This window comes from Malus sylvestris, chromosome 9 (assembly GCF_916048215.2).
Source record: "Malus sylvestris chromosome 9, drMalSylv7.2, whole genome shotgun sequence".
In the NCBI taxonomy this organism is placed as follows: Eukaryota; Viridiplantae; Streptophyta; class Magnoliopsida; order Rosales; family Rosaceae; genus Malus; species Malus sylvestris.
This window is the reverse complement of record NC_062268.1, coordinates 8,148,078-8,262,478: the sequence shown is the minus strand read 5'-3', so window position 1 is coordinate 8,262,478 and position 114,401 is coordinate 8,148,078. Positions and strand designations below refer to the sequence as shown.

Genomic DNA, 114,401 nt, shown 5'->3' with positions numbered 1-114,401 from the left:
TATCACTGGATTCAACGGACACACCTCGACTACCATCGGCAACATTACACTTGACGTGAGAACACTGCCAGTTGTCTCAAAGCATACGTTCACGATCGTAACAACCCATCTCCTTACAATGGGATTCTAGGGAAACTTTGGCTGATAAAGTTGGACGTTGTAACCTCCATCAAGTATCAGAAAATCCGATTCTACATCCTAGGAAGATAAGTCAAAGAAATCAAGTCTGACCAGGCCACATCTCGATGATGCATTGTGCAAGTACTGAAGGAATCAAGAAAGAAGACATTTACCCCCGTAGAGGCTACCAAAGTCCAAAGGGACGATGAAGCTACCAAATAGCAATTACAGCAGTCGGATCAAGAAGATGGTGTCCAAGTCAACACGCCAGCAAACAAGACGGGATGGAAACCTGAAGAGGACGCCGAGTACATCATTCTTGATCCCCAGCAGCTGGAGAAGACTACTAGAATCGGCTCACATCTAAGCCCAAAGGAAAATGAGGAACTCACGATTTTCCTTAGGGAAAATCGTGATGTCTTTGCATGGTCACCTTCTGACATGCCCGACATCGATCCTATGATAGCTTGCCACAAGCTGCACGACAACCCCGCTGCCAAACCAGTGATCCAAAAGAGAAGACATTTTGCACCCAAACGAGTGACGATCATCAAAGCAGAAATCAACTAGTTGTTAGAAGCTGGATTCATATAAGAGGTAGCATGCTCAGCATAGCTTGCCAACATCGTGCTAGTAAAGAAGAAAGAGAATGGCAAATGGAGGGTTTACGTAGACTATACCGACCTCAACAAAGCATGCCCGAATTATCCCTATTCAGTTCCGTAAATCGATCTACTAGTAGATTCAACTTCTGGGAACCAACTGCTCAGTTTCTTGGATACATACTCCAACTACAACCAAATAGCCATGTACGAGCCCGACGAGGAGAAAACCACATTCACGATCGAGCGAGGCATTTACTACTACAAGGTCATACCTTTCAACCTCAAGAACATGAGAACCACTTACCAATGACTGGTAAACACGATGTTCAAAAAGAAAATTAAAGTAACCATGGAGGTCTACATCGACGACATCATGGTGAAGGGCAAGCAGCGAGCAGACCATATCGGCAATTTGGCGGAAACTTTCGACATCCTTAGAAAATACAAGATGAAGCTCAATCCCGCCAAATGCACATTCGGAGTATCTTTATGTAGATTCTTGGGGTACCTAGTAATCCAACGAGGAATCAAAGCGCATCCCAAGCAGATTCGAGCAATCCTAGAGATGAAATATCCAACTACCTTGAAAGATATCCAAGGCTTGAATGGCCGAGTAGCTGCGCTTAACCTCTTCCTTTCGCGGTTCATCGATCGATGCAAGCCTTTTTTTAGGGCAATCAAGAAGGCCCACCGAGACAAATGGGATGATAAGTGCGAAAGAGCTTTCCAAGACCTGAAGAAGTATCTCACATCACCTCTCTTATTATCCAAGCCGGAAGCAGCGGCAGACTTATACATCTACCTAGCAATCTTAGAAGTAGCAGTAAGTTTTGCCATCATACGAGAAGAGATGAGGGCTTAATTATCGGTATTCTACACTTCTAAAGCTTTTCTCGATGCGGAAACCAAATATCTAAAGATTGAGAAATTAATTTTGGAGCTAGTTGTTAGGGCTCTGAAGCTCAAACCATATTTTTAAGCTCATTTAGTCATCGTCCTTACTTAATATCCTCTACGATCAATCCTACATGGTCCAGATGCTTCTCAACGAGTAATGAAATCGACATTGGAACTTAGCCAATGCGGTTTAGTTTTTCAACCCCGCACAGTGATAAAGGCCCAAGCCTTGGCGGACTTCATAGCAGAATTCACGCCTAGCCTAGGCGACGCAACATAGCTGCTCAACAACGGCCCAAAGGCAACCAAGCACACCCTAACCACGTCTGCTTCACCCGATGAAGACTTTTGGCATTTACATGTCGACGACGTATCCAACTATAAGGGCTCGAGAGCAGGCATAGTCCTTGTCACCCCAGACAATTCGATGCTCGAGCAGGCGATCACTCTAGGCTTCAAAGCATCCAACAATGAAGATGTGTATAAAGCCCTACTAGTAGGCCTCCGAATGGCAAAAGACTAGGAGGTGAAAAGCTTGCAATTCATTTCGATTCCCAACTAATCACTAGCCAGACTATTAGGGAGTACACGGCAAAGCATCCGTAGATGGCGCAATACCTAGAGAAGTTACGAAAACAGCTTGAGGTGTTTCAGACTTACACCCTTACTCAAGTTCCGCGGGCAGACAAAGCTCATGTGAACGCGCTAGCCGGCTTAGGCTCTGCCATCAATCATCAACTCAAACGCTTTATTCCAGTGGAGTATTTAGACAAGCCAAGCATAGAGGCAGAGCCAGCAGCCGCGATGTCATAGGTTAGTACAACTCCAAACTGACAAGATTTCATTATAAACTATCTAGTCAGTGGCACACTCCCCATGGAAAAGTTGGAGTCTAGAAATCTCCAAATAAAGGCAACACGCTACTACATGTGGAACGGCATTCTCGTCTGAAGATCATACACTGGACCACATCTCTGTTGCCTAGCGTCTCCCGACGACCTAAAGGTTCTAAGTTTAATCCACGAATGAGTTTATGGAAATCACTCTGGAGGCCTATCCTTAGCACCAAATGCTCTTAATGCAGGCTACTACTGGCCTACTATGCATTAAGACGATAAGGAGTTAGTACAAAAGTGCAACCGCTGCCAATGCTACAAGCCAGTACCAGCACTGCCTGCCAGCTAACTACACCCACAGACGAGTCTTTGGTCGTTCATGCAGTGGGCAATCGACTTGGTAGGGCCTATGTCACCCGCTACTAGAGGCAAAGGCATGATGATCGTGGTGACTGATTACTTCACCAAGTGAGTAGAAACTGAGCCTATGACAACCACGACTCAGATAGACATGGAGTGTTTCATATAGAGGAACATTATTTGCCGATTTGGCATCCCTCAATCCATCGTCACAGACAACGAACGGCAATTCATGGGCAAAGATTTGGCGAAGTTCTTCCAGAACTATGACATCAAGCAGCACATGTCCACGTTGAGGTATCCCCGAGGCGGTGGGCAGGCTGAAGCATCCAACAAGACGATTCACAACTGTCTCAAGAAATCTTTCTCCGACAAAAAAAGAAAATGGCCAGACGAACTCCCCGGATGTCTATGGGCATATCACACCATCAAACGACGAGCAACCGGTGAGACTCATTTCTCTTTAGCATTTGGTTCAGAAAAATCATTCCTCCTAATGTCATCGTGCCAAGTATCAACAATTTACTACCAAGCATCGAGCATAATGGAAAATAGATGGCTACAAACTTAGATCTGGCGGAGGAGAAACGCAAAAAGGTCATCACCCGTATTGCAGCCTACCAGCAGCAGTTCTTCTTCGGCTACAACAAAAGGGCCAAGATTCGGCAGTTCAAGCTCAGAGATCTAGTCCTAAGAAAAGTCTTCATCAATGCTCATAGAGAAGGCTCCAAAAATATGGATTTCATCTGGGAATGTCCGTATAAGATCAGCAGAATATGCGGCAATGGTAGTTACACCTTCGCCACCATGAATGAGAAAGAGATAAAAAGTAGTGGAGCGCCTATAATCTGAGGAAGTACTATACGTGACCTCCTACTGTATCAAAGCCCGAAGACTCCAGCAGCTCGATGGGCACCACCTCGCACGTCGAGAACTATCCAGTTATTATGCAATTCCTACCTTACAACTAAGTTTTCGTTTGTTTTTCAATGAGGAATTTAGAAGTAATTTACAACTTGGCTCAGCCGCATGCTTACAACAACTGATCACTCATGCACTTCAAAAGAAGATCACTTCATTCTTAGAGACTTATCGCATGAATTGCACCCCCTTAAGACCAACCATGCTCTCCAGTGCGAGAGGGTAAACTAATTCCCCGACACCTATATGGGTTTGCTCTTCAATGCGGGAGGATAAAATTTACACTCCGAATATCCAGACGTGGATGCGTGGACTGCCCTAGTGTAACTAGGTGTACGATGGCTTATGCCGGGATTCCTAGAAATAGCCACAATGGTCTTTTTCAAGGCTTAGCTAAATGAAGGTTTTTGGGTCTCTTGGCCTAATCCGTGGGGAACCGGGCCTTAGAAACGAATGAGGCACATTACGCAGTACGCCCTATAAACAGCTGCCCTGGAACCCTAAAGCTTCTACCGAGTGCACTAAGGTAGCCTACGATTTCTAAAAGACTGCCTACGGTTTGCCATTCGAGCAGTAAAGCCACGCTATACTTATACAACCGCACATTCTTGTGAAAGGTTAAACAAGCTAGCATGCACATACGAAACTTCATCCACTGCCGACATGCTATGTAGTCGATGAGCTTCACCTCTATCAAATGCGGAATGATCATTTAGATTTACACTAATTTCTAAAGTGTTGTGATACTTGTTACGCAACCCACAGAATTGGTTACATAAAGAGCAAGGAGTTATCTTGAACCTTCGCTTACAAAATTTCATACAACCGCATACTTTTAATACGAAAGGTTAGCGAATTTCATGACCCAAAGATCTTTAGTATGTTGTGATATAGGCCACACAGCTCAAAGGATTGAAGAAAGCCAAGGTTAAACAGCCTAGTGGTCACGCAGACTCGTCTTCTTCTATAAGTAAGGCGTCCGGCTGCACACCCTATGGTTAACAACCTTATAAAAGTTATACACTAACACTTACGACTGCATAGACTACATGGGCCTGTCCGCTTATAGAAAAGTAGCACGTCTGCCGCTGGTCTAAAAGTCAAAGCTTAGGCAAGAACAAAAGAAGCGAAGATGAAGAAAAGCGAAGGAAGCAAGTTTATTAAATTTTCTAGCAAAATTGGTAAACAAATAACAAAGACCGAATGAGTTCAAGCAAAACAAAAGCAACAAGGAAAACAAAGAAAATCCTAAAGGCTACCTAGAAGACTACCATTCAGCAGCTTGGACATCCCACGACTACTCGGCCGCTTTACTTTCAACAGTGGCAATGCTCCCAGCAGCGGCATCATTCCGGTGCTTCACCCTCTGCTGCTCCAGCCTGGGCACCAACTTCTCCTACTACATATCCAATGGAAGCCTCAAAAGTAAAGGCAAGCAAGTCTTCCGGAGAAATAGAGAAAGTCTCGAAGTCTTTCCCAGCAAACTCAAAGTCAGATGGCCTACCAAAGAGATGATCTACATAACCCAACTTGTAGAAATCGGCCTAACTTTGAACAAGCGAAGCCTCGAGCCCAGCCTTTTCACCTTTCAGATGCTCGTTCTCCTCAAGCAAACCAGCACGGACTCACTGTAGCTCATCCCCTTCCTTATTCAGACTCTCGTTGATCTTCAGCGTACCTTGGAGTTCCAACACTTAGGGCTCGGGCCTATCAACGATCTTCTTAAAGTGGATCACTTAGTTATAAGCAGCAATTAACTGTTCATCCTTTGCGTAAGTAGCGGAACGAAGCTCATAAACGACACACTCAAGATCTTGAATTTGAGGTATTTAACATTCGATCTCTTTCTCTACACCTTCATACTTAACTTGGATCGCATCAAGCCTAGTCTTCAAGTCAACGATCTCTTACCGAGCGGTCTCAAGCTGCAAAGAAGTGAGGGCAAAGATATTAGACCTCTCCAAAGCGACGAGCTCAGACTTTAACCTCTTGATCTTCTTGGCAGAGGAATAAGTTTGACTGCCATAGCCTTTGCCACCTCATTTTCAGCCTTGGTATCCTCTTGGTCAAGGAGCATAGACTCGGTTGCCAGAATAACCGTCTTCTACATCATAACAAGCAGAGCAGTCCTCCTATACTTGGTCATATGCTTCGCAAAGAAACTTGGGCAAACAAACCCTTTAATGCCATCGACAAACTTGGGACAAACATTCATGTCTTTAAGCAGATTTGGTTTCAAAAGCGCATGGATCTCAACAGCCTCCCCAGAAATAGGCTTAATAGATTTCTCACAGCTGCCCACGTAAGCAGTCTTCTCTAGGCTTGGCAAATGGGTCGTGTCTGTCGTGTTTGTGTCGTTTTCATGTAACACATGTTATCTTAACGGATCATGTCGTGTCACACCCGTTGTCTTAACGGGTCCTTAACAGGTCTGGTCACTTTACCCAACAGGTAAAGTGACCCGACCTGTTATGACCCGTTAAGAAAAATATTTTTTTTTTCTTAAATTTGCACATACCACACATTGCCACATAAATATTACTTCAAAACATTAAAACACATTTATCGTTTAAGTACTACGTCTACACTCGAAAATAAGAGCCTAATAAAAAAACATCCATACACTACTAGTCTATTACAAAATGTTCAAGGATATGCAAAATGAAAGAGTTTTTGTTTTCAAGGTTGTGAAGCCTTTCTCAAAAGTTTAAACCTCGTCAATGGAACTCAAAGCTTACATGTTATTCCTTTTACAAAATCTTCAATTTTCATCTATCATCATGAGGAAATTGTATTGGAACTTTGGCTTGATCTATTGCCTTCAAGAGTTATGTTGATGATGTTTTCAGTAAGGTTTTCCACGTCAGAACTCTCTTTCGCATAAACTAAGTATAGAAAAATCAAACATTAAAAACCATTCAAATTATGAGACGTTTACCAAAATAATTATGAAAAGAAATAAAACAATAGTACTATACCATATAAAATATATTAGCCTCCAACCTAATGCACAATAGACGGCTAAGATTAAATCTCAGCTGATCCAATAGTCACCAATTTTTTAAATTTAATTATATATAATTATTATAGTTGTTAGGGGTATAAAATTGTTAAATTAATATATATATTTATTATAGCATTTTTTTTAGGGTTATAAAATTAGAAAATTAATATTTTTCTTATTGTGTATCGTGTTACCCACGTGTATACCCGAACCAACCCGTTATCTTAACAAGTGCTTATCGGGTTACCCGATAACGACCCGATTAGTTATCGTGTCGACCCGAACACCTGTTAATTTTGTGTCGTGTCGTGTCGGGTTATCGGGTCATGTTAGGAATTGTCAGGCCTAGTCTTCTCCTTCCTAGCTGGCGAATCAATCTCAGCGCAAGGAGAGTAGGCCTTAGAGCCACTTTAGCAGCATAATTCACCTTATCGCTCTTCATAATAGCAAGTCTCTCCAAATGTGAACCAGACTTAGCTTCCAACGGACGTCTTGGCACTAGTTTCGGCACTGGGGGCACGACGGAACCTCTACGCTGAGTAATCATATTGGTAATCGAACTAGCCATCTTTGGCATGGCTGGCGTCACTGGCTCAGATCTAGTAGCCCTATCTTTCTCCCCCTTTGAAGAAGTCAAGTCAATCACAAACCTGGAGGTAGCCGGCGAACCTTCGAGAGTAGCGAAAGAAGTATTTGGCTTTTTCTCAGCCAGTATCTCTTGAGCAGGCGGGGAAGATCTCTTTTTCCCACCTTCATTTGCAGCGGGCTCCACAACGATGATCGGACGCATTAGTGCCTCCGTCTTAATCCGTTTTATCCTCTCTCGGAGGCAGCCCACCTTTCTCCTGACGAATAGAACTAAGCAGCCAACACCATTCACGGTACTCAGCAGGGATACCTAAAGCAACATGCACTTTCTTCATGTCTGGAGAGGTCTTAGGAGCTGAGCCGAATTTTGAATCTACATAAGCAGAGGAGGACAATCAACAAATTAGATAGCAGCTTAGCAAAAGCACAAAGCAACCGAGCGACTAAGCAGTTTACTTACCAGTAATCAAAGTTGTCGGAACACGCAGCTCAGGGGAAGAATCAGATTCCCACTCTCCACTTATCTCCAAAGTCTCATTAGCCTAGTCATGATCTCCCTTGCTCGAATGATCAAATAGCCTATGGCGGGATTGCAGCTGCCCAACTTCCTCGATATGGCCTATGTCAAAGAAGTACCAAAATTCATTGACAGTTAAATCCAAGTCAAAGAATTAGCTTAGATTGAGGAACCCCACCATCACACGAACCGCATTCGGAGAACATTGAGTGATGGCACACTTCATGGAGCAAAACACTTCTTGGAAGAAACGCAGCATGGGAAAAGTAAATCCCAACACAAAGTAGTAGAGGTGAAACTTGATGGCTCTTCGAGCCCCACTACATGGCTCACAACTGCTACCTTCCTTGACACGCTTCACACGCACCCCCGACGGAATGGCATGCCTATATGCCTCAAGAAAGTCTCGAAACAAGTCATCAGAGCTAATTTTGAAGTGAGCAACTTTGATATAGCCTACCTTACTCAAAGACCCCCCTTGACGATACAATGACGGCACGCCATCATCACTCTTGTGGCTCGAGGAAGACATGCGCGAGGAAATTCTACAAATACGCGAGGAAAATTCGTTAGACGGCTGCACACAAAAAAAAATGGTGCACCAGGCCCTATGGCCCAATGGCCTCGCGGCCCTATCCAAATGAAGGGGGGGTTGGTGCCCTCACGCCTCCCTTTTTCTCTCCTATCATGCACGGGGCCCGAGCCTAGCAAAAAAACAAAAAAAAAAAGGAAAGGAGGTCCGTGCCTCCTCGACCATCACCAACCTAGCCCGTGCCAGGCCCAGTCCAGTGCCCAGCATCCTGGCCCAAGCCAGCCACGCACTGAAGCCCTAGGCTCGTGCTGCTAGCCCTTTGCCTAAGCCGAGGCACCGCCGCACCATGCTACCCACGACAACAGTGTCGTGGCCTATTCAAGCCATTTTTCAAGCCTTCTCGACCCCCGTCGAGCCAAATTTCAAGCCCCGAGGCTCTCAAAAAATTACGAAGACAAGGAAAAATTAATTTTTTTTCTTACCTTGGTGCGGTGTGAAGAAGAAGAAAGCAAGGAAAAACGATCTTTTGCACGGGCAAGTGTAGAAGATTGCTAGGGGAGGGGGAACAAATATCCTCTAGCTTTTTCTCTCTTGTAGGGTAGAATGAATTGCTCTCTAAAGTTGATTTAATCATCTACTTAAGGTAGACTTAAATATATTTTAGAAGTAATTTATTTCCCTTTCCTAGAATGATCTAATTTTCAATTAAAGAGATAATCTACATCAAAATAGGAAACAATCCTATGTTTCCTAAAATAAGAGAAGATCTCTACACTTACTGCCCTTTCCTGCGAGTTGCCCAACAGGTGTGGGGGCACTTGTGGAGCCAAAAATAATCAAGAAAATTATGGAGGCGACATGTGGACTTTTGGGTAAAAAAGATGAAATTACCCTTGAGGCACACCGGGATTCTCATGCGCATACAACGGATAATAACGGCTCAATTGTGGTCAAAAGTGATCAAAATGGTATTTATTCAAAACTCTCTCATCACTCCTCATCAAATCCTCCCCACAAGGTAACTCCTAATCATTCTTTTCAATTTGGATTAAATTACCAAATTAATTGTAAGATATTATTTGACATAAGATCTTGCAATATGAGCAAAAATTCCACCAAAAGTGGTTGGTCCCTATTTCTCCAAATAGGGTTGGCCACACCCCTCTATATAGCCTCACATTTTTCCAAAAACCTAAGTTCATTCTCTACCAAAAATTCTCAAACACTTTTTCTCTCAAATTCTAACTTTGTCATTGGAAATTCTTCGGCCAAAGCCCCCCCCATTCATCGTGGGCGCGTGAGGCTTTTGGCCTTAATCTTAAATGTTATTATTTTGCATATGCATTTTCGTGAAATGAAAAAATGACAGAAATTTGCATCCACAATCATGGTCTTTTTGTTCAACACATTAATTGTGTCTGGGTTCAAACTCAGTTTGAAACCCTCACCCCTTACTTTTCAAGTTCCAAGTAAAAAATCAGGGATTTGAATCCCCATTCCTCAATTTTATATTTGTCTACTGGTTTTTTCATATTCTATTGGGCCTCTATACATAATCTATTTGGGCTCATAGGCCCATGAAGCAGTCCAATACAGACGCATTCCTAAACGAAGGGCCCAGATCCTTCTGGAATCCACAAATCTAATGTCAAAGAAAACTCCTGGAACCAACAAAAACCCAGAAGAAAAGCTAATTTCTCTGCCTATTCTGTGGTTTCTTAACCAACACGAACTCCAACTCTGATTTCTGAGAACATCAAAAGCTTCCAAATACGACCAACGAGCAGAGAGAGAGAGAGAGAGAGAGAGAGAGAAAGAGAGATGGATTTCGAGCTGAGAAGAGCGAGAGAGAAGCTAGAAAAGGAGCAGAAGGAGAGGAAAGAGAGTGCGAGGCGGAAATTGGAGAAGGAGAGGAAGGCCAAAGAGGAAGCTAAGAAGCAGAGAGAAGCCATTGACGCCGAGCGGTCCAGACGCCACTTCGATGCCGCCCAAGCCCAACTCAAGGTCCCTTCTCAATTCCCATTAATTAATTTCCGGATTGCTTTTGATTGTTGAAATTGGTCATTTTTTCTTCTTGAATTTAAGCTTGTTTTGTACACTGATTGCTCCAACTGTTTAGGAAGAGTGTTTGAAATTGCATTGGGTTTCGAAATTTTGTGACTTTATTTGTAGAAAATCGCGTAGTTGTTCGAAAGCTCATGACTTTATTGGTAGAAAATCGAGTAGTTCTTCAAATGTTTATGACTCGATTCATAGAAAATTGAGTAATTCTTTGAAAATTTATGACTTTATTGATAGCAAATCTTCGCTTTTTTCGTTAATCCCAGTAAATTTTCGAACATACAATGCCTTGGCAATCAATGTCGTTGGAACCGAATAGCTAGTGCCAGATGTTATTCTTATTTTTTCGGAGCATAGGCCCTATGATAACAATGTGCCCGGGTAAATCTTAATGGCTATTGATTTGTTCCTACAGTCCTAAGTGTACCAAATATGTATCACATGAATTCGAATCGGTACGGACCTGCTTCCTTTAATCTACGTTACCTAAAAAAGCCGTATTTTATCTTTGTTATTAGGGTAGTGATGTGGGAGGTTCAAATATTTTTTCAGTTGATTAATTGTTTTTTATTTTTTTTTATTTTTTATAATTCCAACTATATTTCTTCAGGTTGATGAACAAATGCAAGAAAGTTTGCTTGTCGGACGGGGAGTCATGTTTTACCGCGTATTTGAAGCTGTACGTTGCCAGGGTAGTGGAGATAAGATTAAGTTGCCAGCTTCCTGCTTCAACGAATTGCAAGATCAAGGTGCGTTTGATCAAGGACCCTTGTACTTTAAGTTGTCAACAGTACATCAAGGGGGTTCGTCAGAAATGATTGATGCTGATAAGGAGAAGGGTAGGAGCACCCATTCGGGCGTTTTGGAGTTCACTGCAGATGAAGGTTTTGTTGGGCTTCCTCCTCATGTATGGCAGAACTTATTTCCGACAGATACACCAAATATTCCTTTGATAGAAGTTCTCTATGTCTGGCTTTCTAAAGGGACTTATGCAAAACTTCAACCTCTTAGGGTGGGTTTTTCAGACTTGCCCAATCACAAGGCCATCCTCGAAACAAGCCTTCGTCAGCATGCCACCCTTTCTGAGGACGATATATTTACAGTCAACTACGGGGAGCTGGTATATAAGTTACAGGTCCTTGAGTTAAAACCCTCATCAAGTGTATCTGTTCTAGAAACGGATATTGAAGTTGACATAGTTGGTGCTGATAATGATTCGGAGAAGACTCATGAAAATGTCCTAAAACCACTTATATTTGGAACATTAGAATCTGGAACGGTTGACGAAGGGCACTACACGTATTACAAGTTCACCATAGATAATGATACTTGGGAGAAAATTGCGTCGGGGGATGCAAAAGTTGAGGTGAGGATAGAAGCGGTGCCAAATTCTGGAGATACTGATATTTACATCTCCAAGCATCCTCTCATATTCCCAACAAGGCACCAGCATGAATGGTCATCCCATGACATTGGTTCGAAGGTATTGATCCTTGGCTCAAAAGACAAGAGCTTGGAAGCAGGAACTTACAGTGTTGGTGTGTACGGGTTTAAGGGAACAACCAAGTACCAAGTATCAGTGAATGTTCAAGATGACAGTAATCGGACGATAGGTCAGCAGGCTGTTTCGTCCTCATCACCAATGGACATGGATACTGTAGAGTGTAAGAATTGTAAGCGTTATATACCCAGTCGCACAATATCACTTCATGAAGCCTATTGTAGCAGACATAATGTTGTTTGTCAGCATGCTGGTTGCGGAGTTGTTCTCAGGGTTGAGGAGGCCAAGAATCACGTCCATTGTCCGAAATGTGAGCAAGCTTTTCATCAGGGGGAAATGGAAAAGCACATGAAAGTGTTCCATGAGCCACTTCACTGCTCCTGTGGAATTGTGCTCGAGAATGAAGAGATGGTAAGAACTATTCTACCCCTCCCCCGTATTGCATGATACATTTTTCATTTACTTTCATTGCTAAAAATTTTCTTTCAAATTAGATCATTAACTATGAATTTCTTGTAACAGGCCTAATGGCTGAAATTTTCTGTTTTTGCCGTGTGTTCAGGTGCAACACCAAGCCTCCGTTTGCCCCCTTCGCCTAATCGCATGTCGATTCTGTGGGGACATGGTTCAAGCTGGAAACTCCGCTATAGATGTTCGGGACAGAATGAGAGGATTGTCTGAGCACGAGAGTGCGTGTGGGTCGAGAACAGCCCCGTGCGACTCATGCGGGCGTTCTGTCATGCTGAAGGAGATGGACATCCACCGGGTTGCCGTGCATCAAAAGAACTAAAATCGTCACACGCGAGTTCCAAGTTTCCCGGCATTGTCTAAGCTTGCTTGCATGTGTGTTTGAATTGCATCCTTTGTGCATGTGACGATGCATCTGTGTTGTCTTGGACATAAATGGTGACAAACAAGTGGGAACATTTGGGAAAGATGTCTGTCCACTCGCTGCTGCGGATTATTTGTGTTAATAATTTCTTGTGATATTGGCCAATTGTAGTGCTCTTGTGCTGTAGCCTGTACTGCTATACGTTAGCTGTTTTCCAAAGAAAATATGTTTGTTAAGCTGTCTGACAAAAGACATTGTAGTCCCAATTTGATATCCTATGTGTTTTTCTTGTGTATTCTTGATAAACTAGCGTTTGTATAAATATAGAGAATGATCTGTTTGGGATGCGTTTGTACATGTGTCTTTTGAAAGACATTGTCGACGCACCCCAAAACAAGTCTTTCTCTTGCAAAGAACCTTTTTTTTTTGTGATTAGTACTAAACATATGGACTTGTTAAATGTGGAAGTTGGCAATGCAAAATGAATGTCACAAGAAGTACAAGAGAGGTTCAATCGGATGAAAATAAGGGAAGTGTTGGTCACACTTTCCACCCATCTCTCACTCAACGTTGTGTTGTATTAAGAGTAATAAACAACTTGCCTGCAACAATTTTGTCACCTTTTAATTTCTCATCATCACGTGATTCATGTGTTCAGAGAGACGAGTAACCAAAGAGGGACATTCAAACTTGTATCATATGTTTGCAAGGCCAAATCGGATTAATAATCCTTGTGGTGATAAGTTATTCCGAAAATAGCTCTTGTGGTAAAGCTTGTTAACAAATTTTATCCACAAGTAAGAATTCTGTCAAATCTCTGTTAGGATTTAAACTCCTACCCGACCTTCCTCCCTTCTCCACCGTCTTTAGCTCCCTCCTTTTCAATCAATCTGACCTTCTTTTTCTCTATAGTCACGAGTCACCCGCAATTCACTCAATCTATGTCTTATATTTATCAAAATTGCTACTTTTATCACATTTTTCATACCATATTTGTATCACCTCTCTAACAGAAGTGGGGTTTACCATCACATGTGGGTCACGTTTCTATAAGGGCGGGCAGCCGAAATGTATGCTACTGTATCCAATTGATTGCTACAAATATAAATTCACATTTTGACATTCCTAGTTCTCCTTTGTGTTGGTCCAAGTGATTTGACTGCGATGAACATTTTGTTATGGTGGATTGCAGGAAGCAACGACGAAAGGTACATTAGAACGCACAAGAGAGCCACCCGGTTTTCAACGGTGAAGATGACAGCGAGAACGACCCCCCTGCCCAGGAATTTGAGAAGGAGCCCGCAGTTGTCCTGACAAAACGCAGCTCTCAAGGGAATACACCATTGCCAAGCAAATGTAGCGGTTCTTCATCAGCATCAACGCTCGAGGACGATGCTCAGAAGGTCATCCCTTAAGAGGATGTTGTGACTTTTGTTTTTCGGCTTAGGAGGTCGACATATCTGCAGTCCAGAGGGGGCATTGTAAAGGAATTGTAGGGAGAGTTATTAGGCCTTCTGCTGCCCATGCTCTTCTTGTTATGAAAGTACTTCGGTAGGGCTGTCTAGCCACGTTTATTAGGAATCATCTCAAAATTACGAGATCCCTATGTTTTGATCTACCTTGATCCACGCTAATCGGACCTAATATGAGAGCTGCCCTAGGCGGCAAGCGCATCGTACTTAGACCCACTCACTATGTAATTGACCCCGAGATATACTCTAATGTAACATTGCAAATATCCACAGATATTGAAGCCAATTTTTAGCAACATTCGTTGAACTACTGACGCTACTAAAACTATGCATTAATCTCAAGAAGGTCTCTCTACTCCTTATGTCTAGTGCCGCATACGAAAAGATAAGTAGAAAAATGACTCGTTAGACAGCTTTAGCAAAGTTTATCTCCAACTCCACTTATCCTTGTGAATGGTAGAATTTCTTCGAAACTACTTTGCTTCTTCCACAGAGAACCAAAATTCCACAAACCAAATCCACCGCATTGATCCCAAAAAAAATGTTGGAAAATAAATAAAATAAAGGGATACTTTGAATGCGGTCTCTAATCCTTAACATTCTTTGACTAAAACCTTAATGTTATTCAAAGTTTGATCAAAGTCTTTTGACTAAAACCTTAATGTTATTCAAAGTTTGATCAAAGTCTTTTGACTTTGTATATATCATTATATTACAATTAATATTTATATTTTTATAGTTTTGACATTAATTGTTTGATATTTTATGAGATTTATAATCCTATAAATTTAAAATTTCTCATTATAATACTATTAGAAACGGTTACAATAAAAAAATTCAAACATTTTGATTGAATAAATGGACAAAAACTATGTAAAAATGAGAAATAATAAATGGCAAAAGAATGTATTCATAGTGTTAAAAAAATTGGTACATTTCACATATAACAAAGTGGTACATTAATAAAGAAGAATGGGTACATTATAAATAAATTAGGATACATATAAAAAATTAAAAAATTATGAGTACAAATGAATTTTTAAAAAATATAGGCACTAAAAGAAATTAATACATGGGTACAAAATAAAACTAAAAAGAAAATACTACAAATTTAAAAAAATGTTGCAAATTAAAAGTGGGTACAAACTAAAAATATAAATATATGATACAAAGTTTAGGCATAAAACATAAATATAACATATGTAATTTTTCTATCATTGATTAAATATACAATATCACGTGACGGTATACATATGGGTACAAACACAAATCAAATTTTAAAAAACATGGGCACAAAAAAAAACTAATATATGGGTACAAATTAAAAATGAAAAAAACTAAAAATAGAAATATATGATAAAAAAATTTAGCCATAAATATAAATATACTAATTGTAACATTTTTAACACTAAAGGAATATATTTAAAAATAAAAATATGTTATTATTCAAATAATTAATAATGTTATTAATATCCAATTACCTTGATCAAAAATTAAAAATAAATAGGATTTTAATCAATTAAATAGCAAAAAGAAAAATATAAATCTAATTTCTCCTAAAATAAATAAATAAAATAAATAAATAAATCCAGCAGGCCCCTTCTCCTGATTGGACGGTGCATGTTTAATGTGATCAAAGTAGAAAAAAAATCAAAACAGACAATGCATTCCAGCTCACATCTGATTGGCGGGTTGGACTCGGCTGTGGGGCCCAGTTGACTCATACTCCTCCTCTTTCCTTCTTTTCTGGTTCCCCCGGTCTCTGACTCCTCTTGTGAGAGAGAATGGACGAGGTGATGACGGCTGCGGATGCGACGACGTCGTCTTCGCCGTCGATGGCGGCGGCGATCCCATCGAACCTCGCTCTCCTCGCTGCGCTCCTAGCATGCGCTCTCGCTCAGTTCCTCAAGCTCTTCACCACCTGGTCAGTACAATCTCTCATATCTGCAGCTCAATTTTGCGATTTGAAATTATATTTGGAATTTCTAGGGTCAAATTGGAGTGGAATTGAGTCTTTTGTGAGTGTTTTTAGGTACAAAGAAAAGAGATGGGACTCTAAGAAAATGCTCGATTCCGGCGGGATGCCGTCGTCACATTCCGCCACGGTGACGGCTCTGGCCGTCACCGTTGGCCTTGAGGACGGCACCGGAGGACCTGCCTTCGCCATTGCCTTTGTCTTAGCTTGCATTGTAAGTACAAAAGTTTCAACCTTTTTCCTTCATTTCATGTTTAGCTGCAACGTCGCCGTTTTGGTAAACATATGTGAACGTTTTCAGGTTATGTATGATGCCTCAGGAGTGAGACTTCATGCTGGTCGGCAAGCCGAGGTAACTCTTTGAGCTTTGCGTTACATAAAAATGTAATCTTGTGTTTTTTCAAGTCGTTATGTTGTTAGACTGTCAATTTGAAAAATCGATTGGGTGGGCTTTTGTTTGGATATGTGCCTCGAGTTATTAGTATTGCACGTAACATATCAGACTGCTTGATAAGAGAATGTTTTCGCACTTGTGTGTGTGATAATCGCAAACTATTGTTGCAGTTGCTGAACCAAATTGTGTGTGAGCTTCCTCCAGAGCATCCTTTGTCCAGCGTTAGACCTCTGCGCGATTCACTTGGACATACTCCGCTACAGGTTTGTTGCACTACTCTTGATTGCTGCACATCCCTTGAGATTTGAGTATATCATGAGATTAGCTGTGTTTGCTGCATATGATTTGTTGATCCCATTCTGCATTTTGGTCCTCAAATTACCCACCAAATCAATACAGAATCTCTGATTCAACGATAAAAGGATTGTTTTTCTCATAATTCGTTTTCCTACCCCGAGAAGTAAATCAGTTGAACATGTTTTGTAAGCAATGACACGATGTGCGACATAGCTGTCTAATGATAATTCGTTTACACTGACGCAATACTCCTCTTTCTGTGTCTGGAAATGATGTTATTTGGTAGATGTTGTTTCACCGGACAAGACTGGAGTGTTATTCATTGACCGTCATGTATTTTTCTCTGATCACTAATAATTTTATCAGTATGAAACAATCACAAGGTTTTGCTTTAGAATAATTTGGGCTAAAATATCCATGCAACGTAGTTAATCGGCAAGTCTCAGTGACATTTTTCATTGGGTTTGGTCTCAGGTTGCTGCAGGTGCTGTGTTGGGATGCATAGTAGCTTACCTAATGAGTAACACCAAATAAGATACCTTTGCGACCAAATACCAATTCTTTGAGCTTCACACTAGTGGACTGTTAACTAGATGCAGTAGTTTTGGCAACGACAGAGAAAGAGCTGATGTAAGATGAACTCCTAGTTTACCGAAAGCGTGTAATGTAAAGTTGTTTAGGGAATAGGGGCCTCCACCCAAATGTTGGGGGACTTCTAATTTTTTATGGATTTGAACATTGTTCTTTTTGTGTATACAGAAGTTACGTTCACTGAATAAAAGACACCCCCTTGTGAAACTCTTGATGTTCCAGCTGATGTTGTTCCTACTTACTTGCGCGTCAATTTTTTCTGTAATTTACCCTTGCACGCCTCACGGGCTCTTACATGACTCTCGCGGATGTGAGTAGCTGGTCCATCAACACAATAGCCTTTTGACCTTCCCGCAACTATCCTACAATGATTTAAATCAGATTAGGGGCTGGTTTGGTATTGCTGTGCTTTGAAAAAAAACTGCTGTGAAAATAAGCAGCTGTGCTGTGAGAATAAGCGGCTGTGAAATAAATCAGCAGATTTTTTGGTAAACTTTTTTGTAAAAGTGCTATTGGAAAAAAAAAATAGTCTGATAGTGGGTCTTTTCATTAAAGGAGCACTGTAGCTCCGTGTGCTTTAAAAAAAAATCAGTTTTCCAAAGCTGCAAATAGCTGTTTCAGCTTTTTCCTTTGATTTTAGCTTATTCTCACAGAAGTTTCCAAAATAAGCCATTTTTTATTAGTTTACCAAACACCTAAAACCCTCACAGCTTTTTTTCATGGGTGCTTTTTTTTTAAGCATCTCACTCCCAAACCATCCCTAAGTTTGATTCGTCCATCATTCCATTGTGTCAAATGCTTACTCTGGCAGTGCTTGCCAAAATCTAAATTATCAAATTAAAACCTACATAATTAAAAGAAAGATGCTTGGAGAAAAATTTCTTAAATGAGGAAGGAATGCGTTTCATTGCCACTGGGTTCTAAACAAATAACAGAAACGGAGAAACAGAAACGCAAAAGTGCAGTTTCAGCCTTCCTTATTAATTGATTGACTCGGTTTAAAACGTTTCCTTCAGTCCTCTCTCTCTCTCTCTCTCTCTCTCTCTCTCTCTTACACAGATTGCACGAGGAAATGAGAGGAAAAGTAACCATGGCCAAGAAGAGAGCTTCTTCAGCATCCATGAGCCGGCTTTTGAGCTTCGTTTCAAGGCTATTCATCGTTCTCAGCATCTTGCTATGTCTATTGGCTTTCCTTAGACTAATCCATTCTCAGTCCAAGGACCAACCACCAGTCTTTGCATCCCCAACAAGGTTTCCCGCTGTCATTCATGATAATCAGTTTGAAGGCCCTCCAAAAGTTGCTTTCCTCTTCCTTGCCCGCCGGGATCTTCCTCTTGATTTTCTTTGGAACACCTTCTTCAAGGTTTGTTTGATAATCTTACATCCATTTAAAATGGTTGGATCAGGACCGAATAAGAAAACAAATAACAAGAATGAGAGAGAGAGAGAGAGAGAGAGAGAGGGGTTTTGAATCTTTTGATATGTTTTGTTGTGACCCTTGCAGAATGGTGATGCGGCAAATTTCTCGATTTATATCCATTCGGAGCCTGGTTTTGTGTTTGATGAACCAACCACAAGGTCTGCTTTCTTTCATGGTCGACAGTTGAACAACAGCATTCAGGTGCACTTTTAGCTTCTTCAAGTACTTCTACAATTACGGATTAATTTGTTTGTATCTTACGCTGTTTAACATTGACAGAAAAATTTGTTTCAGGTAGGGTGGGGGGAATCGAGCATGATAGAAGCAGAGCGCATACTACTCCAAGAAGCTCTGCTCGATCCAGCAAATCAAAGATTTGTCCTCCTTTCAGACAGGTAGCTCTTCACCTCCTTCGTATTGACCTCTTCTAACCACATTGCAAGCCAGTTTTCTAAATTTTCGTGTAAAAAAACCACTGAATCATGTTACTAATTCTTTTCATCTGCTTATTCCACAGCTGTGTACCTCTATACAACTTCAGTTACATTTACAACTACATAATCTCTTCTCCGAAAAGCTTTGTAGACAGGTATATATGGTATCTGCATAACGCAAATGGATTTGTTTTGAAATACCTTTAAACTCGTGTTTCCTGCACATCGAAGAAACAGCGAAGCTGAAATTTTTCTAGTCTGTGCGTTATAGCTTTGTCGATGGTCATGCATTTCGTTATGATCCGAAGATGGCACCTACTATACCTAAGGAGAGATGGCGTAAAGGATCCCAGGTCTTACATCTGTTATCATCCTTGTATATTTGTTAAATTGAGAAAAAATTATTAAAAAAAAAAAAAATAGTTTAGGATACGCAGATGATCTTCTAATTTTGGAAATTTTCATTTCAACATATTAATTCTTCCTACATTGAGGTAATGTCAACTTGATCGCAGTGGATAGCTTTGGTGAGAAGACATGCAGAAATCATCGTCAATGACAAGACCGTCTTTCCCGTCTTCAGGAAATTCTGTAAGGTATGCAGGGAGGCATTTTCAAGTCCTATTTCCATTTTCCAGAACATTTTGAAGAGTTTTGAAGACTGTCACTTTACAGTGATCTGTAAATTGTTTAAAAAATTGCAATGTTGCTCGGTTTTCAGCGATGGCCGCCTGGAGATTTAAAATGGAGGAGGAAACTTCTTGTGAGTTAATTCCATCCTTTTTAAGCTTTACTTGAGAAAGAAGAAAAAGGTTTAGCCATTTTCTGACCTTCTAAGAGTATGTATATGCATGTGTTTGTTTTTCACAGGCATTCAATTTCGATATCAAGTATATATTGCAGACATTTGAGCAAAAACGCAATTGTATCCCCGATGAACATTATGTCCAGACACTACTTGCAGTAAGCCGATGTTTTTCAATCTTTTTTATGTTAGAATTTTAAGTTTGAGCTGATTTCGGAATGTCTATTGGCGAGTTTTTCATTCAAACTCTTGATGATTTGTGTATTGTAATAAGATAAGTGGACTCGAGGACGAACTTGAACGAAGAGCACTGACCTACACATCATGGAATCAGTCAGCAGTAGGAAGTAAAAAGATATCTTGGCACCCTATAAAGTTTGATTTTGCAGATGCAGGGCCTCAAAAGATCAGGGAAATTAAGGTGAGTTCTTATATCGAGGTTTTTCTCCGGTGCTTCACTTCTCAAGTGCAAATAACGGTAATGTACTCGCCGGATACCCTAGCTACCACTCCGAGGGGAGCAATGTACTAGTCGGGCAATGTGAAAGTGCGTCTGCACAAAGTGCAGCGCCGAACTGTGGAAACCGCTTACGTAGAAACAATATGACACTCAAAACAAGTCTCTATAACTGATTTCACCTTGCTCTACAGGATATCGATCATGTATACGACGAGTCCGAGGGCCAAACAGAGTTCTGCCGCGCAAATTCCAAAGTCGCTCCTTGCTACTTGTTTGCAAGAAAATTCACTCTTGGAGCTGCTGTGCGGATTATGAGAGAAGGTGTGGTTGGTCCTTATGATGTTCCTTCAAAACCAAATATATATTAGGCCTCTGGAAAGGAAAGAGAGATGGAAACGAACAACGCTTGCAGCATAAGCAGTTGCCAATATGACTGTGGTTGTACAAGGCAAAACAGAAGCAGCAGGCAACCAAACCGAAAAATTGGAAACTTTTTTCTCTAGTGTTATAAATAGGAAAAGTTAGAGAGATAACCTCCACTTCCGTGACAAAACAAAAGCGATTGCTCTTTTTGAAAACTTCACAAAATAACAAACTACTGTGGCCTTTTTGAAAACTTCACATAATAACAAATACATTACTATTGGCATTCATTCTCACAATTTTGCAACACTAAGTGATATATTTTGTTATTAAGCTCCAGTTGTTAACTTTAAGTTTTGGTTAACACTATTAGTACAATAGAATCCCAAATTTAGGGTTCCCATTGGAGCAAATATGCCTTTAAATGATCTTGATAAGTTACGGTGTGATCTTTATTTTAAAAGTGTCTGTTAGAGATGTTCTATGTACAAGATATAAATTTTTTATAACATATGTCTATACATATGTCTATACATATGTCTGCACATACTAAACACTCTTACTACATTATGTGTCATTTAATTAACATGTAATTTTTACTGGATGTGTTTGACGTTGTAGTGCAACAACTGCATTGAATTACTCTTTTTACAATCACAAATTACACACACACACTAACCTTAGCTAAATTCGTAGACCAAATGCACATAAATGAAAGTTATTCCATTAAAAGATTTTGCTTCATCACTCTACTTGTAACTATCACTACATTCGTGATGTGTTCTTGCTTTGTTTGTAATTGCACATGCTTCACGTTTGTGAACTATCTAATTTTATAATCGGGACATCCATAATCTATTTCATACTATTATTAAGAGAAGTGTGTTTGTCAACCCCTTTCTTAAAATACCAATCTTATTCCTAATTTTTCTACATTATCTTTGATTGCAATAAAAATATTATAAAATAAGGATAAAACATTAAGTATGTATATATATATAAAAAAATTAAAGTAAAATAATATCACTCATGTTGTGAAATTGGTGTGAATGCTCATGTATAAATTGGGTGATGTCTTTAGAATATTTGAAGATGTTTTCTCTCATATTCAAGCGGAGGCGCTGTCAATTAGAGTTGGGTTTGAGACTGCGGTTGAATGAGGCTTAAATATGATTGACTTTAAGAGTAATTCGCTTCAGATTGTCTTAGCGTTGCAGGACTCTTCTACTAATATGTCGCACATGGGACCTATTATAGAAGATGTAAAGCACCTGCTGTCTACGGTTGCTAAAGCTTGTGTTGCCCACATCCATCGCCAGGCTAACTTGGTTGCCCATCGATTAGCTCGTTTTGCTCTCCATTGTGGTAATGATTGTACTTAGTTAGATGTTCCTCCATCTATAATCTATGACTTTCTTAAGGAAGATGTTCATGTACCTTGTACTAATTAGCCTCTTCACGACTTCATTGAAATATATGTCGTCATTTCTTAAAAAAAATGCCTGAAAAAGCAAAGAAGCAAACAGTCACATTTGACTATGGTGACACCATTTAAAGGCTTTATGTACATTTGACTGTGGCGGCACCATTTAAAGGCTTTAGGTACACTAGTAATAGGAAGATGAAATAGTAAATTGGATTAGGACTTTCACTTCATGTCATTTACTCCTTACGAGTGTAAAACTTTCTTATATAAAGGGACTCTTATAAATGTAAAGAATACCAATTTCCTACTATTTCAATAAACAATTGAACGTTTGTCCCGAGAAAGTTATACTCATGTACTCACTGTAAATTCTAATCTTAACAAAAGATTCTCTCACCTTCTACTCTAATCATACTCTCTAATTTAGAAAGAGTATTCTCTCCCCTCCTGCTCCCACCCCCTCCTTTTAATCTAGCCCATTCAAAAAAAAAAAAAAATCTAATGACTTGAAGTTGTGCCACATAGTTGATGAGCGTTATTTTTTTTATTGCTTTTATTCAAACCCAATTGAATAAACAGATCCTTAACAACTTTTTCCATCAAATGGTTGAACCTTCCAACACCAATGGAGATAGAAGATGGCCAACCATGGCTGGTATGTGGAAGAAGAGAAGGGTAAGCAGTGTTGTGATCAGAAGTGTGATCAGAAGTGTATAAGAAGAAGGATTGTTAAACAAACGCAATAAAATTCGACAAAAGAAAATAACTATAAAAAAATATGACTCATTGAAAATGTGGCACAACTCTAAACCATTAGATATCTTTTAAGCGGTCTAGATTAAAGAAACGGATGAGAGGGAAAGAGTCCTAAACAAAAGGTCCATACAAAAGGTCCATATCGTATGCACGAGAAGCAGCGTATCATACCTCTCAAAACCAGCATAAATTTCAAACGCATCAAATGGAGGGAAACCAGTTCGTCCCACATCTCAAACGCTCCCCCCACTCTCATAAACAGGTCCCAATTCAAAACCCTAATTTCCCAATTCGATTTTCCCGATTGCAATGGCCGACACTCTGAGCCCTAATCCGGCAACCCAAAAGCAGAGGCTCCCAATGGCCGCTCGTCTCCAGTCTCCAACGAGCCCCTTCTTCCTCGGCTCCAACGACGACCACCGCGAGCGTGCGCAGGCTCGCGCAGCACGCGCCGCGGCGATAAGAAGAAAGTCCATTGCGCTCAATCTGCCGCCACATCAGGGCGACCCCGATCCCGGCCTCGGCAAGGAGCAGATCCTCGAGCTGTTCCAGAATTGCATCAAACTTGCCAGTGAAAATGTCAGTTTAGATTTTTCTAGTAATTCAAAATTTTGTAATTAATTTTTTTTTAACAAAAAGTTTAAAATTTTCTAGTAATTTATTTGTCAAATTAGTGAGCCCTTTTTACTGTATTAAATTTTGATTTAAATGGTCGATATTTATCTGTTTTGTGCAGAAAATTAATCAGAAAAATACATGGGAGCTGAATTTGATAGACCATTTAACGGATATTATTAAGGTTGAAGAGGAAAACGATGCAGAGACGAATTTTCAAAAGGTAAATTGCGCATTTGATACTATGACATTTCGGTAATCGAAATCTCTCAAGACCAAGATTTGGTAAAAACACTTTTGAAGTGAGTGGCCATAAGTTCACATATTCAATTGGATACGCTATGCTTGCTTAAATACGTATCACTTCTCTATCTGTGCAGGCCAGCTGCACTCTTGAAGCTGGAGTCAAAATTTACTCAATGAGGGTGGATTCAGTACACTCTGAGGCATATAAGGTCCTTGGTGGGATGAATAGAGCAGGCCAAGAAGACGAACAAGGTTGGGTTTGCTGTCTGCTATAACTTTGCCTTTTCGTTTTATACTCAAGTGTTTACGCTTGCAAGCAAAAAAGAAGTATATTGATTTCAAAATAGTAGTGTACTTGATTCCGAACGAGGACAAGCTAAATTTTGTGAAAGTTACGTTATTGGAATATTAGTCATTCTACTGTTTCAAGGTAGAGAAAATTGATAGTGTTGATGTATTAACCTTTGCTTTTTATAACCTATATAATGAATTAGACAACATATAATCAATGGCCTTTTCTGGCAGAAGCAATGTGATTTTTTTATGGTTTGTCAAAATGATGACTACGTGGAATAATTATCTTTAAGCAGCTCATCTCATCTGTAATAGTAATTTCTTTCACATTGGGTTTGTGCTTCATTGATCTTGTTATTATCTTGATACTGTCGTAATTTTAGATACCAGTGCAGAGGATGCCAATGCTGACAATGGAAAAGATGCGGCTAATTCCAAGCATGAGACGCAGAAAAAGGTTTACTATTCTCTTGAGCACTACAATGATTTACTGAACTCCGGTATGCTAAATGCTGACATACATCCATACATGCAGATATCTCCCTTATCAACGCTGGAATCATCTTTTGAGGCTCTAAATGTGAAAAAGTTTGACGGTCATCACTCATCCTGAGCTATCCTTATTACTAGTTTTATAATGTGAGATGCAAGGCCAAGTTTGTAATACAATTTTGTTTGTATTTTCAGTTGCATTTGCAGTTGATCCCCTCTATCATCAGACGTCTGCACAATTTGATGAAGGTGGGGCCAAGGGTCTTTTAATGAATAATCTTGGAGTGTATGGTGGATGCAGAGTGCTCTTTGATTCTTCTGAAGTACCAGGGAAGTGCATAGCATCTGATAATCAACTCGATAAATCAGATACCATTGATCTTTCTTTTGCTAGTGGTGAGTTGAGTTTTCTGTATTCTATTGAGTTCTTTGTAAATTTCAGCTTCCCATTTTTTTCCAAATAAGAATGATGTGGTTTACTAGCATTAACTTTTCATTGGTCTTTTATAGAATATGTAGAACAGATGGTATTGAACATGCGAATCAAAGATGAAATTTCACCAACTCTCAGGAGTTTAGTTGATCGATTTGATGAGGATAACAGAAGGCCACCAGATATATATACATGTGATCAAGAATCAGCAGAGCAAGTTGATGCTGCCTATAACAATGAAGCTGATTTTGATTGTGATGTATCTGAGAATTGCGGGAACTGGGATTATGATCATGATGACCAAACAAGTGTCGTGGAGGAGGGCCTTAACTGTGAAAGTTCAACTCTCCCTAGTTATCATGAGGTTTTGGAACACACTATTCTTATAAAGTTTGAATTGTATATATTTTTTTCCACCGGTCTTTTTTTGTTTTATGAATAATTGAACAATGAATTCATTCCCTGATAATTTTTTCAACTTTTGTAGGAAAATGAACCGGGTGCCTACCATGAACTTGATACGAATGAGAGACTTGAGAAAGTTGATGGGTATTTGTTCTTAAGTCTTGGATTTACTTCAAAACAAAATGCTTGGGCAGGTCCTGATCATTGGAAGTATCGAAAAACTAAAGGTCAGATGCAATGATCATGTCATCAACTAATATGTGTATGAGTATTTATTGTGGTTCAATAGTATGCTAACACATCACACAATCTGGTTTTTCAGTTCCCGAGAATGATCCTCCTGCAGAACAACCAGAAACAGCTAAACAAAAGAAGACCAAAGCACAGCAGGATCTTGATTTCACAAAATCCTTGGAAGAAGAGTTCTCAGATATTTTTGCTCCTCCCAAAAATCCAAAATCCTTACTGCTCCCTGCAAATAGAGCACCCTGTAATACAAAACTTCCTGAGGATTGCCACTATCAACCAGAGGAGCTTATAAAGCTATTTCTTCTACCTCAAGTAAAGGTAATGTCTGTCAACAATCATACCATATAATTTTTGGTGTACTCTTTTTCTTTTTCATGATATGCCTTTTTTTTTTTTTTTTTTTTTTTTTTTTGCTGTAGTGCCTTGGAAGGCGATGCAGGAAGTCCTCAGGTAATAAATTCTTTCTCATTTATAACAAATAGATATATCACTAATTAATTTTTTGGAACGTCCATTTGTTTTATCAATCCTTTTATATATATATATATATATTTTTTTTTTAATTTTATGACTGATCAAATGTGCAAGCAATTTATAGTACTTGGTGTGGTGTCAGATGAATCCGGGCAACAATGTGACGATGATGGGCAATTTCCATACTACGATGATGAAAGTGGACTTGGGGGCCAAGATGATGACGGAAATATCCATAGTGATGTGGAGGACTTTAGCACACTTGTTTCTCAGCCTCGCCAGGTAGGTTCCCAACTTTTCAGCTTTACGTAATTTGACTAGGCTCCACGAGTCAGAATCTTAGTGTCATATGTCCTATGAATTATGTCTAGTTTTATAGATGTTCATACCGGAGATGTTAAGATTGCAATCTTGTGAATAGTTTTACACTTTTAGTATGTAATTCAAAACCCATCAAAACAAATCTGTGCAGTTTTTGCTTATGGTTTGCTTCCTACGTTTAAACAATACAGGTAAACAAAATTGAAGTCCAGTATGACAAGACTTCCAAACAAGTCGATGTCCAGGCTTTGAAAGAAACTCTTTGGAACCATGTACAAGAATCTGTTCAAACATCAATCCAGGTCGGCTAAGTTGTTTATTTATATATTTTTCAGGAAGCACTTACAGGAAGCACTTCTATTTCTATAAAAAAAATGACATGCTTTTGATAGAAGTGCTTCCAGTAAAAACGCTGATTAGTACAAGTGCTTTGTAACGTAATTTCTGCATCTACCATCCTACTGTTTCATATTCGATATGACATTATTTTGAGAAGGTAAATTCTGATTATTTGATATTTCTGCTTTTGTAAAGGGTGAAGAACAATTGGTATCCTTCAAACAAATGTTGGGCAACTTTCCGGGTGACTGCAGGGCTGCTGAAACTATCAATGACATCTCCCCTCACCTGTGTTTCATCTGCCTTCTACATTTGGCCAATGAGCATGGTTTGAGGATCCTGGGCTCCACCAGTCTGGATGATCTCAGCATTCACCTTACCTGAGAAAGTTTGGAGCTTAACTCATCATCCTGTTTATTATTTGAATAGAAAACGGAAATGTGTCTAAAAGTGTACTTTACAACTTAATTTTATATTTTAAACTAGTCTTGAAGAGATTGTGACATTGTTGAAAAATGAATTGTGGTTGAATTTGTTAAGACTTAGGAGCGTTTATTTTTGCACTCGCAATTTTATGTTTAAAGTTCTTCCCTTCCAATGTCGCTTGTAAAATAAAAAAGTCAATTGCTAGGTAAATAGCAATAAAAAAGTCAATTTACTAATGGTGAAGAAATAGAGTGATGCTAGCAAGTGAATTCTACAATGCAACATACTCAACATTCAATTATTCGGAGGCAAATTCTTTGCCTTCTCATTTTTCGTACCCTGCAATGCTCTTCTGTTTTGTGTGATCACGGTTAAGTCATGTCAACATTTTATATTATTTTTTTATAAAAATAATAAGACAAAAAGGAATAGTAATATAAAATGTTGATGTGCTTTAATCGTGATCATACAAACAGAAGGACACGAAAAGTGAGAGGGCAGAGAATCTACCTCCCAATTATTCAATCGAATTTCGATGTCATAAAATATAAAGCTTACTCCATTTTGAAAGTACCACGAAAAATATCAATCAAAGCAGTAGGCCACGTTTCCCTTCAAGAAAAGAAATTTTAAGTTATAACGAGACGAGAACATAAGTGGTACATCACGTGTTTTAATAGAAGTGGTGGGAAATTTTATTTTTTAAGTTCTTAACTTTTTAATACACATATTTTATAATTTGTATAATGACACATAATGTATCACCCGTATAACAGTCACATTGAAAAATCTCTTTAAGAAAAGAGAGGAGGCAGGACATGTGCACACACGCAGGATGCAGCCATGTATGATGTATCAATACATTGAATTCTTACTAAAGGACAAGGATTGTCTGCCCTCCTTATTTCGTGCCCTCCTGTGCTCTTCTGTTTTGTGTGGTCATGGTTAAGCCATGTAAACATTTTATATTATGTTTTTATATAGATAATAAGACAAAAATGAATAGCAATATAAAATGTTGACGTGGCTTAACCGTGATCACACAAATAAGAGGACATGAGAGGGCACGGGAACAAGGATGGTAGACAATCCTTGTCCCTTACCAAAAACGTAATAAACAGTGTCTTCAATCAACTGCCCAACATGTCATGTCACCACGGTTGCCTGACGAGTTCCATGCTTCTCGTTTATCTTGAACTAGAAATACATATCATGTGTTTCTTCTAACACACGAAGTCGAAACGGTGAAATAAATGTTCTTAATCATTTAAATTACATGTTTTGTTTAACATGAATAATAATTCGTTATAGTGTAACATTTTCATTCTAGTAGAGTAGTATATGTTTTCTAGAAGAAAAATAAATTTTCCACACAAATATATGTCATTTTTCTCCTCTAACGCACTATTGTTTAATTTTGTATGCTATTTGTTTTTTTTATTTTATCTGATGGTCAAAAATAAATAAGTGTGTGTGAGAAGTTAAAAAGAGTGAAAATCAGCCATCTTTCTCTTTATGCACATGTCTCTTGATTCATTTTTTATTTATTCAATTTAATGATCATAAATAAAAGCAAGTAATTTGTAACTTAGTTAGTTAAGAACATTTATTTTTACGCCCCATGTCTTGTACTTAAATTTTCATCTTTATAGTTTAATATAGATATTCTATAGTTTGTTAAAATAAAAATAGAGTATGCCTTGAAAACGTGTACTATTATTTGTCCCCTTACAAACAAACAAACAAACAAAAATCCACTAAAGTTTAATGGCTTATCCACGAAATAAAAGAAATATAAAGAAACATTGTATCTGATAAACTAATAAGAAACACGGGCTTTCTTGTCCACCCATCACGCTCAAAGCATTTAATGATTTATCTGTCGATTGAAATTTGATTACATTTATTTTATGCATATAGAAAGTTATTATTTGTAGATTCATCTTCATTTGTGAATTGCAAGCAATAAGTTTAAGTACGAATCTCGTAGATGGCTAGTATGATACTAATCTATTCATTCACTTATTGTTACGTATATAAAATAAATTATTAACAACATAGTTTACGTAGTTGAGATATATATAACAAGCAATTTTGAACATGTACTTCAAACACGGTCACTTATTTGTTCAAAATGTATGACGTGAATTTGTGTTAGTATATCCTACAACTACAAGTGAAGAGCAATTTACATTCAACGGAATTAAACCAGGACGCCACAAATATGAGTGAACAGTTCCATATAAATTTGTATCATATAGATAATATATCTCGATCACATTATTTACTTTAATTATAACAAATGAAATAATACAACTTGATTTAGTTTACAATATGAGAACTTTAACTAAAAGCTCCTGATACTATTTACTTTACTTTTTTTTTTTTTTGGGAAACCTCGACGGTACGAGGATAATTTTATTGATAACGAAAAAAATAAGTTACACATAGTCAGGAGAACATAAACCTTACCCCTCAAAAAACAAAGACAACAAAAAGGAATACCCTAAAAAGAAGGGGGACATAAAACTTACCCTTCTAGAAACAAAAACTAGAATGATACAAAGAAAAGAAGGGGGGAGGGACATGAAACTTAACCCCTCTAGAACCAAACATAAAAGTCTAAACCTGCAAAACAAGTCAAACAACACCATAAAGTTAGGAGAAAAAAAAAAAAAGTAAGACAAACCTGGATGCCGACATGCATATTAATTTGAGAAGTGGTAACCAGACAGGACAAGCCAACATAGTCAGAAAACAAAGCAGCACCAACCGCCATCAGAGGAGAATCACTTTACCCCTTGTTTTATCTTTATCGTTAAAACTCAAAAGTTTTCAAATTTTTTTCATTAGTTTGTTTCCCAATATAACAAGTCAAATATTTCCCAAATTTATATAGCCATAGCTCTTAAGCTCACATCTGGAAAGAGCAAACCACAATCGCCTCTCATTTCACAACACAAAATCTCAATATCCAACAAAAATAACATAAATCATGGCTTTCATGATGAGCACAACCCCCGGCATCCCACCGTCACCGTCACCACCAACGCTCTCTCACCAACAACCACCAGCATCTCTGCCAGTCCGTACAATCCCCGGAACGTATGGCTGGCCGCTCCTGGGCCCCATCTCGGACCGCCTGGACTACTTCTGGTTCCAGGGTCCCGAAACATTCTTCAAGAAGCGCACCAAGAAGTACAAGAGCACGGTGTTCCGCACAAATGTCCCTCCCAGCTTCCCGCTATTCGTCAACGTCAACCCCAACGTCATCGCCGTCCTCGACTGCAAGTCCTTCTCGTACATGTTCGACATGGAGTTGGTCGAGAAGAAGAATGTTCTTGTCGGCGACTTCATGCCGAGTGTTAAGTTCACCGGCAACTTGAGGACCTGCGCTTATCTTGATACATCCGAACCCCAACACTCCCAGGTTTGAATCAACTCGTATCAACTTTTCTTTTTCTCTTCTTCTTTTGCATATTCGGTACCTATAGATTTCTTTTTGTATTAGAGCGATATTTGCACTAATCTAATCTAAATTACTAGAGCAGAAGTGAGACAAGCTTGAATTTACACATACTCTAACCAACTTAACTACGCTTAGGTTGGTGAAATAGTTAGGGAAAATTGGTTGTTCTAATGATTTTATAGTGCTAAACTAACCAATTTCAATTTTTTTTTTTTGAGTATATAATTAAGGATAACATGATCGGTTTGTCCAATCGATATGGCAATCTAAATTAAGTTATTTTATCATAATAGTTCACTGATTTTTGGTTGAACTGATTTTCAGAGTTTCAGCTAGTACATGCTTGAATTTCTTTATTTTTTGGGATTAATTACAAGCTTGAAATTTTCAATTGTCCAAAAGGGTTGAGTGAGATTTTTGCAGTGTGGTTAAGAAATTAACTTATCCAGTATTTTACTAGAAATATATAAATATGGATTGTCAGGCTGTAAATGTGGATTAATTTGGTTTTTCGCAACGTAATGCTTGGATGATTTATGAATGTTAGAATGTACGATTCAGATGTTCATAGCAAAAAACAGAACGTCAACTGGTTTTTAGGAAGAGAAGATTGTGTTGAGCATTTAAAGATATTATTTGTTTCTAGTTGTTGCTGAAGCAGAAGTGGATTTTCCGATGAGGGACTGGTTGGATATGTTGGCTGGAAGAAAAGAATGGTTTGTGGTTTTTGTGTTCCTTAGAAAAGTCCCAGATGGTCCAAATCAATCCAAAATGTATGCGAATATGATAGCGACTCCTACTCGTACTCGTAGGGACCATTAAACAATTGGTTGGTGGTGATTTTTAGTTGCAGATGAGTGTGGGAAATGAGATATATGGGATTCATTTCCTACAGTTTCTCTTTCCCTCTCTTTTTTTTTTTTTTGGAGTAATTTTTTTTTCTCGGCTGTGATTTTCGCACTCTCAGTATTTCATTGGAATGAGAGATTGTAAAACTAGGGATCTAGACTCGAAACCACACAAAAATATTTTAGATAGATGAACAAATATTATTTAAGGGTTTTTCTTTTACTTGTCTTCTATGAAATTTGAACTAAAAATTTCATAAAGACTAGGGAAGGTTGTACAGTAGCTTTTTCTATTTTTGTTGATACATGATGTGCTATGCAGAATGATCAAACGGGTTTCAATAGTACAACTCATGAAAAAGGCTTTCGTCTCTTTAGGGTTTAGGTAATCTGGTACCACGGCGGGATTTACTTTGCTAACCTAAATGCTTAGAGCATGCTTAATTTGATTTCGACAGGAAGTGAAAAACGTTTTCATCTTACAAGATATGAATTCTACTGTATAGTTGGTCATCTTTTGGTAAGTTTAATTTCTATTAACTTACCAATACCATCTTAATATCTTCTTCACAGATCAAAAACTTTGCCATGGACATCTTGAAAAGAAGCTCCAAGACATGGGTGCCAGAGCTCACTGCCAACCTCTCAACCTTCTTTGACACAATAGAAGCAGACGTCTCCAAAGATGGGAGTGCCAGCTATTTGATCCCACTTCAGAAGTTCATGTTCAAGTTTCTCACTAAATGCTTAGTTGGAGCTGACCCGGCAAGCTCGCCCAAGATAGCAAAGTCCGGCTACGCCATGCTTGACCGGTGGCTCGCCCTCCAGCTCCTCCCCACAGTCAAGATTGGTGTGCTTCAGCCCCTGGAGGAGATTCTCCTCCATTCTTTTGCATACCCTTCTTTTCTAGTCAGTGGAGACTACAACCAGCTTTACCAGTTTATAGAAGAACATGGTAAGTTACTTGGAACTTAAACAAACTATCAATCTCATTCCTTTTGAGATATATTTGAATTCAAAACTTTTTTCTACTTGCATTCATTAACATACTATAGAGTATAGACGACATCTCCCATAAAAGTTTTCTTGTTAGACTATTGATTAAGTTGATTATTGCTTGATGTGCGGTCCAAATTCACAAATTGACAACATAAACGTTTGTATGTCAACATAAGACTAAAGAGAGAGCATTACCATACGTATCCCATAGGAGTCACCAATATAGTACAAACTATTAGAGATGTGATCGATAAAGGGCGCCAACATAATACACGATGTTAGAGATGTGATCGATAAATGTCATATGATGTTACTCGATAAGTTTAATGCTATCTGTGTCTTGATTTTATGCGTTCATGAATACAAATGGACTTGTTTACAGGTAAAGAAGTGGTAAAGAGAGGTGAAACCGATTTCGGACTGACCAAAGAAGTAACAATTCACAACCTTCTCTTTGTACTTGGTTTCAATGCATATGGTGGGTTTTCTGTCTTTCTGCCAAGTTTGATAGGCAAAATAGCAAGCGACACCACCGGTTTACAAGCCAAAATAGTCAAGGAAGTCAGAGAAAACGCCGGTTCAACTTTGAGTTTCGACTCGGTGAAAAACTTGCAACTGGTTCAGTCCGTAGTGTACGAAGCCCTCCGGCTCAACCCACCGGTGCCTCTCCAATTTGCCCGAGCCAGGAAGGACTTCCAACTCAGTTCACACGACTCGGCCTTTGACATCAAGAAGGGTGAGTTGCTCTGTGGGTTTCAACAACAGGTCATGAGGGATGAGAAAGTCTTCGATGAACCGGACACGTTTAAACCGGACCGGTTCATGAAGAACAAAGAGTTACTGAACTACTTGTACTGGTCCAACGGACCGCAGACCGGTTCACCAAGTGAGTCCAACAAACAGTGCGCTGCAAAGGACTCGGTGACCCTCACTGCCACTTTGCTTGTGGCATATGTATTTCAAAGATATGATTCAATCACAGGGAGCGGTACTTCAATCACAGCCCTTGAGAAGGCCAAGTGAAGAGTGGTGTGATCACAGCCGTTGAAATGTGGATGTGATGGATCACACATGAATTTTCTTTGCTTTTGTAAAATTCAGTGTCTGTGTAGGGGGTTTGTAGGTAATTAAATAAACAAGGACAGATATTTGAGGGAAAATGGCCAAAAGCTTGGGGTGACCAGTTCAATTAAATAAAGTGAATTAGAAATTTAAGGAATTTATTGTGGATGATGGTTGGTAGTGGATCACGCCCACGGAGAAAGAATTATGTTTCCTCTTTTTTTTTTTCTTTTCTTTTCCTCCTCTTCTATTTGAACGATCATAATTAAATCACGTTAACATTTTATATTAATTTTTTATAAAAAGAGAAAGATAAAATAAAAAGTGTGAAAGGAGATGATGAAAGTGGATGAAAAAATGAAGGGAGATAATCATAATCCCATGCCCACTCCCTTACCTTGACTTTGTTTGGGATGATTTGACATTCAAAAATAAAAAATGATCTAATTTATCAAAAAACTCATGTCCAATGGATTGGTAGGCTATTATTCTATGGAGCTCACCAGCCTAATATTTGACTGAAAGACATCAGACTGGCCAAACATAGTCCTCCTCTAAGCCTATTTTTTGTGAAAGAGATCCTCTCCGGATCTTTTTCACCAAAGTCACCGGATCAAGTGATCCAAGTCTTCCAAATTTCATCCAACGGTCCACCTGTTTTGACCCTTTAAAAGCTATAATATTTTTTAGTCGTTTGATGAAATTTGGAAGGTCTGGATCACTTGATTCGGTGACCTTGGTGGAAGAGATCCAGAGATGATCTCTTTCCCATTTTTTGGGGTCCAACTCCTCAACTTCATTAGTGATTCGAATTCAATGGCTAGATTTGAAAACATCAAATGGTAGTTTAATTAAATTAACTAAAAAATTTAAATTATAAACTTAAAACTAATAAATGATTGAGAGGCTATGTTTATTACTTTTAGTTGGAAATGATATATGAGTATAGTCTGACATTGTTCATTTAATAATAATTTCTTACAAGGCATAACTCTAGACGGAACTATATCTAATCTTTTCAGTTGAAGATGACCCGACACTTAATTTTCTGAATCATTGAGTCATGCATACCATAGATGAAAAATTGCACAATGGCTTCAAAATCATGCATGCCCCTCTTCAAGAATCAAGGATTATGCTAGTGATTTAATACGTCCCACTCTGTTTTTCATTATTTGGTCCATAGATCTTGTAGCTTTTTGAGACAACTAAAAGTTCCATGAACGATTGTCGTAGCGCCTGCTTAGAATGGCTAAAACTTTTTCCAGGAAATCAAAAGTGTTTTTGATAGCGTTTGATAGAAAAAGTTGGACGTGCTTCAAGGTCCTAAAAGCACTTTTCAATGCTAAAGCACTTGAAATTTTACAAAGTTGCGCCCCCCACGGACATGATGGTCGAGTGGTCAGCTGAGTTGCCGGGGCAGCCAGGTTTTTTGTATGCTTGAACAAAATGAACCGATGGTCAATGGAATTGAGCTTTTATAGGAATTATTGGACCTGGATTTCAAATGCAAGCATATCGAGTAATTGAAGTACCAACTTCACAGAAGAAGCACAGGAAGTGAAAATTTCCTAGATCAAATACAAAAAGAGCTCAACATTAACCAATCAAGCTCAAGCCAGGACTTAGACAACCATCGATACTCTGACATTCAATGAAGAATTTCTGGTTTCAGTCATACAAGTGGAACTTTCAACTATAATTCGGTGGAGAATGCGATGATTAAGGTTCTTGCCACAACATCGATTGATTTTGGAAGGCTAGATAACACAACTAAGTTCTCTATACTTTTAACTGTAAATACAAATAATTCAGTTTGGTAAATGAAATTGATTGTATAGCATGCACGATTTAAGGTGAAGAAGAATAACCTAGTAAAAGTTTATCACTAACCAAGAGAGGAAGCCTTTGGTTGTTCCAAAAACGCTACGGAGCTTTCTACACAGTCTGGACATTTCCTTGCGTCTGAGTGTTAGACTTTGTAAGCCCTTCTTTCCACCCTCTCTGACGAGCCCTGAGCTCCCATAATGCTGTCTGTTTCCGCTGCGCCTCTAATGTTGCTTCAGCTTTCTCCCTTGCTTCTTCACATGTTTCCATCCCTGAACTGCACTTGTCTGCTTCCTTTTGATACTGGGATGCAATCTTTTTAGCCTCTAGTAGAGCCATATCAGCTCGTTGCTGAGTTTCCAAAGCTTCAGCTTCCCTAAGCTTCAACTCCTCGGTCAAAAGATCCACAAAGTTCTTCTCAGTGTCTTCATTCACCTCTGGATCATGCTTTGCACAGTCTGCATAATATGTACCAAAGAAATAAACAGACCGTAAAAGAATATAAAAATTGAACCAAATCTGAAACTTTCATGTAGCCAATCACTTGAATCACCAACTTTGCTTGCAAATGCAATGCAAAACCAAATTTAGGAAACTAAGTCCGCATTCTATGATTTTGAGTTTCAACTTAACCTCCATGTTCAACATCCAAAGGTTGGTTCAACCAAAATAAGAAAATAACACATAGATATCAATGACACAAACTCTTCCTACAAAGTGAAATCAACAACTATAAAAAGCAAGTTGAGGAAAAGGGGTGGTTGGGTTCATTCCAAAACAATGAAAATTGGACAGTAAAATCAGAAGACCAGATCAATTGCCAGTCCCACTAATGAAAGCTAGGAGTCCAGAGCTCTGGTTGCAATCTTAACTTCAAAGATTGTAACGAGGAGAAACCACACACAATCTACATAATCAACTCACGTAACGTTGAGAGACAGAATGTATGTATAAAAGGAATTTAAGGAAAATAGGGTAAACAGGAAAGTTTACGTAACTGCAAGATTTGACATTTCTCCCCAAGAAAATTTGTCTATCAGGGAAGATCTGAAGGTGAAAAAAAAAAGAGAAAATATTACTTCGGATTGAATGATATTTTGGGATTCAGACGGATTTCCTCGAAAACACTTTGTATTGAATATTTGCCACATTATTACAGTCCTTAACATGTAACACCTCAGGGGAATATTAATTATTCAACATAAACATGAGAAAGTACGCTACTTTATGGCAAGGAGAAGCTATTGATACCACAACACATTCAATCTAGAATCATACATACATATTACAGCCAAATATATATATCCACACAGAGAGAGAGATATAAAGCAGTCAATTATATCATAACCCAATCAGTTTATATAAACATATATACAAAAAAAGACTAACCTGCAAGGGAAATGTTGCTGAGTCCTGCAGACGAAAGAACAAACCAATATAAGTATACATCCGATAATAATGCCGATCAACAACTAATAAATTAGTAAATTAGCCGAGTGAAGTAAAAACCAGTTGCTTTAAAAATTCAACAAAAACCCAGAAAGGATTGAAATCAGTGAATCCAATGGAAATTTGAGCTTATTGGCATCAAATCAGCACAAAATGTGTAAAACCCAACAGAACAAAAAGTGAAAAATGCAAGAGATCTAATCAGATCTGGCAAAAATGGATCATGGGCAAGTGAAAAAAGAGTAAATTACCAATGGGGATGGAGAGGAGAGGCTGAGAAGAGCAATCGCAGGTGCAAGGAGGGCAAGCGGAAGAGGAGGAGGAAGAAGAGTGGGAGACGGCGGCTAAGCCCTCCATGAAGTGCCAGTATAGAGGCGGCCCCACTATGTACCCGGCTATGCACAGCCCAACTATCACCAGCCCCGCCTTCAGCACCGCCGGACTCATCGCCATCTCTCTCTTAATCTCGATTCTTCCTCAGCTTCAGAAATCGAATCGATCGGAAGTAGCGGAATTGGGAGTCGGCGAAGTCGATTCTCAATGGTTCGACCGCCGGTGTTTAGTTGAGACTTGCGAAGATCAAAGATGGCTGCTTTCTGATTTGTGGGGAGGGACGCTGACGCTGCTTTTATTTTATTTTATTTAAAATTCACTGTTTTGGGAGTGAGATTGCCAGTTGGTCCGACTACGCGATATTTCGAAACGGTTTCATTTTTTCGGTTTTTTTTTATTTCTTAGTAAATAATTTTTTTAATTTATTAGTCGAATTCTTTTTATTTTTAATGTAAAAATATCGATATATTAAAAAAAATTCAATTTATTTATGTTATGTAGCATTTGGGTTTACAAAATTAAATTTCTTCATAATCTGTTAAAATTTGGGGTGTGCTATCCACACACCCCTTTTTACTTCTCACACACTCTTTGTTAATTTCTGTCCGTTGATCTTCTTCAATTCATTCGATCCGACGGTTGAAAATTAGAAGGGTGTGTGAGAAGTAAAAAAAGGTGTGTGGATATCACATCCCTAAAATTTTTGAGTAATAGCTTTCGTGAAGAATGCGATTATTGAGTTTTGTCACAATCGCCAACATGCATAGTTTAGGAAAATGTTTTAAACAATTTGAAAACAGTTTTAGAGCATCTCTAAGGCCTTATTTGGCACACCGTATAAGGCATCAGATAGTACTAATAATACGGAATACGATTTTTGGTGTCTGTTTGAATTAAATAAGCATCGGATTAAATAATCTGGGCCCACCTACTTTATACGGTAAACACCCGTTTCCTTGTCCCCCTAAAACCACGGGACAATTTAGTCGGCTCCTTCCTGAGAACGCTCTCTCGCTCTCTTCTTCCCCTCCAGACGCACCACTCACAGGTTTTCTTCTCATTCTTCTTCTTCTCCCCAGGTTCCGCCCCTCCCTTTTTTCTTCCCCCTCTTTCTAATTTTCTTGCAATTTTCTTTCAATTGTTTGAATCTAGTTATTGTTATCTCTGTAATTTTGCAATTGATTATGTAATTTTGTGTTTTAATTAGAATGTTCGAATTTTAGGGTTTGTTATTGGGGTCGAATTAGGGTTTGTTGTTGGGTCGAATACCTGAGACTCGAAGCTCTCAAAGCCATTTCCTTTTTTCTTAAATTCCTGCGATTCTCTGATCCAAAACCTTCGAACCCTTTTCTGGAATTTCGATCCCAACCCACCGAGTGGAAGAGAAAGAGGACAGACTCTTCATGTTTTTCCCCTTCACGGAAATGTTTATCCTCTGGGGTATTTTATTGTTAGGCTTTCAAATCTTGTTCCTATTAAGCTTTTTTAGTTATTTTATTCATTGTATTTATCAGATTTTTAGTGGGGTTGTCTTGGTTTTGTTGGTTCAATTTCTCTTATTGTTATGAACCCAACCGGCACCGGAGAATCAACCAGAACCGGTAGCTATGAAAGTGAGAGAGAGTGATAAGATAGAGAGAGAACCAAAGAGAAATATAAACTGATTTTTCCAAAAGTTGCCATTACAATAATTTCAGGAGCATGTATATCCCACATGCCTGCAATTCCCCAATACAAAAGTGCCACTTGGACAATGACTGACAATTACTGAAACCTTCTACTAAGTATTGGCCCATTACACTCGAACCCCATACTTTTAACCCCTTACAATTATGCCTTTAACTACCTTACACTTTAGTCCTTACTACTATTAACTAAAATCTCACTGTGACTAAGACAATCACGATTAGTTCATAACAATACCTTCCCCTTAGAGAACCTTGTCCACAAGGTTTCAGAGAGGAAATGAGGGGTATTTGGCTTTGAACTCGTCAAAATCCTCCCATGTCGCCTCTGACTCCTCTTGCTTTTGCCACTGTACCAGTAATTGAACTCCAGCAACATCTCCTTTCTTATAGATTCTTCTTGCCAACACTGCAACAGGGACATTCTCTACCAACCCATCTTCAACAACCTGTGGCAGGACAGTCTGTGGTGTCGCTCTAGTTCCCAGGTGTTTCTTCAATTGACTCACATGGAACACAGGGTGGATTTTCGTGTTTGGTGGTAGGTTCAGTTTGTAGGCCACATACCCAACCTTCTCACAAATCTCATAAGTATCGTGGCAGAAGCTTATGGTAGCTGTGAGGAGATAAGGTCTGCAATTGATAAGGAATCAGTTTTAGATACACAAAATCCCCAACTTCGAATTGCCTCTCCGTTCTTTTCTTATCTTGCTGCATCTTCATGCGATTCTGAGCCATTTCCAGGTTGTGTTTTAGCATGGATAAGACCTTATCCCTTTCCATTAAACCCTGTCCCACGGTTTCCACTCTTGCAGTACCGAATTCATAGGGTATAACTTGGAGAGGAGGATAGCCATAAACAAGTTCGAAAGGTGTGAATTTGGCAGATGAGTGGTAGGAAGTGTTAAAGCACCACTTGGCCCAGGGAAGCCATTGTACCCACTTCTTTGGTTGACCTCCCACAAAACACCTCAAATAGGTCTCAAGACACCGGTTCATCACTTCAGTCTGCCCATCAGTTTGTGGATGGTAACCAGAGCTCATGCACAGTTTAGATCCTTGTAATTTGAACAATTCCCGCCAAAAAGCACTGACAAAAATAGGATCTCGATCACTGACCACTGAGCTTGGTATGCCATGAAGTTTCAACACATTGTCAATAAAGGCCTGAGCCACTGTGATTGCCGTGTATGGGTGGGACATTGCTATGAAGTGAACACTCTTGGACAGCCTGTTAACCACCACTAATATCACAGATTTTCCTTTGCATAAAGGCAGTCCTCCTATGAAATCCATGCTGATGTCTGTCCAGACTCTTTGGGGGATAGGCAAAGGTTGCAGCAACCCTGGTGGAGAAATGGTTTCCACTTTGTTTTGTTGGCACACTTGACATTCTGCCACATAAGTCTTGATATCTCTCTTCATTCCCTGCCAATAGAAGTCTCTCTTGGCTCTTTGGTATGTTTTAAGTACTCCTTGGTGACCAGCAGAAGGTGTACAATGGTATTCTTCTAAAATTTTCCTTTTCCACTCAGAGTGAGGACTCAACACCACTCTGTGCTTGTAAAGCAAAAATCCGTTGTCAATAGTGTACTTTCCCAAAGAAAAATCACTTGTGCCATTGAGTGCGGAGTCAAGAACTTCTTTTTTCTTTGTTTTGATCCACTCATCTTGTTCAGTGCTTCTTCTTAGTTCGTCAATCCATCCATGGTATGGGTAAGAAATGGTATAGCATGCTCCCATTGACTCCAACGATTCTTGTAGCCTAGGCACCCCATGTAGCCTGGATAAGGCATCGGCTGCTGCATTTTGGGAGCCATTTTTGAACTGTATCTCATAATCATACCCCAACAATTTAGATACCCATTTCTGTTGGAATGCAGTATTAGCTCGTTAGTGTAGGAAATATTTAAGACTGTTATGATCAGTCTTAATTATGAAATGCCGTCCTTGCAGATAATTCTGCCACTTCCGTACTGCATAAACCACTGCAATTAGTTCTCTTTCATAAGTGGAAAGTGCTTGATTTTTGGACCTAGTGACTGGCTTGAAAAAGCAATAGGCCGTCCTCCTTGTTGTAGTACAGCTCCAATACCACAGCCTGAGGCATCACACTTTAGTTCAAAAGGCTTGGAAAAATCTGGTAGTGCCAACACCTGTGGAGAAACCATAGCTGTTTTAAGCTTGTCAAAAGCTTGTTGAGTTTCGGCATCCCAATGAAATCCATCCTTCCTTGTCAAGTGGTATAAAGGCTGGCAAATCGTGCCAAAGCCTGGTACGAATTTTCTATAGTAGCCTGTTAAACCCAGAAACCCCCTGAGTTCCTTGACGTTTCTTGGTGCAGGCCAACTTTGTATAGCTTCAATTTTTCGAGGATCAGGTGCTACTCCTTCCTTAGAGACAATGTGATCCAAGTACTCAACTCTATTTTGTCCAAATGAGCATTTAGATTTCTTGAGGAAGAGTTGATTGGCCTGTAATATCTCAAATACCATCTGCAAATGGGCTAAATGGGATTCCCAGGTCCGACTATAAACAAGAATGTCATCAAAGAAGACTAACACACATTTTCTCAAATGGGGCTTGAATAAAGCATTCATTAAACCTTGAAATGTGGCAGGAGCGTTTGTAAGCCCAAAAGGCATCACTAGGAACTCGTAGTGTCCTTCATGAGTCCTAAATGCAGTTTTTGCAATGTCCCCAGGTTGCATTAAGATCTGATGATATCCAGATCGTAAGTCTAGCTTAGAGAAATAGAGAGACCCATGCAACTCATCCAACAAATCATCAATAAGGGGTATGGGATATTTATCCTTAATAGTAAGGGCATTGAGCTCTCTATAGTCAATGCACATACGCCAAGTACCTTCTTTCTTTTTGACAAGTAACACAGGGAAAGAAAATGGACTATGGCTTGGCCTTATGAAACCTGCCTCCAGCAGCTCCTGAACTGCCTTTTCTATTTCCGTTTTTTGCAATGGACCATAGTGGTATGGTCGGATGTTTGGGGGTTTGGCACCTTGCACCAAAGGAATATGGTGATCATGGTCTCTCGGTGGGGGAAGTTTGGTAGGCAAGACAAAGAGTGCCTCAAACTTACACAAGAGTTGCTGCAGCTCCTGCAACTGCACTGAATTTAAGTCACAGGATTCTAGTGTCTCTTCTTCCATGGAATACAAAAGTAACCCCAAGTTAGAGTTAACCAGCTCCTTATCTAATTGGTGCAGCGAGACTTCTTGAATGATTGAGGCATCTGAAGAATAGTGGGATAACTTATAGGTTTGGTGGTCCTTAGTGAACTCCATAGTAAGTAGTTGGAAATCCCATAACACAGGGCTCACTGTGGAGAGCCATTGCACCCCTAAAACTACATCACAACCCCCTAGAGACAAGGAATACAGATCTGTAAGACAATGATACCCTGCAAGAGACAATTCCACAGCCTTGCAACAACCAGAGCTTGTAACTTTGCCTCCATCGGCTATCATGACCTGAAAAGCCTGGGTAGTTTCTGCGTGTCATCCCCATCATTTAAGCAATTTGGAATCAACAAAATTGTGTGAACTACCTGAGTCAAGTAAAATTTTCACAGGGTGACCATTAATCTGACCAAGCACTTTCATAGTGTGTTTTGTAAAGCCTCCATCAGTGCCATAAAAAGCACATTCACTAAGCTCCATGTGCTGCAACTCAGGGTGATTGGCCTCTATATTGTCTTCCACAACTTCAGAATCCATCACATCCATCATCAATAGTTGCTTAAGACCACACTTATGTCCCATTACCCATTTATCAGGGCAAAACCAGCATTCCCCTCGCGCTCTCTTCCTCTGGATCTCCTCCGGGGTTAGCTTCTTAATAGCAAGGTTGCTAGTGTGTGGCATAGTATGGGAGGAAGGTGGAACAATGGTTGAAAAGGGTTTAGAAGCTGTATGGTTTCGAGATGAGATCGATTTGAGCTCCGTAAGCTTGGCATCAAGCTGCACCGCAATGGCAACCGCCTCATGGACATTTGCCAGTTGTAACAATTTGACATCATATTGAAGTTCCTTTTTCAACCCCCCTAAAAAGCAACTGCGTAACAGAATAGGGCTAATCTCAGGTGATCGAGTAGTTAAACAGCGAAATTCAGCGATATAATCACGAAGAGTACCGAGCTGGCGAAGTTTGAAGAGAGCCTCGGCACTATCGTCGAAAGCAGAGGGTCCAAACTCGCGACAAAGGGCCTTTGTAAACGCCGGCCAAGTGGGGGTGGTGTTGATGCAATCCATCCAACGGAACCAGTGAAGAAGCTCACCTTCAAAATGAAAGGAGGCTGTGAGAACACGTTGAGCATCTGGGATCCCATAGAAGGAGAAGAACTGTTCGGCTTTGTAAATCCAAGCAAGGATATCATCACCGTCAGTGAATCTGGGAAAGTCGAGGCGCTGTTGCCACGACGACCGTGGATTCGGAGGGCCAAGATGAGGCGGTGGTGGGATCTGAGCCATCTCATGATGAACAAGTGGATCTGAAGAAGGTGGGTTGGATGGACCTTCACCCTTACGACGAAAGGTGAGTTCATGGGTGAGCTCGCGGCGGAATTGCTCAAAATACGCCCAAAGGCGCGCATCGAAATACGCCGGAAGGCGCGCATCGAGTTGGGCTGGAAGCTTAGCATCAAAAGCGGAGTTCACCGCCTCACGGATGATCGACGGAAATTTAGATTCAAAAGCAGCAAAACGAGCATCCATGGTGGAACGAGTGGTGGGTTTGGGACGGGGCATACACGGATGGGAAAAACCAGGAACGGAGGGTGATACCAATGTTATGAACCCAACCGGCACCGGAGAATCAACCAGAACCGGTAGCTATGAAAGTGAGAGAGAGTGATAAGATAGAGAGAGAACCAAAGAGAAATATAAACTGATTTTTCCAAAAGTTGCCATTACAATAATTTCGGGAGCATGTATATCCCACATGCCTGCAATTCCCTAATACAAAAGTGCCACCTGGACAATGACTGACAATTACTGAAACCTTCTACTAAGTATTGGCCCATTACACTCGAACCCCATACTTTTAACCCCTTACAATTATGCCTTTAACTACCTTACACTTTAGTCCTTACTACTATTAACTAAAATCTCACTGTGACTAAGACAATCACGATTAGTTCATAACACTTATTGGTTGTTTGGGCTTAGTGTTTGCGACATTAATGCATCTGGCCTTTATGATTGCAGGAAATATTTGTTTTGTTGATGCTCCCTGTGTTTGTTGGTGTTTAAGGAGAAAGCAAAGTAGAGGGAAGAGTTTGCAGAGAAGCAAGACCAGACTGAAAGCAAGGTTATTATCTATCCCAAGTTCTGGTTTACTGCATAGTAGTCAATATATTCACAACAACAACAACAACAAAGCCTTTTCCCACTAAATGGGGTCGGCTATGTGAATCCTAGAACGCCATTGCGCTCGGTTTTGTGTCATGTCCTCCGTTAGATCCAAGTACTCTAAGTCTTTTCTTAGGGTCTCTTCCAAAGTTTTCCTAGGTCTTCCTCTACCCCTTCAGCCCTGAACCTCTGTCCCGTAGTCAATATATTCAATAAGCCAAAATGTTTTATTTTGAAGAACTGGTCATTCGGTTGTGGAGTAAATAGTAATCTGCATTCAATTAATGGTTATTAAGTAGGGATTGAATATTTGGGATTCTATTGATCTAAAAAGGCATATACTTGCAAGTGATAGATTGCGTGATAGATTGCTTGGTGATTAGGACATTCTTCTTCAATCCATTGCATCTTGAGGATGAAACTCTCCTTCTATTTAATATAGTTTAAAGTAGAGTATCTAAAAAAAAGGACATATATATATACACCTACCTGTTTGGGATATACATGTATAAATACTGCCATGAAAGAAGAATGCATACATTTTTCAATATTACGTTGATAGGATAATTGGTTGGTGTATGTTGATAGGATAATTGGTTCTATACAAACATATTTGTATAAGTTGCTTAAGTTCATTTTACATACTCCTCTATACAAAGAAGTTTATACTTTTCTTTGCCAAATTGATTGGACTGATGGAGGGAACAACGGGCATGAAGGAAATATCTTCCATGCATGATGAACGCTTTACTTATACACGCTTTAGTATCATAGCTTTTTGTATTTAACATTTGCATATGTATGTTTATGGTTGAAAAATTGAGATTTTTGTATTTAACATAGCTTTTCCTTTATTTTTTGTTGTTGGGATGGGGATGATTATACAGTGCATTTAAAACAAAATATTACAATTTTTTTCCTTAATTGCCTCTTGAATGTTTTCCCGGAGGGAGCTTATGTGCTGTTCTGTGTTCTTCTTCTTCTTCCCAGGTTACTTCCTTGTTGGGAAGGGGATGATTATACAGTGGATCCAAAACTTGAGATTGCTTCAAAATTGTCAAAGATGAATTTGTCTATTGAGGATCAAATCAAGGCATTGAATATCCTTTTCAAAAAGCCACAAAATGAGAGGACATTATTGTCTTTGGATGGTGCAATGAAAAAGGCCTTCGTACTCATGTTACTTGGACAAAGTAACCGCAATTGACATTTCAAACCAACAACAATATATTTTGTTAAAAGCTGCAGCATGTATATATTGGGTACTTGGACAAATTGCTTCTTATTGAAAGCAAAGTAGCAGCATGCATATATTTTGGCTATCTAGACAAACTGTTCCTTACTGAAACCAACTTGCATTTGTATATTTTATGAACTTGGATATGTGGTTGGATTAATCTATATAACGTAATGACTGTAGTTGTTTTTTGTGAACCTTCTTTTATGTTATTGGAAAATATTTTGAATTTGATGTATGGAATTTACTATTTTTCTTTGTTATTTGAAAATGTGTGATTTTCAACAAGTATAAATATGAGAAAAGTTCAACAAACAAACAAAGATTCGTCAATTTTTTTTTCCTTGTCCTATCCGGTTCAGTACCAAACACAGTATAAATAATACGATCATTACTCTGATACTGCACCAAACGCTCGACTAATTTAGTCAGTACTATCCGGTGGCTATTTATCCTATCCGACAGAAATAGTTAGTACAGTCCGAGCTGCCAAACGAGGCCTAATAGTGTAGGTGAATTAAATAGACAATGTTATTTATTTCAAAGTGAATCAGTAAATGTATGCCAACGAAGTCCAAAACAAAACAAGATGGAAGTTTGTTCAAACAATTTTTAAGATTTGTAAATTCATCATTTCGGTCATTTACCCAAAGAAATCAAGTGCATACAAACTCAAACCATATGGCCATTGTTGACCTTTTATCGTCAAATGTCCCTCAACTAGTTGTCGGCAAATAGGGCAGCGGTTTATTTGAAATCTCAAGAGCTTGTCACACACATGCATTGTAGCAAGAAAAGAAGTCCAACTAAAAATCAGTCAAGCGAAAATCCACCATAAATTACACTTAGGTTGATTCAAGTAGATTAGTTTTGCGAATATAGGATAGATATCCAAGTCATGGGCGGGATGGGATGCCTCGGCCTTCACAGCTATAAGACATATATCTAAGTAAGCTACTTTCAGTAACTCTGTATTCTCAAACATTGAGAAGTTAATCTCAGTTCCGAGGGGCTGCTTGAACTTCTGGCCTAGATTGTGTTCAAAATGTACAGTCACAGGCGGACGAAGGCTAAAATGTATTGTCATTTATGGAATTCACTTGGGAGCTACCTTAACTTATGGCTCAAACTGTGTTCAAAATGTACTATCACATGTGGATGAAGGTTAAAATGTATTGTCATTTTTTGGACACACACCTTCACTGATCAATGTTCACTAGTTAGAAAAAAAGTTGAGCAAATCCTTGTTGTCAAAAAATAATTTAGGGGAAAAAAGTTGAGCAAATCCTTCATGACATGAATGATTTTGTATCAAATGACATAAGAATAAAGAAATCATTATGAAGAGAGTGGAGTGTAAGTAGAAAATATGGAGTGTATGTAAAAAATATGGAATGTATGTAGAAGATGTAAGATGTATGTTAGGAGTGTGAGGGTATTATGGAAAATTACGTAAGGTGTAATAGATAAATTTTAATTGAAAAAAACATATATGAGATGTGTTAAGTATATCGGGTATATTCAACAATATGTGAGGCGTTAATACAACAAGTAATAATTTAACCTCTTAGACCATCTCCAACCCTTGGGCTAAAAGCCAAATTTTTTAGCCCAGAAAATTTGGTTTTTAGCCCAGAAACATCTTTTCTGCTCCAACCCTTCTGCCCTAAAATTTTAGCCCATAATTATTAAAGAATGAACTTAGGCTAATTTTTTTCTTAAATCAAATTAAAAAAAAATATGTAGATTATTATAAATTAATTTTATGAACATTTTAATTTAAAAAAATTTAAATTCGGATAAACATTTGGCATTTAGCCCGGGGGGAAGCTGGGGGGTATTTGGCCCATAAATAATATTTGGCATTTAGCCTAAAATTTTAACATGGATTGAAAAATGTTTGGGAATGTAATTTGGCTTTTAGCTCAGTTTTGAGGATGATCTTAGGAGATTACCACCGTATCACGAGTGATGAGAGTTGAACATAAATTGGTGGGAAGTAGGGCGATCTAGTCACTCTGTGCCCCTCATCACTCAACCGCCCTATTCCACCACACGCATCGACAGCCACCAACCCTGAAAGTGGCGATGGAAATCCCGATGGATGTGATAAAGCAGGTGCAGATCTCGCTTCGGAAAGAAGCGAACATGTCGTCCTACGACCCAGACGACACGCCGTTGCCCAATCTGCCTTCGGTCGAAGAAACCCTGGCGGAGTTGGATCCATCGCCGCCGTACCTGAGGTGCAAGCATTGCAAAGGGCGGCTGCTGAGGGGCGTTCAGACGCTAACCTGCGTCTTCTGCGGCAGAGAACTCTGCAAGGACCTCCCTCCTGACCCCATCAATTTCCGGGATACTTTTGGGTACCGGTGGCTGCTCCAGTCCCTGAGCTTAAGTGGATCGGTATGCGACTTGATTTTCTATCTTTTGTTTGGTTGATGAGAAAATTGAGATTAAGATGGGGAATAAAAAGGGGATTCTTGTTCTATTTGGTTGATGCGAAAACTAGAAAGAAACGGAATTTGAATTATCAATGCGTTCTTGTGGAATGAAGTTCTGTTTTTCAGGAAAAAGCAGGGATTTTAACAAATTATTTGTTTTGGTGCTTCCGGATGATGAAAAAGATCGAAGCTTTGATTGTTTTAGTGTACTTAAATGTGTTTTACCAGCTTGTTGTAGCCACCCAACGGAGTAATGACTTCGTTAATTGCGTTTTCTGATTCGAAGCTAATTGAGTTAATCTACAGTGCATAGAAAACTAAAAAGCTTGAATGCTTAAAGGTGATTCTGAGATTATGCAGAGATGTAGAAATAATACATTGTATTTGTATATGATTTGTATCAAAATCTACTTAGTGAGATTATAAGCAGATCACACTCGAAATTTTGTAGGTGCTACAGATTTGTAGTCCATTTTTTCAGTAACCATATCATGTATGTGGGAAATTATAGTTGTCTGCCTATCATTTGTTTGCTAGAAATGAGGATTATTGTCCTCTCGTTAACGTAAATTGTAGACTTTGATATTAATTTTGTGGGACTTCTTGAATACTTGGGGTGAAGTTTGAGACTTTGGTTTGCAGGAGATAGTGGATTTACCTATTGGAACAAATGAATTAAACAGAGGACAGACTGCACGGAAGGATGAGTTAAGTCTGTCTGATCTCTTAAATCTTGAAATAAAGTGGACCTCTAGGCCAGAGAAAATTGAGACTGATCTCTCAAATGAGACCCCCAATCTGCCCAAATTACCAGATTTGGCTGGAGTCAATCTTGACAACTTTTTCTTTGAAGGAAACAAAGATGATGCTTCAAGTAGTTCTGAAGAGCTGTTTGGGTCTAACACACAGATTGTCAGTAAAGAGAGTTTCCAAGGTCATGAAACTCTTAGTTTGTTTGAGAATGTAAAGCCTTTTGAGACAGTTGTGCAGACTACTGAAGGAGAGAGTGGCGATTCTGGTTGGGCGGCAAGTTTTCAGTTTGCTGTTTCTGAATCGCTTCCTCAAGCTTCTGGAAACCTTCCTCAAGCTTCTGAAACCCTTCCTCGAGCTTCTGAAAACCTTCCTCAAGCTTCTGAAAACCTTCCTCAAGCTTCTGAAACCCTTCCTCAAGCTTCTGAAAGCTTTCCCCAAGAATCAAAATCCCTTGACCCCTTTGTGGGTTCCACGGTGGATCTTTCTACCCACATAGACACAGTATTTGAGTCTGTAGTGGACTCAACGAATGAAAAATCAAACCATAGTTTGACTGGGTCTACATCCATGTCGACCGACTGGTTTCAAGATGATCTGTTGGGCGTTTCCAACTCTGGGTTTTCTGGAGGGCCCGAACAGTTCGAAACGCTTGCGGAGGTGAAGGGTGGTGTCCAAGATAACCAATTGCAGACCACTAGCAGCAAGGCTTCTGATAATAAGACTACAGATAAAGATGATGATTCATTTGATGCTTGGAATGATTTCACAAGCTTGAGTAGTGCACCAAATCTTGTGGATAGCTCTGTAAAACAAAATGGTGTTGATTGGGTTCAAGACAACCAATTGCAGACCACTAGCAGCAAGGCTCCTGATAATAAGACCACCGATGAGGATGATGATCCATTTGATGCTTGGAATGATTTTGCAAGCTCGAGTAATGCACCAAATGTTGTGGATGGTTCTGTAAAACAAAGTGGTGTTGATTGGGTTCAAGACAACCAATTGCAGACCACTGTCAACAAGGCTGCTGATAATAAGACTACTGATGCGGATGACGATTCATTCGACGCTTGGAATGATTTTACTAGCTCAAATAATGCATCAAATCTTGCAGATAGTTCTGTAAAACAAAGTAATAATCAGACAACACCTGTTGATCACACTTCAGAAGTAAATTTGTTCGGCGCAGCTAGCAACTCTGGTGACTTGGATTTTGGTAGCTTTTTGCAACCGGATTTATCGGCAGGAGCATTTAACAGCTCCAGCGGTTCAACTGTAGTGGATGGAGCGCAGCCAGAGCCTTCTGTATTAGACAGGTGCGTGTATAAGCCAACTTATATGGGTGCTATTATAACCTCAGAATCCTGTTTGGAGCCACCGTGGAATGCTATATTTGCTGTTTTCAATAATCTCATACACGAAGCTTCATGGAAAATGTATCGGTACATTCTTTGATGAACATATCTTAACCACCATTTCTGTTGCGTGTTTAGGTTGGCTGATGCAAGCACAAACAAGGGAAAAAAATCTGAAGATGTGGCGGGGGGCGGAGATGTTTCCAGTGCAGGAGCAGGATCAAAATCTGACGATGTGGAGAGAATAATGTCACAGATGCATGATCTCTCGTTCATGCTCGAAAGCACTCTTTCAATGCCTCCCAAGCAAGACGAATTACATCCCCCTTCTAAAGATTGAGACGGAATTCGTTTATGAGGTTCTACATGATGGATGTTCATATAATTCTACTTCTGTTTGTTCCCAATTTTGTATTTTATTATTTATAATATCGTGTAGAAATGGCATTCGTGACGTGTTTATCGTGTTCGTGTCGTTTTCGTATCATACCGATAGCTTAACGGGCCGTGTCTTGTAATACCCGTTAAAGTAAACAAGTAATATGATCCGACCCGAAATCAACCCGTTAATATTATTAGGTAAGATGATCCGATCCGTTATCCTGTTAAGAAAAATATATTTTAAATCAATAAAAATGAAAATGAAAAACATAATTTGACCCAAAAAAAAGGTAAAACATAATACTAAATTAGTATGTACATACTAAATTTTGGAGTTGATCATTTCATGAAAATTGTAAAGTTTTTCATTACGAGTGATTACATTTTGCACACTTCTACAATAATTATTATTAATTTGGCACTCAAATAAAAAACACTGATAATGAGATTTGGAGGGTTTTAAAAATCTAAACAACCATGTAACCATCGTCTAAGTGTTGATGATGCAATTATAAACGTTTGTTATGCTTTCATATTTTTCAGACGTATACATTAATGATTATGAATTTTGTTTATTTTGAACTCCCTTAAAAGAGTTTGGATGGTTTTAAAAATTCAAACGATCATAGACTCATCCTCAAAGTGTAGAGGATGCGACTACGAGTGTTTGCATATTTTTTTCATATTTTTCGCACATGTAAATTAATTATTATAATTTTTTTAATGTGTTTTGTATTTTTAAATTACTTGATATTTTTATTTTTAATGTGTTTTATAATTTTTAATTTCAATCTTGCCTATAATATACTATAAAAATAAATAAATAAATAAATAAAACTTAAATTTTATAATTTATATAGAATAATAATTAATAAACAATATATACATATTCATTATATTTTTTGTATTTTATTGTACGTTTTTTTTTGTGGTTAAAAAAAATAAAATTATCAAAATAACTTTTTTCTTATCGTGTCGAAACAAGTTACTCGTGTGTCATTCTCGTGTAAAACTGTTAAGGACCCATTATTATCGTGTGACCCGATAATGATCCGATTAGTTATCATGTTGATTAGAAACCCATTATTTTCGTATCGTATAAGAAATTGTCAGGTCTAAGAAATGCTAAAGCCAGACTAGAAAGAAATGAGAGTATTGAGTTCATGATTGAGAATGGAAGAAATATACTGGAAGTCTTTTTGACCCGGCGATCGGAGACGGGATGCAATACGGCGGGCACAATGCCTCTGCCCGGACGGAATGTGAAATTTAACCGAAGAAAATAAAAAATGGTTGGGGAAGGGGGTCTGTCAGACAACCGTGTGACCACCCCAGCCGGTTGTTACAACGGCTGAGAACGATCATCTACCGCTCGAATGATCCAAGGATCACAGTGCTGTTAATCACGCTCTGATCGCACGGTCATGGTTCATCCACCAGACTGGGGTTCCTGTCTCCTTAGAAATCAAGGATACAGATGTACAACCTATAGAACAGATCCTGTTCAAGTAAGGTCGTGACCAATGAGGCGCGAAAGAGCTTTATAAAGTCTATATCTTCTTCTCAACTAGTCGATGTGGGACTAACTCAACCAATGCCAAAAAGCAATAAAAAGCAAGGCAACTTTAACACAAACAGCGGTCTACAGGTACATTTCAGTCTAGGAAGAACATTTTACAGCAGTTCGACAACAAGTACAAGCGCTAATAACATGGTACAGTTTAAAAGTAAAATTACAACAACGAAAAACAAAGTGCACATTAGAAGCAACATATTACAACAATTTTCAGTCTGCATGGTTTTGGTATTTCATCTGTGGTGGGGATTGACCAGCATGGGTGATGATAACATGGTTCGTCTGCTACTCCTGTTCAGTCTTCACCGGGTGCCCGTTTTCTACCTCCGCGCCTGCGTCTGTCGGAGGAGCCCTTCTCGTAGTTGTAAGACACTGAACAAGTCGTCTCATACATGCCATGGATGTTGGGTCGTCCTGGAAATTAAATCAAGAAGAATTGTTTCAGTAAAAAATAAAGGGGCTGTGGGAAGAAATCCAACAAAAAGTGTTTGAAGAACTTACAGCGATGAGGTTAATGACTTTAGGATCCTTCAAGCTCTTAGGAAGACACAAATTTCTGTAGTCGGCGTCCCTGCAATGAAAAATTCAAACACCAATTAACAAATGTAATTATGTTCCTCGTTTGCTGACTCGATCTGGACTCGACTATTTCAACTAAATTAGACTAATGACATTCGGTAAACTTATAGATAAAGTGGAGACCAGTCTAACACATTGTATGTTACTAGTCTTATTTAGAGTGTTGCAAGCTCGATCCTGAACTCGAATAATTTAGTTAAATTAGACTAAAGGACAACGGATATTTAATGAACTTGAAATTGTTGAGACTGGACTAGTTAATTGTATTAGACACAAATATATTAAAACTTGCTCGAACTCAATTCCAATCTTGTCTAGTCCGAGACTCGCGACGAGCTTAGACCTGGAAGTATTAACTATGAAGAGTAACTTACTTTTGGCCTTCTGCGAGCCTCATACAGCAACGAACGATGAGTTTAAGCAGCCGGAGGGAAGGCTCTTCTGTAGTAATTCTGTCGAGCATCTTGGTAAGAGCTTGAGTGATTACGAAAAAACGATCATGGAAAGCGCAGCAGTACTTCTGTCCCTCAGGACTCATCAGAATCCTCTCCATTATGAATGTGGCCACCTGCATATACAGAAAAAAAGATTTTTCAGCATAATTAAGTTTAGAAATAATTAATTATTATAAACTTCCTTTGTTAGTTTCTTACAGTTTTTGACAGTCCAGTGCCAACTTCAATGCAGCGCATGCAATGGTAGAATATTTGAGTTTGGAGAAGGAAAAGAACAGTCTCTTCATCATTGTCCTGAACCGGGGAAAAGGGAAATCCAAATTTAATTATGTCATTATGTTAATGAACATTCAAGCTCATAGAAAGACATGAAAATGGGATATATAAGAAGTATAAACTATTTGCAGGACACTAAACAAACAATAAAGAGGTGCTAAATCGTTGTTTGTATATGGATTATTGTTTGGATTAAATATTTGTAACTAGTTTCGTCTGTGCATTTCTCAAATGTAATCCATGATTCCATATGTACATGCCTTGACGAGGGCACCAATAACGCCTAAGCTCGACAGCCTTAAGTATTCATGAGGCTTGTCCTTTTCGGTCGTGTTGAGGAAAGGGTAAATATAGAACGGCACAATAGCTGCAAACAAGATCAAAACTCATTTAAGTTTATCATTAATTTTGGGGTCATAAGAGGTCACGGTTTATACAGATTTATTTAGCAAAAGAAAATTACCCCGGAGGAATGGCTCTCTTGTCTCAGGATGAGCAGCTATGCACTGTTAAAAATCAAAACCAAATTCACAGTAGCAAATGTCATTAGCTTAACACAAAGGAAACATGATGATTTAACCAAAATCACAGTAGCAAAAGTCGTTAGCTCAGCAGCTACGCACACCTTTTTGTTATTGTTCAGTGATTCTTCTTTAATTTACTCAATTTAACCAAAATAAACGCAACTGTGTGAAACAGAAAAAGAGTACTGTGGAAATCATTTTACTGTAGACAAATTGAATTAAAATTATTGTGAGAGTACTGACCTGAAAGAGAGAGAGAGTATTGCATGCCCGATTTGATGATTCCTGAGTAAGATTTGGGGTTGAAAGTAAGCGGTACACTGCAATTATTTCCTGCAAATAACGAAAAATATGAACGAACTAAATCATCGTAAATTTTAATCTGGGAATTCACTCAATTTTAATTGAAATTTATTAATTAAAACAGCCAAGTGACATGCATGCCATACCTTCAACAGCGTAAATGTAGTACCAAATGAGTGCCAGAGTAATGGAGCCAAGTCTTCACGAATTTCCCTAATCTGAACTTAGAGAGAGTGATAATTATCAATAAGAACTTTTTTTCACTAGGTAAGATGTGAGTTAGTACAAGTGTCGTTTCCTTTAATGTGACATTATTTCACTGTACAAGCTTCATAATTAAAATTGTTTATTCTTCTTATCATCATCTAAAGATCATCTCTAAGGAAATTATTTCAATTTGAAAATTATGTAGTCATCTATTTATGTCAAACAAATCGACAATTATGATGAACCATCGATTTGTTTGACACATATGAATGACTACACATATTTGAATCATATAAATTTTTCTACAGATAGATTTTTAGATGATGACAAAGAAAATGAATAGTGTGACATCCCACATCGTCCAGGGGAGTGATCCTTAAATGTATATTCCCATCCTTACCTAGCACGCGGCATTTTGGGAGCTCACTGACTTCGGGTTCTGTCGAAACTCCGAAGTTAAGCAAGAAGGTGGCCAGAGCACTCCCATGATGGGTGACCCACTGGGAAGTTGATCGTGAGTTCCCAAAAACAAAACCGTGAGGGCGTGGTCAGGGCCCAAAGCGGACAATATCGTGCTACGGTGGTGGTGCGGGCCCGGGAAGTGATCCGCCTCGGGCCGGGATGTGACAAATGGTATCAGAGTCAATCCCTGGCCAGAAGTGTGCCGACGAGGACGTCAAGCCCCTAAGGGGAGTGGATTGTGACATCCCACATCGCTCAGGAGAGTGATCTTTAAATGTATATTCCAATCCCTACCTAGCACGAGGCTTTTTGGGAGCTTACTGGCTTCGGAACCCGAAGTTAAGCGAGAAGGTGGCTAGAGCACTCCTAGGATGGGTGACCCACTGGGAGGTTGCTCGTGAGTTCCCAGAAACAAAACTGTGAGGGCGTGGTCAGGGCCCAAAGCGAACAATATCGTGCTACGGTGGTGAAGCGGGCCCGGGAAGGGATCCACCCCGGGCCGGGATGTGACAAATAGTCCCTATTATGACGTTTTATATTGGCTACTAATGTCAATTTAATGGGAAATTGAGGAAAAAGTATTATCCTTATAATAAATAAAAAATTGATCTGCTAAGCGTTATATCTGTACATAGTCCATATGCATGTATCATATGAGCAACCCCTTGTCATTACCTATATTTTCACAACACTCCATAGTTAGATGAAACTTGAGGTTCTGTATAGAAAAACCCGCAATTATCCTCTAATTTTAATAGCTAATTTGCACCTCTTAATATAAAACCTCTCTATCATCAGTAGGAACCAACAAAAACGGGGTAAATAAAAACATTTAAAAGAAGAAGTCAATCACTAAACAAGAATTAAACAGAACTGCACCATAAAAAATTGCTGCTCCCTAAAAAATATTAATTTTATAATTATAACTTGAAAAAAATCAGTGTACGTGACACACAGACTCTGAGCGTGACATGCAAAGCCACTGTTGATGCAGAAAAAAATATAATTGAGGTAATTAACCAAGAAATACATGTATATAACATGCAATTCGATTAGAAAAGAAATAAGGCACAACAACAACAACAACAACAACAACAAAGCTTTTTTCCACTAAGTGGGATCGGCTAAAATAAGGCAAAAAAAAAAAAAAAAAAAAAAAAAAAGAGAGAGAGAGAGAGAGAGGGAGAAAATGATCATAAAAGGAATATATGAATTATGATCGTGACCTTAGAGAGGCGTTGTAGGGCATTTTCTCGGGTACGATCATCGTTAAGCTCTAGAATCAACTGCTCCACAGGAACCCTTCTGGACTGGTCGCCGTCACCGGGTTGGGGTGGCCGGGACGCAGGTTGACCCGCTTGGTTTCCCGGTAATGACGATTGATCGGCCAACAAAGATTCTGGAAGGGCAGCCATGGTTCGAGAATTTATTTGACAATGTAGCACAATTAAAGAGAACAAAAAACCAGGCACTTGTATGCCTTGGTCTCTTCAGATCTCTATTTCTTTGATTACTGTGTGTAGTAGTGAGGGAAGAGACTGAAGAGATTGGTATGGACGCGTTTGGTTGGGACTTGGACTCTCAAAAAAACCTCTTGGGTTTTATAGCCTAGCAAAAGGTGTCCCTTTGCAATTTTCTTTACATTTTTCCATTTTTTTAAAATTTTGTTTTATCCTTTTTTATCCCCGGAATTTTCGCGATATTTATTAATGCGCATCGCTTGTTCCACCCCGGCTTTCACCCACAGTAAATGCGGCCCGTTGTTTTTCGTGAGTCACGTACATTGCATGCGAGAAAGCGCGTCGGTTGAATTAAAATTCTTACATCTGAGAGCCCAGATCATGCTTAATCATAATACAATGAACTTACGCGTCCATCATTCATTTGTCTCTCATCCGTAATTAGAATATAATCATAATTCTAAATACAATTACGAATATCGTAAACGAGAATTTAATGTCATAGTGTGAGTCAAAATTCTTAGTTTTTGTTGGATTTAGTCAAATTTTTGTTGGATATAGTCTTTAAATGCATATCATGATTTTACATGATTTTTTCGTTGCAAAAAAAAAAAAAAAGGCTTTTTAGCCAAATTGCCCTTGAGATGACATAACTCTTTATTTTGATCATTGAAATTTAAAATCGATAGAAATGATAATTGAGTTTCTCTACCATTAATTATTTTGGTACTTTCGTGAAAAATCTCCGTTAAATAAGGAAAAAATGACAAATGTATCCTCTATCTTTGTTATTATTTTGGCCCATTGTTTATTAAATTCAGAGTATATTTGTCATTTTGGTTCTAATTTAACAAGATTTTTCATAGAAGGACTGTAGAAAGACCAAAATGATTGATGGTAGACAAACTCAAGGACCACTTCTATCGATTTCAAATCTTAATGACCAAAATAAAGAATTATACCAATCTCATGCACTATTTTGGATAAAAAGCCTAAAAGAAATGAAATATATATATATATATATATATATATATATATATATATATATATATATATATATGACATAGTGATTTATTTATAGTAAATAGTGGGGGAATAAATTCTTTTTGAACTCACTTTTCACGAAATTCGAATCTAAAACCTCTCACGTACAAGTAAAAAGGAATATTACTACACCATAATATTATGTGGCAAATATTTCTTCTTTTACAATGAATTTTTTTTTAAATGAATGTAAACACCAATGGTAATGTACTTAAAACTCTACTCTGTACTCACACTTAACACTATTTTACCTTGTGTTGTAACTCAACACATTCCACTTCTCTTCTCCCAAATGTCATAAAGTATATCCAAAAAAAGGTTCACTAAATATAAATGAGTGGATCTTCCTTGAAGATTATATTTTTATTTATTAGACCAAAATAAGAATTTTTATTACACAAGTTAATAAGAAAAGGAAGATAGAAAAATAGTGGGAATTCTCATACTCTGAATGAACTTCTAAGTTAAAATTTATTAAGTTAGTAATACTCAACTTCAAACATGTTCTTTATAAGATAAGAAGAGAGACATTGGCTCCAAATGACTAATGTTTAAGGTTATTTAGCACATTACTTTTTTTTTAGTGAATCGATATTTTTACACTATAGGGAGGGGGAGTTCGGCTAAGCATTTAGTATCGAATTCGCCATTCACGAGATTCGAACCTAATGCCTCTCACTTCTAAGCAAAGAGGAATACCACCAGACCATAGTACTGAGTAACGAATCTTTACTTTAGGTTTTAAGAATTTTACATTTACCTAGTATCAAAATTCAATTGAACAATTAATAAAATATTATTACTCTCTAATAGTGAGTATGGTTGGAGTATAATAAAATTTATAAAACGATCTTAGTAAGTTTTTAGTCTTTTTAACTACAATTTTAAAACAAAAAGCATGATTGGAGATGCTTAAGAAGGATGAGATTTGCACTTTTTATTTCTACTAGTTTGTGCAACGGCCCTTAGTTCCAAATCCCGACATGCAAATAGCTCAATTTTTTTATTCTTTGCTTCATTGTCTGCGTTTATATGCCACCCTGCACTCGTTTTTATAATATATATATATATATATATATATATATATATATATATATATATATATTGAATTAAAAAAAGAACTTAAATGTTTATTACTCCATAAACTAGGGAGCAGTTTGGAGTATAAAAAAGAGTTCTTATAATAGATTTCTAGTCTTTCTAACTAAAATTAACTTAAAATTACATAGGACAAAATTAGAGAGGCTCTAAGAAGGAAGAGATTTGCACTCCCTACTTCTCCTAACCATGGTCCGAAATCGCCGATATATTGCCGATATTATCGGTTTTTAGGGGAACCGATTTTTTTTTCAATATCCAAATGGTTTTCGGGATAATATCGCGATATTATCGATAATATCGGAACTGGCCTGCTCGGAGAAGAACGCCGGAGCTGTAGAAGCTCCGGCCGACTGTAAAACAGGACCCTAGACTCCGATCTAGAGGGTCCGAGACTTGTCGGAGGAGGAAGACGAGGAGGCGGAGCAGTCGACACGGACAACAACGTTTTCGACTTGGGGGACGAGGGAGTGGAAGCGGCGGGAAACGACGCAGCAACGGCCGAGGGCGGCGGTTGCTGCTGCGGCGGCGGATTTTGATTCCCGGTGGAAGCCATGGGAGGAGGAACAGCAGATCTATAAATATGTGTGTGGGTTTTGTATGTGAATGAAAAAGATAGGATTTTGATTCCCTGACGGAATGGATTTTAGAGAGAGAGAGAGAGAGAGAGAGAGAGAGAGGCGATCGGGAATTTGGGATTTGCAGAGAGAGTGGGATTTGAAGAGTGACGAGCAGGGAGGAGAGAGAGAGAGACAACGAAAAATAATTAAAAGTTGTGGGAATGAGGAAGGAGGGAGAACGGAGAAGAGAGAAGGGAGAAGGGAAAAGTTGTGTTGCGTCTGTGACTTGGCACCATCTGCAAAGAAGAAGAAAAAGAAGGGCTTTTGGATTGGTGCGTTGACACCATCTGAAAAGAAGAAGAAAAAGAAGTGGTGCGTGGCACCATCTGAAAACAAGAAGAAAAAATGTTTGCCAAAAAAAACAAAAAATGAAGAAGAAGAAATAATAATAAATAAAAAAAGGTTTTGGAATGGTGTGCTGCATCATGTGAAAAGTGTAAAATATTGTACTAATTCATTCTATATAAATGATTATGGTGTGTTTAGACTTTTTTCATTAATTACTACATATTTTCTACACTCACAATGTTTGTCAGCTCGCTATATAATCAACTTGATAATGTTAAATCCATCATGCAATGCATTTCCTTCCAATTTTTTGTGATAAACTAATAGATAATTGACTAAATAAACATCCTGCAAAGTTTCAATAAAAATTTCCAAGTTTTTCTTACAATTTCCGTGGTTTCCATGTAATTTTTATCGATATCGATATTATCCCGATATTTCCATCGATATTTCCGTGTTTTCAGACTACCGATATTTAATTCCTTGCTCCTAACTTATGTAACTTTATGAAGATAAGTTCAACTTTGTCCTCTTTTGCGTCATCGTTTTTATGTCAAGTGCACTTAATTTTATGAAAATCTACAAGAATCAAATTTAAATTATATATATATATATATATATATATATATATATATATATAAACTACAACATTTATTATTTCATAAACTAGGGAGATGATTTGCCCAAATCTGTAAACTGCTTAACCTTTAGATACCCATGTTTTCAAATAAAGTATTTTCTTATTGGTTGCAAACTTCAGATATGCGAAAATTTGCATTACTGCAACCTTGTGATCTTCACTGGGTGAGTGCATAAACTGACTTACAACACTCATAATAGAGAAATATCATAACGAGTATGAGATAAATAAATCAATTCCCCACAAGTCTTTGATATTCACCTCCATCAGGTGAACGAGTCTTTTTCACCCTAACATACCAGTCTTTTCCACATGTTTACACCCTAACATACCAATCTTTTTCAACAAATCCAACACATATTTTGTTTCAATAAGAAAATACATTTAGGTGAACGAGCAACCTCAACCCCCCAAAGAAATACTTCAACTCTCCCAAATCTTTCATCACAAATTTAGATGCAAGATTTACTTGTAACTTATGGATTTCTTCTGAATCACCCCCTGTAATATTCATATCATCCATATAAATTAATAAAGCAGTCAATTTGCTAAGCCTATGCTTCAAAAACAAAGTGTGATCTAAATGACTTTGGTGATACTCGTATTTTTTCATTGCCTAAGTAAACCTATCAAACTAAGCATGGGGCGATTGCTTGAGTCCATAAAGAGACATGCAATCTGCACTCATCTTCTTCCAAGTTCATATGAAGGAACGCATTCTTCATGTCAAACTGTTTAAGAGACAAATCCATATTTGTAGCTAAGGAAATCAAAACACGTACCGTATTTGTTTTTGCCATCGGAGCAAATGTTTCTCGGTAATCTACACCGTATGTTTGAGAGTACCCCTTAGCCACTAACCTTGCTTTGTACATATCCACTAATCCATCAACCTTATACTTGATTGTAAACACCTAACGACAACCAACAGATTCCATCCCTTTTGGTAACTGCACTACCTCCTAGGTTTTATTTTTCTACAAAGCTGATATCTCTTCTTCTATAGCTTGTATCCACTTAGGTCTCGTAGGGCTTCTTCTACCTAATTGGAATTTTGATTAATTCCATGTGATTTATTAATGTCCTTTGCTCTGGTGAACATTGCTCACATGATACGTAATTAGCAATTGGATAATTTACTTTTCCTTCCACAGAGAACTTGTCGAACACCACGATTTTGCCTTGCTGAAAATTTGTAAGTAACTGACACCATTATTATGATGAGTTGTATTATCATTTAAAATACTTACCTCTTGAATATTCAGAGGGGATGGAATGAGCACTACATGATCAAAGAGAGGTATAACATGCATACTAGGTAGTTTGGAAAATCCTGCTGAAGAACACGGTTCTCTTCGGTACTGATCGGCCAAACTAGACTGTTCTATTTGGTGAGGTCCTGCCAAATTGGATAACTCTATTCGATGAGATCCTACCAAACTAGACTGTTTTGTTTGGTGAGATCCTACCAAGTAGCCAGTACTTCCAGGCAGAAGCTGTAACGACACTGATACACAGATACCCTAAACATTGTTCATTTACAGTAAGATAGTAACATAGACTGCAAAATGTGGCAAATTTGCAAATACTGTAGCGACAAACACGGCACAGAAAAATTGTTGAACCACGACACAAAGATATACGGCTGGCACACATCAAATATACATTGTGCACAATTGCAGAAACACAGCAATTGTACACGATTTAACATTTAGAATTTTGAATGAAACCAAGCTCTTGATGTAAAAAAGAAATATGTTGAATATTTCGTTACTTTATTCATTCCTTAAGGTTTACAATATATTAGCACATATACCTTATTCTACAAAGAATATACTTACAAGAATACAAAAACTAAATACAAGATATTACAATCAAGGGTTAATCTCAGTTTACTACCCTTAAGTTTCTTGGTTTTCACCCTTTGGTACATGAAATTTTTTTCGTCCCAGTCTGATACCTAAAGTCATAATTCTCGAACATTTTCATACATCTGTTAAGTTTTTCATTAGGACATTCGTTAACTGATGATGTGGCGCCCATGTGAACAATGACTAGACGCCACATGTCAATATGGGCCCAAGTAGATATAAAAAAATTAAAAAATTAATTTTTTTTTCTTTTCTAGGTGTCTTACTCCCCCTAGACCCTCTCCCCTCATTCTCCATCCATTATCTCCTCTGCACCCACCCTCCCCGCACACCCACCCATCTGCCCCGCTCATCTTCCACCTATCTAGGTATGACGCAGGCCACGCCACCGTATAGATGGGTAAGTGTTATCGAAGGTCAGTTGCGGGTGGCGATGGATCAACGAAGCCAATAGTGGATCAACTTTTTAGAGATAACGAATCATAGTCTCAACCGCTGAATGGTCTTGATCTTGGAGGCTATGGTGACGGCAACGGGTTTGGGGGTTTCGAATACGGCGACGATCTGATGGGAGGAATTGGGCAAAATGGGTGGATGACAGAGAAGGGAAGAGAGGTGAAGAGGGTAGGAGTGGGTACGGTATAGAGGTTGGGTAGGTGCAGAGGAGAGAAGGGAGGGAGAAGGAATGAGGGGGTCGGGAAGGGTGAGGTAGGATGCCCAGGAAAGATATTTTTTTTTTAATTTTTAATATCCACGTGGGGCCATATTGACACGTGGTGCTCAGTCATTGTTTATGTAAGCGCCACATCATCAGTTAATAGAGGTTCTGATGGAAAATTTAACGGATGTATGAAAATGTCCTAGAATTATGACTTTAGTTACCAAATTGGGACAAAAAAAAACTTCATGTATCAAAGGTTGAAAATCAAGAAACTTCAAGGTAGTAAACTGAGATTAACTCTACAATCAATTACCAATCAAAATCCTACCTAAAATATAACTCCTAAAATATTCATAAATTAAGACTCAAATCAACATAATATATGCACTGACATGCCCCGATCTCGATATTCCCTGAACACCAGGATAGTCACGTGCTGGCCGACACCTGAAGGTGACGCAAGCCATTTATAATGCATGAGAATAAGAATAAATAAGACTTATAAATTAAAATATAATTAATATACAAAAAAGGAATGTGTTCAGAGCACACATCTAATCTAGAACACTAAAAGAATTAATATAAAAATTGAATGAACAAGAAATGTGTCACATCCCAGTCTCGACTCCGCCGTAGCACGATATTGTCTGTTTTGGGCTTACCATTCGTTCACGGATTTGTTTCTGGGAACTCAGACGAGAACTTCCCAGTGGGTCACCCATCCTGGGATTGCTTTCACCCGAACTTGCTTAACTTCAGAGTTCCGATGGAATCCAAAGCCAATGAGTTCCCAAAAGGCCTCGTGCTATATGGAGGTGGGCATGTACATATAAGGCACATCACCCCCTCTCCGTTGGTTGATGTGAGATGTTACAGAATGGGTCATACACCGAGAGGACTTAAAGATGCCGATGCAGAAGTGCCTTGATGCCGAGATTGTACGCCTTGATTCTAAGTCCTAAAGGGGACGTAAAACAAACATGAGTGGACCAAGTTGATATATATATAATAAAACAATTATCAACATACTAACCCCCAAAGTTTTATGAAAACTAATAGCATAATAAGTGATAAGTTTTCCGAAACCCTAGCATGCCATAAAACATCTCATAAAGCATATCTCGTATATAAGGCATAATCGCTAGTGTATATGTCCAGTCTTAAATCTAGGTGTCATATCCCGGCCTGGGCCCCCACCATATCCCGGGCTCGACTCCACCGTAGCACGATATTGTCCCCTTTGGGCCCCGACCACGCCCTCACAGTTTTGTTTCTGGGAACTCACACAAGAACTTCTCAGTGGGTCACCCATCCTGGGATTGCTCTCGCGTGAACTTGCTTAACTTCGAAGTTCCGATGGAACTCAAAGCCAGTGAGCTCCCAAAAGACCTCGTGCTAGGTAAAGATGGGAATATACATATAAGGCTTAGAGGATTCACACCCCTATGTGATGTGGGATGTTACAATCCACCCCCTTTAAGGGCCCGATGTCCTCATCGGCACACTTCTGGCCAGGGATTGGCTTTGATACCAAATTGTCACATCCCGACCCGAGCCCCCACCACATCCCGGGCTTGACTCCACCGTAGCATGATATTGTCCCCTTTGGGCCCCGACCACGCCCTCATGGTTTTATTTCTGGGAACTCACACAAGAACTTCCTAGTGGGTCACCCATCTTGGGATTAGTCTTGCGCAAACTTGCTTAACTTTGAAGTTCCGATGGAACTCGAAGCCAGTGAGCTCCCAAAAAGCCTCGTGCTAGGTAGAGATGGGAATATACATATAAGGCTTAGATGATTCACTCCCCTGGGCAATGTGGGATGTTACACTAGGCCCTATGCCCGCTTCCCATCCCTGCGCCGTAGCCAGAGGAAATTTCTTCAGGCCCTATGCCATTTCGTGTCTCTCAGCCCGTAGCTAGAGATTATTTCTCTCGACCCTATGCCAACACTGTAACCTCACCCGTAGGCGGAATAGGGACCACTAGGTAAGTACAAAACCATTGAACACACACACACACACACACACACACACACACACACACACACACACACATATATATATATATATATCTCAAAATCAACTTCATAGTATAAAGTCATCCATCATCTATACTATAAAGAGGTGTTCGAAAACATGTTCCAAATATTATATTGTCATCCATCAGATATCCTAAAAAGACCATGGGTTATAGAGAAAAATTGTATAATTCAAACTAGCATCAGTAAGCATGTTATCTTATAAAACGTAATCATTAAAGCATGCTTTTAATGTATGCATTCCTACTATTCAAATATGCATTTTAGAAGGGGTTCACTCACAGATACATCGCCACCAAAAAGCCACGCAAACTAGCGAAGACAGAACGTCACGAACAATTGCCCTTAAGCACATAAAGAGTCCAATTAATAAAACTATATTATAACAATTGAATTTGGGAAAATGGATGTCGGAAACGGATTGAGGATGTCGAAATTAGTTTAGGAAGGATTCCAAGTTAAGGGTTTTGGACTAGGGTTAGGTCTAGGTGGGTTGGGCTTAGGATAAAAGGTTAATGGGTTTAGGTTGGCTAAAAGGGCTGGGTTCCATGGCCCAATGAATTGGGCCGGTCTAAATTGGTGGGTTGGGTTTGACCCGTTTTCATGCCAATGAATTGGCTGATTTTTGGGTACCACTTCAAACGCTCATAACTTCTTCGATACTCAACGAAATCAAGTTAAACAAAAACGAAAGTTGTAGTACTCGACGAGACAAAGAGATTGACACCTACAAGCTGGAAAAATCGCTGTGTTTTTTTCCAGAAAACACCTTGAAAGGGGTGGTGCTCATTGGTAAAACTGGATTTTGGCCGAATGTTTGGGCAATTTTCAAAACTTCGTAACTTCTTCATTTCTTAACCAAATTGAGTGATTCAAAAGCCAAAATGTAGTTAGGAATGTGGAGAAGAGATTCATACCAAGTGAGGACCGAGTGGTGACCGGAGTTGCCCAAAAAATGGCCTGAAAGATGGCCAAACGACCACAATTTTGAAGTTTCCAGATTTCTGGAAAATGCCCCTCGAGTTATTTTTCGTGGTAAAACCTTCACCAAATCCGTTTTAATTACTAACCAATTAATGTAGACTATGAGGAAGGAAGATCAAAGGAGTCTCGAAGCTTACCTACGTCAGAAAATCCTTGAAAGTCACTGGAGTTCGTCGGGGAAGTCAGCACCATGGTTGTCACGGTGGAGAGCCGTGCTTGGCCTGAGGTTCTTGAGGTCTCAAGCCCAGGTGATGGTGGTGATGGTTGTTGTGTGTGTTTATGTGTGTTTTTAGAGAAGAGAGGGAAAGCTGTAGAGACAGAGTGCACAAAAGTGATAGGGAAGGGATAAAGAGAAAGTGAAAAGTGAGGGAGAGAAAGAGAAAGTGTTATAAAATAATAAAAGGGATAAGAAAATCCCAAAAGGTGAAGGGGGGATATCTGGAATGGGGTGTGTTAAATTAGTATCAGAGCAGGGTTTGTTTCAGAGCATACTTAGGATCTTCGATTTCTGTAGTAGTGTGTCGGTCATGACATCATTTGGATGTCATAACTTCCGGAGTTGTTGTCCTTTGGCACAGTTGTGTAATCCTTATTAGGTTTTGAATAGTCGTATCCTATTGAAGAAGAAGAAAATTCATGTCGAGATTGTGCCTCATCAGTGATGAAATAGATTGTTGGACAACTTTCAACATCGGATCGATACTCTGCAACATGAATTCCCTGGAAATTGCGGGCAAAGTTGAATCTACATAGAAGTTTTTGGGAAACGAAAAAACCTAAGTGGTTTGAATTTGGAATATCTGAATTGGTGATGTCACTCTGCAACATGTGTTTCCCAAGAATGACGGGCAAAGTCATATCTCTTAGATACTACTCGAAACTTTAGAAGTGCATGTTGGAGAAAGCGAGTAAGCGCTAGACGTTTAGTAAGTGGTAGTTGGTGGGATCAAATCAATGTTCTCGGACTTATTCCTACTGAAGAAATTCTTGTGGATCTTTAGAACAAGTCATCGGCTATTGTTCTATCGATTTCCTTCTTGCTTATTCCAACGACGAAGTCAAGTTCCCCAACCATTAACCGTTAGTTTCACACCAAATTCTTCAAGCATTGACTTCGTTTAAATTAGATAATTTCTTAGGTGACTCCTCGGTAGCAGACTCAATTCTCACCAATTTCCAAACAAAGTTGTGATTCTTATTGTGGTTATAGTTGGACTTGGATGATTAAGATGCAGTTTTATTTAGATAAATAGACTCCTTGAACTTCACCTGGGTTTGGTACTCGGCGGTAAACCCTAGCTCCTTGTCCACGTACTTTTCAGTAGAGGTGAACTTAGCCTCTTACTTGTAGCCCAACTGACCAGTGCTCTTGTCCACTAACAGTTCAGCCTTGTAATTTTCAATGTAATGGCTTGAGACTCCACCATATTCATCATTGTAGGAAGATCGAGCTTTGCTCTGAACTTCTTTAGACTCATTGAGCTTTGGTTTGCTCAAGGGTATCACTTTAAGGTAGACAATCATGCCACTACATGCATGCGCATGCTACTTTGTCTCTTTCTTATTCGTCATTCTATTGATTCAGAGGTTCTATGTTTAATTTTTGATCTTTGAAACAGCTCTCACAAAGTATTTTGAATTACGAAATGTCTTTGGCCTCATCAAATCTTATTAATAGTTCTTAAGTAATATTGAGTTTAGACCTATTTTCTTTTTTGCTAAGAAACCAGTCAACCATATTGTGATGATTAACCAAATAATCATAAACAGTGACTTCTATTTTTGCATACTGGATCATGCCAGAACATTACACTGAGGGTGTTAAAAAAAAAACATTTGTTCTCGGCATGGTTTTTGGTTCAAATCCCTATATCTTGTACTCTAGATTTAATGGACTTATTTTGACCCTCAAATTCCTTAGTGTTCTTCAGCCTTCTCGACATGGTTTCTCACTCAATCAGTGAGGAATTCACGATCGATCGATTCGGCGAAAATGTGAGCCCAATTCTTATCGATTCGAACATGAACGTTAGGAGCGTAATCTTCTCACAAGCTTACCAGACTTATCAAGAAGAGTTTGATGAAGGTTGTAGTGCATGTGGTCAGCCGATTACATCACTATCTTCACGCAAAATTGCATAGTTACCACTCATTAACCTGCTACAATTCATAAACATCATATCGTACTCTAGTAGTTCTTTTCCAACAATATGTAAATGAGTTCATTTGCCCAAATTTTTGAAGGGTATCTTCCACCCAACCCTAATACATCTTTTATATACCTTTATTGAAACTAAATTCCATCTTGGGTTCTGAGTATGATATCCAAACGAATTATTTAGACCTTGGAAGACTACGATCCGACGTACGAGGCTTTCCCCTACCAGTGATATCGTGTTATTTTTCCTTTGATCAGACATCTATTGTAATAACACTTCTCGATCTTACCTTATGTTGTAATCTGATTTAGAATATGCTCTGAACATGTCATGCATCTTTGTGAATTTATTGTTGACAGTCGAATATTATTTTAAGTATATTAGTATTCGTATGAAATGTATATGTATGTTTCCACATGTTCTTAGAATTTGAATTCATAAATGGCTTGCGTCACCTTCGGGTGTCAACCAGCACGTGACCATCCTAGTGTTCAGAGAATATAAGGATTAGGGCCTGTCACGCACTTTTAGAGCTCAACCCATTTGCTTCCAAATGGATCATCTTTCAAAGTGTCATGTAACATTTGGGGAAACTGAACAAATGTGCACCTTCTTTTGATGCTTGAAACCAAGTAGTAGGCACATCGAATGAATAATGATCTTTGGATTGTTGGCGTACATGTCGCAGTCCACGTTCAACATAAATGGAGCATTCCGGAGACCCTTGTTTATGTATATAAAACTAATTCAAAAAATTAGTCACTGGGTATAAAATCTTAGATTTTACACTAGCTAATTAAGCCTAAGTACAACAGTAATTTACAAATTTTACAAATGTATTTGAAAAGATAGATGGTAACATTTTCTTAGTCAAGCAAATAATTCTCATCAAAGCGTTTATAGCACCAGCTTTGTAATGATGTGCGTGAATTGGACGCTTTTTCCTGGCTACATAACCAAATGCACCAGACCATGAGAAATTCTCTTTTTGTTCTTCCATATCACCTGTACAAAAATTGATTCAAATAAATGATAGAAAGTTTATTTAGGTTTCACTAATTAAACCTTGAGGATTAGTTGTAGGATGTGAAATGTCGACCACAATATTAGTCGTCAACCAATTGTTTAGCATATATAATCAGAAAATTTGAATAAGAGCTGTTCTTGTCACTTCATAAAAGTCATCATGCATATATATAGACACACACACACACACACACACACAGGGAACTGTTATTAACACTCCAAAAATCTCATTCTACCCTCCTCACAAGTGTATTTTTCTTTCTAATTATAGAAAGTTTGGAGTGCCAAATGAGATTTTAGGAGTGCTAATAACAATTCCCTATATATATTTAACTGTACCAATGAAACTAAATTTAAATTTATTGTGAGGTTTTTCTTGTAGTATGAATTAAAGAAAAAAAAAACCTTGATTATAGTGGGATGGTTCCTGTTGTCTATGAGAGCAAAATCCAGTGTCACTAGAAAAATTAAGAGGAGCCAATTTTTGGACAGCATCTTCAATTTTTTGGTAGAGCTTTTTATACTGTTTGGGCCTAAAATAATATTATTGGGCCGAGCTTAGGTTTATGCTTGGCCCAGTGTTCTTCGAGAAGTATTATGGGCTGTCGAGCTATCATTAGCCGTCCAATTAGGTCAGCCGAGTCTTATGGTGAGAAGGATTGATTTGGGTAAGGACGAAGAAACCGAATCCTGGTACAACAAGGGGTTTCAGTGTTGGAGGTGTTGAGAGTATGGGAATGAATCTGATTCATTATAGAGCTTGGTTCATAAACCTATTGAAACTAGGATTGGCCGAATCCTAGTCATATTAGATTTGGGAGTTTTGGTCTGGGTACATCTCTGGTTCGGCCAGGAGTAGGTTCGCTACTATAAATAAAGAGTCGCAGGCAACATTCAAACTCTCTCCAATTCAATACACAAACTGCTATGCGCAAACCCTCGCTCTACGTGAAACCTCTCAACAATCTTGAGATTCATATTTTCTTTTTCCACCAACACATCTTCAGTTTGGATAAACAGCACTATGAAGGCAACCGACGACACCTTCAGTTTGGATAAAGAGCATTGGAGCCGTAGAATCAGCCGACCGATGAGCACCTTCAGTTTGAATAAACAACACTATAACCCGACTAGTTATCTAACCAAGTCTTGGTCGAGAAGGATTTCGAATACTTATTGGCAGAGGACATCTCATTAGCCTTCTCAGCGAAGTGAGGTGCGACAGATTACTGGGCTCGGCACATTGAACGCTGAGTTGTTTTATGATTGGATATTCACAAGTAAGTTTTAGAATTCGGCATTCTGACGGCCGAACCACATTTACCATCAAGACATACATCTCATTTGAGTACTTATATCCGTATAATTTGGTGCCAGTTCGGCGTGCTTATACTCTTACGAATATAATCACCGTGACTGCACCCGGTGCCGACGATCTGTGAACTTCGCAAGACCAGCAGCCTTGTCTTTAGGCTCTAAAACCCAAAGGCCGGGACGTGTTCCTTCCTCGGCCGTAGTCGCAAGATCAAGAAGTCAGCAATGCGCCCAACACGACATCAACACATTTTACTCCCTGGCCGAGCTGGGCCGACGAGTTGGCACGCCCTGCACACAATCGAAAGACGTAATTAGCTTATTAATTACTCGACCTGCGCGCCACATAGGCTTGGTAGTTTTTAAGATCAACACATACTCATCCTACAAAATTAAAGATAGATACATCATACATATATATAGATTCAACTAAGCATATACGGCCAAATCCTACCTTCATTTTTTGTCCATTCTTTAAGGAGTCCTCATGGACTATAACTTGACAAAATGGGATTGTCAGAGAAGTATCTGAAATGTGCTCTAACTTGAACAAGGTACTCTTTGCAAAAGGGCACCCAACACTTAGCAAACGCCGAGGCTTCAATAAGAGAATAGAAAGTGAGAGGTGAACACCCATCAACAGATACATACCAAGCTAGCTTGTGAGTCGGATAATCAACGGCTAGAAGAGAGAGCACTGTGTTCACAATAATGATGGTGGCTCCAGCTATGTCACAAACAGCTCTTCATTGGGAGTAGGGATGGGCAAATACCCATTGGTTATGGGTAATCGCGGTTACCCGCTCATTTAAATTAAACGGTTACGGTTATGGGTAACCGTTTAGATAAATAAACGGTTATGGGTATAACCGTTTACCCGTGAAATTTAAATGGGCGGTTATGGGTATTAACCACGGTTATAAATGGGTAACCGTTTACCCATTTATTTTATATATGTAAAACTAACACAAACTATATTCTCGATCCAATAATACTTAACACCCAATAAATTAGCAAGGAATTCATCGGTCCTTCTCTCAATAACACTACTACAGGAATGATGATTCTCATCATCAAGGAATTGGCCAAATTAATTTAACTTCCTTGTGGGTAACTGTGAAATTGACATAAATGATTTGATAGAAATGTCTTCTAAACAATTTTTGTAACCCAATAATACTTAGCAAATATTATATTTACCTTCATTGGTAACAAATAAAAATATCGTCCGTAAACTATTATTTCAATTATTGAAATGGTATAAGGACTTAAAAAATTAAAATATGGAAATGTATGATGAATGTACCTATAACGGTGTTAAATTGTCAAAAAAAAAATTATGACAATATTTTTTTTTAATTTTCAAGTTGTTAAAAAACATGTAGATGGGTGAAAAAAGCGTAATGGTAAAAAAAAAAGATAAACGGGTTAAAAAGGATTAATGGGTAAACGGGTATTAAAGGGTTACGGTTAAATGGGTATGCGGTTATGGGTATAGTTAACCGTTTATAAACGGTTATGGGTATGGGTATAACCGTTTAGACAATTACCCAACGGGTAAACGGTTATGCGGGTATAAGCATAAACGGTTATGGGTAAATTAACCGCGGTTACCCGCCCGCATAACCATTGCCCATCCCTAATTGGGAGAGATTATTTTTTAAGGCCTCAAAGATTACTCGTGACTCTAAAATGGGTTATATCCACCACTTTTCCAGCCTCATATAGAGCCACTCATTGAGAATGCTCTAAAAACACCAAAAACAAAGCATACACAACAAAATGAAAGAGTACTGCAAGAGGGGCTTGGGTCTATCCTTGTCCGCATGTGAAGAGGTTCTCTTTTGCAACATTTCACTACATGACAAATTCTTTATGGAATAGTGATTCAGTTTTTAAACACGTCGCAAACATTATTTGGTTTAGTGACGCCACTTAAATTATGAAATAGTTGCAAGAGAAAATATTTCTTCGTGTGGCTCCACCACTAGTCCCAAAGTTAATCACATGGGAATGCTTAATTATATAGTAAACCAGATAAGCATGTGATATCATTTATCTTCTAAAGGATGTTTTACCAAGTTGAAAATATAGCATACACTCTACAGAATTAGATACTAAACCCAAGAAAATTTTGGTTTTCGATGGTGAGCGCTAGGGTAGTACTACCACCGTTGTAAGCGGTTGATGAGATGTGAGACCCATTTGCGCACTTCAGCAGTTGTAAGCGGTTGATGAGATGTGAGACCCATTTGCATCAACGCCAGACAACTAGTCATAAGTGAGCTTAGGAGCATCACTCTAATTTCTACACAAGGTGTAGAACAGTAGCGTGAAACCAACAGACTTAGATATGGTGGATAGGGGAATTCCATACTTCCCAGTACCAAACAACCCTTTCAAAAATGGCCAGAGGCATAACACCAACCACACACTACTTATAACCTCCAAGGAGCCCGACCCTAGCTCATCTTGATCTTGCGGCCGCAGGCCCAAGAAAGCAGTAGCAAGCGCGGTTAACTGCACCAGCAAAATAGTTGTGGGAGGCACGAAAATTGGAGACTTGTCAAATGTGAATCTGCCAGCTTCAGTGTCTTCAGAGCCTTCATCACTTGAAGTAGATTGATCTTTTCTGGTAACTTCAAAGACTGTCTCAGATATCCCTAAGAGTTTGAGTATGACACTAATAAATCCAAATAACCAAGCACTCATTACAGTTATTCTTCCCATTCTTTGGTTATTCCACCATGCTCGGATCGATAGACCGGTTTGAAGGTACTCCGATAAAGTGTAAATATGGTAAAGGACGAAGAGAGCTATGGGTATATAGTAGGTTGGTTCTTGGCCCTGCATTACACATTTAGAAATAAAGCGATTAGAAAGAGTAAAAACTCTTGAACAACGATGACTCTAATATCATCAAATTTGTTCACCAAATATTGTAGCAGTGTATATACATATTTTCTTGATATATGAACAATTCAAACATTGCCACCATTTTAGCAAAAGAAATTGATAACAACCCGATTAGTAAATATTTTACTTGCATGAACAGTAAAATATTCAAGCGATGTGGTATATATATCACTCACCTTGGGTAAGAAATGTGTGTTGGTGATGATACTATAAGCTGGCAGAGCAGCATAACACAGCTCAGGAATACAACGTAGGCCCCAAGAAAGGACCCAGAAGTAACCCAAGAACATCCTAAATTGGAGATTTCCAAATAGAGTGCCAAATATGGGACAATTTTTACTAAGCAGGATTTCAAGCAAGCCTGTTGCCCATCTCTTCTGCTGGGTCATGGAATCAGGACCACCTGTAGGTGCACATCCTAGAAACGCCGGTGGGTCTGGTGTACAAAAAATAGAATTCCAACCTTTGTTATGGATTGAAAGGCCAGTAAGGATATCTTCTGTTGTTGATCCATACCTCCATCCCACCTTAGCAAGAAAAGGAATTAACAAAGAGAAAAACAAATATGCACAGATAGAGATTGAAAAATGAAATGAAACTCGGAATTGGAAGCGACGCTGCAATTAACCGTAGTAGTACCGACTCCTATCTGAACTTTTTAAATCTCAACTAATGTGACAAAATTTAGTGATACAAAACAATATTTCATCAATGTACCTTTATACCCCAATTGGTGCCATATTCGTACTCACATTCTCCAACTCGGTGTGCAGCCTTAACGGATTTCGAAGACATGTTTACACGTTCTGTATTCCCTTGCAAGGCATCACCAGCTGATTTGGTGAATTCTTCTGAAGTCCCAAAAGTTTTAAGCATTTCTACATTTCCTGCCAAAAAACAGTAAAACTAGGATCGATCTGTTGGAAGCTAACCAGCTCCTGGAGTCGGGGAGTCGAAGGCAGCAAGATACTCCCGAGCAAAAGGATGTCATCTGCATCGAAGAAGAAGAAAGAAAATGAAGAGTTCTAGTCTCCAACGGCTAGTTTTGTTTTTAAATGTTTGTGTAAGTGTGTGAGTGACAAATGTACACTCCAGATTAAATCATTTAACCCCAAAATGAAGGGTTAAGATGTAATCTGGAGTAGTAAGGCTTAATGGTTGTTAAGGCCTCTTGTCAATCACCTTTTGTAGAAAGTATGGGTGATGGAAATGCACCATACTCTTGTGTAAAAATCACTCTTCTTATTCAATCAAGGCTGCTGCATTATTTGCATAGCAGAAACCAATCTCCAAGTTATCTTTTTCAATTTCTCTACTATCCTACCAAAAAGAAACCGATTCAAACACTCAATCAAAAACACAAAATAAACAAACTTTATCATGGCCTCAGAGCTTTGTTATTGATCTTACAACTTTCGGGGCGTAATCTGTGCAAGATAAGATCTTTGGGAGCACCAACGTAGTGTCTTCTATAACAATAATCAACAAACAATTCTGGAAATGAAAGGATCCAGCAGTAGCAGTGAGCTAAAAGCTCCAGTCTTTGATGGGGAGAATTATGATTTTTGGAGAATAAGAATGACAACCATTTTCAAATCCTATGATCTATGGGATATGGTTCAACATGGGTATGAACTACCTGAGATGGAGATCGATGCTCTAGAGGAGGATCTCACAGAAACACAACTCAAAACACTGAAGCAGAATCGGATGGAGGATGCTAGAGCACTTGGAATCATTCAAGGTGCTGTCTCAGACACCATTTTTCCGAGGATAGCAAATGAAGAGACTGCAAAGGGAGCTTGGGAAGTTTTACAGCAAGAATACAGAGGAGACACCAAAGTTAGAAAGGTAAAACTTCAGTCCCTTAGAAGAGATTTTGAGTATACAAGAATGAGGGAAAATGAGCTGTTAAAAGACTACTTCACTAGGCTGTTTGATGTTGTAAACAAGATGAAAACATATGGTGAGGAACTGCCTAATGAAAGAATTGTCCAAAAACTGTTGATTAGTTTGACTAAACCCTATGATTCAATAGTGAGTGTTATAGAAGAAACCAAAGACACTGAAACACTCAGTGTACAAGAGGTGATGGCATCCTTAAGAGCTTTTGATCAAAGGCTCGAGAGGCATGCTGACTCTGCACCTGAGAAAGCCTTTCAAACACTCAATGTTGGATCTAGCAGTCAAGCCAGTGCAAGCAATCAGAAACCACAGTGGAAGGGCAAAAGCAAGAAATGGGAAGGAAAAGGGTATCACAACTCAAGACCTAACCAAGGCAGCAACACCAATGTAGGTCCAAGAACCAAGCAGCAATGTAAGCACTGTGATAAATTCCACCTTGGAGAGTGTTGGTTCAAGGACAAGCCTAGATGCCACAAATGCAACAGGTTTGGGCACATTATGAAGGACTGCAGATCAAAGAATGTGCAACAAGTAAACTGTGCAAATCAAGTGGAAGAAGAAGCAAATGTGTTCTGTGCTTTCAATGCAAAAATGGAGAGAAACAATGAAGTGTGGTACATTGACAGTGGCTGCAGCAACCACATGACTGCACATGAGTCTTTACTTATTGACATCGACACAAACTTCACTGGAAAAGTGAAAATGGGTGATGGAAACATTGTCAAAGCCACTGGAAGAGGAACTCTGGTTATCAACACCAAGAAAGGAAGAAGATGTATAAGGGAGGTGATGCTAGTGCCTGGATTGGATGAGAATCTACTTAGTGTGGGTCAAATGATGGAGCATGGCTATTTCCTACTCTTTGGGGGGACTGTGGTTGAGATCTATGATGACAGATCCCTATCAAACTTGGTGACCAAAGTGGAAGTGAAAAACAGAAGCTTTCCACTTGTACTGAAGTACTTAGAAGAAGTGGCAAAGAAAGCAAGTGTGACAAGTTCTATGAAACTATGGCACAAGAGACTTGGTCATTTAAACATGACAAGCTTACAAAATCTGCAAAAGGATGAAATGGTGCAAGGTATACCAAAAATGGATCAATGCAATGAAATCTGTGAAGGGTGTGTGTTTGGCAAGCATCACAGAGATTCATTTGAAGCTGGAAAGGCTTGGAGGGCAACAAAGCCACTCGAATTGATTCACTCAGATGTGTGTGGACCAATGAGAACAACAACAATCAGTGGAAACAGGTATTTCCTAACCTTCATTGATGATTATTCACGGATGTGTTGGGTGTATTTCATGAGGTTCAAGTCTGAGGTATTCACAATATTCAAGAAGTTTAAGGCAATGGTGGAATTGCAAAGTGGATACCAAATCAAAAGACTAAGAAGTGATAGGGGTGGTGAGTACACCTCACATGAGTTCAATGTATTTTGTGAAGATGTAGGGTTAGAGAAGCAACTCACTGTGGCATATACACCACAACAGAATGGGATTGCAGAAAGGAAGAATAGGACTATAGTCGAAATGGCTAAGTCTATGATGCATGAGAAGAACATGCCTTATAAATTTTGGGGTGAAGCTGTGAACACCTCAGTGTATCTATTGAATAGGTGTCCTACTAAGGCATTGGAGAAGAAGACTCCATTTGAAGTGTTCAGTGGAAGGAAGCCTTCTGTGAAGCATCTGAGAGTGTTTGGCTCAGTATGCTACAATCTCATCCCTCATCAACTAAGGCACAAGTTGGAGAAATCAAGTAACAAGGGTGTTTTTGTAGGCTATGGTACCAGTGAGAAAGGATACAGAGTTTATAATGTATTGACTCAAAAGATAATCCTATCAAGGGATATTATCTTTGATGAAGACTCAATGTGGAACTGGGATACAATGGTAGAGGAAAAGGACAGTGTCTCTCTACAAATTGACCTAAACAAAAGGCAAACAAGGGAGCCTATAGAGACCTCAGTTCAAGAAGAAGTCACAGATAATGGTGACATACAAGGGACTCCACAGCAAGCTACTATGAGTCCACAATCAAGTCAATCACAGACAACAACTCCTAGTTCAACTCCAGTAAGATTGAGAAATCTGGATGAGATTTATGCTACATGTAATTACTGTGTAGTAGAACCAGAAACGTATGAAGAAGCTGAGAAAGACAAAGCTTGGAAGAAAGCAATGAAGGAAGAGCTTGAAATGATAGAAAAGAATGACACTTGGGAACTTGTAAATCGACCAAGTGAGAAGCCTGTGATTGGTGTAAAATGGGTGTACAAAGTGAAGCTAAATCTAGATGGTTCTGTGCAAAAGAACAAGGCCAGGTTAGTGGCCAAAGGTTACTCACAGAAACCTGGTGTAGACTTCAATGAAACCTTTGCTCCAGTAGCAAGGTTAGACACCATAAGGACCTTGATAGCACTAGCAGCCAAGAAGGGTTGGAAGTTGCATCAATTGGATGTTAAATCTGCATTTCTAAATGGAGTGCTAGAGGAGGAAGTGTTTGTGGAACAACCTCAAGGGTTCACAAATCAAGAGTTTCCAGAAAAAGTGTACAAGTTGAGGAAGGCTCTTTATGGCCTAAAACAAGCTCCAAGAGCTTGGTACAGTGAGATTGATTCATATTTCATTGAGAAAGGATTTCAGAAAAGTCCTAGTGAAGCTACACTCTACACCAAGACAGAAAGCAACAACAAGACACTCATTGTCTCAATCTATGTGGATGATGTTGTCTACACTGGAAATGATGCTGCAATGATGGAAGAGTTCAAGGAAGAAATGATGAAGAGGTACGAGATGACTGACCTAGGCCTCTTGCATCATTTTCTTGGCATTGGGGTAATTCAAAAAGCAAGTAGCATTTTTATTCATCAAAAGAAGTATGCTGAAACTTTGCTTGAAAAGTTTGGTTTGAAAGGTTGCAAACCAGTTTCTACACCCTTAATTGCAAATGAGAAGCTCAAGAAGGAGGATGGAAGTGAACCTGCAGATGCTAGTCTCTATAAAAGCATTGTTGGCAGTCTATTGTATCTAACAGCAACAAGGCCGGATCTGATGTTCTCAGCAAGCCTACTTTCTAGGTTTATGCAGAATCCTAGCAAGATACATATGGGCACGGCTAAGAGAGTGCTAAGATATGTGCAAGGAACTCTTGATTATGGGATCAAATATGAGATGGGAAAGTCATCTATTCTAATTGGATTCTGTGACAGTGACTGGGGTGGCAGTGAGGATGATAGTAGAAGCACATCGGGCTATGCTTTCACTTTCGGATCAGGGGTTTTTTCATGGGCCTCTGTGAAGCAACAAAGTGTTGCACTGTCCACAGCCGAGGCAGAGTATGTAAGTGCATCAGAAGCTACATCTCAAGCCATTTGGCTAAGGTTCATACTTAAAGATTTTGGCGAATTGCAAGTTGAAGCCACACCACTTCTGTGTGACAACACCTCTGCAATTGCCATGACTAAAAACCCAGTATTTCATCAGAGAACAAAACACATCAAGAGAAGATATCATTTCATCAGAGAAGCATTGCAAGACAACACAATCAAGCTAATCTATTGCAGCACAGAAGATCAGATCGCAGACATATTCACAAAAGCACTACCGAAGGAGAGATTCAATTACCTGAGGGGTTTGCTCGGATTGACTCCCAGAAGCAGTTTAGAAGGGAGTGTTGGAAGCTAACCAGCTCCTGGAGTCGGGGAGTCGAAGGCAGCAAGATACTCCCGAGCAAAAGGATGTCATCTGCATCGAAGAAGAAGAAAGAAAATGAAGAGTTCTAGTCTCCAACGGCTAGTTTTGTTTTTAAATGTTTGTGTAAGTGTGTGAGTGACAAATGTACACTCCAGATTAAATCATTTAACCCCAAAATGAAGGGTTAAGATGTAATCTGGAGTAGTAAGGCTTAATGGTTGTTAAGGCCTCTTGTCAATCACCTTTTGTAGAAAGTATGGGTGATGGAAATGCACCATACTCTTGTGTAAAAATCACTCTTCTTATTCAATCAAGGCTGCTGCATTATTTGCATAGCAGAAACCAATCTCCAAGTTATCTTTTTCAATTTCTCTACTATCCTACCAAAAAGAAACCGATTCAAACACTCAATCAAAAACACAAAATAAACAAACTTTATCACGATCATGCATTCATTGAGTTTACACATCAGGTTTAGACATTTAATTTGATTTACCACTACCAATATTAGGGTATCTTTCTCCGGTTTTGGTATCAGTAGGGGATAGACCATAGATAACTTTTCGTCTATGAACACATCCTGTTCCCGCATAAATAGGGCCTTGAATTCCTGCTATTCCATGCCCCACATACTACCATGCATGCATACATGGTAACAGTTATATTATTTAGTTAGCAAATGAAAATCATGTTTATTCTTCATATATAAGCTTTTGATTTATGAACCGTCATAAAATCTGACAAAATTGATTTTTGTGTGTACCTTCCACAAAACTACCATCTGATTCCCGAATGGATCATCCTTGAGTCCGTCATAGAAGATCTGTGGAAACTGAGCATACGCATTTTTGGTTTCGTTCTCGGATCCGAGCAACGTACACATTGCATGCAACATAATGTTTGGGTTGTTGACAAACATATCGCAGTCTACGTTCAGCATGAAGGGCGCATTGGTCATTAACCCAGAGACTCTAGTCTACAATCAATATATTAGTAATCGATTAATTGATCAACTGGTTAAAATTAAATAATTATTAGATAAACTCATGATACCAAAACATTCATGGCCCCGGCTTTGGAATGATGGGGATGCTTTGGCCGTTTTTCTCTTGATATATAAATCAAATGTGGCGGTCCATCTGAAACATCTTCCTTGTTCTCCAATAGAACCTTCAAAATATAAAATAATCTAATCAATCAGTTTTCTACGCTATCTAATTAGTGTTTTAAAATGCACCCGAGCTCTTTTTCGGTTTTTCGTTTTTGTTTTTGGTTGCAAAGGGAATCAAGCCATCTTAATTCTAACTCATTTCACGACCCACCCTCGCAATTGCTTGTTTCAGATTAGTTTTAATTTGGCAAAGGAAAAATAGCTAGTAAATTCGGTCCATCGAAATTCTTACAGTACGACAAAACTGTAGTATATTGCAGGTGAAGGAGTCACGGGAGTGATACAGTTGTAAATGGTCCTAGCTAGGGTATCTTTGTCTAGTTCTTACCAAGGGCGGAGCTAGGATTTCGTCAAAGGTGGGCTGGCAAAAAACATTACCCTAAAACGATGTGATCAAAGTTTTTTTGTCTACAAAAAGTTACATTGATCAACTTGAAAATAAATTTTTTTAATTAATAAACCAAAGAAATCTATGACTTTCCATTAATTAATTTCCAGCCGACATTATAAATAAAAGTAAAAGTAAAAAAAGTGGATCATTGACTCCTGATATGATCCAATTGGAGTTTTGATCATTCAAATAATAATTCATTAGTATTGATCCTTAAACTTATCACAATGTAGAGCAATGATTCTTTTGTGTTACTCTGTTACAACTTTAGTCTCTTTTTCGCCTTTTAAAACCCTTTATTTGGACCAAAATTTTAACGATGTTGTTCAAATTAACTATTGCTCTAGTGTGATTAGTTCAAGAACTACTATTCACATATTTTAATTTAGATACCAAAACTTCACTTGGATCAAAATCTAAAAACCAGTACTCTTAACTCCTGTTTCAAAGGAAAATATATAAAATGCAATAAAAGACAATAGATATATCAAATGTATTACTTATGATGCACTACATATATATGATAATAGTGGAACTGGATGGGCTATATATGGTGACAATAGGCTAGAGTAACCTAATTGATACGCTAATAACCTAACACGGTAGGAATTTTCATAAAACCTACCTAGGCTACAGCCACTATAGCCGTGGGTGTAGCTCCGCCGATGGTTCTTACATCATATAAATAGATATTTTTTGTGTCTGTCTCTGTATTTTTCTGGATAGATATAGTATGTATCACTATATATATATATTTCATAGTTCATATGCTTTATCTAACATAAATTTTTCCAAAAACTGAAAAAGTTGCTTTGAAGAAAAGCCACAGAGCAGAGGATAAAGGAGCAGAAAGTTTCAGAACAATGAGCCGTATATACCTTGATAATTGTTGGGTGATTATTACGTTCTATATTTGAAAAAACTGCAAAGTCTTGGCTAACATCGAATGGAATAGATTTTCCCACCGCATCCTCAATTTTGCGGCTAAGCTGCTCGTACTCATCCTTCAGAACATGAATACAAACAAGTTCATTTGTCATCATCGAGTATATATACATACAATAGACAAAATAACAAAAATAATGTTCTCTTGCCAAACAGTCGAAAGTATAAAATGTTGCTATATATTGTGAATATGAACCACTGATCAAGTTAATTATTGTTTTCCAGAATATGTGGTTTAGATTCACACAGTTGCAACATATGTAAGTATTTTTCTGGTAATATAAATCAAAATTGAAATTATTGGTCACCTTCAATAATGTCCATTCTTGCTTGAATTCACTCGAGTCATTGCTGGAAAATGTGGCATTATTATTTGAGAAGTATCTAAAAGGAGCTCTAACTTGAACATTGTATTTCTTGCAGAATGGAACCCAAAGCTTGGCAAACTTTGATGCTTCCGAAAGAGAGTAGAAGGTGAGTGGAGAACAGCCATCATCAGATACATAGCAAGCTAGCTTGTTTGTTGGGTAGTCCACAGCCAACAGAGACAAAACAGTGTTTATGGTAATAATAGGTGGTTCCAACTTCGAGTCTGCAGTTGTCACAAACGTGTCCACCGGAGGGAGTTCATGCTTAGAAACCCTAATTATCAACAAAACTACATTATCAACAAAAAGTTCCATATATAATTAAGCGATACATAAAATGAGATGATGTGCATAGATACCATTGTAAGAGGCGGTCAGGGTAGGTTTTATATTCGACAATGTTCCATTTGTTGCTTATGGTGATGACCCAATTTAAGGTGAATGAGAGCTCGCACAGGAAAGCAATGAGCCAAGCGAAACCATGGTTGTTGAAAGAGAGAAGACGATGAACGAGGAGTGAAAGGAGGAGGAAGAGGATTATGAACTCAATGACTTTATGCAGAGTGTATCTAAGCTCTATTCTTTCGTGTAGAGGGAGTGAGTTTTGGTTAGCCATTGGAAAAACGTGAAGAAAATTTTTGTGGCTTGGTTTATGCAAAGTGTAGTGAGGGTGGTTCAGCGGCCTGGCTCAATGTTAATAGGCAGGCATCTCTACATATTTATACTGGTATAGCTAGTTGGTTTGTGACTTCTGCGGGCCGCTTGTTTTCTGAGTATGTGGCGTACGATTATTTTCTAATAATATTGTGTTGAAAGCATATCCACAGTTGATGTATATATCTTTATTTATTAATATTATATATTTTGTGTCCATGACATATCAACTATGTTGCTTATTCAAATTAAAACACGTAAACAGTAATACCACCGAACCCTAAAAAACTGCTCGTGGTTGCGTGGCCGTGGTTATAAAATTTGTCACAAGGCCGCCATATATATTCATTCCAAGAGTTCTTATGGGAGTCCAATTTTTTAGGATAATTTCAAATACTTGATTTATGTACGTCCTCGGTCTCCATTTCTTCATCTCTACCATATTACTTGATTTTTTGAACCAGATGACTTCTTATCTGATTCATTCTTTGAAGAGCTCAATTCAAAGAGCCAGATCCTCTTTGGATCTAAAAAATATGAGCCTAAGAATCAAATGATCCGCATCGTTAAAATTTGATCAAACAGCTACAAACAAGAAGCCTCTCTAAAGTCATAATAATTATAGTCATTGGATTACATTTCAATGATCCGAATTATTTGATCCTTAGGATCAAATTTTTTAGATCCGGAGAGGATCTGGGTTTCAATTCAAATATGACATTTTCTTTCATTGTAATTTTATTCAATATATTTATGTGTATATTATTACCTTCAAACTTTTGGGCAACCGGAGAACATGACGTAAGGACTGATGTATTTTTTTTTGTCGAAAACGTAAGAACTGATGTCTAACTCTTCCAATACGAAAAATCCAAGATTCAAAACCTTTACAGTACACGTCTTTCGTGTTGGTAGTGTGTGGATGGATTCTAAAGAATTCATCTTTTTGCTTCGCCATCAACTTTTAATAATAAAGTGCGACTCACAAGTCTCATATTTTATATTTTCTTTTTATTTTTATGAAAAATTAGTATAAGATATTAACGTAATTTAACCATGATCTTTCAAATAAAAGAGGATAGAAGAAAGAAGAAGAAGAAGAAAAAAAAAAAGGCCTTCTCCAACGTTTACTCATGCGAAACTGACAAAATTTACCTCTCAAACAGTTGTCAATACAAATTAGTTCTTTCTTTGAAAGTAGGGACTACCAACTAGGACTAACAAAGGAGGTCCCACCTCTCCTTGTCAAGTGACAGATTGAGATTCTGTTGTAAGACTCATATTGAGTTGTCAATTATTATGAATCGAATTATTTGAAAGACAAATAACTTGATCTTCAAGATATTTGACTTTTAATGTGATTCAATATTGGTTGGCAAGAATCATGGAACTAAGATATATTTAGTTGACTAATTGAAACCCTAATTAAGTAGGACATATTGTACATGCCTTGGTGGGACAACATTAAGAATAAATGGTGATTTGGTGTATTCCTCTAATTACTATAATAGGCGGGATTAGGGGAACCCTAATCACTATATTAAGGGTGTCCCTGCTTTCACAAACATACGTTCCATTCCGAGCAAACCCTATTATTGCTGGAACACTTCCGCTTGTTGAAAGTAGAAGACTCCTTTGTCATCCGCAAGAGCCATGTCTTCCATATTCCAAAGATAAGTAAATTGTAATTGATTTATTGTAACATTGGTTTATCAAATCTGTGATCCTAATCTCTTGTTGTTGTTATTATGATTTCAGAAATATCTTACATGTGGTATCAGAGCCACACAACAAGCTTAGGGTTCGGATTAAAGGTAATTATTTGATTACAAAATATTGTTTTGGTTGGCTGATTTCTATCATTCTATCCTATGAAATCAGTTAACATGCTTCCGCGATTCTGAATTCTGTATCAATTAAATTTTCGTAAGTTTATTATGTTTATATTTTACGGAAAAATAAAAGTATATCTTTGTGTGTATATATATATATATATATATATATATAATCAAAGTCACTATTGTTCTAGTACTTCACCGTTAAAAGAAAACTTCTTTTCGAATTGCAATATGAAATGGTTTCTTTTCGAATTGCATGAATTTTGTAAACTAAGTGCAGGTTTTGATGGCGTTTGACCAAACCTAATGTTGGATGATATTTGGATTTATTATATAATCCTCTTATTATCAATTTAGTTGCGATAATTCGATTTCATTATTATTAAAAATTAAAAAAGGTGAGATAGGGTGTTGAAACAGTACGGGGTCTTCTCTCTTACTTGTGAAGTCCTTAGCTCTCTTGCAAAACTCCTCAATAGCGGCTTTTTGGATCTATTCGGCGTTATCCGGTAAGAATTCTCTCCGGAAAGGTATGAAATCGTGCAATTTAATCTACCTAATTTGGTTGAGTTAAAATTAAGCTTTTGGTTCCAACTAAATTGAGAATTAGATAAAGATGATGTTGATTCTGGGCAATCAACCTTTATTTTCTTATTTATTTCTCCATCTCAAAATTGATTGAGTTGAGAATTTACGTTTCCGCTTATTGCGTTGCAAAATCTAGCCTTTAAAAAAAAATGATTAGTTTGCTTATATTTTGGACTGTTCTCTGTTACCATTCTGTCAAATTATTAAATTATCCTTGCAGATGTGAGTTTTCTGGATGAATATTGTATTGGATTTCATGCTTTCATGATTTAAAATTTGGATTTAGCATTGTTAATTAATATGTTCTAAAAGGCATTCCCAATTTGTTTGTTTTCTAATGAACCGATAATGGTGAAACTATTTGGCAACTTACGTACATATAAACGAATTATTGTATTAGGAAGGATTGCTTGCTGTCATAATTTTGATGTGTGGTTAATTACATTATTATGAATTGCTTTCAGTCGGTTCGTATTGGGGTTTTCAAATTTTTAATAAATTGATTCAATTGTGGTGTGAATTATTTCTTGCCTAAACTTTTGTCAAAATTAATCATGCTAAATTATAGTCTTTTCAAACTATAATATTATAGGGGTATGACTCCATTAAAGTCTCATTAAAAGGAAACCCATTCATGTCAATAACCTGGGCTTGATAGACTTCCATAACTCCAAATATTATGAACTTCGATCATGTCGTAATAATAAATGGATTGTAGATGCTGGTATCTTTCCACGTTTTTTTTGGACAAAAAAAAAAATGGATTTATGGTAAATTTTTAAGTGTGATACCATGTTGCTGGAATTCTGCAGAATAGTGTGTTTGTAATATTATTTTGATATATCAATGTAATTCATAAATTCATGAAATTTTAGTATGATATACATTGAGATGTTTATTTTAAGTATGGAAATTTTCACCAGCATTGGTCTGAAAATGAGTTACTGGTGAATTTTTAATCCCGGGACTATACTGCAGAATTTATGCAGCTTCTGCAGCACATTCCATTTCGAATTTAGTTTTAGCCCACTTTTAAGATTGCAAAAATTATGGAACTTTGGGTGACAGTAAAATTATATGTCTACTTCATTTCTGAAAATCTTCATGCATATTGGAGAAAAATTGAATGTTTGGTGAATTATTTAGTCTCCAGTATGTATTGCATAATTTCTGTTGTTTCAGCAGCACAACTTATTTCGAATTTGTTTTTAGTACACTTGTAAAATCTCAAAAATTATGAAATTTTGGGAAATAACAGATTTTTATGTTTACTTTATGTTTGAAAATTCTGATGCATATCGGATGAACAATGAATATTTGGTGAATCTGTAATCTCAGGTAATTTCTGAACATTTTCTGCTATTTCTGCAGCACTCTCTTTTCAAATTCATTTTTGGCTCGCTTATAAGATTTTAAAAATCATAAAACTTTGCAAAATAGTAGTCATATATGTCTAGTTCATACTAGAAAATTTTCAAGACAATCTAAAGAGAATTGAATTTTTTAGTAAATTTGCAAACTAAAGTAGTACTGCTGAATTTTGGTACTTCAAAACTAGTTTTGTTATATGATATTGTGAAGGATGATTTGTGAAAAACATGTTCATTTAAGCAACATCTATTAGCATGCAATTAACAATTAAAGGCGGAATCATGCTTGTATGCACTTAAAAACAAAACATTAACCATGAAATTCAAAGCCTAGTAGATTGGTGAACCAAGACTCAACTCAAAACAAAGTGAGTTGAAATTTATACTTTGTAGATTCCTCTTTGCATAAGTAAAGGCTAATCACCCAAAGAGAGGGCCTTCATTCCTTGTATCTAAAATCTATGGATTTGGATGGATGAAAAGGTTTCTCCAAGTTCTCAAAATAGAGAACCTCTAAGTCTCCACACCAAGGTTAGATTTAAGTAGAAATGAGTGACCTTGGAGGAGTGGGATTGCTAGCTAATCCCTCCAAGGGGGCCGGCCTCTTTAGAGAAAAAGGAGAGTTTTGTGTTCTCTCCAATTTCTTAAAAGAAACCCTTAATGAATTTTGGCTATAAAGTCATATTTATACCTTAATTCATTGGAGTGGCAAACTTGTAAATAAGTCCAAAACCCACTCCATCTCTAAATGGCCGGCCATAGGGATTCATTGGACTATTTGGGCCTTTGTGAATCATTATTCATTAAGTTGTCATACAACTTAAGTCAATGGACTTGACGTTTGAAGCCCATTGGGCCTTAAGGTCCAAAACTATCCCGAGGTCTTTAACGAACTTATTCGTTTGATTAATTAACATATTAATTAATCCTTGCCATAAATAATTAAACCATTTAATTATTCTTACTCATCTCCGTTGTTTCTTCAATCTCTACCTTACACGGTGTACGATCCATTAGGTTCCTTTTAACAAGGCAGTGGATGATTAAAACTCTTTAAAATCGATTGTGAATTGAAACTTACTTTCAATTCTCCCTTTAGTGTTTATACACGTTTAGGGCTTCCACAAACCAAGAGTGACACCTAGCAGTATATCATGGTTACCCAAGCTAATCAGAAGAGGTAGAGAACCTATTCAGTTTAGGATTACAAATGCAATACGGTCTTTCTCTAATACAATACTCTTGACCACATTGTTTGGTTTGATAGTTTATTCATGTCTACTATCCAATGTAATTCGTGTGCTTATATGATTACCTTGAATGTGATTTGGAACGACTTTCCTAAATCTCATTCATACTCTGGCCAGAGATTCTTAATCATATCATAGAGTATTCTCCCTCAAACAGTTTGAAGGTTAGAGATCCCTTGTTGCGCATTCACTTGCCTCCATAGCTAAGCGACTTAACCCTAACGATGCCGTGGACACCCTCCTCATGGAGTGACTTTGACATAATCAAAGATCAAGGACTTAACCACAAGACAACTATGATGCCTCAGGTCAAAGGACTACTTTGCATTATCCCAACCATGAGTTCTCATGTGACATGAATATGAGAACTCTTCGTTGATCGTGTTCAGTGAACTCATTCTCTATTTAGCACCTACGTACTTGTCTTGATGTCACACACACCAATGACTCGAGACTAGTCACTTTCCCTGAGAGAAGACACAGCACGTACTAATCTTAACGGACTGTCAATGCCCAATTGACAATCCTATGATCAGGAACGTTTAGGATGTGTCTATGAAAGAATGGTCTCATGAATCTAACTTCTTTATATCGCATTCTCCCAATCACATATTCCTTAGACTTATCGTTTAAGCATATAACATTTATATGAGACGGCTCAAACAATAATCTTTGCCCTTGATATTAAACTAGATTAGTTTAACATGTGAAATGTCCGTAAAGTATCATCATATGATTGGTTTTAGGGCACATTTCCAACATATTGTTTCACTGATTTGTGCACATCTATTGGTACCAATTATTATACAAGGTTATGGTTCCAATATGTCCTTATTATTGTGAACACGGAAAATTCCTGAAACGAAAGAGACAAGAACAAACGTGCACAAACAAATATTTGTATTTTGATGATTTTGGGTTACAATCTCTCTCAAATTTATCCTCTGATTCGATCTCCGTAAGGTGTTGATTGGTGGATGTTTCGTTGATCCAAGGGCCGTTGAGGCTTGATCTTGGATGAACTGTTGGAAGTTTCTTCAAAGGGCCGTGGGCTTGATCTTTGAAGGTGGATTTGAGCGGATCTTCAAGAAGCCGTTGGGGCTTTGATCTTGAATAACGGTGATGAGCGGATCTTCAAGGGCTTTTGGGCTTGATCTTGAAGAAACAGTGATGAACAGATCTTCAAGGGCTTTTGGGCTTAATCTTGAAGAACGGTTGGATGTGTGTGTGGATTTGTCGACGTTGTTGATCCAAAGGGCCGTTGGGGCTTGATCTTAGGATGAACAGTTATGTGGATTTGTTGATGTTGTTGATCCAAAGGGCCGTTGGGGCTTGATCTTAGGATGAACGGATGATGAACGATGAAACTTTCTTCAAGGGCCGTCGGGGCTTGATCTTGAATTGGTGGATGATTGTTGATCCAAAGGGCCGTTGGGGCTTGATCTTGGAAGAACGATGAACGAAGAACGAAGAACACTTTCTTGATTCTTCGGGAACCTGGATTCTTGAGAGCTTCGGAGTTTCAGAGCTTCAGAGCTTCAAGGTGTAATATGAATTGGTTCCTCCAAATGAATGAAATGGGCTTGTATTTATAGAATTTTCCAAGGCCTAATTTTGAATATAATATCCCAGATGAAATAAGTTGTTTCTGCCAGGTGTTGACACGTGTCCTATTTGACGACTTTTCCAACTCATTTCAATTTTCGTTGAGTTGCATGCTACGTGTAAAATTTATGTAATACATGAGCGTTGACACTTTAATTTATCGGTCAACATTTATTTACCGAAATTTCGATGTCTACAAATGCCCCCACTTCAAGGCGCGTCGTATACATGTGTTTGTCACGTGTAGGAGATGCGTTTTGAAGTCCCCTACTGTAGATGTCGATCCAAGGGCCGTCGAGGCTTGATCTTGAATTGGGCTGGAGATTTCTTCAAGGGCCGTTGAGGCTTGATCTTGAATTGGGCTTGAGATTTCTTCAAGGGCCGTTGAGGCTTGTTCTTGAACTTTGTTTGAAATTTCTTCAAGGGCCGTCGAGGCTTGATCTTGAAGGTTGAAATTGGACCACAAGGAGCTTCATGTGGTAGATGATCTTTGGCTTTGGTAGTGGGTGAATCGGCACGTATTTTGTTGCGCTTGTTGACTTTCCACAGCTTTGATTTTGAACTGGGTTGAAGGATTTTCTGGATTCCTCCAATTGTTGATTTTCCACAGCTTATTCTTGAACTAGGTTTTGATTCAAGGGTGGTAGACACTTAATCTTGAATCGGACTTGTGATTTCTTCCAGGGCCGTCGAGGCTTGATTTTGAATTTGGCTGGAAGCTTCTTCAAGGGCCGTTGAGGCTTGATTCTTGAAGGCTGACTCGAACGCATGGCAAGCAGGCACGAGGTGAAGGTGACGACTTGTTGCTTTGTTCAATCTTTCTAATTCACACCTGAGTAGTTTGGTCAACGGTATGATCTTCGAGATTGATGGGCTCCTCTTCCAATTTGTGACTTGGTCTTTAAGGATTTGATTCAAGGGTGGTGAATCGGCACGTGCAGCCCACAATGCCTAGTAAGTCGACCCAAGAATTTAAGGGTCAAAACGAGTTCACCGTCCTCAGGCAGATGCGGCATCTTCTCGAGTTCTTCATCTCAGACTCTTTCTGCTGAGTTGACTGTGCATGCTGCATTCTTCTGTGCTTGTTTCTTTAGGCGGATGTGGCAGCTTCTCGAGTTCCTCAGTTCGGACTCCTTCTGCTGAGTTGATCGGGCATACCGCATTCTTCTCTGCTTGTTCCTTCTGCACCTTGTCTCCACATGCTGCAAGGTATCATTTTCACTTGCCTTATCTGTCCTCCAAGAAGATGTGGCAGCTTCTTTGAAAGTACAGCAGCAGTGGAAGGCGAGTACTCGAGAGCAGTGCTAGGTAGGCAATCAGGGAAGGGTTCCAAGCAGTCGGTTCCTTACCCGAGTTTGAGTGGAAGTTCCGGCATATTGTTTTCTTTATCCTTGTCTTTGTAGGTAGGAACAAGGACAAAGGAAAGGACAGGGAGAGTGCATGATATGAGATACTCTTGCTTTCTACCCTGGTGATATGAGATACTTTTGCTTTGGAGTCATTGGCTTGCAGAGGTACTCCAAGGAATAAGGAACACTGAATGACTCGAGAGGTTTCGTTGGGAAAACATTTTTTTGGATGAAGAAAGGCTCTGTATGTCTGCCTTGCTATGGAATGCGAGGGTAGACAATTATAGGAAGTTCTTTAACACCTGTAGATGTACTATTCTTTCACTCGTGTCGGCAACCGTTGGATGATTGAACAGTATACTTCACGTGCTTTCTCCTTCACCGAAAATCTTCGACAAATTGCCCGTGATTTTCGCCAAGCTGAGTGTGCATGTGACAGGTGTTGACGCGGCTGAAAAAGACTGGCGCCTCTTCAATAACTGGGATCGGCGCTTCGACAAATTACCCGTGATTTCCGCAAAGTTGAGTTTGCGTGTGATGGGTGATGACGTGGCTGAAAAAGACTGGCGCTTCTTCGATATCTGGGATCGGTGCTTCGACAAATTGCCCGTGATTTTTCGCAAAGCTGAGTTTGCGTGTGACGGGTGCCGACGCGTCTGGAAAAGCAAGATGCTTCTCCGATTTCTGAGCTTGCCTCTTCGATTTTTGAATGGCCTCTTCGAATTCTGAGCTCGCCTCTTCGGTCTCTGAAATCCCGTCGAGTGCTGATTTTTTATAGAGGCACGCTGTTTGTTTCAAAGCACACTTGAATTTTACTTGTGAAAACTCTCTTCTTGTACTTCTAAGATCTTGATTTGTCCGATCTCTTCTTCCTTCAACACTTTGAAAATGTCTGGACCCTCCGACCGTCGTTTTGACTTGAATCTTGGTGAAGAGGCAGTCCCACCTTCTCCAGACAACATATGGCGCCCATCCTTCATATCCCCCACTGGTCCTCTTACCGTTGGGGATTCGGTGGTGAAGAACGATATGACTGCTGCGGTGGTGGCCCGAAACCTTGTCACTCCCAGAGATAACAGACTACTTTCCAAACGGTCTGATGAGTTGGCTGTTAAGGATTCTCTGGCTCTTAGTGTGCAGTGTGCCGGCTCTGTGTCTAATATGGCCCAACGCCTATTTGCTCGAACCCGTCAAGTTGAATCATTGGCGGCGGAAGTGATGAGTCTCAAACAGGAGATTAGAGGGCTCAAGCAGGAGAATAAACAGTTGCATAAGCTCGCACATAGCTATGCGACAAACATGAAGAGGAAGATTGACCAGATGCAGGAATCTGATGGTCAGATTTTACTTGATCATCAGCGGTTTGTGGGTTTGTTCCAGCAGCATTTACCTTCGTCTTCTGGGGCTGTACCGACTGCTGAGGCTTCAAACAGTCAACCTCCGGCACCTCCTCTTTCTGGAGCTCTGCCGAGTTGTGAGGCGCCACCTGATCGTCCTTGAAGATCCACTCTTGTAAATTTGATTTGATTTTTTTTTTTTTTTTTTTTTTGTATGTACAATGCAAATTTATGTAAAAATTTCTAGAAATAAAATGGACTTTTATTTCTCTTAATACATTTGTTCCTCTTTTCTCTTTTTTTTTTTTTTTTTTTTTTTTTTTTTTTTTTTTTTTTTTTTTTACACATGGTGCCAGATGCACCATAACTCTTTAAATATATATATATATATATATATATATATATATATATATATTTTTTTTTTTTTTTTTGCCTTTAATTATGGTGACAGCTGCACCTCTCCCCCTTTCTTCATAAGGTGCCAGACGCACCATGTTCCTTCATCATCTTTTTATTATTTTATTAATTTTTTTTTTCTTTAATTATGGTGCAGTGTTCCACCATCCCATTTTTTAATAATTTTTTTTTTGTATAAATTTTGATGATGGGATGGGGAATTTGCAGGGAGGACGAAGACGACGTAGAGTTGGAGTCGAGGCTTCATGACCGGCTAGTCGTTTGACGGCGGTTATTGAGGTTTTTCGCCATTGCTGTTTGCCACTGCCACTGCACAACCATTGCACCGCCACTGCATTCTTGTTGCCCTGCACCGCCGCCATTGCACAGCGACTACACAACCATTGCACTGCCGTTGCTGTTTTCCTGCGAAGATGAGGACACACCGTTGCCTAAGGACGAGCCGAGATGTTTTTTTGTACCATGCAGAGGGTGACCCCTGGATCCTGCACAGAGCTTAAGCGGCAGCAGCTGATCAAAGGAGCCTCTGAGCATCAACGTCGCCATGTTTCAGCAGCCGCTGTTCAAGCTTACTTTAGTTGACATTCTTGAAGCCACCAACAACTTCTGCAAGACAAACATAATAGGAGATGGAGGCTTTGGAACTGTGTACAAGGCCACATTGTCCGATGGGAAAACAGTCGCGATTAAGAAGCTAAGCGAGTATAAAACTCAGGGCCATCGAGAATTCATCGCTGAAATGGAAACCCTGGGTAAGGTAAACCACCAGAATCTCGTTCCATTACTCGGGTACTGCTCTCTTGGCGAGGAGAAGCTCCTTGTTTACGAGTATATGGTAAATGGGAGCCTGGACATTTGGGCTGAGAAATCAGACTGGGGATCTTGAAGTCCTAGATTGGGACAGACGTTTCAAAATCGCCATGGGTGCAGCCCGCGGCCTTGCTTTTCTTCACCATGGATTCAGCCCCCACATCATCCACATGGACATCAAAGCCAGCAACATCTTGCTCAACGAAGACTTCGAGCCCAAAGTTGCAGACTTTGGACTCGCAAGGTTGATCAGTGCCTGTGAGACTCACATTAGTACTGATATAGCCAGAACACTTGGCTACACAGATTGTTCTGAAGGTATAGCTCCTTCCAGATGTTGCCAGGATCCCCGCAGAGCCCAGCTGGGCTTGACCCAAAAAAGTTGTTGGAGCTGAGATCCAAACTCTCCAATGTGGCGAGCTTTAGACAGAGAATCGGGCAGAGTACCATAGAAATTGTTGAAAGAAAGCGACACAGCCTTTAAGTTGGCGAGCTTCATCAAAATCTCAACGGGCAACTCACTGGAAAAGTTATTGCCGGATATGTCCAGCGACTCCAACAAAGAACAAGAGCTCAATGCATCAGGAACCGAACCCGAAAGGCTACTTGCCGATAGATCGAGCTCCACAAGCTCTGCACACGAATCCATTAAGCTCATAGGAATTATACCCTGAAACCCATTACCTCCAAGGGACAGGAACTTCAAACTGTCGGTGGGCATGACTGGAATCGGACCGTTGAAGTGGTTCATAGAGAGGTTCAAGAACGTGAGCTGCTTGCAGGAGGAGATGGCGAAATGGGCAGATGACGGTTTGGGGAAAGAGTGAGAGTGGTAGGGGGCTGAATGATTTGCGGAGCTCCGACGTCATGTGGAGATCGTCACTGCCGGTGTTGAAGGAAGAATAGAGCTTGCTTCTGAAAAAAAATCCAGGTCGAAGCAGTTGTGATCGGCGGGACCCGAAACGTTGTAGTTCATGTTGAACGATGGCGGTGGAATCGGGTCGGGTTGAACCGGAACAACGCTGTCATTACATGCACCCGAACCCGAAATAGTGTGTACTGAGGTAGGGTAATCGAACTCTAGCAGTGAATCCATTTCGGGGAAGATGAGATCATCGGAGGACTTTAGGATGTCCGGAGCGATATCCATATGGAGCTTCGAGTTGAAATTCGGGTTGGGGATCAGCCAGCTCGATGCGGCGTTGTTTTCAATGTCTTTAGTGTTAAATACAACGTCTCCGTTTGGGACGAGGTAGTTGAGAGCTGCGGCGGCGGATGACGGGCCAGTTGTTGACTTGACAACGATAGACTCGACGGCGTCGTAAAAAGGCTCGACCGGGACCCGCTCGTGGCGGCGGGCGAGGGGTTAGCCGAGTGGATGTTGGTATCGCAGCCGACGCAGAGAGCGGCGGTGTCAGCCTTGCAGGTGACGGCGGCCGGGGCTTGCTGGCAGACCCCACACATCCAGACTCGCTGGTGGCTTGTGGTGAGCTTGTTGGCGGAGAAGGCGGGATCGGAGACGCCCTGGGAGTGGCCTTCGAAGGTCTGGGCGGCGGAGATGGTGGGAGTGGAAGAGTCATCGGGGAAGGAAAGGGAGTAAATTCAGATCTCTGAGGCATTGAAGAGGATGACAGCGCCCTGTAGCTTGAGGGGTGTATGGATCAAGAGAGGACCGGGCCTGGATTTGTTGCTGGTGGAATTGGGTCTTCTTCTTGGAGCTGGATTTGGACATAGGTTTGGGCCTGGTCGCTGCCACTTGGGTTTGGATGACCTCCTTTTGATGGGCTGGCTGGATAGAGGTCATATATATATATATATTTATATAAAAGGAATCTGTTTTTTTTTTTTTTTTTTTTTTTTTTTCATTTGTAAAAACATAATAACATATGTATTCTCTTTTTTTTTTCTTTTTTTTTTTTAAAAATATTTTTTTATTTTGATGTGACTGAACTTGAAATTGAATATTCAAGCTGCCTACGTACCCTTCCAAAGAAAGAGATCAAGTCAAAACGTAGTTCAAATACATACATTTTTTTTTCTTTATTTTGGTGCCGTTTGCCGTTTCAACTCGTGCAGACAAGGAGTATTTGGTTCGTGCAGTTTAGACTCGTGCGGACAAGGAGCATTGGTGTTGCCTTTTATGCTCGTGCAGACCAGGAGCTTTGTGCCATGCAGTTTAGACTCGTGCGGGCGAGGAGCTTCGTGTCCTACAGTTTAGGCTCGTGCGGACAAGGAGCTTTGTGTCTTGCAGTTTAGGCTCTTACAGACAAGGAGCTTTGGTTCGTCAAGCGATCTGAGAGAGTCGTTCCTCGCAATCTTCATAGCAAGGAGCCTTGACTGAGTAGTTGAAGAAGTCTTCTGGGAAGATGTCACGCATCGTGATGGGGATGGATGATCTTCGTGTCAAAGTTTCATTATCTCCAACACTTTCACATTGTTCTGGAGGTGAATAGGAGCTGTTTTGCCCCCTTTCCCATTGGTGAGCTTGTGGAGAAGACATATGCTTCTTGTGCAATTTCTTCGGAGTGACATAAATCCATCCTTCAACTTCACTCGGCTTGACTAGCATGTTTTTGGAGCATGCCCCCAGCGATTGAGGTGAAAATTTTGAGTTGACAGAGCCGGAAGTGACGTCTTTTTCCAGGATTTCGTCTTCTTTGTCTTCTTGGGTTTGTTGCCGTGAAGATTGGCCGATGTAGATGATGGTGCGCCTCCTTACCTTCAGTGGTCCTTTTGTGTCGACTTCCAAAGTTGCTTGGCGCTTCATCCTTGAAGGAATCAAGCTTTGAACATCGTCTTTTCCTGCTAGACTATCGAGCTTCTCTCCCTTTGGCGTTGTCTTCCTGTTTCTAGAAGGCTTCTTAGTTTCTTCAAGTCTGTCCAAAGCCGACCGTTGCGGAGGAGATCTAGCTGTGCCGCTTTGTTTCTTGGGCTTTGATAACCTTTCAAAGACTGATCTTTGCGGTGTTGGCGTCTCAAGCCTTTTGAAGACAGAAGTTTGGTCTCGATCACTGATGCGATCAAGTGCTGCAATTCTAGGTTTTGAATAATTCAGTCTTTCGAAGACTGAAGTTCGAGGGGCGGGTTTAGGCTCCTCTTTTGGCCTTGTGGCTTGTGGTCTTGGCTTCCTCGTTTTTTTGTAGGTCACCGATGTCCGCCATTTCTTATCACCAGTAGATGCATCTTGGTTGCTTTCCCCCGGTGATGGTTGTGTAGGAGGTGCCATGTGACTTGAACATTGACGGGAATGATCATGCATGCTTCGGAGATGCACATGATCGAGTGATTCAAACACGATAGTAGTAGTGTGTGCCGCCACCGTGTCTTCGAGGTCAAGCTCGATTTCCCCTTGCTGTGCTAGCTTCAGGATGAGATCTTTCAGTACGAAGCACTTTTCCGTTGGATGACTAATGAAGCGGTGGAATTTACAGTATCTTGGGTTGTCGGTACGATTCATCTCTTCTGGCCGTCTGCACTCAGGCAAACTGATCACCTTCTTGTCCAACAGGTCATCCAGCATGGCAACTACATCAGAGTCGGGGAATGGATAAATCTTCTCCTCAAGCTCCTTCAAAGTGCGTCTACGCATCTCTTGATCACGAAAAGCTTCGGTTTGAATCGCCTTGCCTCGTGTGGATATTTTGACGGGAGCTGTGTTGACTGTCATCGCTTCCTTGGTGGGTTTCCATGCGGCCTTTTCCACCTTTGTCCCAAGAACTTTGTCGTTCTTGTAGTCGGCGATCGGTTCTTTCTTCCCATGATGGGCGATGCTCAACTCCATGTCATGGGCGCGAGTAGCCAATTCCTCGAAGGTCCGCGGTTTAATGCCTTGAAGGATGTATTGCAAACCCCATTGCATGCCTTGAATACACATCTCGATTGAAGAAATCTCGGAGAGTCTGTCCTTACAGTCGAGGCTTAGATTACGCCATCGGTTGATGTAGTCCATGACTGGTTCTTCCTTCCATTGCTTCGTGCTCGTCAGCTCTAGCATGCTCACAGTGCGGCGGGTGCTATAGAAGCGGTTGAGGAATTCCCGCTCTAATTGCTCCCAGCTGTTGATGGACTCAGGTTCTAGGTCTGTGTACCACTCAAAGGCGTTTCCTTTCAGCGAGCGCACAAACTGCTTGGCGAGGTAATCCCCTTCGGTTCCTGCGTTGTTGCAAGTTTCAACGAAGTGGGCAACGTGCTGTTTCGGGTTTCCCTTTCCATCAAATTGCATGAACTTTGGTGGTTGATAACCCCTTGGCATCCTTAAGGCGTCGATCTTCTTTGAATACGGCTTTGAGTACAACCCGGAGGTATTTGAGCTCCCTTCGTACTGTGCCTTGATGGTGTTGGTGATCATCTCTTGCAGCTGCTGGATAGAAAGAGATCCCATGAGTGCCACTGCTTGGTCTGGCTCGGGCTTCGCATCGTTTTTCTCCACCTGAGGCTCATCTTCTGGGTTAGGGTTCTCGTCGTCCTGTGGCTCCAGTCGGCTGACGAGTGCAGCGATTTGCAAGTCTTTTTCTTCCACAGTTCGGGTTAGCCTTGCTATTGCTTCATTCATCTGAGCCAGTTGTTCTTCAACGGAGGTAACGCCGATAGTCATGACTTGTGCGACCAATAGACGTGACTTTCCTTTAGACATCCAGGATGCTGATGAAGAACGTCGTTGGCTGCTTTGGGATGTCATCTTATGTGCCTCAACATCATGCTTCGGTGCCCCCAGCGAGGTCAGGTTGATGACAGACTCACACCTTGGATGCTCCCCTTGCTCTTTTAACGGCACCAATTTTGAAGTGGCATGTTGAGGAGCGGTTGTGGCGCCAATGGATTGTCCGTTTGCGGCAGAAGTGCTTAGGATCCTTCCCTCAGTGGTTGCGAGAATGGCTTGTCCCTTGCTTGATGCCATTGACTTTGAGGTGTGCTTGGATTCCTTGAACGGAGAAAGAGATGAGAGGTAGAGATTGTCCCACTGGGCGTGCCAATTTGTGAACACGGAAAATTCCTGAAACGAAAGAGACAAGAACAAACGTGCACAAACAAATATTAAGTATTTTGATGATTTTGGGTTACAATCTCTCTCAAATTTATCCTCTGATTCGATCTCCGTAAGGTGTTGATTGGTGGATGTTTCGTTGATCCAAGGGCCGTTGAGGCTTGATCTTGGATGAACTGTTGGAAGTTTCTTCAAAGGGCCGTGGGCTTGATCTTTGAAGGTGGATTTGAGCGGATCTTCAAGAAGCCGTTGGGGCTTTGATCTTGAATAACGGTGATGAGCGGATCTTCAAGGGCTTTTGGGCTTGATCTTGAAGAAACAGTGATGAACAGATCTTCAAGGGCTTTTGGGCTTAATCTTGAAGAACGGTTGGATGTGTGTGTGGATTTGTCGACGTTGTTGATCCAAAGGGCCGTTGGGGCTTGATCTTAGGATGAACAGTTATGTGGATTTGTTGATGTTGTTGATCCAAAGGGCCGTTGGGGCTTGATCTTAGGATGAACGGATGATGAACGATGAAACTTTCTTCAAGGGCCGTCGGGGCTTGATCTTGAATTGGTGGATGATTGTTGATCCAAAGGGCCGTTGGGGCTTGATCTTGGAAGAACGATGAACGAAGAACGAAGAACACTTTCTTGATTCTTCGGGAACCTGGATTCTTGAGAGCTTCGGAGTTTCAGAGCTTCAGAGCTTCAAGGTGTAATATGAATTGGTTCCTCCAAATGAATGAAATGGGCTTGTATTTATAGAATTTTCCAAGGCCTAATTTTGAATATAATATCCCAGATGAAATAAGTTGTTTCTGCCAGGTGTTGACACGTGTCCTATTTGACGACTTTTCCAACTCATTTCAATTTTCGTTGAGTTGCATGCTACGTGTAAAATTTATGTAATACATGAGCGTTGACACTTTAATTTATCGGTCAACATTTATTTACCGAAATTTCGATGTCTACAATTATATGCAAATTCTCAATACTAATGAATTTTATATAGACAACGCTGATTAAATTTTGATTTAAAGATGTATTGGTTTGTTTTGCTTAAACCAATGTTTTGTTTGGTCATCAATTCTGATTATGATGATTGTCTTTTGAGAGAAAATTGGAAGGTGGCATCAGTTTACTAATTGATCATTTTGGTCGCTATCGAATAACTGAATAACCATGTTTTCTCTTTCGAGAACTCTATTGTTCAATGTCAATAACGACATACTTTTGTGTCTGATTGAATCTTTTGAGAATCATTGAATATCCAACTAAACGGTTATTTAATACTATTCTAAAGGATTATTTTGAAAAAATCAGAATTCTAATTTATATGGTGAATACTTTTGTCCCAATGGGAATTTTAGGAAATCACTCACCAATTATAAATTAGTATTATAGAAAATCATAAAGTACTTCTAACGTATTTTCATCTGGCCAAAGCTGTTGAAGCTATATGTATTTTGTGTATTTTATGTTTTGGCTAGCTATGCAGGTATTTTCTTTGCATGATGAGTTTCTGCCCAAAGGTGTAACAATCATGCAATTTGAAGTTGGTTCGATCCACCACAACTCGACTACTTCCATGATGAATCTTGCAGAATCAAGAATGAGTAGGTAAATTTGCCAATCTTTTGCCTTAATTTTCTGTGAGTTCTAAATTGGATTAAAATTATTGTTAAAAATTGATGTTGTTGAGATATCTATGTGTTTACTTTAATTCTACTTTGTTTTAGAATTAAAACATAAATTTTGAGTTTGGATTCTCTTATTAGGTTTCATTTTAATTTATGACCTAATTTTAACACATATGTGAGTCTTCTCTCATACACTAAATAAATTTTGTAGCCATTGGTTTATCTAATCACTTGTCACTTTTAGATCAATTAATAATGTTGAGATATTGGTCCTTATATAAGCCTAATTTTGATACATATAGATTGATTTATTATGTCCAAACCAACTATTTTGTGACTCAACAAATTTGTTTAAGAAATTTTAATGTTTTGGGCATATTAAAGGTTATTTATCTAATGAAATGAACCTTTAATTTACTTAAGAAATTCTCGTGTTTTGAGCATATTAAAGATTGTAAATTGGTTTTATTTAAATTATGATTAAATCTGAAATTTTGGTAGAGCTTGGGAAATACTGATGGAGTTTTGCATACCTTGCAACGTGTCCTATTTTATTACAATTTTGAAAGATTTTTCTAACTCCAAACTTTGTAAAAATTTGCAATGTTATATTATACAATGGATTGTGTACACTATCTTTATTGATTCAACTAGCCTATATTTTGTTCTATGAAAACCACTTTCTCTAGTGTTTAATCTTGCAATTTTGAGTGTTTGCCCAAGTGGGAGAAATAATGTATTATAGGCTTCACACTCATCATTTTTTGCATGCTTTTCATGGTCATAGTTTTGATAGATAAAACGTCCATTATCATATTTGTTTATATTTTATTTGTTATATATGCAATTAATCTTGTAGGAAATTCAAGAAGGGTTAATGAGTATATTCTGCTCAAAAGTGTTTTGCTTATTAATTCTTGTATGTTGTTCAAGAAATTGGACTTGTGATTTATATGTTATTGATGGATAATTAATCTGCTCAAAAGTGTTTTCTTATTCAGTACAACTATAAATCAATGTATAGTGAAACATGAAATTGACAAGATTGCATATACTTCATCTGCTCAAAAGTGTTGAAGCTATATACGTTTGCCCTTGTATTTTATGTTTTAGCTATGCAAACCTAATATAATTAGTTTCTGTCCAAAGATGATTATGAAATTATATGCTTTTGATGCAATAAGAAAAAATTCCAGTTAAAGTTTTCTATTTCTGTCAATTGTTAGATGAACAAAACTGATCAAATAGTTTTGTATAGTTTTTCAATCACAAGAATCACTTCCCTACAGATATTTATAATAAAGATGTTGAGCTCACAAATTTTATGTTTTATATTCCATGACTAATGTTTTGCTAGTGGGAGTATTTGAAAGGTATCTATTTCACTTTATAGGCATTTATAAAGTTTTGCTCTCTTAATCAGTGGGAGTAATAATTTGTTTATCTCTGCTAATCAGTGGGAGTAGGAGATTACCTTTTATGTTAAAAAATTTGAAGTGTTAGTGCCTGATACTATAAGAGTAAATTCTGTTTAAATTTTGTTCATAAATTTTAATGAGAAATCCTAATCTCGTTATTATATCAGATTGTTTAAATTGACAGAAATTCGTGCAAAGAACTCAATCTAGAGTTCATTTTGTTTAGTGAAATTGATGTTTGGTTCATCAGTTTCAAACACCATGGCATAATCTGCAGCTGTATGCTTTGATTGAATGTGCATGTGATTATAGAGCACAAATGCAGAAAGATATGCATTTGGATTTCTATAGTTCTACATTCAGTTTAAGTAATAGTTGTCTTTTGAGGGATAACTGTTGTATCTTTGGTTCAGTGATCACTGTGATTCTTGTTGCAATCAAACTGTTGGTATTGACACTCAAAGTGGGAGAATGTAAGACTCATGTTGAGTTGTCAATTATTATGAATCGAATTACTTGAAAGACAAATAACTTGATCTTCAAGATATTTGGCTTTTAATGTGATTCAATATTGGTTGGCAAGAATCATGGAACCAAGATATATTTAGTTGACTAATTGAAACCCTAATTAAGTAGGACATATTGTACATGCCTTGGTGGGACAACATTAAGAATAAATGGTGATTTGGTGTATTCCTCTAATTACTATAATAGGCGGGATTAGGGGAACCCTAATCACTATATTAAGGGTGTCCCTGCTTTCACAAAACATACGTTCCATTCCGAGCAAACCCTATTATTGCTGGAACACTTCCGCTTGTTGAAAGTAGAAGACTCATTTGTCATCCGCAAGAGCCATGTCTTCCATATTCCAAAGATAAGTAAATTGTAATTGATTTATTGTAACATTGGTTTATCAAATCTGTTATCCTAATCTCTTGTTGTTGTTCTTATGATTTCAGAAATATCTTACATCTGTTTCATGAGAAGAGATCATCTCCTCCCATGATTATCAGATCAAAGTGATTTGGACTTTTCAAATTTTATTCAACGATAAAATTTTTTTACAACTTTTAAGAAATCAAATCAGATGAACTATTGGATAAATTTTGAAAAATCCGAATCATTTAATCTGGTAATCTTGTTGAACGAGATCCGGAAAGAACCTCTTCTCCTGTTTCATATTACACCAAAAGGGTGGAGACTGCAAAGTCATTTCTTCTAGAGTCGTTCAAAGGGACAGGTTACGGGAGTGGTTCGTTTCGTGCCAATGGCTCTAAGCAAGCAGGACCAACCATACATGTGTGTGTACATGTATATAAGGTTAATCTCATTTTACTATCATAAGATTTTTTTGTTTTTAACATTTAATACATGAAGGTTTTTTTATCTAAAATGGTACATAAAGTCATAATTTTGGGACATTTTTATACATCCGTTAAGTTTGTTGTTAAAATCAACCGTTAGGTGGTGACGTTGTGTTCATGTGGACAGTGACTAGGCACCACGTGTAATGAGGGTCCATAAAAATTTAAAAAAAATTAAATTAAATTAAAAAAAAAGTTTCTGGGCGGTTGCGACTCGAATCCCGACAACCCCGAAAGTATCAGCTCCCAGAAACTGTCACTCACGAGTCCTCCCCCAAACCCACAGCCGCTGCCGACAACCAAGATCCAACAATTTTGCCACCCTCCAACAAAAACTTCAACATCCCACCAATCAAAACCGCCCCACCGAACTCGCAACTCAGTCAACCCTTAGGACGCGTAGCTCAGATCAGCGGTGCTCGTGACCATGACCGTCGGAAATCACAGAGGAGCAATACTCAGATTCTTCACCCATTCGCAGCTTTCTTTGACTTCCGAGCCCAACGCATTGCTCAATTCTGAATTTATCACAACTCAATTCAACAAAATTGGAAATTGATTAAAAAACTGGAAATTGAAAGATGGAAGATGGAAATTGATTCAAAAGGTTAGTCTTTTATTATAGATGAACTCCACTTGATTGGCTGTCAGGGTTGTTCCATCTTGGAGGCAAATACAAGGGATCTTGGAGAATGGATATGGCTAGCTTTCATGGCCTTTTCAATTTTCCTCCTGGTGTGCCCGGTGCCCCTGGAATTACGCATTCAGAGGGTGGATTTGGCTAACTTCGAAGCCAGGATGCAAGCAAGGGCAAAACCCACATACACTGCAATTGACGGCGATGAAATCCGCCAGGAGGATTATGAATTAGCGTATTTCGACGGTGAAGAAGAACTGAACGTTGGCTTGGAGGGTGAGGTCGAGTTCGGAGCTGGTGCAGAGGACGAGGTTGGTGAAATCTAGGGCTTGGAGCTTGCGGACGATGATGGAGCCAACGATGCCGTTGTTGCAGCGTGAAATGGTGAAAGAGAGAGAATACATGAGGGGCAGAGAGAGAGAGGGTAAGGAAGAGAGAGAATTAGTGGGTATACAACCCTGAAGTGTGTGCCGGTTGCAGAGGGAAGAAGGAAGGGAGTTGGGGGAGGTAGAAGACGGATGGTTTTTTTTTTTTTTTTTTTTGTTAAATATTGAAGTGGATCCATATTGACAAATGACGTTAAGTTATTGTCTAGTAGGCGCCATGCTATCAATTAACATAAGTTTTAACAGAAAGCTTAACGAATTTATGAAATTGTCTCAAAATTAAAACTTGAGGTCTGATTCTGGGACAAAAAAAATTTAATGTACCAAATGTTGAAAATCACAATACTTCAAGGTATTAAACTGAGATTAAACTCTCTATATATATATTTTTTCATTGTTCAAAAAAAAAACTAATGAAAAGGGATTGAAAATTTTAAGTTTTAATGATAAGGAAAAAATAAAAAGTAAAGTGAATAGTACTATAATTGACTTTTTAGTCTAAAAATATAATTTTTCGTTAAAATGAATAGTACCGAGAATTTTTTTGTTACCTTTTCCAAAAAAAAAACATATATTTTTTTTTGCTAAAACCATATTGGAATCGCAAAGTAAAACCGTAAACTCCGAAAATCGGAATTTTTCTACACAACTTTAAATGGCTAAGACACAAATATATAGCTAATTAGAAATTCAGGAAATGATCAGTTTCCCTAATTCTATTTTACTTCAATCATACTGTAGGCCGGAATTTTCAGAATTCCGGCATCCACCATTGTTTTCCTCACAGCTGCAGCAAGATCCCATCTCTCCTTCCCAGCATTAATGTTTGACAAAACCACGTATCGTCCACAGTGTTGTGGCTGCAACTCGAGAAGTTTCTCACCAACTTCATTTCCCAGCTCAGCAGTCCCATGAATCTTACAAGAACCTAAAAGAGCCCCCAATACAGAGGCATCAGGCTCGAAAGGCATGCTTTTAATAACTTCAGTTGCCTCCCAAAACAGCCCTGCTCTGCCCAAGAGGTCAACCACACACCCGTAGTGTTCCATTATCGGCTCAACCCCGAAATCATTTGTCATCGATCTAAACAATTCCAAACCAAACTTCACCAGTTTTCCACGAGCACATGCTGTAAGAACTGCGACAAATGTAACCTCATTAGGCTGCAACCTCTCCATCTTCATTTTTTCAAACAAGTCCAAAGCCTCCTTCTCTTTACCATTCAAAGAAAGTGCAGAAATCATCGCATTCCAAGTACAAACTTCTTTAACTACCACTTGCTGGTACATGTATCCAGCGCTGTTCAAACAGCCAGTCTTCCCGTAAAGATCCACCAATGCAGTCCCTAAAAACGCAGTCAATTCAATCCCATTCCTAATAACATGCCCATGTATTTGCTTCCCCCAATAAATAGATCCCCACCCACCCAAATTAGCACAGGAAGAAAGCACACTAACATAAGTAGCTTCATTTGGCTTCACAAAACAACCCATCACATTCTCATGATTCATCATTATCTGAAAAAATCGAATTCCCTCGCTAAAACACCCATTTCTCCCAAACCCGTTTATAACGCTTGTCCATGAAACCACGTCCCTTTCCGGCATGCTTTCAAATAGCAAAACAGCAGAACCCATATCCCCATTCTTCCCAAACCCATCAATCATCGCATTGCACGCAACCACACATGGTTCAGACATTTCCTCAAACACCTTACGCGCATCGCACAATTTACCAAGCTCGGCATAGAAGCTCACAAACGAGGTCTGTATAAAAGGGTCGCGCAAAACGCCGCGTTTTACGACTTGGGTATGAAGCGGAGAGCCCAGACGGGGCGATGAGGAGGAGGAAGAGGTGGCTGCGGCGGCTTTGATAAGCGGAGGGAATGTGTGGCTGTTGGGAGGGGCTTGGTGGGCAAGCATGTGGATGAAGAGAAGGAGGGTCTTGCGGGGTTGGCCGAAACCGAGATGGGCTCTGATCAAAGTGTTGTAGAGGAGGGTTGGCATCCATTTGGAAGCGGAGGGTTTAGGGTGTTGGTTGTGGAGGAGATGACCGTTGGTGAATAGGCGGGAATGGATCTGTTTGATTTGGTTAGGGTGCTTGAGGAAGCATTGGAGGAGTTGAAGTAGAGACTCGGGTGATGAGTGTGGCATAACACCAATTCATGTGTATCAAAAATTGTGCTTGCTATTTTATCATATTTGTTTTAAAACTAATTATAAAACTGTGTGAGAGGGAGAAGGGAAAGGTGAGAGAGAAACGCTCAGGCGTATGAGAATTGTGTCCTCACACTTTTAGTCTTATATCTTTATTTATACAAATTATGATGAGTTTTCTTGCCTTAAAAGTAGTACGAAGTGCATGAATAATGATCACATTCCTAATTATTTATTCAATTCATAACAATATTGATTGTCACAATTTTGCTTTTGTTTGCTAAACAAATTGCATAAGAGAGAATCGAACTTGGAATCTAAAGTGTATGACTAAATATAGTTAACACTAAAAGGTCCAAATCAAATTTGACATTCAAAAGAGACAGTAATTGTACTTGTTAATTTGAAAAGTCAATTCTAATTGGCGTGAATTGACAACCATTACCTTTGCTGCCAAAATTGACAACAACTTCAAATCATTTTCTAATTGATTATTAAATGGTTTTTATCGTTTATTATTATTTTTGTTCTAAAATTATTCATTATAATATAACAATATTTTAATTTGATATATTGAAAAGAAAGCAAAACATTAAAATATGTCAAAGTGTCGCATTCGTAGTCTTATCCAAATTTTATACTTAAAATTTAACATCTCCATTGAAAATTCTTTATCTTTTTTGTTTTCTTCCCTTATTTTTATATTAAAAGCTGATGTACGATGACTATTTTAAAATGTCAATAACATCTCTCTTCAGCTCCCCTCCCTTTCCTCTTCTTCTTCGTTTGTCATGGGCCACAAAAATCTGCTCTTGGGTTAGTCAAATAATCAGCTCGGCCCAAATAACATTGCAAACGATGAAATGACCCTGTGAACGTGTTTTATGCCGTCCTTCCTCCGACAATTAAGAATATTCCATCGATTAAAATATGCCACGGCATTTTCACTTGACGACCCAAAATGCTAACAACTCTCGCTGCTTCTGTGGATCCCTTTCCGGAAAAAAGCACCCCATCAACTATAGGTACTGGGTACAAACATTCGGATAAGGATTCTCTCTTGATCCTAAAAAACTGAGCCTGCTGAGCAGGCAATCGTGACCGTTGAAATTTGATCCAACGACTACAAACAGGGGGGTCAAGAGAGGATCTAATCCCAAACATTCCAAGTGCTTGATTGGTAAAAGAAAAACTCATCATCTATCCATATTTATGCTCTAATTGATTCGTAGTTTTGAAATTTTTTTGGTGTCCTTCTTTTGTAACAAAGTCGGGTTTTTTTTCTTAATTATTGAGTTTGAAAGAGTTTTTATCTAAAATATAATGTAATGTTATCAAGACGTATGTGAAAATTCCTTACATATATGCATGTATTAGGGAGGAATCGAGATTGCTTTGTGTCAAATTTTCGGATATCTATGTGTTGGAGTAATTGAAACATATCCGTCTATCGGAATATGCGTTTTCTAGTGGATTTCTTTTTTATTATCTTGAATAAACAAACCTTATGCGCAGAGTTGGATTTAGGGGTGGTTTGAGAGTGAGGTGCTTAAAAAAAAGCACCCATGAAAAAAAGTTGTGAAGGTTTTAGGTGTTTGGTAAACTGAAAAAAAAAGGGCTTATTTTGGAAGCTGCTGTGAGAATAAGCTAAAATCAAAGGAAAAAGCTAAAGCTGCTATTTGTAGTTTTGGAAAACTGGTTTTTTTTCAAAGCACACCGAGCTACAGTGCTCCTTTAATGAAAAGACCCACTATCAGACTGCTTTTTTTTTCAAAAGCACTTTTACAAAAAAGTTTAACAAACACTCTGCTGATTTATTTCATAGCCGCTTATTCTCACAGCAGTTTTTTTTTCAAAGCACAGCAATACCAAACCAGCCCTTAGTCAAGTTGGTTAGAAGAGCGTCTTGTTCAAGTTCGAATTTTCATTTTAGATTAGATTAATTTAGTGTCAACAATCTATTGAATAAAAAAAAAACGAACTTTATGCAAATGGTTGGAAGTAACTCTTACTGAACCTTATTTCTAATTTGTTCTTCTTTGATCATAATGACCAGTCATTTGATGCATATGGTGTTGGCAATGATGGTGCTCCTGGGATTGCCGTGCTTCAAGAGTGGTGGGGTGTGGATTTTGAAATTAAGAACCATGCTGTCAAGATTTCTCAACTTGCTCCTGGATTCAAAGCACTTATCCCTGAGTAAATTCGCTGAGCTTACGTTAAGCCTTGCTAATATTGTGTGTGTTTGTTGATTTATTTGCTGCATCTCAATGCTAAGTATCTTCTTGCTTCTTTTTCTAGCTTGTATCGTGGGAAGGTTGGTTTAGACGTTGCAGAAGTGCAACATTTGTTTTAAGGTCTTGATTGGCAAGGCGCTGTAAAGGATATCCAAGCTTCTGTTAATAATTGGCTGAAAGCAAATGGCTCGAAGAAGGTGTGGCACGGTTTACTTCTAGACTTCTAGTTTAATTTTATCACAATTGTCTTAATATCTATGATTTGGGGCTGGTCTGGTCTGAGGGTGTATACGTGTTACGGAAATATGAAACAACGAAGATGGAAAATACATGTATACAAATTTTTTAAGCAATCACTTTCTATCGGTTAACAAACAACGAACATACATTACATAATCTCTCAGCTATGTCAATGATGGGTTGCCATTTTCGTATGATTTCTTTTAAGACATAACCTTAGTATGCGGTAAGTTTTATGCCTAGTTTGTACTGTAAGAGAAATCACCACAGAACAGTTGGGCCACTGTATTTCTCCTTGAACATTTAGGTAAAATTAGTCGGTACTAAATTTCAACTTGACCTTTCTGTTTCTACATATATTGTTAGTCGTGAGTCAATATTAGGAAAAAAGGAATGTAAATAGTAGGAGTCCTTTATTAGGTAGGTTTGTTTATAAGCTTTATTATTTGTTTCCTTGTTGAACAATGATTGTACATGTATATATTTCAAAAGAAGTAATACAAACTATCCCGTGAAATTCTATTTGGCATCAAGAGCCGGTATTGCCGAAACCCTAGTTTTTCCGCTGTGCTTGGTTGATTGTTTTTCCTGCAAATCTTCTGCAGAAAAACAGGATTGCCGTGTGTGAAGTTTTGCTGCGTGTGCAGCAGTGTGGGTTGGTTGACTGTGCTCTTTTCTGCACAGTCTTGCCGTGTGTGTGTAGTACAGCAGGATTGTTTGTTTTTCTTCTTTCCAGCAGTGTGGGATTGATTACCGTGCGTGTGCAGCAGTAAGTCTTGCTGTTTTTTTTTTAGACTGCCGTGTGTGTGTGTGATAGTGCTACGTGTGTGGTAGTGTCTTGCTGTTTTCTTTGGGTAAGGCAGATTTGTGTAAGGGAGTATGGCATCTATGGAAGGCAGTGGTTTTTTTAAATTGGAGGACAATGCTCGTACCTCTAATACAGTAGTGAATCCTGTTGTTATTCAGAATGATGCATCTGCTGTACCAAACACTGTGAAACTAAATGGATCGAATTATCCTCTTTGGTCCAAGGTTTTAGAGATGCACATTGCTGGACGCGGTAGGAAGGGCTTTGTGACTGGGAGTACCAAGGAACCTGCTGAGGGTAGTGCTGAGTATGAGATGTGGGAGACAGGGAATGCAATAGTAAAAGGGTGGTTGATCAATTCCATGGAACCTGCTATCATGGGATTTTTTATTCACCTGCGTACCGCTAAAGAAGTTTGGGAAGAGGTGGCTCGGACCTATTATGATGGTTCGGATATTTCTCAGATTTATGAATTGAAGGTTAAATCGTTCAGACTCCGTCAAGAAGGTCGGCCAGTTGGTGTGTATTATGCTGATCTCAAGTCCGTTTGGCAGGAGTTAGATCAACGGAGACCAATCAAGATGGAATGTGCTGTGGATCTCAAGACACTTCGAGAAGAAATTCAAATTGATCGTGTGTATGCTTTTTTGGCGGGTTTGGATGATGTCTTTGATAAAGTGTGTAGTGATATTTTACGTACTCAGCCCTTACCATCGGTTGAGGAGGTGTTTTCTGTTGTTCGGCGTGAAGCTCAACGCCATGCTACTATGATGGGTGGAAGTAACAACCAAGGAGGGTTGCCATCCATGGCCATGATCTCTCGGCCAGCTGGTAATCCTCGTCCTAGTAATTTTTTGAATCAATCTTTAAATTCTCGTCCCTTCAATCGAGAAAATAAAGATGATTTGAAGTGTACTTTCTGTGGACAAACCCGTCATACTGAGGATACATGCTTTGCTAAGCATGGGGTGCCTGATTGGTTCCCAGAATTGAAGAAAAAATTGCGTGCCAAGGAGCGTGGAGCAGTAGGGTCCAGTGGAGGCCGTGCCTCCCTTGCTGCGGCTACACCAACAGTACAGGAAGCCGTGCCTAGCCCTAGTGACTCTAGTCAAAATTTGTTGACTCGTACTCGGGGTGACTCGTCTTCCAACACAGGTATCTCGGGACGTGTTCTCTTAGCCTCCGAAATTCAGGACCATACAGGTTGGATTCTGGACTCTGGGGCAACGGATCATATGACATATGATAAAAATATGTTTCAATACATGACTACATCTCACAGGAAAAACATAACAACTGCCAATGGTACTTTGGCACCCGTGTGTGGTGCAGGCACCGTGCATCTCACCCCGTCACTTCCCTTACATCATTGCTTGCTTGTTCCTTCTTTAACTCATCAGTTATTATCCATACCACAGGTTACTGAACAATTAGATTGTGTTGTTCTAATGTATTCGTCCTTTTGTCTACTTCAGGATATTCAGACCAAGGAGATAATTGGGCGTGGCACTAAGAGAGAGGGGTTGTACTATGTGGACGACGTCGTTCCTGGCAGAGCTAATGCCGTTCGAGTGTCCCGGTCTAGTAATTTACAAGAAGTGTGGTTGCTGCATCGTCGGTTAGGGCATGCAACTTTTGGGTATTTACGGCATATGTTGCCTAGTCTATTTAGTGGAATAAATGAATCAGACTTACATTGTGAAGTATGTATTCTTGCTAAAAGCCATCGTGCTTCGTTTCCTCCTAGTATGAATAAAAGAGTTTTACCATTTGAACTTGTGCACTCTGATGTTTGGGGACCTTCTCCTGTTGTTACTTCTTCTGGGATTAAGTGGTTTGTTACATTTGTGGATGATTGCACTCGTATGACGTGGCTATATGTGTTAAAAAATAAAAGTGATGTTGGTATGGTATTTCGATCTTTTTCTCAGATGATTGGAACACAATACTCGCATGTGGTTAAAGTTCTCCGTTCTGATAATGGTGGTGAGTATCTTAATCTTGAGTTGTCGAAGTTTCTTGGTGATCACGGCATTCTCCATGAAACAACTTGTCCCCATACTCCACAACAAAATGGGGTGGCTGAAAGGAAAAATCGCCATATCTTAGAAACGGCACGTGCTCTACTTCTAGGAGCATCTGTTCCTAAGGTTTTTTGGCCTGAAGCTGTCACTTATGCTGTCTATGTGATTAATCGTATGCCCTCTCGGGTGGTTGATTTTCGCACCCCTCTTCAAGTCCTCACTCAACATGTTCCAGTGGTGTCTACTAATACTCTCACCCCTCGGGTATTTGGGTGTGTGGCGTATGTGCATATTCCAAAGATTCATCGTACTAAGTTGGATCCATGTGCTCTCCGATGTGTGTTTGTTGGTTTCTCCTCTCACCAAAAAGGGTATAAATGTTATCACCCTGAGACTCGTCATATGTATGTTACCATGGATGTGACCTTTTCTGAGTCGGAGTTGTTTTATGCTCCCGTATCTTCATCTTCAGATCACCAGAGGGAGAGCACTAGTAGTGATCTGGAATGGTTGGATCTAGACAGAAACACTATGGTAGAGATCACACCTGCTGTGACTCAGGAGAATGATACTATAGCAGAGATTTCAAGTGTTGTAGTACCATCAGAACAACCACTACAGTCACTTGCCGAGAACCGTATGAAGTCACGGCAACCACCTGCCGAGAGCAGTATGGAGTCGCAGCAACAGCTTGCCGATTTTGATGATGTACCCCCCTATCTCTCTAGCTATACAGTGCAGCCCAATGAATCTTCTCTGGATATACCTGAGGTAAGTATTGTGGATGATTATGTAACTAGTGCAAGTAATGATGTAAATACTTATAAGCTGCCACCGAGACAAAATCGAGGTGTGCCACCTGACAGGTTTTCTCCGGAAGGTAAAGTGAAGTATCCAATAGCTAACTATGTCTCATGCAATGGTCTTGCACCAGAGCGCAAGACCTTGGTGGACAATATGGAGTCTATTCGAGTACCAACCCGTGTGGATGAGGCTCTAAAGGATCCAAAGTGGGCAAAAGCAATGGATGAGGAAATGTTGGCATTACAGAAGAATAATACATGGGAGGTGACGTCTTTACCAGAAGGAAAAAAACCAGTGGGATGTCGGTGGGTGTTTACTGGCAAATACAAAGCCGATGGATCGATAGACAGGTACAAAGCAAGGTTGGTAGCTAAAGGATACACCCAAACATATGGGGTAGATTATCAAGAAACGTTCTCTCCGGTTGCCAAGATGAATACGGTACGTGTCTTGATATCTTTAGCTGCTAATATGGACTGGCCATTAAAACAGTTTGAAGTGAAAAATGCTTTCCTCCATGGGAACTTGGAGGAAGAAGTATATATGGATTTTCCTCCTGGGTACAGTGCTGGTAGGAATACCGGAGTTTGTCGGTTACGTAAGTCTCTTTATGGACTTAAGCAATCACCTCGTGCGTGGTTTGATAGGTTTACTCAAGTTATGAAAAAGATTGGGTATTATCAGAGTCATTCTGATCATACATTGTTTGTTAAACGAAGACAGGGAAAAGTGACAGCCTTAATCATCTATGTAGATGACATGATCATCACTGGAGATGATTTTGATGAGATTTCAAAGTTGCAGGGTAATCTTGCGGCTGAGTTTGAAATGAAGAACCTAGGGGATTTGAAGTATTTTCTTGGAGTTGAAGTTGCTCGATCTTCGAAAGGTATTTTCTTGTCACAACGTAAGTATGTTTTGGATTTGTTAAAAGAAACTGGTATGCTGGGATGTAAACCAGTAGATACTCCTATTGTTGAAAAACATCATCTATGTTGGGATCCGAATCAGAAATCAGTTGATAAAGGGAGATATCAGAGACTTGTAGGGAGATTAATTTATTTGGCTCATACACGACCAGATATTGCCTATGCAGTGAGTGTAGTGAGTCAATTTATGCATTCACCGAGTGAAGATCATATGGCTGCTGTTATGCGTATCTTAGCATATTTGAAGTCTGCACCTGGAAAAGGAGTTTTATATCAGAAGCACAAACATTTGAGGGTTGAGGGGTTCACAGATGCTGATTGGGCAGGAAGTGTGAGTGACAGAAGGTCTACTTCGGGATACTTTACTTTTGTAGGAGGAAATTTGGTTACATGGCGAAGTAAAAAACAGAAGGTGGTGTCTAGATCCTCAGCTGAGGCTGAGTATAGAGGGATGGCTCACGGCATTTGCGAGATTCTCTGGCTTCAAAAACTTCTTGGGGGACTTGGGTTTAAGCCTAAGGAGACCATGAGACTATATTGTGATAATAAGTCAGCGAGAGATATAGCTGATAATCCGGTACAGCATGATAGGACAAAACATGTGGAAGTTGATCGACACTTTATTAAAGAGAAACTTGAGAGGAAAATTGTGTCAATACCATTTGTGAATTCAGAGGAGCAACTTGCAGATGTTCTAACTCATGCGGTATGTAGTCGAAAGTTTGATGACTCACTTGTCAAGTTGGGCATGTGTGATATCTATGCACCAACTTGAGGGGGAGTGTTAGTCGTGAGTCAATATTAGGAAAAAAGGAATGTAAATAGTAGGAGTCCTTTATTAGGTAGGTTTGTTTATAAGCTTTATTATTTGTTTCCTTGTTGAACAATGATTGTACATGTATATATTTCAAAAGAAGTAATACAAACTATCCCGTGAAATTCTATTTAGTAGCCGAAATTGTAGGAAAGATGAGAGAAAATCGGCTCTGGTGATTTGGACATGTGCAAAGAAGGCCGACTGACGCTCCGGTTCGAAGATGTGACTACGGGACAGAGGTTCAGGGCCGAAGGGGTAGAGGAAGACCTAGGAAAACTTTGGAAGAGACTCTAAGAAAAGACTTAGAGTACTTGGATCTAACGGAGGACATGACACAAAACCGAGCGCAATGGCGTTCTAGGATTCATATAGCCGACCCCACTTAGTGGGAAAAGGCTTTGTTGTTGTTGTTGTTGTTGTTGTATCAATCAGTTACGATATGAATTTTAGAAAGCAAACTCATTTGTTAAATTAATAGGTGGGTGTTGCTGGATTTTGCATGGGTGGTGCTCTCTCAATTGCAAGTTCTGTTTTGCTCCCTGACGGTGATGCTGTTGTTGCGTTTTATGGAGTGCCGCCATCAGAGCTTGCAGACCCTGCTAAAGCTAAGGCTCCTGTTCAGGCTCATTTTGGAGAGCTTGATAGTTTCGTTGGCTTTTCAGATGTGACGGTACCGATTTTTTCTTATGCATCTTTTAGTCTTAATTATTTTAGTTACCTCCTAAAGCTTTTTGGAAGTTGTTTTTTCTGGGCTGAGTTGTTGACGCCTAATGGTTGTGAATTTGGGGCACGTGAGCATAGCATTGTATAGTTGAGACCGCAATAATCTTGGCCATTCATGTGCAATTGTATATGCCGTTGGCAATGCAGGCGTGTGCGCTCTTTATGCGCATAAGATGATTGTGCACCTGATTTGAGTGCTACGATGATTAAATTTCTGAATTACTTTGAGAAATATATCCTTGAACATACTAATGCAGAATTACTTATGTCGACATTTGGATCTTGATTTTCAGCCTGCCAAGTCTTTGGAGGAGAAGCTGAAAGCATCAGGAATCCCTTACGAGGTGCACATTTATCCCGGCAATGCCCATGCATTCATG

At 39.0% G+C, this 114,401-nt stretch overlaps 13 protein-coding genes, 1 long non-coding RNA gene and 1 other non-coding gene across 18 annotated transcripts in view; 9 read left to right on the top strand and 6 right to left on the bottom strand.

The window, feature by feature from the left end:
- Positions 1-10,043: 10,043 nt before the first annotated feature.
- Positions 10,044-13,080, top strand: LOC126583358 (uncharacterized). The gene is made up of 3 exons (XM_050247707.1): positions 10,044-10,384; positions 11,052-12,353; positions 12,505-13,080. The coding sequence occupies exons 1-3, from the start codon at positions 10,202-10,204 to the stop codon at positions 12,730-12,732; spliced, it is 1,713 nt and encodes a 570-aa protein (XP_050103664.1). The 5' UTR covers positions 10,044-10,201; the 3' UTR covers positions 12,733-13,080.
- A 688-nt stretch (positions 13,081-13,768) lies between these two features.
- On the top strand, positions 13,769-14,582 carry LOC126583376 (uncharacterized). The gene is made up of 2 exons (XR_007609728.1): positions 13,769-13,844; positions 13,967-14,582. It is a non-coding gene; the product is annotated as an uncharacterized LOC126583376 (long non-coding RNA).
- A 1,378-nt stretch (positions 14,583-15,960) lies between these two features.
- LOC126583371 (uncharacterized) lies at positions 15,961-17,710 on the top strand. Of its 2 annotated transcripts, none has more exons than XM_050247720.1 (5): positions 15,961-16,170; positions 16,279-16,435; positions 16,523-16,573; positions 16,820-16,878; positions 17,387-17,710. In XM_050247720.1, the coding sequence occupies exons 1-5, from the start codon at positions 16,031-16,033 to the stop codon at positions 17,415-17,417; spliced, it is 438 nt and encodes a 145-aa protein (XP_050103677.1). In that variant the 5' UTR covers positions 15,961-16,030; the 3' UTR covers positions 17,418-17,710. The 2 variants fall into 2 exon arrangements, with proteins under 2 accessions (XP_050103677.1, XP_050103676.1); XM_050247719.1 differs by having other exon boundaries at positions 15,972-16,170; positions 16,786-16,878.
- A 142-nt stretch (positions 17,711-17,852) lies between these two features.
- Positions 17,853-21,275, top strand: LOC126583363 (glycosyltransferase BC10-like). Of its 2 annotated transcripts, none has more exons than XM_050247713.1 (10): positions 17,853-18,866; positions 19,008-19,124; positions 19,218-19,318; positions 19,441-19,512; positions 19,629-19,710; positions 19,873-19,953; positions 20,079-20,120; positions 20,228-20,320; positions 20,437-20,583; positions 20,814-21,275. In XM_050247713.1, exons 1-10 carry the CDS (start codon positions 18,576-18,578, stop codon positions 20,988-20,990), a joined length of 1,203 nt encoding a protein of 400 aa, XP_050103670.1. In that variant the 5' UTR covers positions 17,853-18,575; the 3' UTR covers positions 20,991-21,275. The 2 variants fall into 2 exon arrangements, with proteins under 2 accessions (XP_050103670.1, XP_050103669.1); XM_050247712.1 differs by having other exon boundaries at positions 19,203-19,318.
- A 2,085-nt stretch (positions 21,276-23,360) lies between these two features.
- Positions 23,361-27,574, top strand: LOC126583355 (condensin complex subunit 2). The gene is made up of 13 exons (XM_050247704.1): positions 23,361-23,746; positions 23,904-24,005; positions 24,163-24,280; positions 24,706-24,779; positions 24,858-24,918; positions 25,010-25,210; positions 25,325-25,611; positions 25,735-25,879; positions 25,975-26,219; positions 26,321-26,351; positions 26,518-26,657; positions 26,888-26,998; positions 27,231-27,574. Exons 1-13 carry the CDS (start codon positions 23,477-23,479, stop codon positions 27,417-27,419), a joined length of 1,974 nt encoding a protein of 657 aa, XP_050103661.1. The 5' UTR covers positions 23,361-23,476; the 3' UTR covers positions 27,420-27,574.
- A 2,774-nt stretch (positions 27,575-30,348) lies between these two features.
- On the top strand, positions 30,349-33,996 carry LOC126583360 (fatty acid hydroperoxide lyase, chloroplastic-like). Its single transcript, XM_050247709.1, has 3 exons — positions 30,349-30,891; positions 32,352-32,733; positions 33,160-33,996. The coding sequence occupies exons 1-3, from the start codon at positions 30,457-30,459 to the stop codon at positions 33,798-33,800; spliced, it is 1,458 nt and encodes a 485-aa protein (XP_050103666.1). The 5' UTR covers positions 30,349-30,456; the 3' UTR covers positions 33,801-33,996.
- Positions 33,997-35,464: 1,468 nt separating this feature from the next.
- LOC126583368 (uncharacterized) lies at positions 35,465-37,747 on the bottom strand. Its single transcript, XM_050247716.1, has 3 exons — positions 37,367-37,747; positions 37,056-37,079; positions 35,465-36,124 (listed from the first exon to the last, which is right to left on the bottom strand). The coding sequence occupies exons 1-3, from the start codon at positions 37,566-37,568 to the stop codon at positions 35,778-35,780; spliced, it is 573 nt and encodes a 190-aa protein (XP_050103673.1). The 5' UTR covers positions 37,569-37,747; the 3' UTR covers positions 35,465-35,777.
- A 924-nt stretch (positions 37,748-38,671) lies between these two features.
- LOC126583374 (uncharacterized) lies at positions 38,672-46,002 on the top strand. The gene is made up of 3 exons (XM_050247723.1): positions 38,672-38,888; positions 44,359-44,461; positions 45,493-46,002. Exons 1-3 carry the CDS (start codon positions 38,852-38,854, stop codon positions 45,707-45,709), a joined length of 357 nt encoding a protein of 118 aa, XP_050103680.1. The 5' UTR covers positions 38,672-38,851; the 3' UTR covers positions 45,710-46,002.
- Positions 46,003-47,652: 1,650 nt separating this feature from the next.
- LOC126583356 (suppressor protein SRP40-like) lies at positions 47,653-50,742 on the top strand. The gene is made up of 3 exons (XM_050247705.1): positions 47,653-48,142; positions 48,823-50,249; positions 50,427-50,742. The coding sequence occupies exons 1-3, from the start codon at positions 47,828-47,830 to the stop codon at positions 50,626-50,628; spliced, it is 1,944 nt and encodes a 647-aa protein (XP_050103662.1). The 5' UTR covers positions 47,653-47,827; the 3' UTR covers positions 50,629-50,742.
- A 1,231-nt stretch (positions 50,743-51,973) lies between these two features.
- LOC126584079 (small nucleolar RNA U3) lies at positions 51,974-52,187 on the bottom strand. The gene has a single exon (XR_007609995.1). It is a non-coding gene; the product is annotated as a small nucleolar RNA U3 (small nucleolar RNA).
- A 125-nt stretch (positions 52,188-52,312) lies between these two features.
- Positions 52,313-53,578, bottom strand: LOC126583372 (uncharacterized). The gene is made up of 4 exons (XM_050247721.1): positions 53,478-53,578; positions 53,199-53,392; positions 52,747-52,816; positions 52,313-52,659 (listed from the first exon to the last, which is right to left on the bottom strand). The coding sequence occupies exons 1-4, from the start codon at positions 53,514-53,516 to the stop codon at positions 52,531-52,533; spliced, it is 432 nt and encodes a 143-aa protein (XP_050103678.1). The 5' UTR covers positions 53,517-53,578; the 3' UTR covers positions 52,313-52,530.
- Positions 53,579-53,587: 9 nt separating this feature from the next.
- Positions 53,588-56,606, bottom strand: LOC126583369 (uncharacterized). The gene is made up of 5 exons (XM_050247717.1): positions 56,278-56,606; positions 54,529-54,600; positions 54,323-54,412; positions 54,019-54,061; positions 53,588-53,922 (listed from the first exon to the last, which is right to left on the bottom strand). Exons 1-5 carry the CDS (start codon positions 56,464-56,466, stop codon positions 53,783-53,785), a joined length of 534 nt encoding a protein of 177 aa, XP_050103674.1. The 5' UTR covers positions 56,467-56,606; the 3' UTR covers positions 53,588-53,782.
- A 15,672-nt stretch (positions 56,607-72,278) lies between these two features.
- Positions 72,279-82,351, bottom strand: LOC126583353 (cellulose synthase-like protein H1). Of its 2 annotated transcripts, none has more exons than XM_050247702.1 (9): positions 82,009-82,351; positions 81,590-81,923; positions 81,215-81,340; positions 79,828-79,944; positions 79,538-79,750; positions 79,271-79,406; positions 73,891-74,060; positions 73,350-73,700; positions 72,279-73,104 (listed from the first exon to the last, which is right to left on the bottom strand). In XM_050247702.1, exons 1-9 carry the CDS (start codon positions 82,263-82,265, stop codon positions 72,559-72,561), a joined length of 2,250 nt encoding a protein of 749 aa, XP_050103659.1. In that variant the 5' UTR covers positions 82,266-82,351; the 3' UTR covers positions 72,279-72,558. The 2 variants fall into 2 exon arrangements, with proteins under 2 accessions (XP_050103659.1, XP_050103660.1); XM_050247703.1 differs by having other exon boundaries at positions 79,277-79,406.
- A 21,582-nt stretch (positions 82,352-103,933) lies between these two features.
- On the bottom strand, positions 103,934-105,600 carry LOC126583361 (putative pentatricopeptide repeat-containing protein At1g10330). The gene has a single exon (XM_050247710.1). The coding sequence runs from the start codon at positions 105,434-105,436 to the stop codon at positions 104,000-104,002; it is 1,437 nt and encodes a 478-aa protein (XP_050103667.1). The 5' UTR covers positions 105,437-105,600; the 3' UTR covers positions 103,934-103,999.
- An 845-nt stretch (positions 105,601-106,445) lies between these two features.
- Positions 106,446-114,401, top strand: part of LOC126583373 (uncharacterized) — an 8,258-nt gene continuing 302 nt past the window's right edge. Inside the window, exons 1-5 of the mRNA XM_050247722.1 lie at positions 106,446-106,619; positions 107,496-107,638; positions 107,741-107,873; positions 113,777-113,968; positions 114,315-114,401. The exon at positions 114,315-114,401 is cut by the window's right edge and continues 302 nt beyond it. Coding sequence (XP_050103679.1) covers positions 113,798-113,968; positions 114,315-114,401 — 258 coding nt within the window. The 5' untranslated portion in view covers positions 106,446-106,619; positions 107,496-107,638; positions 107,741-107,873; positions 113,777-113,797. The remainder of the gene's footprint in view (positions 106,620-107,495; positions 107,639-107,740; positions 107,874-113,776; positions 113,969-114,314) is intronic.

Bases quoted from the DNA above. Each gene is read 5' to 3' on its own strand.
- LOC126583356 (XM_050247705.1), top strand. From the start codon at position 47,828: ATGGAAATCCCGATGGATGTGATAAAGCAGGTGCAGATCTCGCTTCGG. The intron at 48,143-48,822 runs GTATGCGACTTG...TTTGGTTTGCAG, and splicing joins CCCTGAGCTTAAGTGGATCG to GAGATAGTGGATTTACCTAT. The intron at 50,250-50,426 runs GTGCGTGTATAA...TTGCGTGTTTAG, and splicing joins GAGCCTTCTGTATTAGACAG to GTTGGCTGATGCAAGCACAA.
- LOC126583358 (XM_050247707.1), top strand. From the start codon at position 10,202: ATGGATTTCGAGCTGAGAAGAGCGAGAGAGAAGCTAGAAAAGGAGCAG. The intron at 10,385-11,051 runs GTCCCTTCTCAA...ATATTTCTTCAG, and splicing joins CCGCCCAAGCCCAACTCAAG to GTTGATGAACAAATGCAAGA. The intron at 12,354-12,504 runs GTAAGAACTATT...CCGTGTGTTCAG, and splicing joins TGCTCGAGAATGAAGAGATG to GTGCAACACCAAGCCTCCGT.
- LOC126583363 (XM_050247712.1), top strand. From the start codon at position 18,576: ATGAGAGGAAAAGTAACCATGGCCAAGAAGAGAGCTTCTTCAGCATCC. The intron at 19,125-19,202 runs GTGCACTTTTAG...TAACATTGACAG, and splicing joins AGTTGAACAACAGCATTCAG to AAAAATTTGTTTCAGGTAGG. The intron at 19,711-19,872 runs GTCTTACATCTG...ACTTGATCGCAG, and splicing joins GATGGCGTAAAGGATCCCAG to TGGATAGCTTTGGTGAGAAG.
- LOC126583353 (XM_050247702.1), bottom strand. From the start codon at position 82,265: ATGGCTAACCAAAACTCACTCCCTCTACACGAAAGAATAGAGCTTAGA. The intron at 81,341-81,589 runs GTGACCAATAAT...CATGTTCTGAAG, and splicing joins AAGAATGGACATTATTGAAG to GATGAGTACGAGCAGCTTAG. The intron at 79,945-81,214 runs GTATATACGGCT...TATATTTTGAAG, and splicing joins ATCACCCAACAATTATCAAG to GTTCTATTGGAGAACAAGGA.
- LOC126583374 (XM_050247723.1), top strand. From the start codon at position 38,852: ATGTTTTTCCCCTTCACGGAAATGTTTATCCTCTGGG. The intron at 38,889-44,358 runs GTATTTTATTGT...TTATGATTGCAG, and splicing joins GGAAATGTTTATCCTCTGGG to GAAATATTTGTTTTGTTGAT. The intron at 44,462-45,492 runs GTTATTATCTAT...TCTTCTTCCCAG, and splicing joins AAGACCAGACTGAAAGCAAG to GTTACTTCCTTGTTGGGAAG.
- LOC126583360 (XM_050247709.1), top strand. From the start codon at position 30,457: ATGGCTTTCATGATGAGCACAACCCCCGGCATCCCACCGTCACCGTCA. The intron at 30,892-32,351 runs GTTTGAATCAAC...TCTTCTTCACAG, and splicing joins CCGAACCCCAACACTCCCAG to ATCAAAAACTTTGCCATGGA. The intron at 32,734-33,159 runs GTAAGTTACTTG...ACTTGTTTACAG, and splicing joins CCAGTTTATAGAAGAACATG to GTAAAGAAGTGGTAAAGAGA.
- LOC126583361 (XM_050247710.1), bottom strand. From the start codon at position 105,436: ATGCCACACTCATCACCCGAGTCTCTACTTCAACTCCTCCAATGCTTC.
- LOC126583369 (XM_050247717.1), bottom strand. From the start codon at position 56,466: ATGGCTGCCCTTCCAGAATCTTTGTTGGCCGATCAATCGTCATTACCG. The intron at 54,413-54,528 runs GTATGGCATGCA...CGTTATTTGCAG, and splicing joins CTACATTTACGCTGTTGAAG to GAAATAATTGCAGTGTACCG. The intron at 53,923-54,018 runs GTAATTTTCTTT...TCTTGTTTGCAG, and splicing joins AAGAGAGCCATTCCTCCGGG to CTATTGTGCCGTTCTATATT.
- LOC126583372 (XM_050247721.1), bottom strand. From the start codon at position 53,516: ATGCGCTGCATTGAAGTTGGCACTGGACTGTCAAAAACT. The intron at 53,393-53,477 runs GTAAGAAACTAA...CTGTATATGCAG, and splicing joins GCACTGGACTGTCAAAAACT to GTGGCCACATTCATAATGGA. The intron at 52,817-53,198 runs GTAAGTTACTCT...TTTTCATTGCAG, and splicing joins AGGCTCGCAGAAGGCCAAAA to GGACGCCGACTACAGAAATT.
- LOC126583355 (XM_050247704.1), top strand. From the start codon at position 23,477: ATGGCCGACACTCTGAGCCCTAATCCGGCAACCCAAAAGCAGAGGCTC. The intron at 26,220-26,320 runs GTAATGTCTGTC...TTTTTGCTGTAG, and splicing joins TTCTTCTACCTCAAGTAAAG to TGCCTTGGAAGGCGATGCAG. The intron at 26,658-26,887 runs GTAGGTTCCCAA...TAAACAATACAG, and splicing joins TTGTTTCTCAGCCTCGCCAG to GTAAACAAAATTGAAGTCCA.
- LOC126583371 (XM_050247719.1), top strand. From the start codon at position 16,031: ATGGACGAGGTGATGACGGCTGCGGATGCGACGACGTCGTCTTCGCCG. The intron at 16,574-16,785 runs GTAACTCTTTGA...CTATTGTTGCAG, and splicing joins ATGCTGGTCGGCAAGCCGAG to TTGCTGAACCAAATTGTGTG. The intron at 16,879-17,386 runs GTTTGTTGCACT...GTTTGGTCTCAG, and splicing joins TTGGACATACTCCGCTACAG to GTTGCTGCAGGTGCTGTGTT.
- LOC126583368 (XM_050247716.1), bottom strand. From the start codon at position 37,568: ATGGCGATGAGTCCGGCGGTGCTGAAGGCGGGGCTGGTGATAGTTGGG. The intron at 37,080-37,366 runs GTAATTTACTCT...TTTCGTCTGCAG, and splicing joins TCTCCTCTCCATCCCCATTG to GACTCAGCAACATTTCCCTT. The intron at 36,125-37,055 runs GTTAGTCTTTTT...CATATTATGCAG, and splicing joins CAGCAACATTTCCCTTGCAG to ACTGTGCAAAGCATGATCCA.